Source organism: Propithecus coquereli, unplaced genomic scaffold (genome assembly GCF_000956105.1).
Source record: "Propithecus coquereli isolate 6110/MARCELLA unplaced genomic scaffold, Pcoq_1.0 Scaffold178, whole genome shotgun sequence".
Lineage (NCBI taxonomy): Eukaryota > Metazoa > Chordata > Mammalia > Primates > Indriidae > Propithecus > Propithecus coquereli.
Genome location: NW_012142523.1, coordinates 808,404 through 926,297, shown reverse-complemented (window position 1 = coordinate 926,297; position 117,894 = coordinate 808,404). Strand labels below are relative to the sequence as shown.

At 54.3% G+C, this 117,894-nt stretch overlaps 3 protein-coding genes across 3 annotated transcripts; 2 read left to right on the top strand and 1 right to left on the bottom strand.

Annotated features, from left to right (window-relative positions):
* The first annotated feature begins 22,136 nt into the window (after positions 1 to 22,136).
* On the top strand, positions 22,137 to 69,674 carry COL16A1 (collagen, type XVI, alpha 1). Its single transcript, XM_012642317.1, has 70 exons — positions 22,137 to 22,209; positions 24,127 to 24,201; positions 24,310 to 24,427; positions 25,283 to 25,406; positions 25,709 to 25,975; positions 26,579 to 26,659; positions 26,812 to 26,937; positions 27,757 to 27,810; positions 28,039 to 28,065; positions 28,592 to 28,627; positions 29,662 to 29,688; positions 30,619 to 30,681; positions 30,954 to 30,995; positions 31,120 to 31,164; positions 31,262 to 31,297; positions 31,643 to 31,705; positions 32,046 to 32,090; positions 32,175 to 32,270; positions 32,455 to 32,493; positions 33,058 to 33,102; positions 33,264 to 33,290; positions 33,798 to 33,908; positions 34,590 to 34,625; positions 34,703 to 34,813; positions 35,156 to 35,200; positions 36,908 to 36,943; positions 37,085 to 37,129; positions 37,445 to 37,576; positions 38,285 to 38,320; positions 38,513 to 38,620; positions 38,893 to 39,015; positions 39,120 to 39,173; positions 39,368 to 39,409; positions 39,706 to 39,741; positions 39,827 to 39,880; positions 40,068 to 40,136; positions 42,006 to 42,059; positions 42,151 to 42,177; positions 42,943 to 43,002; positions 43,194 to 43,241; positions 43,373 to 43,426; positions 46,653 to 46,706; positions 46,908 to 46,940; positions 49,081 to 49,197; positions 49,304 to 49,345; positions 49,434 to 49,520; positions 50,195 to 50,239; positions 51,172 to 51,216; positions 52,940 to 52,993; positions 53,524 to 53,577; positions 54,058 to 54,111; positions 55,645 to 55,689; positions 55,799 to 55,852; positions 56,087 to 56,122; positions 56,466 to 56,528; positions 58,898 to 58,969; positions 59,190 to 59,243; positions 59,896 to 59,940; positions 60,134 to 60,178; positions 60,452 to 60,505; positions 60,918 to 60,971; positions 63,013 to 63,063; positions 63,418 to 63,507; positions 64,959 to 64,994; positions 65,569 to 65,613; positions 66,859 to 67,047; positions 67,409 to 67,475; positions 68,184 to 68,360; positions 68,534 to 68,611; positions 69,330 to 69,674. Exons 1-70 carry the CDS (start codon positions 22,137 to 22,139, stop codon positions 69,530 to 69,532), a joined length of 4,833 nt encoding a protein of 1,610 aa, XP_012497771.1. The 3' UTR covers positions 69,533 to 69,674.
* A 6,408-nt stretch (positions 69,675 to 76,082) lies between these two features.
* PEF1 (penta-EF-hand domain containing 1) lies at positions 76,083 to 90,309 on the top strand. The gene is made up of 5 exons (XM_012642316.1): positions 76,083 to 76,137; positions 84,994 to 85,264; positions 86,808 to 86,963; positions 87,447 to 87,590; positions 89,338 to 90,309. The coding sequence occupies exons 1-5, from the start codon at positions 76,114 to 76,116 to the stop codon at positions 89,565 to 89,567; spliced, it is 825 nt and encodes a 274-aa protein (XP_012497770.1). The 5' UTR covers positions 76,083 to 76,113; the 3' UTR covers positions 89,568 to 90,309.
* Positions 90,310 to 93,214: 2,905 nt separating this feature from the next.
* HCRTR1 (hypocretin (orexin) receptor 1) lies at positions 93,215 to 100,644 on the bottom strand. The gene is made up of 7 exons (XM_012642315.1): positions 100,414 to 100,644; positions 100,046 to 100,224; positions 98,647 to 98,890; positions 98,171 to 98,286; positions 96,298 to 96,521; positions 95,181 to 95,302; positions 93,215 to 93,438 (listed from the first exon to the last, which is right to left on the bottom strand). The coding sequence occupies exons 1-7, from the start codon at positions 100,610 to 100,612 to the stop codon at positions 93,248 to 93,250; spliced, it is 1,275 nt and encodes a 424-aa protein (XP_012497769.1). The 5' UTR covers positions 100,613 to 100,644; the 3' UTR covers positions 93,215 to 93,247.
* Positions 100,645 to 117,894: the final 17,250 nt, after the last annotated feature.

Genomic DNA, 117,894 nt, shown 5'->3' with positions numbered 1-117,894 from the left:
AGTTCTTTGCACACCCGAGTGAGCGGATCCCTGCTCAGTTCTGGGCACAGGGTCAGCATGTGGAAATGTCTTGCAGTGTGCCCTGTGGCTCTTCTGTGGTCAGGCAGCAACTGGAGCAGGGCCACAGGTCCCTGCTCACCTGGTCATTTAGCAATATGGGTACCCCTGGGCTCCTTTCCAGGGACTCTGGGACACGAATCCAGGCCCTTGGAGGGCTGAGGGAAGGGCAGGTGCTGGAGCAGTCTGGGCGCGGGTGGTGGAAGAAGGGACTGAAGGCCTCCCTGAGAGGGCTGGACGAGGGGTGGCGGCCCCTTCAGAGCTGGGCAGGCCTTGGTAGCACAGGCTTCCTCTCGGTCTCATTCGAATCCTGCCTGCTGAGAGGCCTGTCAGAGGAGGCGTGTGGGCAGAGTCCACTCAGGATTGTGCTCCCAGGCTCTCGGAGCTCTGAGGACTCCTCTGCCTCCCTCCCCCAACCCCATCCCCACAGCCCTGGCGCTTCAGCAGACACCACCTCAACTGATTCTTCAAGGTAGGTATTGTGACTCGCCCATTTTACAGATGAGGAAATCAAGGCTCAGAGAGGGGCCACGACTTTCCCAAGCTCCCACAGCTTGTAAGTGACTATATTGGGGCTTGTGGCTGGGAGTGGCAGAGTCCAGTACCAGCCAGCTTAGGCACAAGGGAGCTTTGTTCGCCCATGAGAGCACGCTGTGGCGAGGACAGTGGTGGGTGTGTGTGGCCGGCCTTGGGTGATGGGACACCAGGGTCAGAGTGCCACTAGATGTTCCGGCTTGCTCTGCCATGTGTGTCGGCTTCGTTCTTTCAGGCAGGCTTCCCCATCCCCCTGGGCCCGCTGGGCTTTGTCTTAGCAGCTCCCATCACTCAACTTTGCCCCTAGAGGGGAAGAAACATCTTTCCTGAATTCTAATTAGAAAACCCCCAAGGACGGAACAGCTCTGATCAGCCCCAGGCAGAGGGGTTGGGCACTGTGATCGGCAGTCTCTGCAGGACTCACAGGGGAGAGGGAGAGGGAACAGGTCTCCAAAAAAGGGGGGCCTGTTCCTAGGAGGGGGTTCACACAAACAAAGCCTCCGTCCCTGACCTTGTGCCAGCATACTATACCCCACATCCTGGGCCACCTGCCTTTCCCTGTGCTCCTGCCTCTCTCCTTCCCGGCCCTGGGCTCCAGTGGCCTCCACCTCTGGGGCTCCCTGGGCCGAGGTGTGACTTGCGTGTGCCTCCCCTCTTGTCGTCTCTTGCTTTGCATCTGGTTTGCGGAGGAAGTTTAGTGTTTCCATCTTGTTGATTCTGTTCAAACAGCAACCACAGCTGCCAGCAGAGGCTCCTGACAGCTTTGAGACCCACCACTTAGCTTTCCTGGGGTGGGGGCTGTGCCCCTCGCCACTCCTCAGTCTTTGTTACCCCAGGCACTGACTTACCGTGTGACCTTGGACAGGTCACAGGACCCGGTCTGACTTGGGTTTCTATATCTGTAAAGTGGGTTGGCCTGATGGCCCTTCCATTTGGTCTAATATCTAACATGTCATTTCTTTCCTGGACTCAAGTTTCTCACCTTGTTGCTCTTCTTACTTTCTCTGGCTCCAGGCCACTGCCCTCCTTAGGCACCTTCTGTGGGTCCTAGAATTAGCCCAGAATGCAAGGCCCTTGGCGACGTGGCCCGCGCCTCCCGCTCCTGGCCCGTCCCTCTCACTCCCACGCCTGTGCACGCACCGTTCCTTCTGCCTGGAACTCCCTCCTGCTCACACAGGCAAACTCTCCTTCATCCTTGCAGAGCCAGCCCAAGTAGCCCCTCTGTGATGCTGTCCCTGAACTTTCTGGCCCTGCAGGCAGCACTCACTGGGCCCCCATACCCCTTGGCACACACTGTCACTACTGCACTGATCACACAGAATTGCCATCACCAGTGTCAGCCTCATTTGGGTTTGTGCACTCAGCTGAGGCCCACATGAAACAGGCATCAGTGGGTCCTTATTGGTCAAGGATGGAACGCACAAATCTCTGAGCATTGGTTTTCTCATCTGCAAAATGGGTTAATGATAATCCCTACCTGGTCTTCCTCACTGGGCATCTGGAGCATGACTCGAGAGGATTCATGAGGGGCATTTTTGTAAGAGTCATCTACTCCTCCCAAGGGTGTTCCTTCCTGGGCCTCAGGCCATCCGAGGACCCCAAGAGGGAAGCCCACCCTGGCTGCTGTCCAGGGTGCTGAAAGGGACTTGTCTTCTCCCAAAAGATGAGAAGACAAGACTGAAGCCCACCCAAGCTCAGCTGCAGTCTTGCCTTGCCTTCCAGACCATGGCGGGGTCATGAGTGAGCAGACCTTCCCCACCTTCATGGGACCAGACCCTGGGGGAAGACTCCTGGGGGGGCATACAATAAAAATACAATGCAAACTACATGTGTAATTTACAATTTTTCTAGTAGCCATTTTTTACAAGCTTAAAAAGGTGAAATTAATTTTAATAATATATTTAGCCCAATATTACTAAAAAATGATCATTTCAACATATAATCAATATGAAAAACTACCGAGATATTTTACATTCTTTTTTCGTACTAAGTCTTTGAAATCTAGCGTGTATTTTACACGGACAGCACGTCTCGGTTCAGTCTTGCCACGTTCCATGTGCTCAGTACGCGCCTTGCTGGACAGCACAGCACTAGGCGGAACAGCAGCAGCGAGCCAGGACAAGTCAATCAGTGCCCTCTGCGGAAAGGGGGTACATCACTGTGACCTGCCTTGCTGGGTCATGGAGAGTGTTCAGGGGAGGTGACGTAGGGAGAGTTCCCGCACAGCGCCAGCACGAAGGGGGTCCTAAGTCAGTGTTCCTGGAATCTAGATATTCTGAGGGTACAGGTGGGCAGGGAGGGGGTGCTGGGGAAGCCGGAGAAGGTCCTGAGACCTTTGGGCTGGGGTCAGGCCCACTGCAGCAGGGCTGGGGAGAAGCATGCCCCCTGCCCCCACAGCCTGTCTTCTTCCCTCCCAGCTGCAGTCCCAGCCCCTCGAGAAGGGAAGCATGTTGAGGCTGGCACTGGAACAGACACTTTAAAACTCAATTGGGTTTAATTCACTTCCATTAAGCACCAATTAAAAGGCAATTAGGTGGCCTGAGGGAGGACCTTGGTGCGGGATGCTGCTGACTTCTGCTTCTCTGGACTCGTTTCCCTCCCGGCTTCCTCGTTCCCACCCTGGCAGCTCCCGGCGTCCCCCAGTTGGGGCTTTGCTAGGTCCAGTCGCCAGTACCCCCATATTTCTCTCTCCACTCCTCCAAGGCCAGCAAGTGAGCCAGGACAAGTCCAGGAAGACCCCCACCCCACCACCCTCTCAAGCCCTGAAAACACATGCTGAGTGCCCAGGGCGGAGGAGACTCCATTGAGGGTTTTGGCCTCTAAGACTAATGGCAAGCCAAGGAAGGGTGTTGGGCAAGGGACTGGCATGATAAGATTTACTTATTACCAGGATTCCTCTGGATGGATGGGAGTGGATTGGCAGGGGGGACATTGAAGAGTGAGGGTGGATGCAGAGAGACCAGTGAAGAGGTTGTCCCTAGGAAGGAGACTTTAGGGAGAGGGTGCTGTGCAGCAGGGCCGGAGTCCATGTGCGTGCGGTGGGTAGGACTGTCAGCCCCTCATGTGGGCTGGGTACGGGAGAGGGGCCAAGGATGACGCTTGGGCTTCTGTCTCACATACCTGCCTGGGTGACCATGCCATTGGCTTAGGGGCACAGGAAGAGGACCAACTTCGGGGAAGACCATCATGCATTTGGCCTTGGGCATTATCGTAGTCTGTTTCGTGTTGCTGTAACAGAATACCTGAGGCTGGGTAATTTATAAAGAACAGAGATTTATTTCTTACAGTTCTAGATGCTGGGACGTCCAAGGTCAAGGGGCCTGCATCTGGCGACGGCCTTGTCACTGTGTCATCTTACGGCAGAAGGCAAAAGGGCAAGAGAGCACAAGAGACTGAATGTACGGCCTCGAGACCTTTTATAATCAGCATTAATCCATTTGTGAAGGTGGAGCCCTCACGATCTAAACAGCTCCCATCAGACCCCACCTCCCAACACTGTTCCATCGGGGATCAAGTTTCCAACATGTGCGTCTGGGGGACACATGCAAACCATAGCAGGCATCCTAACTTTGGCATGGTCAAGGGGAGACATCAAGGAGAAGGTGGGCTATTGGACACACAGGGCTGGAACCCGGGAGAAGGGGCTGGGCTAGAGTCATTGACATGGCAGGAAGCGGGTTGAAGTGGGCTATAGAGTGGGTAGGAGGTGAAGAAATGCAGGCCGTGTAGACAGTTCTTGACTTGAAGCTTTGAAAGGGGCCTACTGTAGCCTCTGTGGTGAATTAGCTGGAGAGGACAGTGGAAGGTCTCCAGGAAGGGAGAGGCTGTCCTTACCCCCTCCCCAAGATCCTACATAATGACAGACCAAAAACAACCAGCCCTACTGCCCTGGAGGCAGGGACCTGAGACGCAGTAATGGACATCATCACAGAGATTGACTCTGCTCGTTTGCTGGGCTGCAGGCCAGGCATAGTTCCTGGAGGTGGGATGGGAGGGTGTTGAGGGTGGGGACCTTCTGGGAGGAGAGAACTCAACTCCACAGGGAAGATGGAGGTGCAGGAACAGTACCCAGGCCCCTGCAGCCCTCGCCCTGCTCCTCCAGAGCAGGCAGAAGGAGGGGTGAACACCTCCCCCCGGCCTAAGCTTCCCACTGGGCCTGCTCCAGGCTGGTATGTCCCCATCTCCTGTGGTGGCACAGCACAGCCCCAGCCATCAATCCAAGTGTCCCTAGAGTCAACCAAGAAAGTCAATATTTAATTTGGGCACCATGTTAATGCCATCGATTGCCAGCTCCCCCCACCCTTCCTCAGGCTCACTTGTCACTTCCCACTCACTGGGGGTGGGGTGGGGTGCTGGAACCCGGTGGAGGCAGAGCTCAGCCTGACGTGGCTTGGGAAGACTGGCCTGCCTGTGGGGATGCCACCCTGGGCCACCAGCTTCCTGCCCTTTTCCCCTGAGAATCTGTGATCTGCTTGTCTGAGTTTCCTGAGCACCACCCGGGGGAGGGCGGTGAGGTAAGAGGGAAGGTCAGCTTCTCTCCCAGGCAGGGACTGGGTCTAGCTCCCTTCGGGGCCCCTACACAGAGCAGGTGCAGCTGGGGGCTGAATGGGTGAGGGGAGGCTGGAACCTGTGGAGTGTGCCGCTGTGAGAGAGAAGCGACAGCAGATCCTGAGACCCAGCACCCGGCTTCTGCCCAGGACCCGGGGTCCGTGTGATGCTGCGGAACCCACACGAGGCCCCTGAGCTGAGGGTCCATCTCTAGGCCCCAGAGGGGGGGTTGGGGGGAGCATTGAGCTTAGAGGCTCAGGCCCCAGCTGGGCAGCGAGAGAGGCTGGGGTAAGGGCAGGGCCCACTGCCAGGCTGGGTTGGGTTTCAGTTTCCACTGTTTGCTCCTGTCAGCTCTGTGGATCCGGGTGGGGCAGGTGGGCTGTGCCCTCAGCATTACTCCCCAGCCAGGCCCACCACCCTCAGAGAGGGAATGGGGTCTGCTTTGGGGGCCAGCCTTGGGCTCCAGTTGCAACTCTGTCCCCAACTTGCTGAGTGACCTTGGGCAAATTAAGTAACCTCTCTGAGCCTTAGATGCCTCCTCTGAGAGGTCTCTTAGGCCTTGGTCACTTTGTACAGTTTTTAGAGGGTCAAGGATGGACAGGGGCAAGGCTTGTTGGTCCAAGGGGGTGTCCCCAGAGTTCTCACATTGAGCAGCTGCCAAACCTGGTGTGGCCTCGAGAAGCTGCCAAAATGCTACTGTCTTTTTCCTGCCTTCGGGGCCGCTTGCTACCAGTCAGGCCCGGGCCACAATGGCCTCATTATCCCAAGCTCACAAGCCATGACCATGTCACTGAGGGGATGTCGGGCAAGCCCTGTCTTCTAGCACTGGGTGACCCAACGGGCAGACCGAGTCCAGCTTGGGACACCAGCAAGGCAGTAACAACACATGCGCACACATGCACACGCAGAAAGAAATTCTGCTTCAAGGAACTTAACCTCAATTTTGCAATTCAGAATCCAAAGGGAGGTTGTTTTCATTTCAGCATGCGTTTAAGTGTTATGCTTCATGGATTAGTATTATTTCTATTGTGAATTATGGGATGCCAGACTCTTTTCAATGGGCAGGGCATGTAAACGTCTTAATCTGGCCCAGATGACTGTCATCTTGAGCTGCCCAATGACTCCTCAGTGGCCTTACTGAGCCACTCTGAGCCACCGAGTCAAGCCTCGAGCCAGGAGAACTTGGTCATTTATTTATTCAGCAAATGTTGTCTGATGCCAGCCCTGTGCTGGGCCTCGGGCTGGGCACCGAGCACGTGAGAGTGAGGAAGACAGTCTGTGAGCAGGACGCCGGGGTGGAGGAGCCGAGGGAAGGGATGGATTGTCTCCAGGGGCCTCCTGTTGCTCTTTGACTAAAGCAAAGGCGCCTCACTGTGACCCGGCTTGCTCTGGTTCCCCGCGCACTGCTCCAGGGCTCCGGCACCCTCTCCCTCCCCGACCGAGCTCCAGCCGCGGCCTCCTGTCTGCTCCTCCAGCCCCAAGGCCTTTGCGTTTGCTGTCCCCTCCCCTTGAAAGGCTCTTCCCTGGCTCTCTGCTTTGCTGGCTCCTCGTCCTTTGGTTACTGCCCCAATGCCACCTCCTCAGAAAGGCCTTCCTTGACTACTCCTTGCCGCCTCTCAGTCATTTTTTATCACATCACCTTAATCCGTGCATGGTACTGTTTCTCCTGATCTGAACTTACATCATCTGTTTCCTGTTCACTGTCTGTCTCCCCCACTGGACTGTGAGCCCCTGAGGGCAGGACAGGGTCATACTCACGTATATACTGTTGTCTGGCACATGACAGGAACTTACTAGATATCGCTGAATGAATGAGGGGACATTGGGAGGGGGGTGTCCAGGAAAGAGTTAGAGCTGAAGGTCTGGGCCTCAGCGCCCTGCCGCAGGCAGACTGTGTCTGGGTCTGTGCCTCTGGTGGGGTGGGGTGGGGAGGGCGTTGCATGCGCAGGCCTGGGAAGGGGAGAGCCCCATAGGACACCAGCCTCAGGGCAGGCATATTGCAGAAGGCAAATCCTTGAATATTAACTCGCTGCTGGACTGGCATCTCTGACTGCTGCTGAATTTTTTGCTGTCAGGGCCAATGGTTGATTGGGGATGGGGGTTGGGAGGACAGGGCAGCCTGAAGGCTACATACACTTTTGTGTGAGAGTGGCACATGCAGTTGTTTAGGCAGGGGCTTGCTCCCAAGTGGCCATGCATGGGTCCTACCTGTGCCGCTCAATATCTGAGCATGTTCTGCCCTTAGCTAGCCTGCAGTGCACACAGGTGAACTGTGTTTTACGTGCCATCGCTTCCAAGCTTGGCTGAGGGAAGAAAGGGCCCTTAGAGACCATTGAGTTCCACTCCCTCCATTGTGCAGAGAGGAAAACTGAGGCCCAGAAAGGAGAGATTGCTTGAGGTCACACCATGAGTCCATGGAGGATCAGAGCTAAAGCCCAGTGAACAGTGAGCATTTATTGAGAACCCATGGTATACCTGGCTTTATGCTGGGCACTGGGGACTCGCTGTACTAGAGAAGCCCATGTCCAGGAAACCAGTCTTGGGGAAGAGGGAGACAGATGTGGGCGTGGGCTCCAGAGCAGGAGGGGTCTCCCCTGCCTTCAGGAGGGTGTCAGGGAAACACGTGCACTGTGCTCTGAAGACTAATTGAAAGCTCAGCAGGCAGAGAAAGGGGAAGGGGCACTCCAGGCAGAGGGTGCCACGTAAGCAAAGGCACGAGGCATGAAACAACCTGGCAAGTTCGGGGAATTGCAAACAGCGCGGTTCAGCTGCAGAGGAGTGGGCAGGAGGACAGGCTGCAGAGATGAGGAGGGAGGCGGGCTTTGATCACAGGGGGCCTTGTGGGCCACATGGGCCATGGTAGGGTGTGGAATTTAATCTGAGGGCCATGGGGAGACCACTAAAGCAGATTTGGTTTTAGAAGGATCTGTAGCTACAGAGGAAAAGTGAATTCAACAAATACATTTTGAGCACTTACTATGTGCCAGGCACCATGCTGGGTCGTGAGGATATAATTCTGAATGAGGCACACACAGTCTCAGCTCTGTACTGTACTAGGGCTACACAGAGACAGGTGTGGCAGGTAGGAATCTTGGCACCTAAACAAGAAATATCCTGTTTCTGTATTCTCTTTAAACCAACTCTAATCTGACTCACTCTAAACCCTTTCCTATGAGTTGGCAGAAAATTTCATCTCAACCATTACTGGGGCCCCCTGCCACCTCCTCTATAGGCTTTAGCAAGGACCTGCTGGTCCCACCTGCACCTCGGCACGGAGGAGGTGCCCCCGTCTTTGCTCTACATTAGTCACACAGAAATGCTCACTGTCCTAGTAGTCTATGTGGTCTCTTGGGGTTCAGTGACTCCGCTGTTCCCCTGCTACTTTGGGGCACTGAGGCTAGTACCCTAGTGCCTGAGCACCAGCCATCCCCACAGCTCCCGGCGCCTGTCAGAGGAGGGGATGCTGGACACAGGACCCCCACTTCCGCACTCTCTGCAGCTAATTTCTATCTCTCCTTTCTCTGCCCTCTTCTCCCCATCCCTTGGGAACACCGAGCACAGCTGCTTCCAGAAGGTTAACTTTTTCAAAAGTCAGGATGAGCCATCAGACTTCAAGCAGCTTTTGTGTTCAGCCTGCTTGGTCCCCGAGGCTAGGGAAATCAAAGGGCTTGGCTACCGCTTGCAAGTGGGAGGGGAGAATACAGGGGAGCAAAGCAATTAATATCTCAATCAACTGTCTGCCCCTAGAGTGAAGAGGCCACCAGAGACCCAGGCAGGCACTGCTCTGAGAGGGGCACGTATGTACTGCAGGTTGTGGGAGCTCAGACAAGGGGCACCTACCTCACACCTGGGGGTCAGGAGAGGGCCCCCAAGAGGGGAGTTTCGACCAGACTAAGCCCTGAAGACAGCAAAGATTAGGCCAGGGAGAGTGTTCCTGGAAAAGGAAAAGGGACAAGGAGCTTTTTTATTTTTTTTTTGAGACAGAGTGTCACTCTGTTGCCCTGGCTAGAGTGCTGTGGCGTCAGCTGACAGCAACCTCAAACTCCTGGGTTCAAGCGATCCTACTGCCTCAGCCTCCCAAGTAGCTGGGACTACAGGCATGTGCCACCATGCCTGGCTGGTTTTTCTCTATATATTTTTGGTTGTGTAGCTAATTTCTTTCTATTTTTTTAGTAGAGACGGGGTCTCGCTCTTGCTCAGGCTGGTTTCGAACTCCTGAGCTCAAACAATCTGCCCGCCTGGGCCTCCCAGAGTGCTAGGATTACAGGCGTGAGCCACCGCGCCTGGCCTGGGACAAGGAGTTTTTAATTGCCCTGTACGTATGCAATGTGGGAAGACACCCCCCCCACCCCCGTGAGAGCGACTAGGGCTGAGGGAGGTGAAGAGCCTGAGTCCCCAGTACAGGTTTGGAGTTTCTGTGGACCATGGGGAGCCACTGAAAGATTCTAATCAAGAAAGCGACACAACCAGATTCCTGTTTCGAAACACCACTTGGCTAGCAAGGGTGGATGGAGGAGAGGGTAAAATCTGAGGCCTTGGCAGGTGCTGCAGGGACCAGTAGCTGGGATGGACAGAAGACAGGTCCCAGAGAGGACCTGGGAGGAAGGAAGGAAGGAAGTGACAGGGCCTGGAGCTGCGGGGAAGAAGGGAGGACAGACGTTAGAATGACTCGCTTTTCTGTCTGGGCCAATCCCAGAGATGGAGCCGACTGGGCAGGATGGTGGCGGTCGGCGCCCCGGACATTCAGGGAGAGTAAGGAGTCTTCGTGCAGTGGACTCCCCTCCGCACCCCGCGATTCCCAAGCTTCCCACTAGGTGGAGGGCTGGAGCCGAGAGACTGGGCTGGCTTCCCCTCTCCGCCCCTCACCCCGAGGTCTGGATTTGGGCCTTCGAAAACCCCACGTCCCTGAACTCGCCACGAGAGCTCTTGTGTTTTGGCCCATCAGCTGCCCCCACTCCCCAGGACTGTGGCCTCAGCCTCCAGGGCTCAGCAGTGGGGTATCATCCTAGAGATCTCTGCCCAGGTGCCTCCCTCTGTGTGCCCCTCTGTGTGCCCCGGTGCCTCCCTGTATACGTGCCCATGTACACAGGGTTGTTTCCGGGCTCGGGGCTGCCTCAGCCAGTCCAGCCTCCAAGACTGCCCGGCTCCAGCAGATACGTCCTGCAGCCTAGAGGCTTCCTGTCCATGGCGCCACCATCGTCCACCCCCGACGCTCCCCTTCTCCCTGACCCCACGCGGGGTGTGTGTCCCAGTCCTCTCAGGCCTGTGCCAGCCCCCAGAGAGAGGCTGCCCCGCATCATGGCCTCTCTGGACCTACAGGTTGACCAGGGCTGCGTGGGGCCAGATGGCGGGCGGGGGCCTAGAGTGGAGCCGGGGAAACCACTGGCCACGGTGTAGCCCGAGCGGGACAGGGGCGTGGCCAAGTGGGGGCGTGGCCAGAATTTCTGGCGGGGTGGGGTCGGGATCCCCTAAATTGGGCAGCTTCCTCCCCCCTGCCACCCTAGCCAGCGTTGTCGCCCCAGCCCCGCCCTCACGGCCCTCCAGGCCAATGGGCAGACAGCGGGGCCTTCGGGAGGCTCCTGGGCCCACTCAACAGAGACCGTTTCTTGGGAGGCCGCGCCCAGTTCTCTGGAACTGCCAGGCTTTGCGGGGAGGGGACCAGGGGGACGCGTTCTCTGGGCCTGCGCCGCACCCCCTGCGCAGATGATGACACCCACCCGACACGTGCTTCCATCCTGCTCTAGGTAGACAGCTGGAGGGCCTGGGGCTTGGGCCCGGAGAGGGAGGAGCTGGTCAGGCGCTCGCGCCCCGCGAGGCCCCCCTTCCCTGCCCGTCTGCTCTCAGGCCTGGAGCCGGCTCTAAAAATAGACGGAGGCGCCTGAACGTGCCCACCCAGGAGGAGGTCAGGGAGGCCTGAGTCACTGTCAGGAGGGCGATGGCCACCCCCGCCCCCCGCAACTCCGCCCCATCCAGGAGCTGAGGGCGCCCTGATGGCCGGGCATTACTCCGACTCCCCTGGCCGGACTCTGCGCTCTTGGCCGTGCCATGCCCCTCTCCCCGGCAAGGGCGAGCGGTAGCAGCCACAGCCGGGAAGGATTAGGAGTTCCTGGGCCTGATTTATTTGGTTGTTTTTGTGTGTCTGGCGGCGGCGCCCCCGCCTGGCGGGACAGTCACGTCTGCACCTGCCCTTCCCTCGCGCCCGAGCTCAAGGGACTACTGTTCTAGACTTCAGGGTGGGGACTCCAGCTCCGAGCAGCGCAAAGTCCCAACTTGGATCTTAGAGGTTCTGTAGAGGTTCCCATTTTACAGAGGAGAAAACTGAGTTCCAAGGGAGGAAGGGGCCCATCGCACAGCAGAGTGTGCTCTGATAGCCTTGGGTTCAAATCCCAGCTCTGCCTCTTGGCAGGCCACTTGCTTAACTTCTTAGGGCCTGTTTCCTGCTATAAAGTGCCCAAGTGAAGGATGACACCCAGGTTTATGGCTCAGTCACCCATCAAATGGGAATAATGATCCATACACAGGATTGTCCTGATGATTAAAATAATTTTCTAAAAAGCAGTGGTGGCATATTGGGAGTTACGCACACCTGGCTTCAATCCCAGTTCAGTAAGTTACCATCTCTGACAGCTATTTTTCTCCCCTTCCAGATGTACAGAGGAGGATTAATGGGTGGGGTGTGGCGAGTTCCTCTCCCCCAGGGGCTCAGCTAGGGTGGTGTGGGGGCTGGTCACAGGGGCACCTGGATGAATGTGGAACACCTGGTAAACTGAGGCATGTACCAGGCCTGAGGAGGGGAGGCGGGGTGGCATCCTGGGCCTCACACAGACCTGGCTCACCTCACCCCATTCCCCATCCTGAGGAGTGGACATATTTGGGTCATTACAGGTTTAAGACCCTCAGACACAGGGAACTGAAGAGGCTTAGGAGTCCCCCAGTTCAGCCTTCCCTCGTTGCCAAAGAGCCTGAGCCTCCTAAAGCCAAACAACGCATCAAGGCAGACCCTGGCCTTGAACCCAGGCCCCAGTCCCAGGCTCTTTCCCCCCACCTTTCAACCACCTGCCCTCTTTTGTTTTGAATGGCAGAAGCTGACAAATACTCCAGTTGGGTTTTTCTTTCTTTGCATATTATTAATATTATTTAGGCTACTTCATGGAAAAAACTATCTTCTATCTGTCAGAAATGTTATTGATCTCTTACGGCTACATGAAATGAGCTATGCAAATAGCGAAGTGGAGAGGGCAGGGGGAATGTCAGAGATGAACATGGATGTGAGATGCAGGGTGAGCCCCTGGTGAATTATAAGGCCACTCTAATAATAATAAAGTTAGTGAGACACATCTGAGTGTTTACTACGGGCTTGGCTTAGTCTCATGCATTATCTCATCTAATCCTCACAGCAGTTCCATGTGGCTAGGTGTTATTATCACCCCATTTTATAGATAGGGGAACCATGCCTCAGAGAGGTGAAGGAATTTGTCTAAGAGAACAAAGCCAGCATGTAGCAGAGCCGGGATCAAACCCTCTCTGACCTCTGATTTTATTTTCTTCCTTGGTGTAAGAGTTGGGGTTTCACCCCGAACGTTCCCTTCTCCTGCCCAACCCTCTCAGCACCCCCTTTCTAGCCAGGTCGGTGAAAGCCTCCGCCGCCCAGCCTGGGCCCTGCTGGGAGGAGACAGGGCTGGGCAGCAGCCAAAGTTTCTCTCCACCCAGAGATTCCAGGACTCGAAGAATTTACGAGTCCAACTGTCTGAGGCTCTTGCATGCAAAGAAAGAATCTGGGAGTCCCTGAATACTCCGCTCATCACCAAGCCTCACCCAGGAGACTCCTCGGTTTGCACTTCGTGGAGAGGAGTCTGTCCGCAGAAGGAGCCGGCCCCCTCTTTCATTCATGCAGCAAATATTTATAAAGCACTTAGTATCCTAGTCTCTGTTACAGACTCCGGGGAAAAAATGGTAGTACAAGCAGTTCCTTCTGTGACTTACAGTTTAACAGGGCACAGAGACACCCAAACAAATCAATACTTGATTATACTCCTCCCTCCCCCAAGCTTTTGCTCAGATCTACCCGCTGGGGGGCACTGTTCCCAATTGCCTACCCCACCCCCAAGTGAAGATAGTCTCAAAACTAAATGTTGGGGGGAGGGAGGAGGGAGGGAGGAGGGAAGGCTAGCCAACAACAGCAGACTGTGTGTGCGGTGGTGGTGAGGGTTATGCACTCTCATTGCCGTGGTGGTGGGGGTTACACACTGTCACTGTATGTCCGGAATAGCCAGCATTCATTGAGTTCCAGGAACCATGCTCTGCACTTCAAATGCATCATCACAAGTAACCCTCACAGCATCCTTGTGAGGTAGGGACAATTCTGTTTTATCAACAAAGAAACTGAGGCTCACCCCAGGAGGTGAAGTAATTTGTCAAAAGTCACACAGCTAGTAAGTAGTAGAGGTGGGATTTGAACCCAGTTACCCTAGAGCTGAAGCCCTACCCTTAGCCACTATGCTGAGCTCTTATTTGATTTTTAGGTGAAGAAAGTAAGGCCCAGAGAAGCCTAGGGATTGGCTCAAGGTCACGCAGCACAGCAAGGCTGACTTGCATTGGTTGGTAGCCAAAGGGATCTTGGGTAAGGGTGTACAGATTATGCCACCAGGGTCTTAGGAGGCCAACTCTTGCTCCAAAAGTCTGGGATCACTGGGGTGGTACAGGGCCTGGAGAAAGGCTGGGGGCCAGGCAAGCCTGGGGGTCCTCAATGCTGCCTCTGTGCCACCCTCACTCCTGCTCCAGGAGGCCCTGTGCCCCAGCAGATGTAGGCTGCCTCCCACTGCCCTCCTGTGCTTGTCTGAGATGTCATCTCTGGGCCCTGCTCGGTACAGACCCAGTAGGCAGGAGAAGAGGAAGTTTTAGTCCTTTGTCCTCTGGGGGCTTCTTCTGTCTGGGGAGGGGGAGAGGTGCCTGGGTCGGGGGTCCTGGTGCTGGCAAGAATTTATGAGTGATTGCTAGGTGCTGGCACCACAGAGGGGCCTTCCCTTTGTCGCTCTTTCCTTTAATCCTTTCAGCAACCCTGAGTGGTAGGAATCACTGCTATCTCTGCTTTCAGAGGGAAGGTTAAGTGACGTCCTAAGTTAAAGAGTCGGCAAGGGCCGGAGTCAGGATTTGAACCCAGGTGCTCTACTGCAGGGGCTCTCACATGTGGCCCCCGGGTCGGCCGCCTGAGCAGAGCCCGGGAACTTGTCAGAAAAGCAAACTCTACTGAATCAGAAGCTCCAGGGGTGGCCTGACTATCAGGTTAGCAAGCCCTCCACATCTGCTTTCCTGCGTGACTGTATTTAGGGGGCTGTGGGTGACCTGATTAAGATCACGGGCCCTGGGGTCAGGCAGAGCTGAGTTCAAATTCCTGTCCCACCACTTCCCAACCCTGTGACATTGAGACATCTTGATTCCTCGCCATCCTCATGGAGTGGAGGTGATAACTGAGCCTTACCTCCTAGAATCGTTGCAGGGTTTGATGAGATGGTGGATCCCATTTGGCAGATGAGAGAAAGGAGTCTCAGGGAGGGGAGAGGCCTTGTCCCGGTGTCTGCCTGTGAGCTCTTTCCCAGAGGGGACCCTGCCCCGCAGGCCCGTCTCAAAATGACCAGTTCAAACCTGGTGCCAGCTTCGGCAGCTGTGTGACCTCGAGCTGATTACTCACCCTCTCTCAGCCCATTTCCTCGTCCTCAGAGTGGGGATGGTGACAGAGCCAGGCCTGCAGTGGTTGTGAGACCGTGTGTGGTGCCGGCCAGCACTTTAGAAGGGCTCAGTACACGTTAGCTGCTGTTATTAAAGCCAGAGCCGGACCCAACTCTGGTGTCTCCAGTATTCTAATGCCCCCCACCCCTGGTCAGAGTATAATCAGGAGTTTAAAGGAGGTCAGAGACATCGGAGGCCAGATAATTCATGATCGTGAGGGACTGTCCTGTGCACTGTAGGACGTTCAGCAACATCCTTGGCCTCTACCCTCTGGATGCTGGGGGTAACCCCTCCCCTATTATGAGAATTGAAAATGTCTCCAGACATTGCCAAATGTCCCCCAGGGGGTAAAACTGCACCCAATTGAGATCGCTGGGCAATCAGGCAATTTCATTTTTTAAATTTTTTTTTAGACAGAGTCTTGCTCTGCTGCCCAGGTCAGAGTGCAGTGGTGTCATTGTAGCTCACTGAAACCTCAGACTCCTGGGATCAAGCGATCCTTCTGCCTCAGCCTCCCAAGTAGCTGGGATTAGAGGTGTGTGCCACTGTGCCTGGCTAATTTTTCTATTTTTAGTAGAGATGTGGGGTCTTGCTCTTGCTCAGGCTGGTCTTGAACTCCTGAGCGACCCTCTGGCCTCGGCCTCCCAGAGTGCTAGGATTACAGGTATGAGCCACTGTGCCCGGCCCCCAAGTTTCTTTTAGATGTTTAACACACCAGGCTAGGAGGGTTAATCTGGGATCCCACAGTTTACCTCATGGTGCAGTGGGGGCTGAGGCCCAGGTCCCACAGTGCGTAGAGGTGAGACGAGAATCCAAGGCTTTGTGCCTGCCTCCACTCTGAGTCCCTCAGAACAGGTGAGCAGGGGGGCGCTGGAGTGTCTCCTTCCCCTAGCATCCACCTGCCCTGGCCATTGCCACATCCACAGCAGTGACCATCAGGGTCTGGGCTCACCTCTCCAGAAGCTCCAGGGTGGTCAAACCGAGCAGGTGCCTGGTACAACGTGAGCCCCTGCCTGGGGCTGGGTGGCTGGTGAAAGTTGCCAGGGCCTTGGGTGTCTGAGAGGAGCTCGCCGTGGCCCTGCAGGGGAGGTGGGGCGTTAGCAGAAAGGAGCACTGGCCCTCCCACTAGGACCATAAAGCTGCCAGCCAGAGGTGAAAGATGGGTCTCCCTGCCACAGGTACGCGGACAGCTGTGGAGACGTGGAGACGTGGTGGCAGGGCTGATTTAGGGCAAGGGAGGGAGTGGGGGAGAGCGAAAGACAGAGAGAGGCAGAGATACAGAGTCGGAGAGACGGAGACCAGACCCAGAAACAGAGACATGGACGGACAGAGATATAGACAGAGAGACACGCACAGAGGGATAGTGACGGTGAAGTCAGAGATAAAGAGAGACAGGAGACAGGGACATAAAGATGCAGAAAGTGTGAGAAAAAGACAAAGACGAGACTAAGACACAAAGAGACAGAGATGCAGAGTTACAGACCCAGATGCAAAAACAGTGGGAACCAGAGACACAGGTGAAACAGAGCTGGGGAGAGGTACGAACGGGGTCATGGAGGAGGAAAGAGAACCAGAGAGGCTTTACATGGACGCAGAGGAAAGAGGACGGAGACAGTGAGAGAGACAGCCGGGAGTCATATGGAGACAGAACAGAGATGCCCAGAGAGACCCTGGTCCTCTGGTCTTGGTTTCTCCTCTATGACCCAAAAGCAGCAAGCGTATGTGCGGGTGTGTCTGCACACGTCACCTTCATGTGTGTGCTGATGGCGCACCTCCTGCAGGTGTGTGTCTGTGTCTGAGAGCTTGGACATGCTCGCGTGCATGTGCCCACTCACTCGCTCGTGGGTGGCTGGGGTGCCAGGCTCAGCTATGGGGCAGCAGTGACGATGGAATGGACGGGTCACTCATGGAGGCTTCATGCTTATTAGTGGAGAAAGACAACAAACAAATACCCAAGCTATGCAGAGATTTAAGACAGGGTCGTGTGAGCAATTGGAGACTCCGTTAATCTGGTGGTCAGGGAAGGCCAGTCTGAGGAACTGGCTTAGGAGGTGACACCTGGGTATCAAAGAGCCAGCCTGGCAAAGACTAGGGACAAATCCTTCTCCACGGAGGGAAGAGTTGGTGCACAGCCCCAAGAGGAAAAGCAACTTGGAGCATTCAGGGCTGAGAAAGGACGTGAGGGAGCCACAGCTTTTGGGGAGAGGTGGCTGGACAGAAAGGCAGAGGCCAGACCACGAAGGACAGGGCAAGGCCAAAGGAAAGACTCTGGGGTTTACAGAGAACTGGAAGATGGAAGCAAGAGAGCGAAGCCAACTGACACAGGTTGGGAAAGTTCTCCCTGACGGCCAGGCGGGAACTAAGGGTGGTGGACTCCAAGGTGGCAGGTGCATCAGCTGGGAGGCCCTTGCCACAGTGCAGGCAGAAGATGACCGTGGCTCGGGCGAGGGTGGTCGCAGCAGAGGTGGAGAGAAGTGGATGGATGTGGGCTGTATTTTGGGGGTAACATTGACAGGATGAGATGGGGGTGGTAGAGGAAAGGAGGCAGCCAAGTTCAGGTTTTTGGCCTGAGAATCTGAATGAATTACGGTGGCATTTACCAGGATGAGGAACAGGCAGGAGCAGGTCTGTGAAGAGTAATCAGTCATGTGTGAGATGTTCCATGTGTGTGTGTGTGTGTGTGTGTGTGTGTGCACACACATGTACATATGTGCATGTGGGGGTTCCAGTCTACTGTGCAAGCCTAAGACACTCAGACCACCTCTGTTTGGATGCATGGGGGCTCCTGGGTCTGTCCTGGGACAAGGCCCTGTGTTGGCTCTTCACCCTCCCCCAGCCCCTGGGGCCGTCCCTGTCGGACGGGGATTCCCTGTGTTCGGCTGGGGTAGTGGGAGGCCCCTCAGGCGTGTCAACATCTGGGCATACTACCCCAGGCGGTCTTGGTAGCCCCACCCGGCAGCGGCAGGCAGGCTCCAGGGCAGCTGGTGGCGATTAGCAGCATTGATTACCTCGCAGCGCTGCCATCTGGGGTGAGGGCACCGAGCCCGGCCCCATGGGATACCCAGCTTGCTGGCATGCGGGGCTTTCTGGGGCTGAATGCCCCAGAACATGTAAATAGCTGCATGTTGTATATGTGTCTGTGTGTCAGTGTGTGCATGTCCGTGTGGCCACCTGTGTCTGTGTGCACACATGTATGTGCTGCAGAACTACAGGCTTCCCTGCTTGCATATGAGTAATTATGCCTGTGGGTACATGTCTGTGTTTCTATGTGTATGCTTGTCTGCTCATGCCTATTTGTACATACATGTGTCTGTGTGTGCACCTTCAAATACATGCAGTGCTGTATGTGTGCATTCTGAAAATTGTGCACCTGTCTGTGTTCAGGTATGTCCAGGGATATATTTCTGTGGGGTCATGTGGGATCATATATATGTCTTTGTGCACCTGTTTATGTGGAGGTATATCATGTGTGTACATGTGTCTGTGTGTAAATGTGTTTAGGGTCAGTGCGTTTCTGTGTGAACATGAGTATATATGCATGTGCTGTCTGCACACCCGAGCGGCGTGAGGGAACACACCTGACTGCATGTTTCTGGATGTGTGTGCTTACCCAGCAGAGGGAGGAAGGACCGTGAGCGCATTTCTAGACTGTGTCTATGACAGTGTATCCAGGACTAGGGTGTATCCCAGGCTTGGCTGTTCTTGTGAGCACCCTTAGGTGCTATGGGCAGGCATCTGGACTCCCCCTTCTCAGATTCCTCCATTCCTGCCTTGGGCTGCCTTGACCCAGCCATTGCCCCCTGCTTGGGGCACAAGTGGGGGAAGGGTGGGAGTTGCCAGGACGGCACATGGTTAGGAGTCCAGGCCAGCTGGGTGTGATGCCCGCTCTGCACCCACTAGCTGTGTGATCCTGGGCTCACTGTGTTGTTCCTGTGTTCCGTGTTTCCCCATGTGTAAGATGGGGGTGAGAATAGAATCCTGTCTCGTAGCGTTATCGTAAAGATTAAAGGAGTTAGTTAGCATATGTGAAGCTCTTAGAATAGAGCCTGACCTATCTGTGTTTCCTATTTTTCCCAAGCGCCCACCGCTGAGGCAGCACCCTTATGGGCAGGCTCAGTCCACAGCGCTCAGGGAGCCCCACCCCTCCACTTCCTGCCTGCTGACTCAGCACTTCCCAGGCCCAGCCACCACTGCCACCTCCACATCTGGGCCCGGCTCCTCGCAGGGACCACAGTGGGGCGCCTCCGTGGCTGGTTGGGGTTTCCACTGACTCAGCGGCTCTGGGTCTGGAGGCGGGAAATCCCAGGCCTGCCCTCCCTCCACGCCTGGTGCCCGGGTTAGATGGGGCCACTGGGCCACTACATGCTGCTTCCACAGGAAGCCCAATCGGGGCACTTCAGTTCTCCCCCTTCAACTCCCACAGCTCAAGGGCCTCTTCCTCCGTGGGTCCCCAGCCTTGGTGCCGAGAAATTTGTTTGCAGCCTCCAGGGGGAGACCCTTGGTTGGGGGTCACCATGATCAGCCGCCCTGCTTCTGGATAGAACTGGAAACATTACCTGCTGTGTCCTCCTCAGAAGTCCAGTCTTCATCCAACCTCAATTCTTCTTGCTTCCTGGGACCCTGAATATGAAGCAACCCTCCTACCCCCACCCCTGCCCGGGATCACGGTGATAATGATAATAGCGGCAAATGCTCACGGAGCTCCTCCTCGTGCCCCGCCACGTGCTAAGCACTTTGCAGACTTTAACTGGTTTCCTCTCACCACGCGGGTCTATGAGGCATATAGTATCATGATCCCATCCTACAGATGAGAAGATGGAGTTACGGTTAAATATTAATAGTAAATTCAAAGCCACGAAGCTAAAGCAGGGGCCAGGGATTTGCACCCGTCCAACCTCATGGAGTAGAGAGGAGGAGTACACAGGCTCCCTCAGCCCTACTTCTCTGGGAGTCAGGCCAGAGCAGAAGGGGTTAATTTAGCACCCCTCCCCCCAATCCTTCCCACCCTCAGTGCAGACAGACCAAGGGACAGACTGACTGGGAATGTCAGGCCTGGGAACTGGAAAAAGCTGACCACCGAGGCTTGGGCGTCAGCCACGTCATGGGTGCCACGGAACTTGGGAGGAGGGTCTCTACCCCCCTCCCCCGCAGGCTTCTGGGGGCCCAGCCAGGGAAGTGGAAGGGGGGGAACTTCAAACCCCAGGCCTGGCTCTTAAAGGGCCCGCAGATGCCCCCTTCCAGGGCAGCTCCAGGCACGCAGGGTCCTGTCTAGCTCCTGCTCGCTCACCTGGCAGGGAAGTGGGAGGGGCGGGCCTGGGAGCTGGGCCAGGCCAGGGGTGGGGCTGTGCGCCCTGCAGCCCGGCTGCCTCTGCCTCCGGAGCCCCCTCCCGGCCCTCCTCCTCTTCTGCCTGGCGGCTGGTCCAGCTGTGTTCCATTAGCGGCCCTGGCAGGCCCCCAGCCCCCTGGAACCGCCCCTCTTCCCCCACCCGGAGTGGCCGGCAGTCCCGGCAGGCGTGTGCCGGGCAGCACTCAGCCGGGAAAGATCCAGGGCCAGGAAGCTGGGGACCAGTGGCCGGCAGGGAGAGATGGAGGACCCCCAGAGGGCCTGAGGAACCCTGGCCCTGCTTCCCCTGGATGGCTGCCGGGGCTTCCTGGATTGCTCAGTGAGTTGAGGGGATCCCAGGCCACCGGTAAGTGAAGATGCGGTGGGCTGCCTCAGGGCTCTGGACTGATGGGCCCTTTCTGCCCCAGACTTGCTGCGTGACCTAGGGCAGGTGGCATCCCCTCTCTGGGCCTCAGTCACTTTATAGCAGGATGAGCTCTAAATTCCATCCTGGTTCTGACTCTTCCTGCCCCAAATCTATGCCTCTGTGTTGGAGTGGGACGTCTCCTTGGAAGCTTCTCTCTCACTATCCCTGTAGCTCTCCACTCTGGCTGGGGCCTGGGGAGTGGAGGCCAGAGATTGGGAGCCAGAAGGGGACCCGAGCACATCCATGTTCACGCCTCCACATGTACCCACATGCCTCCCGCAGTTGGCAGCCCTTCCATTGGCTGGCGGGAGGGGAAGGCCGGGATAGGGCTTGAGAGGTGGGATGTATGCGCCAGGAGGACGGGGGATGAGGAGGGTGGGATGTGGTTCTGTCCCAGGGAGAAAGGGGCTGGAGTCCAATATATCTCCAAATATATTGGGGCGAGGGGTCCTTTCTGTTCTCATTCCCTATCCACAACTGAGGGAGGGGCAGTAGGATTCCTTTACAGTTGGAAGGAATGAGGTCAGACTTGCTTAAAGATCTTCCCAACAGGAAGGCCTGCTGGAGGGGTGGTCATGGGCTGGCTGTGTGCATGTGTGCATGTACAAGCTGGTGTGTCTGGGTATGTCTGTGAGCATGGCTGTGTGCAGGTATGTTTGTGTGCACGCTGGTGCCACATACGTGTCTGTATGTATATGTACCTATGCATCTGAGTATGTTATACTGACACATGCATGGCTCTGTGTTAGTGCGTGTGAGCTGCCTGTCCCGGGGGAGCCCGATGATGTATGGCCCTGCTGGCCGCTTGCCGAGCCTGCATCGATTTATCTGCGGCCATCCATCAGGGTTTAATAAAACTAAAAGACGAGCATCCATCAAGCAGGGGGCTTGGCAATGAGGTCCTGAGCCCTGGCGACCTGCTCTCCCACCCACGGTACCCATGGGAGAAGCTTCCTTGGCCCACTCACAGCCCTAGGATACCTGCCAGGAGACTCGGCCCAGTCATCAGCCCCTGCCCTTGTGGGTGCCTGGCAGGGCTGCCTGGGCTGAGCTGGGTGCAGCTAGCCAGGCACTAGGCTGGCATACACCAGCACAGGGCACAAGCTGTTAAAATATTCCAAGTGTCTTAATGAATAGCCTCTTCCAGAAGCCCCCTCACTATCCCAATTTCCCTGGCCTTCTAGGACCTTCTAGACCTCTTCTCAATCCAGCAACTATGCACTGGCACAGCCAGATGCCGCCTGGACCCTGTTTCAGTGCTCTAGCCAGAATTCTGCTCTGCCTGGTCCATGTCTGTGCCATACCGGTGGTTAAATATTTTGAATATCACCCTTGCCCGAATCCTAGCTCAAGGCCTGTGGTTGGCCAGACTTCCTGCCACCCCAAGACCAGTACCTGGGCCCCATGGGCTGGCTGCTACTGGCCCAGGTATGGAGGTGTGCTTTGTGAATTCAGGGATCCCCCTTCCCGGTCTCTGTGGTTTTCAGGTGCTGTGGCTGTAGCTGACCTCTTTGGACCAGGATGTGGGTATCTTGGGCTCCTGGCCTGTGGCTGCTTGGTCTCTGGGCTACCTTCAGCCATGGGGCAAATGCAGGTGAGATGACACTGGAGGGTTAGAGTGCCACAGGCCTGCGGCTGGCTCCCTGGTGTGCTGGGGTCTTTGCACATATGACCATGTATGTGCAGTCATGTGGGCATTTCGGGGAGAGTCTAGGGGCTGGGCTCAGGGTGGCCTGAGGTGTTTGCACACTCGAGTCTGTGCAAGGTGAGCTGGAGAGTGTGTGTGTGTTTCTGCATATGTTTATGTCTCTGAGCAGCTCTGTACTTGCATTTCAGAGTCATTTGTATGGATTCCTGTGTCTCTGTGTGGGAGAGGACAGCCCCCTTCCCCAACATATAAACCTATTCTGTGCTCACATTGCTGGTAGGGCCAGCAGGGTGCGGGGAGCAAGCAGTGAGCTTTCCTTGCAGAAAGAAGCTGCATCCCCAAAGAGGTCCGACCTCCTCCGATCCTCTTCATGTTGGAGAGTCCATCCTCCAGCTCACGTGCTCTTCCTCCTCCGGGGCTGGCCCTGGATCTCCAATAAAGGGCCCGCCCCAAGGCCCAGACTCTGGATGAGACAGAGGGTGCAGCTTTCCAGGGCCCAAAGCCAGGGGAAGTTAACCGGGCAACTTGCCCAGCCCTGCTGGGTGCCCTCTGGGCTCAGTAGCTCAGCCACCTCGCCAAGCAGGAACAGAACTCCCAGACCCCAAATCCAGCTAAAAGAGGCAGAAAAACCAAGGTGCTAAAGCGAGAGGGCTTGGGCAGTGATGTGTGACCGCCTGCCGGTTGTATGTGCTGCATGTGTGTGTGCACGTACGTGTTTCTTCATGTGTGTGCATGAGCTTTGCTCTCCTCTCCCTCACCAGGTCCCCTGGGGGGATGGGGCAGAGAATTTCAACATGTGTAAGGAATCTGGGCCCATTGCCAAGGGGTGAGTCACCCATTGCTGCTGTGACGCTGAAGACAGTGATGGTCTTTCTGGCCAGACCTGGGGGAGGGAGACTCCAGTGGGGTCACTGGGCCCAGGGACCCAGGATTCCTTCTTCCGGCAAGGCTAGCCAGGGAGTCCAATGCCAGCTTCTAGGAGCTGTCTTCACTGTCTTGTCCTCCCTTTGTGTTGATGGGAAGGCCTTTTTGATCCTGGCTTCTGTATTTCTGGTTATAATACCTCCCCCAATACTTTTGTTCAGTCAGCCCCAGGGAGAGGGAGGCTCATGGCTGCCCACCTGTCCTTTCAGGGCTTTGGAGACCTGAATTAAGCTATCCCCTTCTCCAGGAGCCCTTACTCCTTTAATATATCCTGCCCGGAGCTTGTGGTCTCCTCAGACCCTCAGTCTCTTCTCACTGTTTGACAAGACAGTTATTCAGGTAAAAAGTCCGTTGGCCCAAACTTGTGTCTAGCCTGCTTGTCTGCTTTGGATGCAGGAAATTGGACCGCACTCTTTGCTGAGAACATGTGTACCAGCTGCACATGTCATCCCCAGTGGCACAGGCATCCCCAACTCACACATATGCAGACATGCATATGCAATTGTACATAACACAGTATTACATGAACCTGATATTTCCTTACCCCTGAAGTGCTCCTCATCCCCTCCCTGGGTGTACATCGTGGCGGGGGCGCATGTACATACACAGCTCCCCCCTCCATCTGTGCACCGAGGCTGCACAGAGTTTCTTTTGTTCTCTCCCTCGCTGGCCTGGCCCCTGACTTGGAGTGTTGGGAGATTTGGGTTCCTGGAGTCTGGTCCTGCTCTGCTGTTGACTCACTCAGTGGCCTTGGGCCAGGCTTCATCTCTGGGCCTCAGTCTTCCCAACTGCTTGCTGCGGGCCCTCCTGGCTCCCTACGTAGCTGGGGCCAGAAAGCAAGCGGTGAAAGCAGGCTCCAGGCAGAGTGGGGGCTATATGCTTGTTCCTTCCCAGGTTCCCAGGAGCCCGTCTAACGCCCCACTGCCAATTCCCTTCCAGGTGAGCAGTGCCCTCCTTCTCCGCAGGAAGGACTCAGGTTGGAACACAGTAGCGGTTTATCAGCCAATGTGACTGGTGAGTGCCCGTCTCATCCCACTGTCCCCCTCTACCCTCTTCTGGGGAGTGGTCTACACCCCTCCTCCCCTGCCCAGCTGAGCTCTTCACCTGGTGTCTGCCCCCAAGGCTTCAACCTCATCCGCAGACTCAGCCTCTTGAAGACATCTGCCATCAAGAAGATCCGCAACCCCAAGGGGCCGCTCATCCTGCGGCTGGGGGCCGCCCCGCTGACCCAGCCCACGCGGTAAACGCAGTAGCGTGACGGCGTGACGGCTGGGAATCAACACTGGCCTCAGCCACACTCCCTGGCAACTCTGGGTGTGGGGCCTCTCTGTGGGTCATTTCATCCTACCCCTGCCAGGAGTCAACCTGGTCTCCACCTCTAGGGCTTGCGGGGGGGGCTGAAAGGGGGTGCCCGGCAGACACACCCTCTGTCCCTCCCCTGTCTCTAGCTAGCGGTGGGTGGGAACATGTCTGCATCCTATGGGCACTGTGAGAACACAGGACGTGGGCGGGAAGCTGGCAAGAGTGGGGTGTGTGTGTGTGTGTGTGTGCACGGGTGTGCATGTGTGTGTGTGTGCACCCATACGTGTGAAGTCCGAACTCCCACAGGTCCCTGGGTGGTCTGGCCTGCTTACCTCTCTGACCTCAACTCCCAAAGTGTTCCTTTCTTGCTTGCTGCTCTAGTCATTCTGAACCCTTTCCATCTTTTTTTGTTCTTTGGCCTCTCTCCTTCCACCCCAGCTATTCACCCCAGGGCATCCTGGATTCCTTGGAAGCACTTACCAAAGTTGCATGCAACAATGAAATAGTCATTCTGGGGATTGTCGGTCTAAGTCCTCCCACCCCCATCAGACTCGAGGGCTGCGTGAGGGCAGGCACCTCTCTGTACCTAACCACTGTTAGCCCCGGCGGCCAGACCCACATGGGCACATAGAAGGCACTCGATAAAAGTGTGGAGCATGAACAAGTGTGCGTACGACGTTTGGAGCGTGTGCCTGTGTGCGTCTGGGGCAGGCTCAACCGTCCCGAGGGCCCAGGGTGGGCACTGTTGGGCCCTCCCCCAAGCCTCAGGGCGCCCTCCCTGCTCCCCCTGCAGACGAGTGTTCCCTCGGGGCCTCCCCGAGGAGTTTGCCCTGGTGCTCACACTGCTGCTGAAGAAACACACCCACCAGAATACGTGGTATCTCTTTCAAGTGACCGACGGCGATGGGTATCCACAGGTGAACCCCCACCCTGCTTATTCTTGGGGCATCGGGTAGTACCAGTCCTGCCCACTTCTGTCCCAGCTTGTGATTTCTAGGGTCTTCCCGCTCCATCCAGCGCCCAGTGCCAAGGCGACCCCCAGCCCACCTGGACCTGTCTCCTTCTTTCAGGATGTACTGCTCCCTGACCCCCGCCAGCTTTCTTCCCTTCCTGGGCCTCAGTTTCCCCTCTTGTGAAATGAGCCTGAAGGCCCCTGGCTTTGTCATGCTGCGGCTCTGAGTCTCTGAATCCGTCCTGCTCTTTTCCCAACGCCACACAGATTTCCCTGGAAGTCAACAGCCAAGAGCGGAGCCTGGAGCTCCGGGCCCGGGGCCAGGATGGCGACTTCGTGTCCTGCATCTTCCCGGTGCCCCAGCTCTTCGACCTGCGTTGGCACAAGCTGATGCTGAGCGTGGCCGGACGCGTGGCCTCTGTGCACGTGGACTGCATCTCAGCCTCCTCCCAGCCTCTGGGGCCCCGGCGACCCACAAAGCCCGTGGGCCACGTATTTCTGGGCTTGGATGCTGAGCAGGGCAAGCCCGTGTCGGTGAGTGCTGGGTCGGGCCCTGACCTCCCATTCTGCCTTCTGGGAGCCTGAGTGAGTGTCCCAGAGTCTGCAACGGAACAGGGCTTTCCCTTGCTCCGAATCCTCCCATGGCTCCCCGTTGCCCTCCAGATGCAGCCTGAACACATTAAGCTGGCATTCAAGGCCCTTCAGGACCTGGACCTTAGAAGTGCTTGCAGCAGCATCTTCCTTTACATCTCTCTGCAGTTTGACTCTGGTCACTTTTGTCCTAGTCATCCACCTCACCTAGTTCTTTCACGCCTCCATGCCTTTGCCTATGCTGTTACCTCTGCCTGGAATGCCTTTCCCTGCGTTCTCATCTGCCGAATGTCTACTGGCACTTCAAAGACCAGCATGAAGGGAACCTCCTCCTCCCTTGATCCTCTCGGCTGCCTCTCCCACTCTCCTGCACGTGCAGTTTTGTTCTGTTTTTGGTGACAGCTATATTTTTGATGTGTCCCAGGGCAGAACAGAAACACCCTGAGGTCAAATCCTGGGGCAGAGACATCTCTGTGCCTCACTGGGGGCCAGGACACAGAGTTGTTTGATACAATGAAGTGAAATTGACATTCCTGTCCCCTGCAGTTTGACCTTCAGCAGGCGCACATCTACTGTGACCCGGAGCTCGTGCTGGAAGAGGGCTGCTGTGAGATTTTACCGGGAGGGGTGAGTGGCTCAGCCTTGGCGTAGCTGGTGAAGGTTGGGGCGCTGTCCAGGGACACAGTGTGCTGGAGATGGGGGGCTGGAAGGGGGTGCCTGGAGGTCTTAGCATGAGTCTGCCTCTGTACTGACCCCAGCCCTTCCCCCACATTGAGCAGTGCCCCCCAGAGACCTCCAAGGCCCGCCGGGACACCCAGAACAATGAGCTCATCGAGATCAATCCACAAACTGAGGGCAAGGTCTACACCCGCTGCTTCTGCCTGGAAGAGCCTCAAAACAGCAAGGTGAGTGGGCAGGGCAGGCAGACATGGGCACAGGTGGGCACAAGCGGGATGGGACTACCCCTCCCCTGACCTGACTGAGTTCTGCCACCAGGGCCAGTGGCCACGTGCCCAGTGTAGGAAGGGCCCTGGAAGCCCCGCCTGTTTGCATACTGCCCCTACAGGATTCTGGGAGGCAGAGAGACAGCCCATTGGGCGACCCTATGCCTGCCTACCTGCTGGCATTGAGAGCTATGCCCATCCAGTTCTGGCACTGCCCAGACCCTCACTGATGCCACCCAGACCCTCTGGTAGGACCAGGGTAGGACCAGGCTGGACCCCAAAGGCAGTTTCTCCAGGACAGAGACATCTGGGGTTGAAGGCACCGCTTCAACCAGGTTGCACCACTTCCCCAGGGCTGGCTCACTCCCCTGGGCCCAGCACCAGCCAGTGCTCGATGGGTTCTATGCCCAGCACCATGGCCAGCTGCCCTGCCCATCCCCAGGCTCTTTGGAGGTGCCAGGGAAGCCCAGTTCCTCCCTCAGCCCCGCCCCTGGCTGGGCAGTCTCCCTGCCCACCAGGCGTCCTGCCCAGCCTCCGGCTGCAGGAACACAGGACCCCATTGATTCCCGGCCCTGTTTCCTCCGACATCACATGGATGGGGGAAGAGAAGGGGGCTGTGGGGTGGCCTCAGGGGCCTGAGCAGGCCCTTGATAACCCGGGAGGTGCCAGATGCCAGGGAGAAGAGTCCCTGGGGTCCCTGCCCCCACCTGGGTGTTCCTTTCCAGTGTGGACCCCAGAATTTCTCCCTCCTCAAGGGTTCCCCTTTGCCTGTCTGCCCAGGTGGATGCCCAGCTGATGGGAAGAACCAGCCAGAAGGCAGAAAGGGGAGCACAGGTAGATGGAGAGGGTGGGGAAGGGGCCCTCTGTAACCCCCTTGGATAAGGCACTCCACCCCCACTCTCTTCCCGCCTGTCCCCACTCGTGGACAGAGCTTAGGACATGCAGGTGAGGGCCTGGCACTCGCTAGAGTGCCCACCCTTGCTGGTTCTCGGGTGGGGGTGTTGGCAGCGGTGCCTGATCCCCTGAGCTCCCCGCCCATTCCCACGCCCCCTCTCTTCCCAGGCCCATCGGGAGGCGACAGGCAATGAGGTGAGCCTCCCATCTGCTCTGGCACGATGAGCTCGGCTGAGGAGGTGTCAGCATAACCCTTTGGGCCAGGCTTTGGGCTCGGGGCCTGGGCATGGCATGCAGGATAACTGCACAGCTCCTGGCACTTCTTGGGGGCCCAGTGCTGGGGTTGGTGGCCTAGCCCTGGAGGACACTCTTGCTGAGCTGGCAGCAAATGGCCACAGCCATCACGGGGAGAGCCCAGCCCCCAGCCACAGTACCCCTGGATTCGGGGCCTCACTCTGTCCCTTCATGCTGTGTGACCTGGGGCCCACTGCTGTTTCTCTCTGGGCTTCAGTTTCCTCATCTGAAAAATGGCTGTGGGTCTGAGTTGGTGGAAGTTGAGGGGCGAGGCTTGTTTTCTAGGTTGCTGTCTTCATGCTGCCCTCGATTCCACCCAAGACCTCTGTGATGTCCCGTGGGCTTGGGGATGGTGGGGAGTGAGGGCGGGAGGAGGGCTCATCCCCGGGGCTCAGAATTGACCTCCCGGCTGGCTCCTCCCTTTCAGTGCCCACCCTGTGTTCCTGCTGCCCAGGAGAGCAATGTGAGTGAATGGCGGGGGTGCGGGTGCAGCGGGCGAGGGCTGGGAATGGGCGTTGCCCAGAGCTGGCGTGGCGGCTTCCTGGTTGAGGACAAGGGGGTCTTTGTGCACTTTCGCACTCCCTCCCCGCCTGTCTCCCAGAGCTGGGCTTGACCCCCAGGCCTGGCCCCACCAAGCCAGGGCTGCGTGGGAGGGCGCCCCTTCTCTGATCTGGCCGTGTGCTGGGTCCAGGGTGGAGTGGGCATGGGGTGGAAGCGGCGGGATCAGGACCATGGTTGCTGATCGCAGCTTTGCAGTCCCGGCAGTCTCAGGCCTGCTCTCTTTGGAGGCTTCACACGTCATCTCGGAGGCCTGGAGAAGGGGAAGGGCTGGCTCCGGGTTATACAGCCCCGCACTGTAACTTTGGGTTACACCCCAAAAGCCACATGTTGGCTCGGGGCCCCCTACCCTCCCTGGCTGGCCCTGGCCCAGCCTCCCTCTGGGGGTCTAGAAGGATGAGGGAAAGAGGCTTGGTGTGAGCCCAGCTGGTATCCACCTGTGCCTCTTCCCTGGGCAGCACGAGTCCTCAGTTTCCCATGACCTGCCATTCTGAGTTGTGCCACATTGGTACCCCCAGGGTACAACCCCAGCTCCCCTCAGCGCCAAACCCCCTGACTTTGGGAGATACCAGAAAGTACCCCCTCTGCTTCCTTCCCTTCTTTTAATCCTGTCCCCCATGAAATCTGGTAAGGCTGATGGTCCACAGATGTGCAGGGTAACCATGGCAACTGAGCAGCCATGTTATCCTAGCAACTGAGGGGCGGGGCTAACCAAAGCCAGGCAAGTTAGAGAAGGCAGATTAGATCCTCTGCAAGTTTTACAGCCTTAGGAAATAGAGTCAGCATGTTGACTGACCTGAGAGGCAGAGCAGGGGCTGGGATTCAGGCTGTTGGTCCTGCTACCATGCTGTGTGACCCTGGCTAAATTGCTTACCCTCTCTGGGCCCCTAGTTTTCTCTCCCTCCCTGAGGTGTAATGCTCTCTCCTCTGTCCCCTCAGGTTACACTTGGTCCCTCTGGCCCCAAGGTGAGTCCTAATAGAGAACAGGACACTCCTGTCCTCTTTGGTGGCCCCAGCCCATTCCACAGCGCGTGACCCTGTGGCTGTGCGTTTATATCTGGGCTACTGGAGACTTATATGTGTGGGGTGATTAGGTGTATGTGTGTTGGAGAGAGTGGGGGTTGTGTGTGTACACACATGTTAAGAGCTGCCCTTTCCTGAGGCCCCACTGTGCACCAGGCCCTGGGCCACACCTGTGCACATCTGTTACCTTCCGAGGCCCCTCGATTCTCATCCTGCGGAGTGAGAGCTATCATTTTACTTCAGGGGAAACTGAGGCCAAGCTGTGCCCACGTGTGTGATTGGGTGTGTCGGAGTGATTGTGCGTGGGTGTGGCTACAGGCATCTCTGGGACACATGTTTTCATGCATGTGGCCCACTGGGGCTGGGTTGAACCCATATACCTGTGAGCCCAGTGGGGCCTCAGAGCTTGTTGTGTGTGATAGGGAGGGAGCGTGTGCTTGCGAACCCCATTTTATTGATGAGGAAGTGGAGGCTCACAGAGGTGACGTGACTTGCCCTGACGCACATGCTAGCAGGCACAAGATTTGACCTCAGGCAGCCTGACACTCAGCCATCGTGGGATTCCACCACCTTGCGTGTGTGTGTCCACGTGCCTCTAGCTGTGCGGCGTGTGGGCGGCGTGCCTGGGTGTGGGTGTAGGGAAGGTGTGCCCTCTGCCTGCGACCGTAGATGTGCCACACATGGACTCTCGGGGTGGGGCGCGTGGATTCCCTATGCCGTGTGCGTGTTGGGGGTTAAGGTGGGATGGGCACTGCCCGTGCGTGTGCATGTTTGCACACCCAGGTGTGCCAGATGGCTGGAGGAGACCAGGGGTGGGGACTGCTTCCTTGAGGCTCCGTGTGTCCCCAGCCTCCACTCTGGTTTCACCCACAGGGAGGGAAAGGTGAGCAGGGCCCGCCTGGTCCATCAGGCCCCAAGGGAGAGAAGGGAGCACGGGTAAGTGCCCCGGCTGTGCCCACGGCAGGACCCTTCCCAGCTGTGCCCTGGGGTGGGTGGGCCATGAGTCATCATCTCAGCCCAAAGCCCACAGCCTGGCCCACATCGGGGCTGAGGGCCAGGGGCTTTCTAGAGGTTAGTTTTTGGAGGCTTCTACTTTCTAGGGACATTTGGGACTGTGGGATGTGGGATTCCTGGGCCTGTCCTCCTCACAACAGGTCTAGGGTGGTCCCCGCCAAGAGGCCCCCTGATTCCTTGTTTCCTACCCCCAGGGCAATGACTGTGTTCGAATCTCCCCGGACGCCCCGCTTCAGGTAAGACCTGGAGGTGAGGCCTGCTTCAGGGCCACTATGGGGCAGCCCCTGGGGACAGGGCTCCACCCTTGGCAGCCCATCGGGTGACCCTGGGCCCCTCTCAACACCTCATCTCTCTGTTCAGTGTGCAGAAGGCCCAAAGGGAGAAAAGGGGGAGTCAGGAGCTTTGGTGAGTGTGGGGCCAGGGGTAGGGTGGGGCTGGGGGGTCCTGGCCCAGCCTCACCTCCCTTCTTCACTCCTTCTTTTGTGTCCCCTCCTCATCTCAGGGACCCTCAGGACTCCCAGGCTCCACAGGCCAGAAGGTAACAGGCCGCAACCTGGAGGAGTGGGTGCCAGGAAGGTCTGCGGGCCCTACAGACATGGGGAAGGAGGTGCCCAAAGCACTCCTACTGGTGCTGTCAGTGCACAGAGCTGGCAGGACCCGGCCCCTCCTGCCTTGTCCAAATACCTGCCAGTCCCAGAGAGTGGCCTGGCTGTTCTGGAAGTTCTTCCTGTTGTCTACCGTCTCGTGGTGACTGAAGCCATTCACCTCCGGCGAGGCAGAGACCAGGGGTCTAGAAGGCAGTTGTCCCTTCCCCAGTGGAGCTGTGCTGGTTGTTCCAGTCCCTTCTCTCAACCCTGGTCACTTTGCCTTTTCCTTCCACCAGGGCCAGAAAGGCGAGAAGGGCGACGGAGGCATGAAGGGCCTGCCGGGAAAGCCAGGCCGAGATGTACGGAGCTCAGGGCCCTTCCCCGCCACGGCCCCAGCGCCACGACCCCAGCCCAGGATCGCGCAGCGCTGGGATTGACCCATGGGCATCCGCCCCTCTCCTGGCTCGGACAGGAGATTGGGGGTGGGGTGTGTGGGGGGCAGGAGCTGGGTGCCTCCTGGCTCTCAGCCTCTGAGCCCTGACCTCTAAGGCCCTAGGGTTGACACGTGATGGCGTTGGGGCACTGGGGTGGGCTCTGGCTTGGGGAGAGGCAGAGAGGCGGGAAGGATGGGTGTTCGCCTGTCGCAGAGGGGGAGGTGCTGCGCCTCAGCGGTTCTCACCCCCTGCCCCTTCCCCACAGGGCCGGCCAGGAGAGATCTGTGTCATCGGGCCCAAAGGGCAGAAGGTGAGTGCGGGCGTCCGTGGGGTGGAGAGGAGGTGGCAGGGCTGAGGCGGCCGCTCTCTCACGCACACCTTATACCTGTACCAGGGAGATCCTGGCTTTGTTGGGCCCGAGGGGCTGGCAGGAGAGCCCGGGCCGCCCGGCCTCCCTGGGCCCCCTGGGATAGGACTGCCTGGGACCCCGGTGAGTACCCCCTTGCCTCTCCTGCTGTCCTTTCCTCAGGGAGCCCTCTCCCGCCCTGGCCAGGGGCGCAGAAGATAAGGTCTTTCTCAGGGTCCTGGCTGGAGGAAGGGGTGAGGGTAGAAGATCTCACTACCTAACGAGAGGCCCCTGGGAGACTTCCACCTGACCCTGTTTCTGCCCTCAGGGGGATCCAGGTGGTCCGCCAGGCCCTAAGGGCGACAAGGTAAGCAGAGGCAGGGGTGTGGCCCACGGGAAGCTTGATGCATGACAGGAGGAGAGAGGAGAGTGGGTGGGGGCAGCAAGCATGTCCCGGGGAGGAGGCTGGGCCCCTTGGTGGGGTAGTGTCCTCACCCTGCGCCTCCTGAGGTGGGAGCCTGGCCTGTGTTCCAGGCATGGCGTGGGCGGGTCTGGTCTAGTAATGACCAGAGTGGCCTTAATCAGGGGACCCAAGCTCATTTTAGGGCCTTGTGCCTCAATGAGCAGAAAGCCCTGGAAATGTCTGTCTGTCTGTCTGACCGCTGTGGTTCCTCCGGGGTCACTCAGATCACCTCCTAACCTGCACAGAGGCCCATATTCTTCCTTCTTTTGCAACCCAGAAGGGCTTGGGTTAGACGTGAAGAAGGACTGGCACCAGGAAGGAGGGTTTACTGACCAGATGGACCAAACAGAGATGGGAGAGTTGGCAGAGATTGTCCTGCCACCCAGAGAGGGGATCAGATGAGGAAGGAGAATGGGCTGAGGTCACATCAGCCAGGAGGGTCCCCCTTAACCTTTCTTCTGACCACAGGGCAGCTCTGGGATTCCAGGAAAAGAAGGCCCTGGTGGGAAACCCGTGAGTGACCCTGGTCTGGAGGGGAGGGTATCGTGGTCACATGCTCAAGTCTGCTCTTCCAAGGCCTCTGGGGTGGGGGCTGGGGGGCTGGGTCCTCGGGCCCTCTGCGGGTACACCAGCCCTCTGCCCTGGGCTGATGCCCACTGCCTCTTCTCCAACAGGGGAAGCCCGGGGTGAAGGGCGAGAAGGTGAGTCCCAGGCCCGGTTGCCCCAGGTCGGGGTGGGAATAGGAGCCCCTCTCTGCAGGTGACACTGAGCATCAGGGGCCCAGGGTTGCTGGACCTTCCTCAGGGACACCCACCCCTTCTTTATTCCTGCGGCATGCAGGTGCGATTGGTACTTAAAAAGCCTGGCTTGGGGGTTAGCTGGGTTCAAATCCTGCCTCTGCCACACACACACATGAATGCCGCAAGTCAATTAGCTTCTCTCTCAGCCCAAGTTTTCACCTGTCAATGGGACACAGTTATTTCTTATGGTTTGTTGGGAGGATGTAGCTTTGTGATGTCTGCGAATCCTGGGTTGAACGCATGAGTCAACTGAACAGGAAGTCTCTGCAGGGTTCCTGCTGTCCACTGTGATGTTGGGGGCACGGCGCTGACCTACCCGATGTCTAGAGTTGGTGTGGACAGCAGGCTCCTTGCCTTTCCCAGATCTCAGCCCCACCCTCTCCACTCATGGTCTCTCCCCTCTACTAGGGTGACCCCTGTGAAGTGTGCCCAACACTGCCTGAAGGCTTCCAGAACTTTGTGGGGCTCCCTGGAAAGCCAGGGCCCAAAGGGGAACCAGGTGTTCCTGCACCAGCCAGGGTGAGTGCCACTGAGGGACCCCCCCTCCACACACACACACAAAGAAACCTGGGGGCATGATCATAGAGAGGAGTTGGGTAGAGCGACTGGGTACTTCTCACAGCCACAGAGATTGTGGGCAGAGGGTCTAGGTGTGACTGTGGTGGTGGGGGTCAGAACCATAGAGCTTAGGGCTGGGCTAGAGTGCTACCCCAGGTCTCCATGGCAACTCCCAGGGCTCTCTAGGAGACTCTAGGATGCCTTTTGGGCAAGCTGGGGTGGAGCCCACCCTTATTGTGAGTGAGGCTGTGCCCTGGGATTGGGTATTGGCTGGGGGTGGAGGAAAGGAGTGGGCAGGGCTGGGTTAGGGTCCCAGCCTGCACGCCCCACCCCACGCCCTCACAGACCTCTCTTTCAGGAGCGCCTGGGAACTGTTGGACAAAAAGGTGACCGGGTATGTGCGGGAACTTCCCATCGGAGTAGTTCGGCCTGGCCTCATTTCTCCCGCTTGTTACATGGGTTGATAAGCTCTGCCTCTGGGGTGCTGGCCTTGAACCCCATGGGACCAGAGTACATGCATTAACACCCAGTGGGGTGTTTGACGGGTTTGTGTGTGTGACATTGATGTCCTTATATATGCCCAGGGAGTTTGGGGCGTCCCAATGTGCCCAGTGTCAGCTTACAAACCTTTTTTCCCTACAGGGAATCCAAGGCATCCAAGGCATCAAAGGAGAGAAGGTGAGGGAGCCCTGGTCCCCTGCTGCCCTCCTCTGCCTACCTGGGAGCCTTTCTGAGCCTTTCTCTTTCTTCCCCAGGGGGAGCCCTGCTTGTCTTGCAGCTCAGTTGTAGGGGCCCAGCATCTCGGGCCCTCTGCAGGGGCCAGCGGAGAGGTGGGCTCTCCAGGCTCTGGTTTGCCTGGCCTCCCGGTGAGTGACTGCTTTCCCCCAGCCGGTCCAGCCCATCCTTGCCATGCTGGTGACCTCCCTGGCTTTCCCGGTCCCAAGTCTCAGGGTAGGGATCAGGAGGGAAGCCACGAGGCAGGTGTCCTAGGCCTGCATCCTGGTCCCTCCCTCTGACCCTGTGCTGCCCAAGCTACTTGCCCTGGGACTTCCCCTTGCAATTGTCTAACTGAGGAAACTGTCCAGCCAGGGTTGTGGGATCGCTAATTCCGATCTTGCCTTCCTCTTTCCGGTTGGATGCTGGGACCCAGGGGATCTTGGAGGGGGACAGGAGGGAGATGCTGTGACTCTGTCTTGGTTGTTTTTCAGGGGAAACCTGGGGCTCCGGGGCTAACAGGGCTGAAAGGAGAGAAGGTGAGACCTGGGTTAGATGTCAGGGACACCAGGGCTTCTTGGCAGGGCGGCAGGGGAGGGGTGGCCCTGGGTAGGGAATGGGGGCAGTATAGACAAGAGATCAGACTGTCAATTCACAGTGAAATAAATTTATCAGTGTTTTGCACACTGGAGTCAAAGACCTTATTTCTGAGAGTCCCTACGTTCTCCAAGAGAATTCCTTAGTGTTTTATTTTTAATATAATGATAATCCAAAACTATTAAGCACATTCAAGACTACCTTATAATAAAATAATATTTAGCACTTCTTTACCGCTTGTTATGTGCCGGGCCCTGCTCCAAGTCTTGTACGTGTATTAACCTGTTTTGTCCTCCCCAAACCTTATGGGGCAGATTCTCCATTATTCCCATCTTATGGATGAGGAAACAGAGGCAAAGGAAGGTCAAGTAGATTGCCCAAGGTCACGCAGGTGTTAGATGCGGACCTGGGATTGAGCCCAGGCAGGCTGGCTCCAGAGCCTGTGGTCTTCGCTACTCAGCTGGGTCACTCGGTCTCGGTGCCTGTGTTAACATTTCTATTTATGATTGCATTGGAGACAAATGACAGCCCTGAACTTCTAATGCAGGGTGACTCAAATGAGGGGTTCTGTGGGTGTACGCGTGCGAAGTGTGAGAAACACTGCAGTGTGCGGACTCCACTCCAACAGGCAACCCCGCTCGTCATTTCTCACGTGGAGCCTTTGCACCGTGCCCACCCCCCACTGCCTGCTGCCTCTTCCCTGCTGCTCCGCCTTGCCCTGCATCACCCCTCCCTCCAGCCTCCAGCATGTCCTGACAGTCCTGCCAGGGACGCCTCCCTCAATCCCTCTGCCTCTCTCCATTTCCACCGCTGTGGGCTGGGGCCCCCTCGCCTCTGTCCAGCCTGCCTGTGCCCCCGGCAGCCTTTCAATGGGTCCCTTTTCATCTGGTAGCTACTGTGGCTTCGTAGCAGAACTCAGATGACACATCACATTCTTCCCCTGCTCAGCGTCCCTCTGGGACCGGACAGGAGCCACAGCCCCTCTGTGCCTCACAGTAGCCCAGGCGGCCCGGCCCTGCCTTTGTTTCCCAACTCGTCTGCGTCTTCTCTGCCTCCTCCTCTGGTTTACTGGCCCTTCTTTTGCTCTGGAACATCAAGACTCTTCCCACCTCTCAGATTTTATACTTGTGGTTCCCACTAGAAACATCTGGAACGTTTGTCCTCTCCCTCCCCCTGTTCGTTCATTGCCGACCTTCTCCTCATCTGACAGTAATCGGTGACACTGCTCTGGCCACCCTGTCTAGAGTGGCGCCCCCCTCCCTCTGCCTCCTCACCTTTTACATCCTCCACAGCACTCAACGCTGTTTAAAATCACTGTTCAGAAAGTTCTGGGTGTGTGTAAGCTCCACATGTCACTGCTGTGTACCCAGCACCTAGCCCCGTGTGGAAGGGCGTCGGGGAATAGCTGCTGGAAAGATGAATAAATGATCTCCGTGCTCCGGGTCGGGTCGGGGGGGCTGGGATGCTGTGACGTGAGGCTGGGGGCGGCGATATGGCTCCTAGCCCTGGCTGGCCACACGCTCCCTGGGGGATCCTCAGGAGAGCCCTTTCCCTCTCTGGGCCTCAGTTTCCCTAGCCAGGAAATGAGACGGTAGTCTAGACATCCCAAGGGGCCGCTTTTGACCATACATTCTCTGCTTTGCTCTCAGGGTAATTTGGGGGCGGCAGGGCCAGCCGGAGGTCCGGTAAGTATGTTTCCGATGGCAACAGCTTGGGGGAGGGCAGGTGGGAGGTACGGCCTCCACCGGGGAGTTGATAGTCCTGGGCTATGCCTCAGCAGGGCCCAGGGAGACACTGGGCATCACCTGTGCCTTCTTACCACGTAGGGACCACCAGGGCCAGCGGGACCAGCAGGCGTCAAAGGGGCAAAGGTGAGTCTGGGACATTCTCCACATGCAGCCAGGGTGAGCTTCCTAGGCACACACTCATCTTGCTCTGCCTCGAGCCTTCCGCGGCTCCTCACTGCCTGGTGGGCAAAGCCTGACTCTTCAGCACAGCATCGAGACCCCTGAAGACTTGGCCCTGCCCTTGTCACTCCCCTGCTCTCCCTCAGTCTCCCCCGAGGTACCCGTCACCTAGCAGAGGGGCTGTGTCAGGCCCAGCTGCATTCCCCGGGCCCAGATGCCAAGCCTGGCCCTAGTGCACGCAGCCTGGGGACGCCCTGACCCAGTGTCCTCGCTCGGCAGGGGGAGCCCTGTGAGCCATGTGCAGCCCTGTCCAGCCCTCAGGATGGGGATGTCCGTGTGGTGGCCTTGCCTGGCCCGGCAGGAGAGAAGGGGGAACCTGGACCTCCGGGCTTCGGCCTGCCAGGAAAACAGGTGAGGTGGGACGGAGGCAAGGCTCGAGAGGGGAGGAGCCCTGCCTGGGCCTCTTGACGTCCTGGGCAGTGAGGGTTGGTGGGAGTATGTGGAGGGGTCGGGGCCTCTGTCCTTTACCCTGGGTCCCAGCATGGGCCAGAAAGAACATCAACCTAGGATCAGCCAGATTAGGTTCCAATCCCAGCTCTGCGTCTTACCAGATCTTTGGCTTGAGCAAGTTGCTTTTCTTTCTGGGCCTCTCTTCCTCTGCACAGCGTGGTTGTGAAGCACAGAAATCATGTGCATGAAGCACCTAGCAGCACATAATAGGCACTCAGGAAACAGCAGTTGCCACTGTGGTTGTTGGTATTGCTACTGCTCCAGCAGTAACAGTAGGCACTGGCACAGTGGCCATGGCGTGCCATGCGCTGCCTCGCACCTATCAGCTGGTCTAGCCCCACGAGAAGATCGGAAGCCTATATATTGTTATCCCCCACACTTGACAGATGAGGAAACCAAAGCGCAAAGATAGGTGAGGTAACCTGCCCAGGTCACCCAGGCTGGGGTCTGGCACAAGTCTCTTCCTCTCTTAACCCTCACAAGATTGCTTCGCAGCACGAGAGCAGAGATTTTGTCTGTTTTGTTTACTGCTGTGTCCCCTGGCTGAACACAGCTGGCGCTGAGGGAAGCCCCGTGTGAGTGAGAGGGGCTGCCATGCTTTCTCCTCAGGGCAAGGCTGGAGAGCGCGGGCTGAAGGGGCAGAAGGTGAGAGAACCTCGGTGGGCACGTGGGTGGGCACCGTCTCCTCTCCGATGCCTTCCCACCTCCTTTCCCTGGGTGACCTGTGCCCACTCTCCACTCCCCTCCCAGCCCCTAGCCCTCAGCCCCGGTGGGTCCTGAAGGGCAACCTGCCCCCAGCTGGGCCCCCCTGCCCTCCTTGAACCCCACTCCTTACAGGGTGATGCTGGGAATCCTGGAGACCCTGGAACCCCGGGCACCGTGGGGCGGCCGGGACTGTCGGGAGAGCCTGGAGTTCGGGGCCCTGTGGGGCCAAAAGGAGAAAAGGTCAGTGAGGTGTGGGAGGGCAGTTCATTGCACGAGCAAAAAGAAATCAGGTGGCTCACCCATGAGGGATGGATTGCAGGGTCCACTGGAGCCGTCAGCAGTGCCGGGACCCCTGGGCGGAGGCTAGGAGCGGCAGGGCCTGTTCGACCTCCCAGGCTGAGGTGGGGGCAGCGAAGGGGCAGAGCTCTCAGGGGGCACAAGGACCCCATTGCGACACCTCCTGGCTGCCACCCCTGGCTCATGGGCTCCTCCCTGTGCCTGTCTCTGACCAGGGCGATGGCTGCACTGCCTGCCCCAGCCTGCAAGGGGCGCTGTCCAACATGGCGGGACTGCCTGGGAAGCCGGGCCCCAAAGGAGATCAGGGTCCTGAAGGCGTGGGCCGACCTGGTAAACCCGTGAGTTGCCTCGCCCCCTGTTCCCTCCCTGCCGGGCTTTGCCTTCTCTTCCTCCTGCCCCCCTTCCCCCTTGGGGACTCCATGGGCCACCTTGTACCTTTTAGGGCCAGCCTGGTCTACCGGGAGTTCAAGGGCCCCCAGGACTGAAGGGCGTACAGGTGTGTATGTGTCTGGGGGCTTGGCTGTGGCTGTGTGTGGGCAAGGGGGGGAGGGGAAGACACAAGGGGTGGGGGCTGCATTGGGGAATGGAGGCGGGGTAAGAGCAGGGAGAAGGTGGGGCAGAGGGGACTGGGAGAAGGGTGAAGGAGGAATGGGTAACCTAGAGCCAGGGGTTGTCCTTCTGCCTCTTCAGGGAGAGCCAGGGCCTCCAGGAAGGGGAGCACAGGGGCCCCAGGTGAGTCTCCAGCCTTACTTTGCCTGCCCCCCCCACACCCTCATTAGCCAGCTGCCACTCCCACCCACCCCCAAATGCTCAAGGGCACAGCTCTGGGACCAGGGCCCAGGCAGCAGCTCTGGCCTGCTATTGCTTCTGTCGGGGACTTGGCTTCGACCCCCACCTCTCTGACTCTCAGGGTCTCCTTGGGAGCTCCCCTGAGTTTGGGGGTGCAGATGCCTCACCCCAGACAGGTCTGCCAGTGGGGCAGGTTGGTGCGGGCTGCTGTGCCCCACTCTGCCCTTTCTGACTTGCAGGGGGAGCCTGGAGCCCAGGGTTTGCCTGGCATTCAGGTACGTCTGCCTTCGACCCGGAGGAGGCTGGCAGGGGAAGGGACCGCTGCAGGTAAGGGGTAACTAACTGTGCTTCTATCTGCAGGGACTTCCGGGACCTCGGGGACCACCTGGCGCCACTGGAGAGAAGGGTGCCCAGGTGAGCCTCTGCCTGCATGGACATCAGGCCTGCAGTGCTTCAGAGCGCTCTGGCAGTGGGCTCAGGGGACATGGGGGCTGAGTGAGGCCCATCAGAGCGCTGCTGGAGACCTGGCCTGATGCGTCTTGCCTGCTGGACCATAGCTTCCAATTCCGCCCCTGCAACCTTTGTACCCTCTCTCGCACAGGGATCTCCAGGGGTGAAAGGAGCCGCGGGACCTGTGGGGCTTCCTGGTGCCGGTGTCTCTGGGCCTCCGGTGAGTCTTCTCTGCCTTCCGTGCTGAGGGTGTTGCCGGGACCAAGGACATTGCTGCTGGGAAGTGGGCATGGGGATGACCATGCCTGTCCCAGCAGCCTTGGGGATGGGAGGAGAGAGGCCTCAGCCCGCCCCGCCTCAGAGAGGGAAGACTGCACTGTTGGGGGAGTGACTGAATAATCACAATAGTGGTCACCACTGGTTTTTGAGCAGTGATGATGCTGAGGCCCTATGCTAAGTTCTAAACACACAGAAGTTCACTGAATCCTCACAGCAGCCCAGCCAGGGGGCTGCTGTCATTGTCCCATTTCACAGATAAGGAAGCTGAAGGCCAGAGAGTGAGGAGGCAGAGCCAAGGACTTGACCCCGGTCTGTCTGACCCAACGCCCATCCCCAGCTGCAAACCCTGGCGTGGTTAAGGGCGCTGCCCGGCAGAACCGTCTGTGATGGGGGAATGTTCTGTCTGCACTGCCCAAGACAGGAGCCACATGTGGCAACTGAGCACCTGAAATGTGGCTGGTGTGACTGAGCAGCTCGATTTTAAGTTTCTTTGTATTGTAATTAATTTAAATTTAAATAGCCACGTGTGGCTATTGGCTACCACAGGGGAGAGCTAAGACCTGGACCAGCTACGTCCAGTGTCATTACCCTCAAAGACCTCCCCTCTGCTACTGTTCCCCCCGTGACTCCCATGTTTTAAAAGATGTGCCTATTGAGCAAATTACATAGATTAAGCAATCCCAAGTGCATTTTCTCATTTTTAGTCATCAAAGACCTATATAATAGGCAGCTTCTACTCCACATGAACCCACTAGAATTTTACAAGATGATATAATTTTGGTCTGAATCAAAGAAGTGCTGCCTTTCAGCCCGCCTCTGCCATGCCAGGTGGTGGGCAAATGTATAATTTTTCTTGGGCTTTTGATAATGTTGAAAATGGCCCAGCGCACTGTGTTCTTTTCTGTCTTTGCGGATCCCTAGAGAAATTCTAAGTCCAGTTTGGGAATCACTGATGGATCGAGAGGGCACCGGGGTCCAGAGGGGACGGGGACTTGCCCGGGTGTCCTGCGCAGCCAGTCTGTGTTGTCCAGCGCAGCCGCACAGTCGGGGGCCCTGCCCGTCCCAGGGAGCCCCAGGGTCAGGGGAGAGACGTGGTCCTGGTCCTCAGGGAGCTTCGAGTCCCACGTGTAAAGGTGGCGGGTCCCCTAGGACAGCAGCCATGAGGACACCCTCTGAGCAGCCAGTCTGGCCTCTCCTGGCCTGAGCAGATCCCATGCCTCTGCCCAAGCTGCCTTCCTTTCCAGAACTCTCCAGACCTCCCCTCGAGGTGAATCCTATCCAGGGGGTTTCCTCATCCCAGCCCCACACTCACTAGTTGTGTGACCTTAGGCAAGTGACAGCTTCCCAGAGTCTCCAATCCCCGGTAGATAAAATCGGGGCTGAAATAAATGCCTTTCTCCCAGTGACGTCAACAGAGGTAATTCTGTGACAGAGAGAATGTGTCTCAAGCACGGATGGGAGAGAGGAAAGAGCAGGGACTTCGGGCCGGACAGACCTGGGTGCAGTTGTGGGTTGGGTCTATTATGAAATTTCTTTAAGCCTCAATTTCCTCACCTGAAAAACAGAACGATGCCGTCCTGCCAGGCTGGGAGTGGGGTTCCAGTCAGCGTTCTCGGACAGGTGCTCGGCCTGGTGTCTGGGACCCAGAGCACCTCCTTCCTCCCCACCTCACCTCCTGTGGCTCTATCTCCTTCTCTAGAACATGGGTACTGGGACCTGGGTCCCAGGGGAGCCTGGCGCTGCTTCTGTTTGTCCTACTGCCCTTCTCTGCAGGCAGCCAGGTGGCTGACCCTGGGCTCTCTCCCTTCAGGGCCGTGATGGGCAGCAAGGACAGAGTGGACTTCCAGGAGCCAGAGGGATGCCAGTGAGTACCGTGTCTCGGGGCAGCAGGACACCATGGCTGGCCCTGCCTCCGCACCCCTGTCTACTCACCTTCCTGTGTTGCTTCTCTGCAGGGTGAAAAGGGATCGCAAGGAGAAAAGGTAAGTCCTGAGGACCTGTGACCAATACTCGGGGGGAGTTAGCAGCCCCTCCAGCCCCCCACTCAAGGGAACCTGTGCACACGGTAGCTGCCTTGGACTCGGGACAGGGAGAGAGGAGGCATCCTGGTCTCCTTCCTACCCTCCAGCTCCCTGATTCCAGGGGACCCAAATACTCCCAACTTTGCCTGGTTGCTGGCCCAGGACTCACGCACCATCACAGGAGACTGGAGACCTCCAAGGCCCCCTTAGTGGGTAGCTGCATTTTCAAATGGGGGCTGAGTGAGAGGCCGGGGCAGGAAGTGAGCTGGGAGGGACTAGTGGGGAGGGGCAGAGAGCTGGGGGCCCCAGGAAAAGGGCACAGAAGCCAGGCTGGGCCCAGAGGAGTGGGGCTGCAGCGGGTCGAGCTGTGACCATCCTGGAGGCGAGAATCCCTTAGCAGCAGCAGACAATGATGTCACCAAGTGATGACTTTAACAGCAGTAGCCACTGTTTGCTGAATATTGGCCGTGCAACAGGACCCCAGCGTATAGCAATCCATTCCATCCTCCAGACAGACTCTGTGTTTGGAATTATCCCTGTTTTATAGACGAGGAGGCTGAGGTGCAGACAGGTTAAACAGGTTGCCAGAGGGCACAATCTTAAGAGGCAGGTCCTGGATTTAAACCCTGGCCCCACTATCCCTAGAGCCCGTGCCGTCTCCAGGATGTCTGTTTCCAGAGGGCCCTGTGTCCTGCCTGCCTCTCACAAAGGCTCTTGTCTTTTCAGGGTGAGCCCGGGGAGTGCTCCTGCCCCTCTCGAGGAGACCCCATCTTCTCTGGCATGCCGGTAAGTGGTGCTGAGAGTCTTCTCCCCTGCCCCGGGGACGGACCCCGCTTCCAGCCTCACCTGGTGCCCAATGCGCAAGGGCCCTGCAGGGCTTTGCGCCCCAGCCAGCCACCTCCTCACGCAGCCCTGCGCTTGGTGTGGATGTTGCCTATAACCTCATCCCTTCTTTTGCGACCCCCACTCCCACCCAGGGTGCTCCGGGACTGTGGATGGGCAACTCCTGGCAGCCGGGCCCGCAGGTGTGTGTTGCTTGTCTCCTCCGTCTCTCCTCTTGTCTGCCAGCACCCCACAGCTTGCCCACCCTAACCTGCTGCCCCCAGCCATGGGGCAGAGCGCCCTTCTGGCTCTGATTCCTTCTTCTCTCCCTCAGGGTCCCCCAGGTGTTCCTGGACCACCAGGCCCCCCCGGAGTACCTGGGCTGCAGGTAAGGGGGAGGAGAGAATGAGGAGTTTGGAGGGCAGGGCTCATGCTCCATGCCGGACCCTGAGGACGCTGCTCCCTGGCCCCAACCACGTACATGTGTCATTTCTCACTTCTCTATGCATCTGCTTCCCAGCATGGCATGCTGGGCCGCGGGTCCCTTAGGCCAGGCTGCATGCACTCCCAGCCATTTTTCGAGGAATGCCCTGTTGTATCAGCTGCCAGGAACCCAGAATCTGGGTCAGATAAAAATCCCTTACACTGGTACAGAGCCCGCCGTTTGGGAGCAGCATTCAACGTTCATTCATGCAACACGTATTGTTGCATATCTGCTGTTTTCCAGGCACTGTTTTAGGTGCTGGGGATATAGCAGGGCACAAAAATAAAAATCATCTCCTCTTGGAGCTTGCATTCTCCAAGCGGAGAGACAGACAATATGCAAGATAAAATACAGTATGTTAGAGAGTGATACTCGCTCAGGAGAAAGATAGAGCAGGGAGTGGAGATAGAAAACTGGAGGAGAGAAGGAAAGATATTTGCAAAATGTGCTGTAAAGAAGGTGACATTTGAATCAAAACTTAAAGGAAACGACGAATGAGGGAGACACTTCCTGACAGAGAAAGCAGCAGGTGCAAAGGCCCAGAGGTAGGAACGTGCCTGGCATGTTTGGGGAACAGCAAGGAGGCCATAGGTAGTGAGAAAAGAACATTAGGATTTGAGATCTGTGTGGCATTTGTGATTAGAGAGTGCTTTCCAGAGCCAGTAGCCTGAACTTGAATCCCAGCTCCGCCGTGTGCTAGCTGTGTGGTGCTGGGCGAGTGCCATAACCTCTCTGTGTCTCTCTGCCTTCATCTGTTAAGCACACCCCCTCAATAGGGCTTTTGTGAGTAGTAAACAAATTAATGCATATGAAATGTATAGAACCGGGCCTGGCACATAATAAATGCTTGGAAGGCATTAGCTGTCATTATTAGCATGACGATAACTACTAATATTATTTTACATCCATTCTTTTATTCATTTGAGCCATACATCATGCCCAAAAGGAAGGAGTTGTTATTCCTAAGCCACAGCTGGGCAAGCTGAGGCTCCGAGATGTGGAGTATCTTGTCCAAGGTCACCCAGCTAGGAATTGGCAACGCTGGACAGGGGCTTCCCGGCGCAGAGCACTTTTTGCTCGCTGCCTTTCAGGAGAGCTTCCCAGTGGTTTGCACACCAGGCCACCTTTTCTGGAGATTCTAGAAGACACAGATAGCGCCTTCTGTGTGTCTGGCTTCCAGCTCCTGAAAGAGTGATTCTTACCCAAAGAAGCAGGGCAGAGTCACAGGGAAGCTTTTTATGAGCTACTCCTCCCTGCCCCATTGATTTGATACATTTTGTCTCTGTCTCGCCATCCCCGCCCCCCGCATGCCTTGCCTGCCACCCTGGGCTGGGAACCTGCTCTGTTGAGCCACCACTGCTGATGGGAGTCTCCGCTGGGATCCCCGTTCCCCGCGCCCGGGTCAGGAGTGCTGAGTCCCATGCTACACGTTTGCAGCCACGCATTTGCCGAGTGTCCCGGGCTTCCTGCCACGCTGCCGGGAAACAGGAATCTGTCTGCAGAGGGCTTGCATTTTTGCTTGGGGAAGCGTGAGAGTCATTTCAAAGTGACCTATTAACGAGCGAGAGTGATGTAGTACAAACCCTGCCAAGACATGCGAGGGGGAATGAGGCAGAAAGAGTGACATATGAGTCTGGTCCCAGGCACCAGAGTCCTCGTCTAGTGCCAGTGCCTGAGACCGAGCTGAAGCTGCCTCTAGCAGGCACCTCTCTGTCTCTTCAGGGACAGAAACAGGCTCGGAGACATACGGCACTTACCCACCCAAGGCTGCATTGTCCCAATGCTCGGTTATCTCATTTCATCCTCATCCTTCTCTCAGATGAGGAAACTGAGGCACGGAGGTTAAGAAACGTGCCTGAGTCTACATAGCTAGTGGGTTGTTGAGCCTAGGTTTAAACTCAGGCTGCACTCTTCCCTCCTGTGGTAGAACAACAGGTGGAACGTTTAGTTCTGGGAGGGCAGGAAGACAATCACAGAGCATCAGGCTTGAACTGCCACACTGGCCATGGAGACAGGGGCAGGGGGTGAATAATAATTTTGGGGCCTAATAATTAAGGCATTTTCCCTGTGCCAGGCACTGCCGTAAACCCAAATGGGGGTGCTAGAGAGGGCTGGGTGACTCAGGTGTGACCCAGGCCTGGTAGGGTCTGCCCTGGCTGCTCCGTGGCAGGTGATGTGTCCCATTGCTGGTGCTGGGACTTGACGGGAGGCCGGACTGCAGAGCGAACCAAGGAAATCCTACGCAGGGAGGAGCAGGCCGAGCAGCGGTGCATTCGCTGGACACGTGCTTACCTCCTCCATGTCGGGCACTGGGGGTTTAACACGGAGCACACTCCCTGCCGCCATGGAGTGTTTAATATGCAAATGTGCCTTGTGAGTCTGCAAGGGGGACAGAGTCTGGGTGGCAGACATTTAACGTGAACATTCTGACAGCCATTGTCTCCTTGAAGCCTCACCATAAACTATCCCTGTTTTACAAATAGGGAAACTGAGGCAATGAATTTTTTTTTTTTTTTCTAAGTAACCTGCCAAAGTTATACAGGTATTCAGGATTTGCACCTTGATAGGTCTGACTGGAAAGAATCCACCCTTGCCGTGTGCATGAATGTTTTGGGGATGTCTTTTGAGGAATGATGCTGAAATAGTGGCTAAGAGAGGGGTTGGATAGATTCCTCACTCTGAATGTCAGCTCTGTGCCTTGCTCAGCTTGTGACCTTTGGCAAGTTACCTACCCCCTCTGAGTTTTTGTGCCGTTTTTAAGATGGACATAATGCCTACATCACCAAGATAACTGTGATGATTAATTGAGAAAATATAGAAAAACTACTTAGCACAGAAAGAAACAATAATTACTTATGGAAGACCTTCTGCCCAATTTCTGAGCTTCCCCTGATGTGGGGGAAATAATCCCTGTCAGACTGGTTTGGGGGGTCCTTCCTCTGGGCCCACTCAGCTTCCCTACAAAGGGTCTGCAGGTTTCCAAGCTCAGAATAGTTGTCGGCCTCATGCCAGCCAGGGCTCTCAGCTCTGCAGGACGAGGGGAAGAGGCGGGAGGGCTGATGAGAAGGAAGCAGGCTGACCAGCGGGCTAGAGAAGGCATCCACTCACCCATGTCTCTTCTTGGCTGCAGGGAGTGCCTGGAAACAACGGTCTGCCAGGACAGCCTGGGCTGACTGCAGAACTGGTGGGTACTGGCCGGGGTTCGCTGTCCATCCCCTCCCTGCCTTCTCCCGGGGCTGAGCGGGCCATGCAGCTGGCCCTCTAGCTGCAGTGGGGGACGCTCCTCTCCTCTGCTGAGGCTGGGAGAAGCCCAGACAGCATGGCGTGATCCTAAGTCTCCATCTCTTCTGCTCACTGCCTGAGCCCACACATCTGTCTCCTGCAGGGCTCCTTACCGATTGAACAGCACCTCCTTAAGGTAAGAGGTACCAGGGAGGGGAGCAGGAGCAGGCGGGGGCGTCTCCTAAGGAGATTCCCTCAGTGAGTGCTCAGCTGCAGTGGCACCTCGCAGAGAGAGCAGCAGTTTGCAGGGAATGTGCGTTCCAAGCATCTGTCGAAGAGGGCCTAGCTGGTGCCTGGCTTGTGACAGACCCCCAGGCAACATTTGCTGAACGAGTGCTTAAAGGAGTCCCGTGAAGGCACCCACATGGCACATGCTGTCGGCAGAACCCAGCCCTGAAGCCTGCCCGCAGCAGCTGGCGATGAGGCCCGGTGGCACCCAGGTCACACCAGGGCAGGGCCCAGCAGCTTCCAGAGCAGAGTGGAGGGGGTGAAGGGCAGTGGGAGGGGCCGTGCAGGTCCCGTTCTCTGATGGGACTGGGCGGGGCCTGGAAGAAGGCTTCAGCCGTTCTCTGGTCAATCCAGAAAGAGTCCCGGGAGGAGATGGGGTTTGAGAAGGCGCTCTAGTGGTGAGAGGAAGGGCAGCGGGGGCCTGGTCAGAGAGTTGGCCTGTGCCAGGGCCTGCAAACAGCCTCATGACCCCACCAGAGGGCTGTGGCCTGGTCTGGCTTACCAAAGCTGGGCGGAGGTTCCCTGGGGGAACCAAGGGTCACACAGCCCTCCCTTGCTCAGTCACCTTAGAGATGAAAGCGCAGTAATTCCTCAGGCTGCCTTCAGGTTTCTGAAGGTGGCCCTCATGTTGCTGGACTTTTTCTCTTCCAGCTCAGTGTCCTCAGGGGTCCCTCCCATGCCTTGGCCTCCAGAGCCCCTCACCCCCAAGTCCTAGCCACCCTCTCCTGGCATGGGCTAGTCAGTGCCCTGGACATCGCACTGACCAACAGCCCTGTCTGCCTGGCCCTCGCTCTGAATAGCCGATGTCTCCAGAAGCAGCCAGAGGAGGGCAGGGCAACCTCCTGGCAGCAGTGACACGTTGGGTCACCGTGGGGTTGTGGCAACGAAACCCCCAGCTCTTCTCCCCTAAGCTTCTGTCGGCCTGGGTGCCCCACGTCCTGCAGGGATCGAGTGGCTCGCCATTTCCCCCTGTAACATTTCCTCTGTTGGCTTCCTAAGCAAGCGCTCCGCCGAGGGCCCCAAGTAGGAGCTGAGCGTGGCCTGGAGAAGGGGCCACATGGCGCCTCAGGGGGTGCTGACCAGGAGCCCCGGCCGCCACATGCACCCACAGCGCAGAGGAGGCGGCCTGCGGAGGGAGCGCTGGCTCTCCGCCAGGGCGTGCACTTAGCTTAGACAAGTCGCACCGCGCTGCGTGCCAGCTTCCTCCTCCCCACAAGGCTTGTGAGATGACTGGCCCCATTGCACCGTCAGGACTGGATGTGATAGCGTGCACAGGCTTATTATGATATGTGACATCTGGGTGCTGTGTAAATGACGGCCATTGTCACTGGTCTTGGCAGTGCACAGTGAAGGTGGGTGCGGAGGCTCCTGCCTGGGCGTCCGCAGACACCGCAGCGGGCCGCGGATAGGCTCCGGGCTCCCCAGGGCCTCCGAAATTGCAGGCTGGCTTTTACTAGTGGGTTTGCTTTTCTGGGAAGAGTACCCTTAGCTTCCGTCAAACTCTCAGAGGATCTGTGATCCAAAGAATGTTAAGCCCCCGAGTCAGAAGAAGACCTTCCTGTTGGGAGGCGCAGCGACGTGGGAAACCCGTGGGCAGTCAGGCCTGCTCTGGGGAAGGAGGGCAGGCCCGTCCCAGAGGGTGTCTACGAAGGGCCTGGCTTCTCCCGCAGCTGTCCCTTCGCTCTCTCCCCTGGGCAGAGAAGCTGGCGTTTGGAGCCAGCCTCTTCAGCCTAACTCCTCATGGCTTGTCCTCACAGTGGGTGCAGGTTGCAGGAACAGCCGGGACAGATGGTCCCTCCGTGGGCCCCTCCGCCTCCTCCCACACGCCTGTCTGGAAAGTGGCTTTGGCTTAGCCCTACCCAAGCTTCTTCCTGGAGGAAACTCAGAGCCAATTTTTGGGAGTGGGTCCCCCAAGGATGGAGCAAAGCTGGGCAGGGACGTGGCTGGGGAGGGAGAGAATGTGGGTGGAGGGCTGCCGGCTCTGAGTGGGGCTGCCCCATTCACCATTGCCGCCCCATGCCCCACTGCTCTCCCTGTTCCCTCCTCAGAGCATCTGCGGGGACTGTGCCCAGGGGCAGATGGCCCACCCAGCGTCCCTCCTGCAGAAAGGCGAAAAGGGGGACCAGGGCATCCCCGGTGTGCCAGGCCTCGACAGCTGCGCCAGGGTAGGGACTGGACTCGGGGCAGCCGGTGCGGGAGGTGTGGGGGGGAGGAGGTGCTCCCCGGCAGCCTCACCTGACGCCTGACCTCTCCTCGCCCTTCCCTTCGCAGTGCTTCTCAGAGCGGGAGCGCCCGAGAGCCGAGGAGGCCCGGGTGAGTGGGGCCTGCTCTCCCCAGCCCAGCCCACGCCCCACGGGGAGGGCCCTGGCCGCCCCCTCTCACCATCTCCGTCGCTCCCCAGGGAGACAACATCGATGGAGAACCCGACTGTCCTGGGAGCCCCGGCCTGCCTGGTCCTCCGGGACTGCCGGGCCAGAGAGGAGAAGAGGTTAGAGCTTCCCGTCTGCCTTTGAGACCTGTCAGGACCCTCAGAGGCCCCGTGTGACCAGCGCCCTTTACTGCTCTGGCCTCATCTGTACTCCCAGAGCACTGGCTCCCCTGGGGTACACGGGACACATTCCGCTGCCCCAGCCACATCCTCCTCCTGCAACACCCTTCTCCAGGGCTCATTCCTGCACTCCTGCAGCTCTGCTCAAATGTCACCTTCTCAGTGAGACCTCCCCTCACCACCCTCTTTATAACTGAGCCCCCACACCAGCCCCAGGGCCTCCACCCACCTTGCCTGCATCCCACGCATCACCATCCAACATACCGGGTACTTACTTCATTCAGGAATATGCCACATAATTGGTCGAGCACCAAGTACGTGCCAGCCCTGCTCTATTTGTTACTGTGTCCATCCCCCACTAGAACGTAAGTGCTGCGAGGCAGGCATTTTTATCTGTTTTGTTTATTCTGTGTTCCCAGCCCTTGGACCAGTGCCTGGTACATAATAATTGCTCAATAAGTGTGTGTTGCATGACCAAATGAACCAAATGAAAGGTGGTTTAAACCTCTGCTAAATGGTGACCCAGGCTGTGGCCAGCCTCAGGGAAGGCCACTGAGGTCCTGGGCTCTCTGGGGTCCAAGCTCTTCATCCTCGTCCCTTGGCTTCCTTTGCAGGGTCCGCCCGGCATGAGGGGCTCTCCGGGTCCTCCTGGCCCTATTGTAAGTATCTGTGCTTCCCTGGTCAGCTTGAAAAGCTCTTGAATGGGTCATGACACTCACACACCCTTTGGCTGCCTTGTCCCCAAGAAGTTGGGCAAGGCAGAAAGAGGGAAGTTCCAGTGTCCTCCCCAGCCCCTCAGCAGGGCATCTGTGGGGACCATGGTCTCCCACCACTGAATCCCGGAACTGCCCTGCTCTGCCCAATGGCCTGACCCTTGGGGTGCAGCTTTGCTTCCCTGTGCCCCTCCCTGCTGTGTTTTACTCGGGGGACCCTGGCCACCCTGGACAGGGGGCCGAGCTACTGGCTCACAGTCTTGGCGCAGGCAGGGCGGCGTGGGGCATCCTGGCCACATCTCTCCATGTCCCTGTGACACAGCACCTACAAGGGCCAGGGGCTACGGTGGAGCTGCCCTCCCTTGCTCTGCTGGGCTGTCTCTGGGCGAGTCCACAAACTCCAGACCAGGGAGTCCTCTGTGGTGTTGCTACGGCAGGAAATAGACGTGACTGGGAAAGCCTGGAAGAACTGAAAGGGCTTTCTTGGAGGAAAACTGGCTGGTGGGAGCCGCCTTAGAGACAGGGAGCTGCCACTCGGGGGGCGTGCGGAGGCCAGGTGGCAGGCATGACGGGCCAGCTGGAAGCAGCGGGCTTCCGCTTCAGCACAGGCACTCGGTTAGACCCCGGAAGACTCGGGGAGGACAAGGACGCTGGGGCCTGTTTCGCGTTTCTGCCGGCGGAGGAGCCCTTCTTCCTGGAACGAGGGCAGGAGCAGTTGTCTTCTGGGCCAAGACTGTCAATGAGTCTCTCTTCTAGCTACCTTGACAATACTCCCATGACCTCCTCGCCCCATGGCCCCCCAGCCCTAGACTGTGCGCCCCAGGCTGCCCCAGGGTTACCGTGCTTGTGAGATGTGACCTGCCTGTTTCTCCCACCAGGGCCCCCCAGGTTTTCCTGGTGCTGTTGGCTCCCCCGGATTACCTGTAAGAACCTAGCACTGCTCGACCTCCCCTCCCCTGCCAGCCAGGTCTCTGTGGCTTTTGCTTGTGTCCCTTCTGTCGTGCCCTCACCTCTGTGCTCCGTGTTTGTTGTCCCCCTTCAGGCTCGGTAGCTAACGACACAGGTTCCCTGAGGTCCGGGCAGCTTGGACATCCTCCCAGCCTCTGACTTTTTCCATTCGCCTCTCCCTCCTCTCCTGCTCTCTTTCTCTTCTTCCCTCCCTCACCGCCTCTGTCTTCCTGTTCCTTTCCTCCCACTGTCCACGCCACCCCCAGGTCCTCCCGAGCCATCGGGCTCTCGTACCTTCTCATGTCAGGCTGTGCCTCTAGGGCCCCTTTTTTCCTTCCTTCTCACTCTGCCTCCTGCTTCTCACCACCTTTGGTGTTGACTAAAGATTCGCTGAAAGTAGTTCTTGGGGCCCTGCCAGGCACCTGGCTCAGAGCCCGGCAGAGATGCCAACGCTTTAGGGCTTCACACTGCAGGTTTGCTGCCCTGCTGCTTGGCAGGGCTGTCCAGGGGCACCCAGGGATTTAAAGGCAGCCCTGCCCATACCTTGTCCACCGCCCTGGAGGAAACTGTCCCCTTCCTCCTGTCCCCTTCCTCTTCCCTGGCTCCTGTCCCAGCCTGCTCTGGGGCTGGTGTGTGATACCAGCCAGTTGGGTTTCTGGGTGTCAGGGGGCGCTGCCCCTCTGTGCCTGGCACCTTGGCCTGCTCCTTCTGCCAGGTGTCGTTAATTGCTCTGCCTTCGTCATCGTCACAGGTGTGTTTAAATCACCCCCATCCTCATTGTTGTTCCCTCGTGGGTCACAGAAACTAACCTCCTGTTTGTCAGATTTCGTGTTCCCGGGGCCTGGCTCCTCTCCTCCCGGGCCTGGCGATGGAGGCTCAGGGAGCAGGGCCCCTCCTTGTCGCAGCTCCATCTGTCCCCACATCCTCATCTCTGGCCGGGCCTTGGCTGTTTCTGCTTGCTTGGGTGAAGGGGCCATCTGTCCGTCTAGCCATCTGTCTTGTGTTGTGGAAAGGTTTGGGCGCCGTCTCTTGAGGGCATGAGGGGGAAGGGGGCAGAAGAGGCGTCCGTATGGTGTGGGGCATCTTCGAAGGCCAGGGCGAGGAGTGAGGGTGGGGGCTCTGGCTTTGATTGCAAGTGATACCCCTTTCGCCCTACGAAGTGACAGGGACTGCTCTGCAGGGAGCCTTCCCGTGTCTCTCTCTGCATCCTGAAAAGAAGGTGATTTTTGGCTTGGGGTGGGGGGACTCGGACAGGTAAGTGTTGGGTGTCGGGTGATACACTCTGGTGGGGGACATGACGCTGGGGCACCTCTCCTGATAGTTGTCCCTCAGAAGGGGCACACATCTCATCTGTCACCCTCCTGCAGGAGCACCCAGTTAGCAGGGTAGGGCACACCGACGACAAGCACCTGAAAGCTACCCTCTCAGAGTCACCCACCTGGGGGCCATGTATCTGTAGTGACCTGTCTTGGAGGGTAGCTCCTGCAAAGCACCCATAGGTGGGGGTTTTCACCTCTCACCGTCACCCTTATGCACACCCCCTATGGTCATTTTGCTAGGGACACCAGGGAAGTCACTCGTGACCTCCCCCTTTGCCCAGAATGGGGCACAGAGGGCCGGAGGGGGGAGGGGGGAGTCGGGGCTGGGTGGGGAGGAAATTGCCCTCCCGGGCGGTTTCTCATGATTTTTCTTCCCAAGGGCCTGCAAGGAGAGCGAGGCCCTACGGGCCTGACGGGAGACAAGGGGGAACCGGTAAGAGGAGGTGGCGGGGCGGGAGAGGCAGAGCCCTGGGAGCCAGAGGCTGGGCCCATAGGGGTGGCCGCCCAGTGAAGGTTGGGAGGTGGATCCTTCGGAACGCTCTGCCCCTCTGCCCTGACTCCCTCAGCGTGGGGTCTTCACATGCCCTCGGGATCAGTGGAGGCTGCAAACCCCATCCTCACCAGCATCCGTGGGGTCTCCTCTTCCCTCTGCCCGCAGCACCGGGCATGACACTCCCACCCCTCCTCCCTGGTCCCCGCCGCCGCCGCCTGCTCTGGGCCTCCTCTGGCTAAGCTCCCGGGGTCCTGGTCACGCAGGGGCTCGTCCTCCAGCCCCAGGTCTGTGGTGGTGCTCACGGCCGAGGGAGCTTGGGGCTGGGGGAAATGGCCCAGGGTGGCCGTGCTGGGGGGGCCAGTGCCTCCTAGATGGCAGGTCCAGATGTCCTGGCTGTGGCCACCCTTTCACCCGGGGAGGGGGAACAGAAATGCTGGGGGATGGTCTACCATATCTGCCTTTCTTTGCAGGGTCCTCCAGGGCAACCTGGTTACCCAGGTGCCATGGGCCCCCCAGGACTGCCTGTGAGTAAGGGGACCCTGGCTCTGGGGACACCAGACAGGACTGGGCTGGGTGTCCCTCAGCAGACTCCCCTTCCCAGGCATTTCGGCCTTGGCCTCTGCCGGGCCGTCCGTGCAGCCCCCACTGTAGGCCCCCTGGGTAGCATGGCTTGGCCCCACGACTCTGCCTTGCAGGGTGCCAGACTCTCAGAGCACCCTGCAAGTCCCAGACACGCATGAACTGAGATCTGTCTCCTTAGGTGGTTGGGAGAGCTGGGAGATAGCGCCACCCCCCACAGGAGCCCGCTGGGTGGACATGTCCCCATTTTCTGCAGAGGGCCACGGTGGCATGGGGGGTGGGAGGCTTCCCTTCCCCAGCCGTCCTCCTCTGTGCCATCTGCCTCAGAGCCAGCGTGGGTGCCAACTGCAGTCTCCACCCCTCGCATTAGCGCCGTGACTGGCTGGCCACGGGGCTAATTCTGCTCTCTCTCTGCGGCTTGTCAGGGCATCAAGGGGGAGCGCGGCTACACGGGGCCAGCGGGAGAGAAGGGGGAATCGGTGAGTCGCAGCTCTGCGGGGGCGGGAGGAAGGGCTTCAAACAGAGCCGCCTCTGCCTGCCACTGCCACCGCTGCCACCACCACCACCAACGTGGGCTGGAGATTTCCTAGCAGCCTTCGAAAGAGGAGACGTGACCCTGCTACCCCTGTCCCTGAGCCAGCTGCGTCTGTGGCAGGCAGCGTGGCTGGTGGGGCTGGTGGGGCTGGTCACTGCGGAGGGAGGCGGGAGGAGAATCCCACTGGTTCGGTTTGCGGGGGAAGGGGCCAGGAGTCAGCCAGCAGAACTCCTCCTCCTCCTCCTGCAAAGGAGAGCCTGGGACTCTAGCCCCAGCCCCACCGATGGCCTCCGTCCCCAGCAGAGTCACTCTCCGCGGAGCCAGGGTGTGCCAGGCCCCGGGCTGAGCGCAGGAGCTGGGCTGTGACCAGAGGATTCTGAACCCCACAAAATGAGGAAGTGACGTGACTCACCCAGGGTCCCACAGCTAGTTAGTGAGTTAGTGGTAGAACCTGGACTTGAACCCAGGTCCGTCCTGGTGACAAACCTCACAAACCCCAGATCTGGGATCAGCCAAACTGGGACTGGAGTCTTACAATTCACCAAGCGCAGTGAAGCCTCAGTGGGATTCAGCAGACACTGTCAGCGTTTATTCAATAAGTGCTCTTTCTCCTGGGCCTGCGGGTGCCAGGCTCCTGAGGACGCTGCGGCGAACAGAGCAGGCAGGTGTGCCCCTTGCCCTGCAGTGAGGGAGGCGGACAGCAGAAGAATGAACCAGTACCTGTGAATGAGGGGCCCCATGGGGGAGACAGGGCAGGGTCAGAGGCTGCAGCGGGGTGCAGGGTGCCCTTAGACAGAAGATCAGGGAAGGCCACTCTGAGGAGGTAGCCTTTGAGCTGAGATCTGACCGGCAGGAGGCAGGGGGTTGTGTGGTGGTCTGCACTGGGGAATCCCAGGGGGAGAGGCAGGGCGTGGGAGGGTGTGTGCACTGCAGCAACAGCCAGGAGCCAGGACACCTTGAAGGGGTCGGGACGGGAGGGCATCCCAGGTAAAGAGACAGTCATGCAAAGGCGGGGGCTGTGAATGCACAGTGCATGTTCAGGGGCTGGTGGTCTCACTGAGCAAGGCGGAAGAGAGGAAGGGAAGAGGGAATGAAGTGGGAAAGTGTGGCTGGTGCCAGATCACAGGTCGCCTCAAAGACCGGCATTGGTGGAAAGTGTGTACCTCATTCAGTTGGCAGAGGGAGCCATGGAAGGTGTTTGAGCAAGAGAGTGACACATCAGAGCTGTGATTGAAGAAGAGAAGATGGCAGCCCTTCGCTGGTGGGCTTGGAGTGAGCCAGGAGGTGGCAGGACGAGTTAGGAGGCTAATCCAGTAGCTCAGGCACTAGAGGGGAAGCCCGAACGAACAGGCAGAGGAGTCCTGCCAGCTTAGGCAGCCTCTGCTACATACCCTGCCTCTGCTCTGTGCCTCATCCCCTGCCCCGTCCCCCTTCTCCCCTGGGCAGCATGACTGATTCTGCTCCTTTGTGTCCCCAGGGCCCCCCAGGATCCGAAGGCCTCCCAGGTCCCGCGGGCCCAGCGGTGAGTGAGGGAGGGGGCAGGGAGATGTGAACATGGACCCCTGGTCCTGCCCTGGGCTCTGAGGACAGGAAGATTGGGTTCCAGCTGCATTGTTGTCTTTGGGTGACAGGGTCCCCGAGGAGAGCGAGGACCCCAAGGGAACTCGGGTGAGAAGGGTGACCAGGTAAGTGACGATTGGGACCTGGCTGGGGGGAGGCAGGGAAGGGGCAGCTCTAGCGTGCCCTTGAGTTGTGACCTCCCACCTGGTGCCCAGAGCCTCACCTGCCGGCCGTCTCAGGCAGACCGGAGGGCAAAGGCCGTGGGCTTAAGGCTGCCTCACCCGTCATTCTTTCCACCTGGGCAGCCAGGCAGGAGAGAGGGGGTGGCACAGCACACTGTCCCTTGCTTCTTCCCCTAGGGATTTCAAGGCCAGCCAGGCTTTCCGGGCCCGCCGGTGAGTGAAGGCACAACACCGGCTCTGTGTGATGTGGTCCCATCGGGAGTGGTGGCCTGACCAGGCCAGGCTGGGGGAGGATGGTCCTGGGGAGGAGGGGAAGAGGCAGGGGAGGAACAGCCTGGGTGGCCAGGCCTGGTTCCAGGAGCCAGACCTGGAGAGCAGGGCCTCCTGGGTGGGCCCCAGCCAAGCGGGTCAGGCAGACGTAATGCTCCTGGGTGGTGTTTCTAGGAAGCCAAAATGAATCACTTTAACAACAGTGCAACACGCACAGGAGGAAGAAGGAAGGGGAGCTCCTCCTCCAGCCCCGCTTTTATTCCCATTTCCTTCTTTGTTGGTATAGGGTCCCCCCGGATTCCCAGGCAAAGCTGGAGCACCTGGCCCACCTGGCCCCCAAGCAGAGAAGGTGAGCAAGACCCCAAGTTGGTCCAAGTCATGGATCTGAGCCATGCAGCTCCCATGCCCTGCACCCCTCCAGCATCAGACCTTCAGGAAATTCCAAGACTGACCCAGTTGTAACAGGGCTGGGGAACGAGGCCTCTAGGATGTGCTCAGTGACTTCTGGATGGCAGCAGGGGCTGCGGCAGACCAGTGGCGGCAGGGAGCGCAGGGAAGGGGGAAGCACTGCTGAGACTGGGAACCCCCAAAGGAGGACACCAACCTGGAGGGAGAGTGGCCTCCCTTCCGGGCAGCCATGTTCAGGCTGTTCCCAAGGGCCCAGACAGGGCAGGGGAGCCCCCACACTGGCTGCCTTGAGTTTGGCTTAATCAACTCTAGAGACGTGGCTCCGCCTGGGTTAAGGGGCTGAAGTCCCTGTCTCGGCCCAACTTCTGGGCTCTCTATATGTGCTGGGTGATGGTGTACAAGGCCCCGAGATTAACTTCTGATCTTAGGGTGCAGGGATCGGGGCCCAGAGGGAGGGGCTCTTTCCTCTGAGAGCGCACGCATTAACGTCTCACTATGCAGGAGAGGAAACTGAGGTCCAAAAGGCTGGGGGCAGGCTGGGCGCAGTGGCCTGGGAGGCTGAAGCGCTTGAGCTCAGGAGTTTGTGACCAGCCTGAGCAAGAGCAAGACCCTGTCTCTACAAAAAATAAAAAGATTAGCTGGGCACTGTGGCACTCATCTGTATTCCCAGCTACTCGGAAGGCTGAGGCATGAGGATCACTTGAGCCCAGGAGTTTGAGATTGTGATGAGCTATGATCATGCCACTGCACTCTAGCCTGGGGCAATAGAGTGAGAGTTTGTCTCCAAGGCTGGAGGTAGCCCAGGGGCACACAGTGTGTTAGCAGCACAGCTAACTTCCCTCCCAGCTCCAGGAGGGCCTGGGTCCCTCACAACCTCCCTGGAGCCAGTGCCCATCAGCGGTGGTTGGGGCGGTGGTGGTTGCCAGATCCCTTCTCTTCTTCCCTTCCCTGTGAAGGACCTAGGTGGCAGCCCCTGCTCTCCTTAGGCTGGTCATTGCAGGGAATCCCAAACCTCTGGCCAGTGGTTCTCCATCCAGACTCCCAGTGGGGGCTGACTTTGGCTGGGGCTGTGCTGACCCCTCCTGGTGGATGTTGGCATTACATTGCCCCCTGAGTTCTTTTTCCCCTTTGCCAAGTCTCTAGCAGGATCCCTTCCCCTAGACCACCCCACAGCCACCGATCCAGGCAGCCACCCTGTCCCCACTGGGAAGGCAGCAGCCCCCCAGCCCCAAGCAGATAAAGCATCTTGCCTCCCCTCCTTTTCCGGTAAACGTTCCAATTCATGCATCCGTTCTCATCACTCCCCTGCTTTGAAACTTCGATGGCTCCCTAGTACCCGTAGCAGTTGTTTTCAGACTTTATTTTATAGTCCTTGAGCCTTTTTATCACACAAAAGCTCATACAAGCCCTCAATCTATAAATAGATACAAGTGGAGTTGCTCTGGCTAAAACAAGGGTAGGGGTCCTGGAGACCATCCTCTGGGTCCCCACTTCGTGGCCCCAGCTTTGAGGCTCCCCAGGAGCCCCCAGGGCTCTGAGAAATACAGTTTGAAAACCACTGGTCTGTATGATAAAATTTAATATGGCATTCAGGGCCCTCACCACCCGGGCTCGGACTTCTCCCGCCTCTTCTCCCGCCTGCCCATCCCCGAGGCTCCCCCAGACACCCTGGCAAGGCCAGGCATGTGACTGCTTCCAAATCTCTGTCCGTCTCTTACGTTACCTCTGGCATGTGCTTTTCTCCTCTACCTGCCCAATCCCAAATGTCCTTCAGCGTCTAGCATCTGGTGACTCTCTGTGGCACTTTCCCTGACTCCCACCAGAATGAGCTGCTCGCTCTTCTGAACTCTGCCAGCCCTTCCACACACAGCACGTGGACTGTTGCTTTGCCTTGGATTGGGGCCGGTCTGTGACCCTCACTGGACTGTGTTCTCCTTGGGGACCAGGGCCACTCACTTTTTTCATCTGAGGGAATCAGAGCCCACATGGCTCTCAGCATGCTGCTGGGGCCCACTGAACGTGAGCTTTCAGTTCAGCACATGTCACTGAGCAGCCACCACACCAGCCCCTGGGCCAGCCCTGAAGATGCTTTGTCGCTTCCTGATGGAGCAGTGAGGAAAGGGGGATGCTTGGAGGATGAAGACAGAGCCTCTTGGGGAGGTGGTGCAGAATATATCCAGTTAGGCCAGGACCAAACTGGGTCAGAAGCCTGCTGTCCTAGTGTCCAGTAGTCACCAGAAGCCCTGGCGCAGGCCCAGCCTCCAAGGGCGGGCAAGGCCTTGCTGACTTTGTTGGGGGGCTGGTTTCCAGGGCAGCGAAGGGATCCGAGGCCCAGCAGGCATGCCTGGTTCCCCTGGGCCACCAGGACCTCCTGGGATTCAGGTGAGTGTGTGCCCTTAGCCTGGCAGGCATGTGGGGGCAGGTGTGTGTGAGTGCATTTGTGTACATGCATGCACATTGTGTGTGAGTTTGCACACGCGTGTGTGTGTGCGCTAGGGGTGGGACTTGGTGGGGGTGTGGAGAGAGTTGAGGGGCTTGGTCAGGTCTCCTGTCTCCCAGGACCTGGCACAAGTGTGCAGAAATGCCCTTTTCCTATTTGCAGGGCCCGGCCGGGCTGGACGGTCTGGATGGGAAGGACGGCAAGCCCGGCCTGCGGGTGAGACGGTGCTCTCCCGAGAACAGGCACCCCTCCTCTCCCTCCTTCCCCAGGAGCCCATCAAGGGAACCCTGAAGAAAGACACTGGAGTGTCCCCTCTTTGTCAGGGGTGGCCCTGCCTTCCCTCTGCCTGTCTCCCACTGCACCTCCCTCCCGGATGGCGCCAGAGCCCCTCGGTTTCCCAGTTCTCCTGGCGGCCTTAACCAGCCTAGATGAGCTGGGCCTCATCAAAGGCAGCAGTGACGGGAATAAATTTATATCCAGAAGCTCAGGCAACCGAGGGAGCCCGGCTGGGTTTCAGGAAGAATCAGGCTGCAGACGGGGAAGGACTTGAGCAAGCCCTGGGTCTTGGGTCTCGTTTTGCTGGGGAATCTGAAAGGGATGGGGCCACGGCAAAGGGCAGAACATCAAGGTCAACCCCCTTCTGTACCCAAAAGAAGGAAGAGTAAGGCCTGGAGAGGGGCTGGGCTTCGCTGAGGGCCCACAGGCAGTCAGAGGCCGGACCAGGCTTGAGTTCTTCCCTCTGCCCCGTGTGACAATCCCTCTGTCCTGGGACAGCTGGGGAGGAGTTGGGTGGGGGCAGAATGTGGCAAATGACTTGGGTACAAGCTGTATAAAGCTCTTTTCTCATGCCGCTGGTCTCTTTCCCTAGGGAGACCCTGGTCCCGCTGGCCCCCCTGGACTCATGGGACCCCCGGTAAGTGGAGCTACAGGAAGGAGTTGGGAGCTGAGCAGTTGCGGCCTCTGCCTGGCGGGGGTGTGGCATCCCCAATCCAGGTCCTCTGAGGGCCACGTTTTCACGTTGGATTGGTTTGAGCTGTTTAACCTGAGGGAGGAGTGGGAAGAGGCCCCTGGAGAGGGCCATGAGGGCTCCCTGCTTTTCCTTCCAGGGCTTTAAGGGGAAAACAGGACATCCTGGCCTCCCAGGACCTAAGGTAAGAGTCCTCTCTGCCACACAAGTTTTCTCTGCTATCCTCAAACCCTGACCCCAGACACCCATGGCAGCCTAGGGGTCGGGGTGGAGGTGCCACCTGCCCCTTGGCTGAGAAGCCATCCCCGCATCCGAGCCTCCTGAGGCCACCAGTGCCTGGCAGACTGGGTCAGGGCTTCGCAGCCCACCTGGCAGGGCCCCTCTGCTGTGGGGTTGGCTTGGGGTGGGGGTGCCATGTGAAGGTCTGGTGAGCTCCAGCTGCCCCTCTCTCTTCTAGGGTGACTGTGGCAAACCAGGTCCCCCTGGCAGCAGTGGCCGGCCCGGAGCGGAGGTAAGGTCCAGGGACCTCACACCGCCTTGGCTTGGCCTTTGGGCTCTGCTGAGTCTCCTGCTCACTGGCAATGTGGCTGCCTTCTCTCCTCAGCCCACTGGGGGAGGTTTCACCCACCCCTGCACAGCTTGAACTTTCTCCTTCCTCTTAAGGTTGTAACTGGTTCTGTTCCCTAGAGGCTGCCAGGTCACCAACCTAAAAAGGCAGGGCCCGGCCCACGCAGGCTGGGGGCTGCGCTTTCTCTGCCCAGCAGATCTCATGGGGCAGGGCTGGTCCCTCGAGTCTGGAGGCTGGGACTCGGCTCGGTTCCTCTGGCCGCTGGCCTTCCCACCCGCCCTGCTCAGCCCTCTCCCGCCTCACAGCCACGCGTGCACAAGTCAGTCCATTTCCGTGTCACCTCTTCCTTTTTCAGGGTGAGCCTGGTGCCATGGGACCCCAGGGAAGACCCGGCCCTCCTGGCCATGTTGTGAGTTAAACTGTTTTTGTCTCTGCGCCTTCGAGAGTCGGGATTCTGTCGGGGGTGGGGGGCAGGCTGGGATGACCTGAAAGAACTGGCGGGAGGAGCCGCCCCAACCATGAGCGCCAGGAGGGGTCCTGGGCTCAGCCGGTTCTGTGACTCCCAGGTGTTTCACCATTTTCTTATTTTCTGGGCACATTCGAGTTCATGTATCAGATGAAGGTCGCTCAGTTAGTCAACAAATAATTACTGAGCACCTGCCCCATACCAGGCACCGTTCCAAGCATTGGGCAACAGCAATGAGCAAGACAGACAAGGTCCCCTGATGTCATAGGGCTTTCGGGCAGACACAACAAGCAACTAATGTGATGTTATAGGGAGGGACAGGGAGGGGACTTCAGAGGAACCCTTACTGGAGAAATGACACTTGAGCTGAGGCCCGAATAAAAGGAGGAGCCAGCTAGTGAGCATGGGGTGGGGAGTCCCAGGCAGGGTGAAGCTGGGACAAGGGGCCAAAGGCAGGGAGGAGCTCAGTGTGTTTGAGGAACCCAGGAAGGTCAGTGTGGCTGGAGTGTGGTTTGGGGACGGTGCGAGAGGGAAAGGAGAGCTGGCCTGGTGCCGGCGGGGGAGGCCAGGAGTGAGGCAGGACACACCCGTGGGCGCCGTGGCTGCGTGGCTGTGGGGGAGCGGGGCAGCATGGACGAACTGGATGTGTTGGAGGTGGAGGACCTGCTGGCGACCTGTCGGGGGCCAGCGGAGTGGTAGAAAGAGGGGAATCGGGATGACGCTTGCGTTTGGCTTGGACAACTGAGTGAGTAGGTGGTGTGTTTATTGAGATGGGGTGACTGGGAGAGGATGTTTATTAAGCAGTAATGAATTTCCCATCTCCTCTACTCATCAGTAACACAGACGACTGCCAGGCGCGCCTTTGATCAGTGTGACAGACTGAGCTGATAGGCTCTGAGGAAAGCGAAATGCTAGCGTGTTGTTGCAGCCCCGTTGAGGCTGGCTGTATAACTTCCAGGAGGCTTTTGGAAATGTTAAAAATAGTTCATGACCAAAAAAAGGAATTCTCAGGTCCCCATACTATTTTTATGCATCTCAAGGGGTCTGGGGGCCCTGGATTGGGAACGCCAGGTCTAGCCTGGTCCCCCTCACACTATGGATGAAAGACAGTGTCACACACTCTGAATTGTAGCCCGGTCGCAGACTCAGCAGGGGCTGGGGACGAGGTGGGTGCAGGCCTCCTTGTCTCACTTTGTCCATCCAGCCCAGTCCCCCTGCTGTGTGACAGTCCCAGTGCTGGGCATTTCTGTCCCAGGAGACCTGAGATGAGTACAACAGAGGCCACGGCCTCTGGAGCTTTCTGTCTGCCAGTGTAGAGGGAAGTGCTCTGAGACAGACTCCCGTGCCCTGGGATTCAGAGAAGGTGTCACTCTGGCCAGGGAGGTGACCGTTTGAGCTGTGCCTCAGGGGCAAAGATGTGGACCCAGAGGTGGGGGAGGGCGTTTCAGATGCTGCCACAGCTCAGGCCGGAGGGAGCAGCTGCGTGTTGGAGTCTCACTGCTCTCTGGTGTCAGCGGCAGCAGAAAGCCAGTGGGCCCGAGTGCCACCCTGTAGCTTGTCCCTGTGGATGTTGGGGTGGGTGCTGAGCCCCTGCCCTCACCCCCGCTAGGCCTGGTCTTGCCTCTTCCCTAGAACAGTAGGAAGTGGCTGCCTTTGGGGAATAAGGGGTCTCACTCCAGGCCAGGCAGTTAACTCCCCAGGCCTTTGCTCTCTGCGCTTGGCCTCTGGCGGTGGCTCCCAGATCAGTCCCCCTCAGCACAGTGCCAGATGCACCACTCAGCGTGGGGAGGCAGGCGGGTCCCCAGCCTCAGCTCTGGGCGCAAATCTGGCAGAAGCTCGAGTGTAAGGCCAGAAGGCCAGGAAGGGTTTCAGAAGGAGAACAGAGCTGCTGAACTTCAGGGCTTGTTCTTGCTGTCAGGCCCTCCGCCTCCTGGGGGCTTGTTATTAGAGCCAGTTTCTATCCCACTGACTCTGCTCTCTTTAGGGGCCACCGGGGCCTCCAGGCCAGCCAGGACCGGCTGGGATCTCTGCTATGGTGAGTGACATGCTCCCTTCCTTGTTCCCTCCTAGGAGCTCTGCCCTGTTCTGCTGTGGCTCTTTCAGAGGAAGCTGGAGGGATGGAGGACAGTGTTCCCCCACCCCTCCTTCCCTGGCATCAGCCTCTCCTGTCTCCAGATATCTCCCCTTCCAGGAGGTGGTGAAGGGCTTCCGAGACGGCTGGAGGCCATCCCGGGGTCCTGCCACAAGTTCAGGCAGCGCCACCTCCCCCTCTGGGGCCTGGGAGGTGGGGGACACGGTCCCATCACGCAATGGGGTATCTGCCTCTGGCTGTGTGGGGTCCGCTTTACCCTCTTCCCACCCCCTCACCGTCGTCCTTCCTGTTCTCTAGGGCCTGAAAGGAGACCGAGGAGCTACCGGAGAAAGGGGCCTTGCAGGCCTCCCAGGCCAGCCTGGCCCTCCTGGCCACCCCGGCCCCCCGGTAAGACCCCGCATCTATGGCACCGCCGAAGGGGAAGGGGTCAGTTGGCTGCAGGGCAGCGGAGCGCAGCACTGCACATCTGGGGTCTCCAAGGAAGGAGAGGCTATTAGCATGGCAGGAGGCAGGGCACGTGTGCCTGAGGATCACTTCATACTTGGAAAGACAGGCCCTGTACGCCAGGGCTGTGCCAGCTGCGCGCAAGGTCACTGCCTCTGACCATACACCAGCAGCCACCTCCACCTCGTGCAGACCCCTCGTCTGGGTGTCAGACAGGGGAGACTTGTCCCTGTCGGCCCCTGCGCCTGCCCCAGGGAGCTTGTCCGCAACCACAAAAAATCTCTGTAAATGTCAGGAATCAGAAACGCGGTGCTGTTGCTGTAACTTTCTGAGCTCCTCGGAAACCACAACTTGGTCTCAGCTAATGTTTAACACTCAGAGTGATGATGTATTGATCACCGACCGTGTGCTGAATGGTGAACTAAGTGCCCGACGCGCACTTAGTCTCAATCTGCACTGCAGCCCCGTTTAGTAGACACGATTGTCCCCGTTGTACAGGTGAGGACACCGAGGGTTAGCAAGGTTACGTAGGTTGCTCAGAGTCCCACAGCTAGTGAGAGGAAGAGCTGGGACTTGGTCCCTAGCCTGCCCGATTCCAGAATTTATGTCCGTAGCCACTCTGCAAAACCACCTCTTTCTGAAGTTCCAGACATTAGGTGGAACTGGTTTGCCAGACTCAGGGATGAAAAGTCCTCTGGGAAACCTCAGGGACCCAGGTCTCCTAGACCCGTCATGGAGCTCTCCACCAAGGCAGACTTTCTCTTTGGGAGCAGGAGCGATGACCCAGACCTGTGGGCCTGCAGTGGGGCGGGGGCCGTGGGTGACTCCAGTCGGCCCACCTGTCAGGAGGGCCTGGTCTCAGCATGCGGGCTGACTCTGCCTCCTGCCAAAGACCCTGCCTCCCTCCCTGCCTGCAGTCTCAGGAGCCTCCAGGGCCGCTCGAAAAATCTACCCCTTGCCTTGCATTCGCAAATTCCTCTTCCCCAGCATCCCTCAGATGGGGGCTGGTCCCAGGAGGTGGCCTCTCCTGTCGTGGGGAGGGAGCAGCTCAGGCTGGCCCCGGTCAATCTCTGGGACCTCACTGGCGTGCATGTGTTCATTCAGCAAACAGGAACGTGTACTCAGAGCCAGGGAGTGTGCAAGGTGCCAGGATCCTAAGTGCAGAGCAAGGCAGGCTCAGTCTGTCCTTCCCTTGGAGAGCTCAGTAGGGGTGCAGCCAGGAGCTGTCAGGGTGGGGCTCTGGGACTAGGCTGCAGCGAGGGCTGTGCCCAGAGTGTCAGAGGGTGAGAGCTGGAGGATGGTGGCTTCTTTGTGGAACCCAGTAGCCAAAGTGGGGCATGTGGCACCAAACTGGGCTGGAGCTCATCACGTCTCCACTGTTCTCTACTCCCCAGGGGGAGCCTGGTGCAGATGGCGCGGCCGGCAAAGAGGTACCATCGTGCTGCTCTTCTCCTGTTCCTTGGGGAGACTTCTAGCCCCTCGCCTTGCCCTGACCTCTCTTCCTTCACTTGGCAACATTCCCTGCACGTCCAGACTATCTCTGGGCAGATATACAGGAAACTGTTAACACTCACTCTGGGAGAGAAATTGGGGACTAGGGGACAAGAGCGGGAGTGAGACTTGTTTTACCTTTTTTTTTTTTTTAACCCTGTACCTGGTCAGAAAGAGACAATAATATTAATAAACTCCAAACAAACATTTCTTGGGCGCCAGCTCTTGCCTGGCCCTCCGATATGCCACAGACTGGCCCTCCCATTCCGACTTCTTCTCACCCTTCATCTGTGATCGAGGACAGCCAATGTGATCAAACAAGGCCATGCCCCAGGGGACATCATTCTCCCTGCCAGCTGCCAGCCCCTCTGGGCAGGGAGGCTGTCATCTGTGCTCACACAGAGCCTAGCTGGACGCAGCCGGGGCTGAGGTGGTCTTTCACGGCACCTTCCCCCCGCAGGATGCTACAGAGATACTGCGCAGACTTGACTTCCCCCTTTCGCTTTCCTCTAGGGACCCCCTGGGAAACAGGGACTCTATGGACCTCCTGGTCTCAAGGTGAGTGGGCACCGGCTGGGCTCGAGAGGAGAAACTTGTGAGCTGTTTGAGCCCAGCTCCAAGTTACGACGTTAGCCACAGAGAGGAAACTTGGGAACACCAGTGGGCAGGAAAAAAGTGGGCAGAACTTGGTGCAACCTCGTGTCTGAAAACTTCTCTCATGGGGCTTAGCTGTGGTTGAGGGAATGGAAATCTCCATTCATTCCTTGTGGATCGATTGATTCATTCATTTTTTTTTTTTTTTTTTGAGACAGAGTCTCACTTTGTTGCCCGGGCTAGAGTGAGTGCCGTGGCATCAGCCTAGCTCACAGCAACCTCAGACTCCTGAGCTCAAACAATCCTACTGCCTCAGCCTCCCAAGTAGCTGGGACTACAGGCATGCGCCACCATGCCCGGCTAATTTTTTCTATATATTTTTAGCTGTCCAATTAATTTCTTTCTATTTTTGGTAGAGACAGGGTCTCGCTCTTGCTCAGGCTGGTCTCGAACTCCTGAGCTCAAACAATCCGCCCGCCTCGGCCTCCCAGAGAGCTAGGATTACAGGCATGAGCCACCACGCCCGGCCAAGATTCATTCATTTTTTCATTCCACAAACATTGCTTGCTCTTGCTCGTGTTCCAGGCCCTCTGTCCTGGCCGTGAGTAAAGAGAGGTCTCTGAACAATAGGTGCTTGCAGTAGTCTAGTCACATTCTCACTAGCATGTAGCAAGTTTTACAAAAGGAGGTTAGACACAGAACTGTGGGACCAGAGGAAGGGAGCACCCCCTGTCAGCCCAGGGTGTCAGGGAGGCTGCGTAAAGAACTGGAACACTTATTGGAGGAGGAGGAGGCGTGCACTGGGTAGGGATGAGGGGAGGGCATTGCAGGCAGGGAGGACCAAGACAGCATGGCCGAATCAGAGGATTACAACCAGTGCGGGCTGCCAGGAGGTGGGGATAGGGAGAGGAGGCTAAGGAAGGGATGATCAGGACCACATGGCGAAGGGCCCTGAATGCCTGGCCTAAGAATTAGGCCTTTGTCCTGAGGGCAGTCGGGAGCCATCAGAACCTCTAAGCAGGAGTAACGCCATGAGAACTGTCTTCTAGAAGGACCACCTTGGGGGCAGTGAGGCAGAATGACCCGTCAGGATGCTACGACCACAGTCCCGAGGCTGATGCCGGGGCCTGGAGGAGGGTGAGAGGAAGGGGCGTATTGCTGAGACATCCTGACGCAGATTTGATAGCACTTGGTGTCCTGTCCTTGCAGGGGGATCCGGGATCTCCAGGACAGAAGGGTCAGGCAGGAGAGAAGGGGAGATCCGGCATGCCTGGTGGGCCTGGCAAGAGTGGCTCCATGGGGCCTGTTGGGCCACCGGGTCCTGCAGGAGAGAGAGGCCACCCTGGATCTCCAGGCCCCGCAGGGAGCCCTGGATTGCCCGGTGTTCCTGGCTCCATGGTAAGCGGGGAGGCTGGTGGCCATGGGCACTGTCCCATAGAGCAGGCATGTGGGGTGGAGCATGGGTCATTTTAGAAGCTTCTGCTGACATTCTGCGGGAGAGAGCATGACTCCCATATAGGTGGTTCTTAACTGTGTGGGGGAGGGAGGGGGTTAAGGGGTCCTCTCTCCAGAAAAATGCACTTAGGCACAAAATGTCTTGTACCATTTTGGGGTGCTTAGGACTTTGGATTAGGACTCTGTGGGAGGCTCCTGGGACCTTTGCCCTCCTCCCCATCTTTTATTTCCATAACGTCTCTCCCAGGGGGAAAGCACCAGGCTCGGAAGTGTAATTGAGGCAGATTTTCTTCTCTTTCCTCAGGGAGACATGGTGAATTATGATGAAATCAAGAGGTTCATCAGACAAGAGATCATTAAAATGTTTGATGGTAATTGGGTGCCACCCGCCCTTCCTCGCCACTTCTCCGCCCTGCCTTGGCCTCCTTTTCCTTAAAGCTCAGTGTCCTCCCCCTCTCACCCCCGCACACTTCTGGGCCTGGGGTTGACAGGCACATGTCCAATTATCCGTCAGACCTTCCTTGTCACTTGCTCTGTTCAGAGATGAAATGATTCCCTCCTGCCCTCGCCGAGCCCCCACTTGAGCAAAGGAGACAGACAAGAAAATTGATATCAAACGAGTCTGCATGAAGTGAGCTCTAAATAGAGGGGCGAGCGGCCACTGGAAGAGGGTGGTGTGGGTTTATTTGAAGCTTTTTTTCTTTTCATTTGTTCATCCAACATTGATGTGCCGGGGACTGGGGAAAACACGGACCCAGTTTCTGGAAGGGGCTGGACTTCTTGCTTGGGAAGCAGACCTTGAACGCCAGGCAAAGAGTCTGGACTTTATTCTGAAGCCGGCGGTGAACCCAGGAAGGGTGATGGAGCAGAGATGCCATGGTCAGAGCTGCGCTTCAGAAGGGTCTCCGTGGAGGCCAGGGCACGGGACCCCATTTGGGAGACCACCCCCATATTCCTTGCCCAAATGTCCCTCTGAAGAAAGGCTGCTTTGGACTCCAAGCTGGCGACCTGGCTGCAGCATCTGCAGTCCTTCTGAGTCCCTGGGCCACCCTGTGACCTGTCCTTTCCCTGTCTTGTAGAGAGGATGGCCTACTACACCTCCAGGATGCAGTTCCCCATGGAAATGGCGGCAGCTCCAGGACGACCAGGGCCTCCAGGGAAGGACGGTGCCCCGGGCCGGCCGGGTGCTCCGGGGTCCCCTGGGCTGCCTGGTCAGATTGGCAGAGAAGGACGGCAGGGCTTGCCAGGAATGAGAGGTAGCTCTGCCTTCTGGTTCCCGAGGGACACGCATAGCTCTCGGGGGAAGGCCTGAGCATTCCCTGTTGTGAATATGGAGTTCGTGCGTGTGCGTGTGTTTCAAGTGATCCAACTGGCTGTGTCGCTTTTCTGCTCAGGGAAAGGACTTCTTATTTTATTTGTTTTGTCCCAGGATTGCCTGGTACCAAAGGTGAGAAGGGAGACATTGGTGTTGGCATTGCAGGAGAAAATGGTCTTCCCGGCCCTCCAGGTAAGAAAAAGCAGCATTTGAGACCACGAATCCAGAGCAGCAAGCACCCCCTTTCTTTCTGTTCCTCCTGTGACACGGTTGTGTCGAACTCCAAGTAACTACAGGCCAACCAACCACCATTTACTATAATGCCACTGTGGGGGTCAGGGAGTCTCAGTGCCTGTTCCTACGTCCTAGGCTGGGCTGGCGTGACGCAGTGGGAGGGAGCTGCACGTGGTCAGGGCCAGGGAACTTGAGTTTAAGTCCTGCTCGGCATCCTACTGGCTGTGTAACCTTGAAGAGGTTATTTATGCCCTTGGAGTCACTCTCTGAGATGCATGCTTGGCTGTACGGCCTGAAAGAGAATGGCCAAAGCCTGATGTTCCAGCTCGGGGCCCCAGCTGCTCTACTTACCAGATGTGCAACCTCTCTGAGCCTGTGTCCTCATCCACAAAATTAGATAATAGCTCCTTTCTCAGGGAACTGTTGTGCAGATTCAATGAATAGTGCATGAAAGGCACTCAGCACTGTGCCTGGCACACAGAGTCTTTCAATAAAATCAGCCAGTGGTATCGTCATTGTTAAATCAGTGTGAAGATCAGATCGGGTCCTCATGAAAACATGAGGTGATGTGGGATCTATTCATCATAGGTCAGGTAGTGTTTACCATGCCTGTTATTGCTTTTTTTCTTATGATCTGGGTCTCCTGATTTCCCTTCTGTGGCTCTTCCCTCCCTAGGTCCTCAAGGCCCTCCAGGGTATGGCAAGATGGGAGCAACAGGACCCATGGGCCAGCAGGGCATCCCTGGCATCCCTGGCCCCCCGGGCCCCATGGGCCAGCCGGGCAAGGCTGGCCACTGTGCCCCTTCCGACTGCTTCGGAGCCATGCCCATGGAGCAGCAGTACCCACCCATGAAAAACATGAAGGGGCCTTTCGGCTGAAATCCCCACCTGCCCCCGGATGAAGGACTCCATTGGGAATAAATGGCCGAAGCTTACAGGACTCTGTGACGGGTTGTGAATGTTTTTGTTGTTTTTAATTGCTGTTAATATTTTTTAAATAATAAAATAAACAAACAAAACTGGCTGCCATTCCCCTTCCAGCGGGGCTCCTCTGGTGCTGCAGCTCCAGCTCCCTGTCATCTTCCTTTTCTCATTTGGTCCCCGGGTCAAAAACGGGCATTTCATCCTAGCGGCCTGCGGCCAGCCAGTGCAGCTGTGGGGTGCTGCTGTGCCGGGAGCTCTCCTCTCCAGTGCTCCTGATTCGTCCTTTGGTCCTCTGCACCTCGTGCCTTGTCCTCCTCGCACACTTCTCTGGAGCTGGAGAAGGGGCATTGCTCAGCCTCTCCTCTCGAGTGAACCAAAAACAGGTTTGAAGTCCCTACTCCCCAGTTATAAAGGCCCCTCCCTATTTGCTTCCCTAAAGAAACCAGTGTTCGCTACCCCACCCGCTCTTTGCCCGCCTGCTTCACTTCGTGACTGTGACCCAAAGCCAATCCCGGTTGCACCTTGGGAAATGCCACTCGGTGCTGAGGTGTGTTCATCTACCTGGAAGCCCCTCCAAGCATGCAGGCTTATGTTGATGCTCCAGAAATTCTGTGATTAGAAAACCTGTGCAAACAGGAGAAAAGATAGGCTCCGGCTCCTGGCCTGGGCGACCAGGGAATGCTTCTCTGGGAAATGAGATGGAACTTCCAGCCTGTACCAATGCGTCGCCCTGTCACCAGCTCTCCATAAGCTCTTTGGGTAATGACTTTGTGGATTGCAGATGGCATCCTTTGTGATTCTTTGTTATTCTAATGTGTGTGGTACTTTTCCTGTACATCCTAGCCTAGGCCTTCAGAAACAGCCAGGTCGTATCAGTGCAAAGGGGTCGCAGGCAAGCAATGATCAGACCCAAGTTCATGGTCCTTAAAGTCCACTGGGAATTTGGTGATCTATCTGCTGTCTCCTTTTCTCTGTGTAAAAAGGCTAGACATAAAAATAAAAAAAAAGACAGCCAACTGAACATTATAAAACCGTTCTGTCTCAAGCTTCTTCTTTCTCTACTTTTCAGATCGCCTGTCCTTATGGGCTGGCTGCCCTGTGAGAGAGCAACAGGGCACTTCCAGGGGGATTTCCAAAGAAAGCCTTTTTACTGGCTCCAGCTTTCTGGAAGGTTTATTCAAGTTGGACAAACTTCAAAGGATCACAGAGCAGGCTCAGAAATGTACCCAAAGTCTAGATGCTTATCCAAACTGCCTGAAGCCTTCAAACCGGCTGTCAAATCTCTCCTGAGCTGGCATTCCAGCACATTTCTGAAAATTCCCTTCTCTGGTTGAGCCCCAAATACCAGATCAGCCTATTGATGGTTTTTCAGAACCTTTGCCCTATTTTGTTCCTGCCAGGAGCAGAGGTGTGCTGGCGGCCAGAGGAATGAAATCAGGCAGGCTCCTGAGCACGCCCGAGTGTCTCACATGATGTTTTCAGATAAAGGAGGGGTTTATTCCTTTTTCATCCCGCACCAGCTATTCTCAGTTAACCCTGGTTCTAACACAAAACGTTAAAAAGCAAATGCATCATCTCTGCATTGAAGTAGCAGCCAGGTTTTGGACAGGGGACGAGGACAGATGTTAAAGCGCTCCCGTCGGAGGGCCAGCTCCCACTTTCGGGCCAGCGTGTGAGCGCTAACCGATGATGGGCTTCATGACTGGGGGCTTGTTGGCGCGAGTAGAGAGAAAGAGAAGCAAGGACCAGCTGTGGAATTGAGCAGGGTTGGCTTTGAAGGCCAGAGGGGAAAATTGCTATGAGGAAACATAAAACTCATCCCCTGTAAGGGTCCCCAGGGAATCAATCCTTACAGAGTAAATGACGCTTTCTTCAATTTTCTTCCTGAGTCAAATTCATGCCACTCTTAGGGGATTCTACGAAAGGCTAGGTTTAAGCTTTCATCATTTGAATGTCTGTCTCCCTGGAGTTTGAAATTGCTGTATTTTCTTGGACCATGAAGAACCAGATGGAAAGCTGAATTTTATAGTCGCTTCTGTTACTGTGGTCAGCAAAAAATCCATGGCTTTCCCTCATCAGTTCAGGAGCTGGGTAGGCTGAAGAGAAAGAAGGGAGGGGCACATGCCTTCCATTCCTCCCAGGCAGCTTTTTCACATTCCCGCCCTGTTACTCTTCTGTCTTCAGTTCTTAGTCTATTCCAGGCTTTTAAGGCAACGCACAGATCAGATTGCCAAAGTCTAACTTGATGAGTCCATTTCCTCTTCCTACTTTGTGCCAGGAACTGTACTAGACTATGCAGATCCCAAGGCAAACTAGACAGATATGGTCCCTGCCCCCACAGTGTTTGTGGGGAGAGCAGACAGTTAAACAATTACAATGAAGGCGGAGGACAGGGCAGGACCAGGTGCCGGGGATTGCATAGCCGGAGGACCAAACCGTGTCTGGGCAAAGAGAGATGGAGCAGGCAGAGGGAACAGCACGTGCCAAGGTCCAGGGATGACTGGGTGCAGCAGGCTGAGTGACGGGAGACAGGTCAGTGTGGCTGGACTGCAGAGCACGCGCAGGGGAGACATGGCGGGAAGTCACTGATAGGTTTCACGCAAAGGTATGTCGCGTCCGGTTTGCCTAATGGGGAGTTCGCCGATGGCAGTGTGAAGAATGGACTGGAAGGTCCTTAATTTGAGAAACGCTCTGCTTTGTAAGATGGAGAAAAGGCTGCTGCATATTTATTCTGCAGGGAAAAATCCCAAATTTGATGCTTCTGGAATTTAAATCTTCCTTTTTGTCATAGTATTTTCCTTTGTCACCAGAATTCGACAGAATCTAATAAGACTTCACATAGGGTCTGTTAACCCCTTACAAGACTAGATCTTTTTTGTGGCTGTCCTGAGTAGTCTATGGGAATAGACTTTGTCAATGTGCTCCCCCTACACTACCATAATGGAAGGGAGTGTGGCCAAATTGCCCTGTCTGCAGTTCTCATTTTTCAGTTGATTCTGCAGAAAGTTGCAAATCACCCTCTGATCCACAATACCCAACTGGAATTTAAATTTCAGAACTGGATCTGGTTGGAATCAAAGAGAATTAATTCCAGAATAATTAGGTGGGTGTTGGTATTCCTTCTCAGTAAGCCATACCGGGGCTTGGTGCGGAGCCAGGAGGCCTCGGGGATGATGTGTCTCTAGGGGAGGCAATATTTTCCAGTGGATGGGCTTTTCATTCCCAAGCTCTGCCTCACCTCTAATGGGTCAACCACAGGGCTTCCATGAACTCAGGAAAGTGCTCTGTGCTCTAAAAAGGGCTGGAATCCAAGATTTCCCCTTTGGCTAAAACTGAAACAATAACAGGAACTTCCCCACCCACCTCTGTCTGCCTCAGGTAGTGGAGGTTTTAGAAATGAGTTGATTGTTTTTCAGTCTTTGGAAGATCCTGATCTCTCTCTTATCCAGCCCCCTCCAAAACAAACACACCTGGGTGTGCTGCAGGTCCTCAGAGGCACAGCCCTGGATGTCAGCTTTGGCTGGTCTCTGACTGGCTGAGGGAAGATTTGGAAGCCTCTGCCCCCAAACAGCACAGACTTCCAACAGCAAACTCCCTTAAGAGCCCTTTGCTGGGCAGAAGGGGATGGAGGCAAAGAATTCTCATAGGAATTGAATCCTCAGCACCTGGAACAAAGCCTGGCAAGTGGGGGGAATTCAAGAGGCTCACATGTTTGTGGAATAAATGAGCACATGTCACACGACCCAATCTGCAGGCCGGGTGTCACTATCCTCTCTCCCAGCCTTGAACTTCAGTCTGGACTTCAGGACGTCTTCCTTTCTGAGATTTTTCAGTTCAATCCACCAACATTTTTTTGGACTGGGAGGTTATAAAGGTAAAGAAGACATGGCCTACTAACTATTAAACACTGAGTAATTAAAATGAGTGTAGACCTGAGTTCAAATTCAGACTTCTCCATTTATCTTTTTGCTATTAGGGAAGTCACTGAGCCTCTCTGAGCCTCAGCTCCTTATCTTATAAATGGGTAATAGCATCCTCTCTCAAAAGACTGTGATGAAAATTAAACAACACATAGTACTTAGCACAAATTTCAGCACCTCGTAAGCATTCAGTACATAATATTAATAATAATAATCACTATCATTTATTGAATTCATGCCAGGCACTACTCTAGGTGTTGGGGATAGAAAAATAAATAAGAAAAGGACAATTCTATAATATATGTAAACCTTACAACATACATGTAAACCTTAAAGAGGACAATTAAGCAGTGACACCTCTTATGAAAAAATACAGTATGATATGCTAGATGACTGGATGTTGGGGGAGGCAGTGTACTTTAGATGTGGTGTCAAGGAATGCTCCCCCACTCCAAGAGGTGATATTTGAACTGAGACTTAGATAACAGGGAGGAGCCAACCAGTGAAAAGTCAAAGTGTTCTAGACAGAGAGGGAAGAGCTAATCCAAAGATATGGAGGTGTGAATGAGCTCAGCATGTTCCAGGGGTGGCACGACCAGGCCAGCATGGCTGGAGTGATTCAAGGAGGACGGCAATGGTAGGAAATGAGGCTGGAGACACAGGCAGGGTCTAGGTCATGTAGGACCATGAAAGTCATAAGGATGAGCTTAGCCTTTATTGTAAGAGTGATGGGAAGCCCCCGGAGTTTAAGCCAGGGAATGACATTTTTAGGCAATCACTCTGGCTGCCCTATAGTGAGGGAAAGAGTGAAAGCGACATTGGTCAGGAGGCTATTGTAGTGATCCAGGCACAGATGATGGTGTCTTGGACTAGAGTGATAGTGTGAACAGGGAGAAAAGAGCAGATGTGGGTATATTTTTGAACTAGAGCAAATGGAGGCGGGGAAGTGCATAGAGAAAATAGGATATACAAGAATGATCCTAGGATTTTGGCCTGACTGACTGGATTTTCTGAGATGAAGGAGAGGAATGGGTTTTGTTTTGGGGGAAAACATCAAGAGAACTCTTTATACAAGGCAGGCTGGAATATGGCAGTGATAGCACCAAGTGCAGAGAGAGACTGGCAAGAGGGTGGCTAACTCTGAAGCTTGGGGGCACTGTGGGAGGATGCCTCCATTTTAGATGGAGGATGAGATTGGAACTGATCCTTGTAGGACTGGAGATGGGAGGGCTGCTCCCTCTCTTCCAGAAGAAAGGAGTGGTTTGAGCATAACTCTAGGTATGAGGAGGTGCAATAGCTCATTTTCAAATTACATATTTGTTTCTGACAGCTAACAAAACTGAGATTCAGGTCTCTAAATAACCTGCCCAAGGCCATACAATTAGAAAGTGACCCTCAATCCAAAGCAGAGGTGCTGAATGGTGGAACTGAGCAGTACAGAGTGGAAGACAGGCCAGGGCTGTAAGACATGAGACTGGAAAGGTGAGGGTGGGCCAGACTGTGAAGGGACTGGAGGGCCAGGATGAAGAGAGTGGGCCTTACTTTGTAGTTGTGGATGAAGAGCACCATTGTAGGCTGTGCAATGGGCAAGTAGCATGACCAGCACTGTGATTGTGGAAAGTGCTTGGCTAGATGGTTAGATGGGCTGGAGTGGATAAGACCTAATAACACTAATTTATTCATTCATTTATTTAAAAAATACAGTGTCAGGCACTGTACTAGGTACTGGGATTATAATGACAAGCAAAGCAGATACAGTCCTTGCCCACATGGAAGAACTTAACAAATTAATCAAATAAGCACACAAACAAGTGCAGAAACTGAACCACCGAGTGGCACATACGTGGTGCTGAGGTCGCCTAGAAATCAGGATTTGACCTACTATGGGAATCAATCTAGACTTCCCTGCTGAGAACTAGGCATCCTTGACCCTGGTTCTAGGCTACACTCTGCCACTAACCCACTGTGAACTAGGGCAAGTCACTGCCTCTCAATTTCCCCGTATATGAAGAATTACTAGACAATCTAATTTTCCTCCTGCTCTAACGGTTCGGAATTTTCTTCTTCAAACACCACAGATCTGTATGTCACCCCAAGGCTACTAAGTTGCACCCAGCGTCTTGACGTCAAAAAGGAGTAATTCTGCCATCACCTCCATCCTTTCCAGGAGGCCTTGGTAGGTTCCCCGTTGTCGTGGCAACCATCTGGGCCCTCACCGGGCGGAAACTCGGAATGACGACAACAATTACGCCACTATCATGCGTCCCATTTGCCAGGTTATAATATGGCCGCCGCAGCAACATCCGACCTAGGCTTCTCACTAAATATCCCGGCCTGACCAGCTCTGGGGCCTACTCCAGGTCAGGAAAGGGAGAAACAGGAGCGCCGGTACAGCCACCAAGATTTCCGGAAGGCTCCACCAGGTCTTTAGCACTTCTGGTCTGTCTGGTAGGCACTCGCCCGCTGCCCTGTACCGTCACTTCCGTCGTCTTACTGCGCCCAAGATTGAGAGCATGGCTGTCCAATCAGGTGCGGTCCCGCCCCCAGGCCCTGGCGGGGGCGGGGTCTGAGAGCGCGAGGCCTCGCCCCTCGCAGGCTTGTGACGTCAGAGCCGCCATGACCAGCTATCCGTATGGGCAGGTGAGTGCGTGAGGGGCCCGCGAGTCCAGCTAGGGCCCGTGCCAAGCCCAGGCCTGGCGCCCCCCGACTCTTCTTTCCCCCGCCTTTCTCCGTGCCCTTCCCACGCTTGGTTCGCTTCAGCGAGACCTCGCACGGGAGAGAACGCAAAAGGGACCATCGGTCGCGCCCGGCTTACGTCATGCAGGACCGCGCGTCCGGGAGGTCGTGTCGCGCCCCCTCTGACGTCGTGCAGGCGAGGCTTCGGGGACCTTGGAACCCACAGGTCCATGCTGGTCCCGGCCTGGGTTCCACACCCTCCCAAGGCTCCCGTGGGTTCCCTGGCGGCTGTCATCCGCTGACAGGATGTGTAGAGCTCTGGTTCCATCAGTATCATTTTGGGAAATACAGGCTTCCGGACCCACCCCCCACATACTGCGTCAGAGTAGTCCGGAGAATCAATCAGTGGTTGTAGCAGGCGCCACAGGTGAGCTGGTTTGACCACTTAGTCCAGCAGCTCCATTTCACATATAGGAAAAAATGAAACCCCAAGAAGACATAGAATTTATCTGAAGTCACCAGACAGGCAGCAGCAAAGCTGGGGTCAGAACCCGGGTTTTCTGCAGATGCCTTTTCCCCACTGGCCAGCCTGTCTTGATTTAGCCAGGAACACCGCAGCAAGGTGATGCTGTGGCCAGAATACTTTATCAGGTGACAGAATAGTAGGATGGTCAAGTGCAGTGTAGAGTCAGAGGTAGGTTCACATCTTGGCTCCATCACCTAAATAGTTTTGATCCCTTGAGCAAGATGTTTGCCTTTCTGAGTCAAAGTTTCCTCCTCTAAAATGGGGCCTAATGGAGTTTACTTCATAGAGCTATTATGAAGACTAATGAAATGATGCTTGTTAAGCATTTGGTGCATAATGTGTAACACATGTTGCCTTTTAGTGTTTTTTTGTTGTTGTTTGTTTGTTTGTTTGTTTTACTAGACTCCTAGGTCAGTGCTGGGTGGACCGTTAAAATAGCCCCCTCATATTGCAGAGGAGGAAACCGAAGCCTAGAGAGGGGTCATGAGTTGCCCAAGATCACACAGTGATTTAGGAGTTAAAACCCATGCAGGAAAAACTGGAAAACAAGATCATATGGGATATTACAAAGTGCTTAACTGAGTATAGTCACATGCCAAAGAAGTGGTAAGAGTCCTTACAGGGAGGGAGTGTAGCCCTGTACAGTTGACACAGTATTTCGACCTTTTTATCCCTATCATGAAGGCCCTATAGGCATACAGGGATTATTACACCCAATTTACAGCTGAGGAACAAACCCAAAGAGGTTAAGTGGCTTGCCAAAGGTCACACATAGCAAGTGAGGGTGAGGCCACGAGTAGAACTCCTTTCGTTGCATACTTAGCAGAGGTAGGAAGAAGAGAGGCCAGGGTGGGCTGGGGTTAGAAGGACGCATCATGTAGCAGTGTTTCCCAAATTCCATTCCATTTGCTGAGTCTTATAAGATATTAATAGGTATTATTAATAGAGGATGATTCTGGGGTTAAATAAGTTTGGGAAATACTCTTAAATACAGCTGAATAAGTTTGTTCACAGGGCATTTCAAAATTCTTAATTTGCTATTGGACATTGTAAATCTTCCAGGAAGGAATAGAACATGCAATATTTCTTAAATTTACTTAACCATGGAACTTTCTTTCCCCTCTTTTTTTTTTTTTAGCGTCTGTTCATTTTTTGTGACACTGGTATTTCTGAGGAACACAGTTTGGGAAAACATTACCATAGTTTATTGTTTCTAGGTTGATGTTGATGTTCTGTCTTAGAATCACCTGAGAGCATGTTAAAAGAGCACACTTTTGGGTCCCACTCAGACCTGTTCTGTGCCCAGGAATCTGCATTTTAATAAGCTTTGGGGATAATTTGTATGCATCCTGGAAGCAGTGACAGGTTAGACAGAACTGGGCTAGAATCCTATTACTTAACACATTAAAACTGCCATGTGAGTTGTATTTAACTTGGGCTAATTTTGATCCAGGGGCCTCGTGAAGCAAAACCCTGCAATTGGTTTGTGAAAATCTTACTTGTTGATGTTCTTATTGTTACAGTTAATATTGACAATTTCATTCTAAAAACGTGGATTGCGTTGCATATAACTCACGCACAGAAAACAATAAAAAATAACAAACTAGAAAGGATCATTTTGTTTTAATAAAACACCATGGCCCTAAGGAAAAAAATTTTTTTCTAGTGTGGCAATCAATGTGTTAACAGTTGTATGTCCTTGGACAAACCATCTAAGGGCTCTGAGCCTCAGTTTCCTCACCTGTAAAAAGGAAAAAGTAATACCTGTAAAGGCTGAAAGGAGGATGAAATGCAGGAAGTCCTACAGGGAGCTTGGCACGTTGTTAGTACATAGCACATGCCAGTGCTTGGTGGCAGCTCTGGCTGCTGTGATTACTATGCGGTGCTGCCTGGGCTATGCTAGGAGTGAAATACCAAAAAGTAGTACAGAAAGAAAAGTGTCTGGAATAGAAGAAGAACTGGTACTTTTTTCCCCACCATACCCGTGTCCACCTCCTGGTCCCAGGTGTTCGAAAAAGGAAATGTATGGTTTTAAAGCATCTCAGTCAGTGCTGCCTCCCCTCCCCTTACTACATAGCCCTGGAGGATTTCAGCCTATTGTTAAGAGTCAAAATTCCTGTAATTTTCCACTGCCACCAGCCCAGGGTACTCAAGCGTGGACCCGGTGTAGGAATAGTAAAACTCAAGCACCCTTTGGTTCTATGAGGGAACCATCTTGGTCGATTTCAGTGTTTAAGATCTTGGTCTGTGAGGCCAGAGAGATTTGGCTTCAAATCCCTGCTCTGCCACGTCCTTGAAGGATTTTGTTACAAATATGAGTCTCAGTTTCCCCTTCTTTAGAGTGGGGTCATAACAGTACCTACCTCAGAGTTACTGCAAAGATTAAATGAGATAGTCCACATAAAGTGCTTGGCATGTAGTAAATAATCCAAGTGGAAGAGTAATGTAGGTATGTAGATTGAAGAATCGGTGTGCTAAGTATTAAACGAGAGTAAGTGTAAGGTACTGGCACAGCACAGGAGGGATACCTAACTCGGTCTAAGGGTGCATAAAGACTTCTTAGAGGAGGTGATGTTTAAGCCAAAAATGGAATCACCGGTAAGAGTTAGCTGGGTAAAGAAAGGAATGGTGTTCCAGTAGAGAAAACAGCTGCACAAAGACCAGGAAGCAAGTAAGACAGCTCAGTATTGTGGAGAACTTTAAGATCAGTTTAGTCGTAGTGATGAGGGGAAAGAGAGTAAGAAATGAGACCAGGCAGTTAAGCAAGGGCCAGATCCCAGAGGGCCTTGTAGGCCTTTTTGGGGAGTGTGACTTCATCCTAAGAGCAGCGAGGGAACCAGTGAAGAGTTTTGTCCCATTTGTGCTTTGGAGCGATTACCGTGGGCACTGTGAGAATGGATTGAGGCAGGGATATTAGTTCCGAAGCTATTGAATTAATCTAGGCTAAGGAGGACAGTGACCTGGTCAAGGTGGATTTGAGAAGCATTTGGGAGATAGAGTTGAGAAAATTTGGTGCCGAACTGAGGTGACGGAGGGGAGGAAAGAGGAGGTGCCCAGGAGGGCACTAAGGCTTTAGGTTTGGGTGACTGGCCGGAAGGGGTTCCATTCACTGAGAAGGGAATGCAGCGGGAGGAATGGGTTTGGAGAGCATGTCCAGAGGCTGTTGGCTGTGTGGGTCTGTAGCTCAGGAGAGGGGAAACGGAAGAGAAAGGTTTTGGAGTGTCAGCACAGAGGTAGTGACTGAAGTCTTGGGACAGGTCTTGGGACAGTTCTTGGCTCATTGTTTATTGGTTGCATGTTTCTGTCCTTTAAATGTTTTAGGAGGCTCTGCTGGTGAATGCTTGAACCATTCCTTCTGTCGTCTTGTGGTTGTTTAACCCCTTAGCCTGGGCTGCCACCTCCTCAGCAGGCATTTGTGGGGTAGCTCTGGGGCTTGTCTTTGCAATGCAACCTCCTCCCTTCCTCATCCGGGCTCAGCTTGGAACAGTCTTTGATACCTCTGAGCTTCACAAGGGTTTTGGGGGTAAAAGAAGGAGCCCTCAGAACCAAAAGAAAATACAGAACTTTCTGAGTGGGTTATTTGAGAGGAAGTAAGCTCCCCACCCCTTGTGGAAAGGCAAATAGAGATTCCATTATTGACTCAGAGGTTGGATTGAAGGGTCTTTGGGTTTACTTCCAATAGGTGGGTCTCGAACTGAGTCTAGGTGCTGGGGTGGAAAAAAGAGTAAGATTCTTCTGAGACTCTTATTTCTGGCCTTGAAGGCTCTGAAAGATCACCTCCTTCCCCCTCTGCCCGCATCTACTGTAGAAATTCATCATATGTGACAGAAACATTTAGCACAATCCCTGGCACAGACACACGCTAGGCACTCGCTTACTGAGTGAACAAACAGAAGGAAGCAGTGTAGAGTCGTACTAGAGATAATTTTCTGTGATGCTTTGGAAGCCGTGGTTACTGAACACTTCCTGTCTTTTTTTCTCCTCTCTTCACAATCTTGTTTTTATCGGTATTAAATACTCCTGGGAAAACTCTCAAAAGGGTTGGCAGCATAGAATTAGTATAAAATAACAGGGAATCAGGGACTCTGGTTTTCATTTCTGGTCAGACCTTTGCTCACAGCTCAGTGACCCTGGGAACCATGTCATCGTCTTCCCCAAACTTCCTCTGCAGCCTGGATTCCGCCTCAGTTGGTAGCGCCTTCGTCTTGTGCAAACTAGAAACCTGAGTCATTCTAAACACTCCCTCTCCTCACTCCCCCTCCATCTCTTTCCTAATCTAATTAGTCACCAAGTCATGTCTAGTCTATCTCTGAAATAGCTTCAGAATCCATTCCGTTTTCTCCATCCCCAAGTCTGCTGTCTGGTTCATGCCCTGCCTGCCCAGCACCTGGGCTGCTGCCTCCCCTGCTAGCTCATCCTCCACGCTGCTGCTGCCCCCGCCGCTGCCGCCGCCGCCGGTTACTTCTCTAAACAAGGCTCTGATCACGTTTCTCCCCTGTTGGAAACCCTTCTAGGGCACTTTGTTTTCTCCAGCATAAAGCCCAAACTCTTTAGAGTGGCGTTCACTTGTTCAAATATTTATAGAGGCTTGCAGGTGCCTGGCACTGTGCTGGGCCCTAGGGCACCATGATGAATGAGGCCCAGCAGATGCGCCTGGGGAGCGTACTGTTGGCAGGGGGAGATACTAGACAGACAGAAGCTACTCTTACACATGAGTAACTCACAGTAACTGAAAGGTGGCAGGAGAGGTGTTTGGTCAAGGATTGAGTAAAAGGCCTGCCTTTGCGTAGCCCATCCCCTGACCATACCACGCTTGCTCATATAAGCCTTTGTCTTTCTTCTCCCTCTGTCTGGAGTGTCCTTCCCTGCCTTCCTTTTGGAGAATACCTGTGCATCCTTCAAAGACCAACTCCAGTATCACTGCTCCTTCCTCCAGGAAGCCTTCCTTGACCCACTTCATGCACTGTTCATTTGATTATTCATTTATTCATTCAGTGAACAGAATAAATTCCTCTGTCCATGTTTCTTTATAGCATGTAAGTAGTTTTTCTGATGGCACTGATCATATTGTATCATAATTATCTATGGGCTCCTCAAGGGCAGGGCCTCATCTAGTTCTGTGTCCCCGGGCCCAGTGCAGAGCCCAGCACAATATTGTCATTGTGCAAGTGCTTGCTGAATGTCACTGAACAGCACTGTACCTCAGTTTCTTCATCTGAAAAATAGACCTACTAAACACTTTCCTTTTTTTCTGTTAGCGAAGATTCTGCCAGTAGTGTTTGTGTGTGTGAAAGTGCGTTGGGCTTTAATACAGAAGGGCTTTAATGCAGGGCAGAAAGGAAAGGGTTTAGTTGCTGCCAGACTACCTCAGTCCCTGGAGTGTGATAGCAGGAAGAGCAGAACACCTGCCTGGCAGTACCTGCTTTGTTGGCCTGGGGACATTTCCCAGCTGGAAGCACTTTGCTCAGGTACCCCTGGCTAGGTACAGTTTATGGCTTTGCTCACAGGGCTTACAGTGGAACAGCTACTTCCTGGCCTGGTGTCCAGCCTGTTCTTTGGGTGTACCCAGAATCTGCACAGTCCCCGCCTCTTTTCCACCCCACACTGGACTCCTGTGCCCTGCTGCTTAAGGAAAGAGCACTGCAGCAGGAGGCAGTGGGAGTCAGTGGGTGCGGGGGAGGTGGGGGAGTGGTCCAGGCCCACCTCTGTCTCCAACTCGCAGTATGACTTGGGCAAGTCCCTTCCCCTCTCCTGGCCCTAGTTTCCCCATTTGTAAAATGAGGGGGTTAGGTTAAGTGACTGGCCTTCTGGGTACCTCTCCTGTCACACCACTACAGCCCCATTGGGAATCTTGTTCATTCTTTAAGTCGCAGCTCAAACGCCGCTTTCTCGTGGAAACCCTCCCTGATTTTACCCTTTCCTTTACATCCCTGTGGCACACGGCTTATGTGTCCATTTTAAATACCTGTTTCCTGGCCGGGCGTGGTGGCTCACGCCTGTAATCCTAGCTCTCTGGGAGGCCGAGGCGGGCGGATTGTTTGAGCTCAGGAGTTCGAAACCAGCCTGAGCAAGAGGAAGACCCCGTCTCTACTAAAAATAGAAAGAAATTAATTGGACAACTAAAAATATATAGAAAAACTTAGCTGGGCATGGTGGCGCATGCCTGTAGTCCCAGTTACTTGGGAGGCTGAGGCAGGAGGATCGCTTGAGCCCGGGAGTTTGAGGTTGCTGTGAGCTAGGCTGATGCCACAGCACTCACTCTAGCCAGGGCAACAGAGTGAGACTCTGTCTCAAAAAAAAAAAAACAAAAACAAAAAAAAATAAATAAATACCTGTTACCTTATGGTGTTTTGTTAGATGTTACGGAGAGTGTCTCCACGCTTCTCCTGTTAGCCGTGAGCACCTTCAGATTGTTCCACTCTCCTTTATACCCGCCCCAGAGTTTAGCTGGCCCAGGACTTTGCTGACAGTAATAACATAATAATAACAATAGCAGCTGTGTTTTATGTATGATTTCTTGATCATTTGCTTTATGCCAGGCACTGTTGTAAAAACAAGTCATCTTATATTAGTGGTTTTCAGACTGTCTTTTGAGTCATTGTGAGGGTTCTTCAGAGGCCCCCCCAGAATCTATCAAGGGAGGGGGCCCCTCATGGTTGGATCTATGGAACCTCCACCTTGCTTCAGCCAGAGCAACTTTCTTTTACGAATTTTATTTATTTTTTTTAATCAAAAGATTTTATAGCTAAAATTGAAACTAACAGAATTTTGCAAGATTATTTCTCGTAATCTGCAGAACAGTCCAGTGAGGATGAGATGATTACATTTTGGTCGTGAGGGAGCAGACTCAGAGAGATTGAGCCACTGGCCCCATCATGAACTCAGCTGGTGAGAACAGAGCTTTGAATCGAAATCTGTCTGTGACTTTAGCTCCTATAATAGCTACGGCAGCTTCTAGTGAGGAAGCGCTTCCACGATGCTGAGGGAGGGAAGTAGCACGGCCTGCTCCTGCCCTCCCCCAAAAAGCCTCTCTTCCTTGAACATATAGGCCCCTTTTAGATGACTATCAATTTGGTCTTAACATTGAGGGTGATGGTCCCAGAAGCTGTCAAACGCAACAAAAAGAGAAAGCCCAGACTCTCAGTGGCTAGGCCACTGCTGTGCCTCCAGGTTGAGCTAGGACGTGTCTAGATGGTACCTTCCTCATAGCTGGGCCCAGCTGCTCTCTGTGCCCTTGAGCTCTGCTTCTTGCAGATGTGTTAGGGCTGTGCTCTGCCAGGCCCTGCACTGGCCATTTGGGGAGATGGAGCGGAACGCTCTTAGCCTCAGGGGTCCCTGGCTGGTGGCGTGGGGGGGTAGAGAAGAGAGGGATGCTCCCCTATGTGCTCTAGTGTGCAAACGCCCTGGACTTAGAGGAGACATGGGTTCTGGTCCCAGCCCCTCCACACAGTCTGTGTGACTTTTGTGGACTTCAGCTTCATCCTCTGTAGGAGGCTGCTATTAATGGTTAATATATATTGAGTGCTTACTCTGTGCCAGGCTCTGTGTCAAAAGGCTTCACATTTTGTTCACATACCAACCTGAGAGGTAGGCACTATTATTATTCTCATTTTACAGCAGAAGATACTGAGTCTTAGAGAGGGAAAGTCGTTAGTCCAGTTAAATTGGAGGAACCTGAACTTGAACTGGTTTTTTTAACCACTGTACCATATTGCCTTAGGGATAGGGTCTCCCCTGCCTGCCTCACAGAATCATGAGTGAGGACAGGGAAATGTTTTTGCTTCGTGAGCTGCAGTAGGGTATGGAAGACATGCTGTGGATCCATCATTTGTGACTGGCGAGGGTTGGGGATGTTGGGTGGAGACCACATTTGTGCTCCAAATTCTGCAGATAGAGATGGGGGTACCTCAGGATGGGCATTTGGAATTCTATTTGATTCACCTGCCTACTCATTCATCCACTAAATATTTACCGAGCATCCATCCTGCACTGGGAACTGGGGATAAACTGGCAAACCAGACATGATCCCAGCCCTTGTGGAGCCCCTTGGTGTGCAGAAAAGGGGACTCAGGAGGGCAGGATTCCAGCCCTGATTCTGCAGCTCTTGATTTTGGGTAACTCATAGCTCCTCTAGAAGCTTCAGTTTGCCCATCTGAGCAATAGGATCGTAATTCCAACCCTACCATAGGATGAGTTGAAAGAATGGCAGTGGAAGTGCTTTATAGCTGTAAAGTGCCATACTGTGGCTACTTTCTGGCCTCATCATTCTGACTGATGTCTTGCTCTTCCTGCAGGGCTGCCCAGGAGCTGCAGGACAAGCTCCAGGAGCTCCTCCGGGTAGCTACTACCCTGGACCTCCCCATGGTGGAGGGCAGTATGGCAGTGGGCTACCCCCTGGTTATGGCGGTCCTGCCCCTGGAGGCCCTTATGGACCACCAGCCGGTGGAGGGCCCTATGGACACCCCAGTCCTGGAGGACCATATGGCGGTGCGGCCCCAGGTGGTCCCTATGGTCAACCACCTCCAAATTCCTACGGTGCCCAGCAGCCCGGGCCTTATGGACAGGGTAAGTAGGGATTCTCGGATTCCATGTGCCTCTGACTTGGTTCTGAGTTCTCCACAGCCCATCCTTGTCCTTCCTATGGGTGTGCAGGCACCCTGGTCTCTAGCTCCTTAATGTCTTGCTTCCAGCTTCAGCTTGCATCTGCAGAGTGAGAAGTCTGTCAGGTAGCTTTGCTGTGGTAACAACAACTCCAAAATCTCCTTGGCTTACAGCAGCAAGCGCTTACTTCCATTGCTTGCTCAAGCTTATTTACTCTTGCTTACATGTCAGTAGCTATGGGCTGGCTGCTGAGTTTCTGTTCCACTTGTCTTCTCATTCTGGGATCCAGGAAGAAGGAGCAGCCCGTATTTGGGGTATGTTATCTTTGTGGCAGAGAAAAAAGCAGGAGAGCTAGCAGGAATGCACAATGCCTCTTAAAGTTTCTGCTCTGAAGTTCTGTATGTCTTGTGCACTCACATTCTTTTGGCCAGGGCACATCCCCTGGACAAGCCTGACATCAGTAGGGTGGGAATGGATGCTCCTCTCGTGGAGCTCTGCAAGCCACCGGGCAGTGGGAGAGGATGCACAGTGCTCTCACAGGGAAGGGAGATTAGCAGATAATTCCAGGTAATAATGTAGTCTACCATGGGGAGAAACCCAGTGTAAATATCCCTTATTCTGTAAAATGTCTCAGACTACACACGTTCCCACGCTCTCTGCTCAGAACTTTATTTTGCTATTATCTTGTTTAATCATCACAAAAATCCTGGGAAATGGGTTCAGTTTAGAAATTGGGACATCAATACTCAGGAAATTATACATTTTGCCTAAAGTCACATAAGCTAGTAAGTATCAGAGAGCAAGGATTTGAATCCAGGTCTGCTTTGATTCCAAAGCCTGAGTTCTGTACAAGCCACACAGACCACACTGTTACAGAAACTCTCCTGCTGGGGAGGACACTGCTGTTTTAGGAAGGTAGGTGGAACCTGCCTGGATTTCCCATGCAAAGAGATCAGACTAGTCCCTCAGTCGGGCAAGTCTTTTTCCCTCTGGCCTCACTGGGCTTCAGGACTGGGCAGTGTGGTTTCTGTCCTCCACAACTGCTTGTGGCTGTCTCTGATACTTTCTTGTGTGAAGGAGCCCCTTTTGTGGCCAGTTAACTCAGCATCCTAAGATAGACTTTTCTGCTTCTCTGTTTTCATCAACCACCCACTCCCAGCTCACCTTTTCCAGAGAATTCTTGATATACTGGAGGGGTACAGGCCCCTTCCTATTCTTTAGAAACATAAAATCAAACAGAGAGGTGACTAAAGCACTATATGAAAAGCCCAAAGAGCTCATGGAGTAGAAATCAACTGCAGGTACTCGTGAGTCTATACCAGTGGCCCTCTTGCATTAGCCTGAGGATGTCAGCTTGATGGAAGGCTGGTGGTGGGTGAATTTGTGAGGCTTTGTGTGTGGGGAAAACCTGTAGCCAGGGAGGCACCGAGGCTGGCCCTTCCCAGCATTTTTGCCAATTGGCCTTGAGACCTGGGCCTGACTTCCTTGGTTCACACCCTTCCTCCAGGTGGCGTCCCCCCCAACGTGGATCCCGAGGCCTACTCCTGGTTCCAGTCGGTGGACTCCGACCACAGTGGCTACATCTCCATCAAGGAGCTGAAGCAGGCTCTGGTCAACTCCAACTGGTCCTCGTTCAATGACGAGACATGCCTCATGATGATAAGTGAGTTCCTTCCCTGTGGGCCTGAGCTGGGGCAGAGCCACCTGACGGTTGACAGGAGGTGGGTGAGCAGCCATTCTCAGGAGAAATCCTTTGGCTAGGGAGGATTTCAGGGAGGAAGCTGGGTTCAAGGTGAGATCCCTTAGACTGAGAGCTCTTTCCCTTAGATCTTTCTTAAGTTCTAGACCCTGCTGAGTTACAGGCTAACTCAGTTTCCAATGGGACTCCCTCCCCTGGTGGGAAACAGCAGGGAGGGGTCAGCTGCGAAGGCTGCAGAGAAAATGCGGTTCTGACTGAGGATGGCCAGGGCAGGAGGCTGGTGCAACACTGATGCAGGTGTCTTTGGGTGCGGGCATCTGGGCTTCAGGCCTGTGGTTCTATAGAATCTCCTACTGCAGCCTGGGGAGAAGCCTACCTCAGTGGTGCCCAGGACCCTTAGCCCTCAGTTTGAAGCCTTCCTCCTCTCCTTTCCCTCCTCCCCCTCAGACATGTTTGATAAGACCAAGTCAGGCCGCATTGACATCTACGGTTTCTCGGCCCTGTGGAAATTCATCCAGCAGTGGAAGAACCTCTTCCAGCAGTATGACCGGGACCACTCGGGCTCCATTAGCTACACGGAGCTGCAGCAAGGTGAGGGCCATGGCAGGGGCTCAGTGGGCAGGGTAGACCAAACTCTTCTCTTTACTTCCTGAGACAGAAAAAGGGGTTTTCCTCTCACCACCAGAGGTCCACCTGTGCTACCAAATGTTGTCCTTCGTGCAGGCCTACTCCCCCCACCCCTTCTGTGACCTGGCTGGGGCACTAAGTCATGATCCAGGGCAAGGAAACACCGGGTCCAGAATCAGGGCTGGACTCCCTGGTGACAGGACTCCTGGCAGTGCTGGGTGAGACAGCCTCAGCCCGCAGGGACCCTTATGGGTGGAAACTCAGCGCCTTAGGGCACTTTGAGACCCGTGTGTGTGTCTTGGATGGCTCTTTCCTCTCTAGTTTCTAGCATGCAGAATAGAAAGAGCTCCACATGGGCTCAGAAAGATGGGTTCTCTTGCCACCTCTGCTGGAAGGCAGTTTCATTCCCAGCTCTGGGACCTCAAGGACTCTAGAAGTTGCAGCTATGGAAGATGACCTGAGGCCACAGCCCCAGGTCTGGTTCCAGTCTGTCTCTGTGGGGCTGGAGCCTGCAGCCAGAGCTCAGGTCAGCCAGTGAAAAAGGATGGGTGGCTAGTGAGGTTGTACGAAGGGAGGTTGTACGAGGTTGCCACCCAGGAGGGGGAGAGGGCTCCCCAGAGAGTCCAGTCCCTTGCCTTGTCTGTGGATTTCAATCAGACAGGAAAGGTCGGTGGGTGCGGTGAGTGCACCACACCTGCCCCCTGGCAGAAGGGAGAGTTGATCTGTATTGATCACCTTCTCTTTTGCCAGTTTCTGTCATGCTTATTGGTCAGGGTGATACTAACAGCAGCAAAACTGATTTTTATTGAATGCTTGCTGTGTCGTAGGCACTGTAATACGTGTTCTTAATAGGTTTATATAGTTCATTCTTCCCATGTACTAGCTACTATTTATCAATCAGCACCCATTGATCCGCACCCCTCATTATCTCCCTTTAACAGATGAGAAAACTGAGGTTTAGTGTAGTAAACTTGCCCAGGGGCCCACATAGCCAGTGGAGAGCTGAGATTTTAGCGTGGGCTGGTAAGTTATGCAGAGAAGGAAGGAAGCATCCCAGTGGGGGATGGGAGCAGCACGTAGGCTGTGACGTTGGAACTGCCCAGCAACTTTGTCTGGGGAAGTGATGGTGACTTCGTTAAAATAACCCTTACTGAGTGCTTTATGTGCCAGGCACTGTGCTAAGTGCTTTACATGATCACCTCCTTTAATCCTTACTAGAACCTACAAGTTAAGTATCATCCCCATTTTAGAGGTGCTAAGACAGAGGGCTAGTGAGGCTCAGCAACTTGCCCAGGGTCTGTCTGACTCCAGAGCAGGTCCTCATAACTTCCCTGCTGTGCTGCCTCTGATACCTGCTCTAGGCAAGGTGGTCCTAGGGGGTTTAGGCTCCCTTTTGGAGTGCAGATGAGTCAGAGATGATCACGGATAGACCGTTGTCATCTCTGGGATCCCATGAGCCCCAGTTGAACAGACAATAATGGAGATTTGGAGAAAGAAGGATGGAGGCCTTCCAGCTATGAGGAGCATCCAGACGGAGCCCCTGTTGCGCTTCTGACATCTTGGACAGACCCTTGGGACTTCTCTGACCTCTTTATGCTCCTGGGCACATCCCCTCAAAGTCCCCTCAATTGCTGTGCTCTGGCGTTGCTGGCCAATGGAGGTGCTCATGGCAGGTTTCTGTGTGTCTCCTCTGTATGCCCCTCCTCTCCAGCTCTGTCCCAAATGGGCTACAACCTGAGCCCCCAGTTCACCCAGCTCCTGGTTTCCCGCTACTGCCCGCGCTCTGCCAATCCTGCCATGCAGCTCGACCGCTTCATCCAGGTGTGCACCCAGCTGCAGGTGCTGACGGAGGCCTTCCGGGAGAAGGACACAGCTGTGCAAGGCAACATTCGGCTCAGCTTTGAGGACTTCGTCACTATGACAGCTTCCCGGATGCTATGACCCAGCCCATCTGCAGAGAGCGGAGTGCACAAGGGACCTTTCCTGGCTCCTTATGGTGGGAGTAGCATATGGACTTCTCTTCTTTTCCTCCCCCTTCTAAGAAAAGATTCTCCCTTGCTTGATGCAGCAGTGTTCCCAAAGAGGGTTGGTAATCCTGTATCAAAGCCACCAGATAGTGAGGGGCCTGACCTAGGAGAGGACTGGAAGTTGAATGGCGCAGCCTTGCAGCAGGAGCAGGAGATCTCGGTCCTTGTAATGGAGTTAGTGTCTGGTCAGCTGGGCTCCCGCCTCTAGCTTTCCCCTCTCTGCCCTGACACCAGTGGTAAGTGTTCATCGTCTTGTTACCATTGGCACCTGTGTTCCCTCACCCAGGCTGTCCTGTCAGATGAGCCCATTTTCTCTAAAGTAGAATCTGACCAGCGTGAGAGATTTGCCCGTGGGACCAGCAGCCTGGATTCTGCCACACCCACAAGTCCTTGTGTGTTAACTTCTAGCTGCCTGGGGTCTCTCCCTGCGCAGGGAGCTCAGACAGTCTGCTCCCTGGACATCTGTGGCCGGGCTACTGTCTTTGCAGCTTGGACCGCTCACTTGCCTGCCATGCTCTGCTCGGCTTCAGTCCCCAGGGGACAGTTGTCACCTCCCCCTGCCAATGCTTTTTTTTTTTTTTTAAATTCTGGTTTTTTCATTTGGGGCCAAAAGTCCATTGAAATTGTAAGCTTCAATAAAAGGATGAAACTCTGGAGGTCCATGTTTTCCACCATGACTTCCCAGCTCCAGCTTTATCCATTCATTCACTCGTTTATTCTTTCACTCAGTGAATGTTAAATACATACTATACACCAGCCTATGCAGAAAGCAGCAGCTCGGGGAGGGGATGTGGCCTATATGTGGCTTCTCTCATTTGCCAGGGTGAAGCTGAAGTGTAGGGCAGCTGGTGTGAGTCCCGCTGGTTCAGTTCAGTGTGGCCTGGAGTCAGCTCAGTAAGCGACTGTTCAATAGCAGTCTTAGGGCTGGCATTCTGGGCTGGAAGCAGCCACCCCAAACTTTTCACAGCATGGCCTTTTTATTGTCTCAGGACCTAGTTTTATCTTCCAGACAAACTCCATTTATTAAGTCATAAGTTTTCCCCCATTTTTATTAAGCACAGACATCTGTACTTGCCAGTCGGATCTTTAGATCAGCATGATATCCAGTCTACACTGAGTGTCTATAATGAGCTGACAAAATTTCAATCAAAAGCCAAAGACACCAGACATTCTAGTTTTCCAGGGGCTTTATCATGGGTAATGTGTGATTATCCTTTGGCTTTTTGAGATGAAGATAAGAGCTCTGTAGCCCTAAGTAGGGCTCTCCTCCCTGCAGTGGGTGGTTGAGGAAGTAGCTATGACTGTTTTGCAGGTCAGTGAGGCCCAGCAGGCATGTCGGGCTCGGCCAGTTCAGCCCCATTCTCCTCTGGGCTGCTGTAGTGCTAGAATCCCAGAATCTGATGGAGTCCGGTTCCCAGGGGCCAGCCCCCATCTAGAGCTAGAATCCCCTCCATGGCCCCCCTGTGAGTCTGGCCTCTGCTTGCCAGCCTCCAGTGACAAAGAATGTAGCCTGTTTCCTCCGTGACTGATAGAAACTTTTGATGTGAATTCTAAATCCTGCCATCTTGGAGACACTGCCCATTGGCTCTGGTTTTCTCTCTTGGGCCACCCAGGACTTACATCACCCTTACTGCTTGCCAACCCTCATTCCCCCAAGTCCTCCCCTCCCTAGGCAGATAGCCCCCAGCTCTTCAGCAACCCCTCACTGGGTGAGCATCACTCCCCTTGGCATCCCAGTCACCTCCCCTGAATTTTCTCCATTTCATCAGAGTCCCCTGCAGTGGAGGTTGAAGGCCTACCGTGGTGCTGGGTTCAGCCAGCAGGAAGTAGAGTACAACTACAGCCATTAGAAGAAGATCCTGTTGTTTCTTTGTTCCTCCTGAGCCAAGTGTCTGCTGAAACCCAATGGTGCCAGTCGGAGCCGCTCACCTTTGTGCTCAGCTGGGGCTGAGGAGCCCAAGACCTGGGTTGATCTTGTGGGCACGGTTGGTTCTGAGCTTGGGGGCCAGCCCTCAACACCTCATTCTGCACACTGCATCTCCAAGGCCTGTCTACGACTGTGCCAACAGCTTTGGACCTAAGGCCAGGGCGAGTGTGGAATGGGCAGGACAGCTCAGCCCTCCTGGCAGCAGCCACACCATCCACAGAGAGCTGGGCTGGTGAGTCATCCGGAGAGCGGGTGACATACTGAGACCACACCTTCCACCTGCTCTGGGTAAAGCAGGGCGCCTCAGAGGAGCGGTGCTGAAGCACTCCTGGGCTGGGCGCCTGGCAGCACCATGGCTCTGCCCCGCTTCTTGACGGGTGAGGTCAGAGGGGGCCTGCAGCTCCATTAATCAAGTTAAGTAGGCCTGGTGGTGGGCACAGCTGAGTTGGCCCTGCCAGCTGTCTCCGTTCCTCTCAGCAGAGTAGCACTTCAGCCTGTGCTCCACGTCCTGCTCTGGCAATGAGGATCAGGGCCTTTGGCAGCCCCATAATCATCTTGGTGGCAGACGGAGCACGTCTGGCCAAGTCTGTGGCTTTCTCTTTTTATCCTCTGAATTCATAGAAATAGATGCAAGGCCTGATTTCCAAGAAGGTGAAGATAACAGTAAATCAGTCTGTCAACCTGCTGTCTGCCCACCCTATCCGCCACCTCCCACCTTCCACAGGCCACTGGGCCTGTGAGCAGACAGATGTGTCAAGGATCGAGTTCCTGGGCGTCACGTGATTGGCACTGCCTGAGGAGGCAGCACCGTGTGTGCTCTGAGGCCTGGCTGTGAGTCCATCTGGGATCAGGTGGGGTGGAGGTGCCGGTGGGAGGTCAGCAAATAATAGCATTCCAGTGCCTTCTTGCCTTCTCCCCTCCCCCCAGCTTCCCCACCTTCCTCTGCTCCTAACCTAAGCAGCACAGATTTCGTGCAATGACAAGGAAGGGAACGTTCAGTGCCAGGCTTTTAATTACAATTGCTTCGGGCTGCTGGCCTCCGTGCCAAATGGCCATGGAGAGAGTTTTATCACACCACAAAGCCAACGAGGTCCAGGCTGTGGTGTGTGCACTCGGCACCTGGCGAGGGCGGGACTGTGCCCGTGGCTCTCTGGAGAAGGGCTGGGCCGGATTAGTTCACACAAGCATCTGAGCAGCTGGCCAAGTGCAGCCCTGGGCTTTAGGGAGCCACTGGACCAGATGGAAATACCTGTTGAGATTTTTAGAGCAGACCCCAAGGAAGGCCTGTAATTGGGTAGGAGAGGGGTCTCTGGGAGGAAGGCCCAGCTCCGGAAGGATGATGGGGATGGATTGTACCATGGGGTATGGCCAAGTGAGAGAAGTATAATAATCACATTCACAACACTTCACAGTTTACAGAGAACTTTCCACTTTCTTGAGCATGCTTAATCCTCACATCAACCCTGCTTAGGGGACACGAGCTCAGAGAGGGGAAGTGATTTGCCCAGAGTCACACAGGCAGAAAACCAGCACTGGAGCCCCAGCCTCTCACCGCATCCAGCAGTCTTTCCTTGAGGGGTATGAGTGGATCCCCCAGGAGCCAGAGAGCAGCCCAGGAAGGGAACAGGTTGCACCCCCAGAGCTGGAGCCTCCAAGGCAGCCCTCACTCAGGGCAGCACCGTGGTAACGCTGGTGAGTACCACGTGCTCAGAGACTTTGGAGACGGAGCACCGGCTCTGCAAGGACAAGGACTTGTGGCAGGCAGAGGAGCCGGGACTGGGGGCCTTCAGAGAGCCGCAGGGACCCAGGCCAGGCAGGCAGCAGGAAAAGCCAGCCTTAAACTGCTCCCGAAATTTGCCTTGGTTGGGAGACAAAAGACACAGCCATAAGGAGACAAATGCAGCAGGAAAGGGCCTTGAGCCCAGGGCCACCCACGCAGCTCCAGCCAAGCTGCCTGAGAGAGGGCAGAGAGGGAGGGGTAGAGCTGAGATGGAGAGCCCCGAGGCAACCTCTGCCAGGGAGAGTGAGGACAGAGTTTCCCGAGGAGAAATGCAATTGTCATCTGATTCCTTGACTGCGCTCTGGCTCAGAGCCTGGCTCAAAACGTGGTGTCTGGCTCAGGGGCCTCGGGTCACCTCTGCCCTCCTTGATGTGTACATGGAGAGGGATCAGGGCCCGCTAGCTGTTGCTAGGCTTTTCCCATCTCTGCCCTATGATGATGAAAATGACAGCAGCTGCCACCCTTGCATATGGCAGTCACACTGTGCCAGGCACTGTGCCGGGTATCTCAGCCTCTGTCCCCTAGAGCATCCCAGCACCCCGACAGGTCCCAGTCTTTTATCTTCACTTCACAGATGAGACCGCATAGAGTTACAGTAGCTTGCCCAAGGCCACCCAGCCAGGAGCCAAACCTGGTTCTAACTAATTCCAAAGCCCTTTTAAAGGAGAGGACTGAGTGGGGAAGGAGGGGCCACTACACCACCGGTTCAGCCCACATATCCCAGGGAAACAGATTTTGTCTGGAACTGAAACCGCCGTGATTGTGTGTCATCAGCCTGCCAGCCTCTCCTTGGCCAGCACGGGCAAGCGCACAGTGGGTCCTCAGCAAGTGTAGGCCAGACAAGGGCTTGTGCATCAGTGCGTCTGCTGCCCTCCCCTCCCCTGCTCTCTCTTTTGAGCTGGAAACCAGCAGGCAGCCTTTGCTGAGTAATTCTTGAGTCTCAGTGAGGGTTATACTGTTGACCCCAATCCCTTCTTTAACCTTTTAACAATTTCTCAAAGATTATTTGTGTCCAGGCTTGAACAGTCAGCTGGACCAGTCCTTTAGAAGCCTAGTCCCAAAGTCAGAGGCCTGGTGAGTCACACTTCTGCTGAGCTGAGCCAACCTGGGGGGGCAGGGTGTGTGTGTGTGTCGGTGGGGTGCTGGGCCGTTACCCCCGTGAGACTGGAAGGGATGAGAACTCTGGCACAGCAGAGAGAGGAGGCCCGGAGTGGGAGTGGGGGGCTAGGGGACCAGGACTTACAGAGGGGAGAGTGGGAGGGCTGGTGCTGGAGGCAGGTGGTTCCAAGGACAGCCCCCAAGATTCTGGCCACTGCCAGCGTGTGTCTAGCTGGGCAGGGGAAGCCCATTCCCAGGCCTGGGCTGTCTCTGCCGGTGACCCTCCCTTACCAGGGTTGCGCAATCATCCCCTCAGGCAGGGGCCCCCGGGCCCTCTTCACACAGGTCGGGCTCCCTCTGGGGAAGATGGGCTCCTCCGCCCGCCCATGCCAGCCAGAGAGGGGCCGATCGGAGGTCCTGCTGTGCCTGCACCCGAGTGCGAGGGGAGGCAGCTGGCCTAGCCCGTGCCCTTCCACTCATTCACTGGTCTGCAGAATCTGCCAAACTAGATCCTGGGTGCTGGCCGCTGCTGGGAGCGTGGCCTATCTCCCACTCGGACCAGGGCTGCTCTGAGTGAGGGCTCCCGGAGCAGAGTCACAATGCCGGGAGACAGCAGGTACACCTCACCTCCCATCTTTTATTTGGGCCCTGGGTTGGGGATGGGGAGACCTGTCCCGGGGACTGTTGGCCACCCTCAGTCACTGCCTCGCCAGCCCACTCACCACTGAGGAAGTTGTAGATGATGGGGTTGGCGGCACTGTTGGCGTACACCAGCCAGTGGGAGAAGGTGAAGCAGGCATAGACGGCTTCTCGGTCGCTGGCTTGGCGGAACATCCCGAACACCCTAGGACCGGGGTGGACAACAGTCAGAAATGGGGTAGCTGTGTGTGTGTGTATTGGGAGGGTGCTGCTCGTAGAACTAAAGCCGTAAAGTACAGGAGTTCCCACTGCACCCTTCCATGCGCCAGGTGGCCCTTGCCTGGGCCTCTGGATCTGAGATCTCCACCAGTTTTGGGGGCCTGGAGCACAGAGCGTGTGACCACAGTGGGCCTGGGGACAGGCACCAGGGTATATCTGCTCAGTCACTGGCTATCTGATCCCCTGGGGCTCCCCAGCCACTTCTCATCCATCCTCACAGCATTTTTCAGTTAGGGAAACTTGAGGCTCAGAGAAGTAAAGTGACATGCCCCAAATCACATAGCCAGGAACTAGCCGAGCACAAAGGCCAGGTGAGATTATCTCCTGTCCAATAGGCCATGTTCTTTCCCTGGCACCCTGTGACACTCATTTGCTGTGTCCCGGTGTCTCTCCGCCTGGAGTCCCTGCAGATACCTGCGTGGCTCTCTCTCCCACTTCCTTCAAGTCTGCTCAAATGTTATTTCCTCAGAGTGGGCTTTTGTTAAAAAAATCATTACATCTAAAACAAAACTCCAAACCGCACCAGCCTCTGTCATGTCACTCTCCACCGTCTTTCCCTGTTTTATTTTTCTTCATAGCAATTATTACTGCCTGACATCCTCCTGTACACGGATTTTTCTATTGACTTCCCTTCTCTCCCACTAGACTGTAGCCTCCATGCAGGCAGGGTCTTGTCCGTCTTGTGCACTTGTTCATTGTATTTCCAGGCCCCTAAAATCTGAGGATTGAGTGAATGCATGTGTGAATTTCCATTCATTTTGTGAATGAAGAGATTGAGGCTCAGAGAAGAGAAATGACCTGCCCCCCAGGATCACACAGTGGAGACGTGGCAGAGCCAGGTCTTTCCCCAAAGCAAGGAGAGCCCCTTCCTCTGACCCCAAAACTTCTCCCTACCCCTGACCACCCGCCCGGCGCTCTCACCTCTTGAGGACGTTGAGGACACTGATGGGCAGGTAGCAGAGGGCGAAGACCAGCAGCACCACCATCAGCATCTTGGCCGTCTTCCTCCGCGCTCGCATCTGCTTCACCTCGGCCAGGAAGGCGCGGGCCCGGGGCTGGGGCTCTGTGCTCGGGCCCTGCCCCTGGTCCTCCAGCTCTGAGGGCCGCTTCCAGTTCCGCACCAGGGCCGAGGTGGTGCCGGGGATCTGTCCAGCACACACGACAGCAGCGGTGGGTATGGCCCTTGGGAGGGTTGCTGTCTTTGGCTGGCCCACTCTGGGCTGGACACTGGGGCAGGGTGGAGCTGGGCAAAGGGAACAGAACCTTGCAATAGCAAGGGACCTAATATTTACGATAAAGACTGACACTCCAGACTCGAGAGTGAACAGCGCACTTTCATTTTCCATGAGCTCATGGTGCAACCTCCTACAACATGCCTTTGGAAAGGAATTTTGGCCCTTAGTTATAGATGAGGCAACTGAGACTCAGAGAGGTGGGGGACTCTTGATAGGGCCTCAGGCCACAACCCAGGGTCTGAACATCCTCACAGCTGCCCATCCATCCCCCTCAAACCTCTAGCTCCACCTTTGGGCGTAGGGTTGGGGATGGGGGTGAGTTGGGCCTCCCCTGGCTCATGCCACACTGGGGGAGGCCTGGGCAAGGAGGGGTGGGCAGGTGGGCAACATGGAATGGCCTGACCCTCAGAGCACGGGTCCCCACCTGGGTCAATGCCCATAAGCCTGGGGTGGTTCTGGGCTCCTGGAGCAGTGCAGACATCCTCAAAGCCTCTCCCACCACTGGACCCCCACATCACCCTACAGCAGAGGGGCGTGGGGCTAGAGTTCAGGAAACTTCGGGTCCAGGGCCAGCTCAGACATTCACCAGCCAACTTCCTTTCCTTTCTAAGCCTCGGTTTCCCGTCTGGATAGTGCCTGTGCCCCGCTTGTCGGGGGTCTGTGAGGAGCAGATGGCAAGTATTGGTGGACTGCAAGGCTGGCCAGCCAGGAAGGGCCCTGCTGGACTGGGCGCTCCTCCAAGGCAGGGCCTGGGTCTGAGCCAGTCCTCTCCCCACCCACCGCCCTGCATGGCCCGGGCGTGAGGCAGAACCGTCTGCGGGGTGTAGGTGATGTGGAATGCGTGTGAACGTTCCTTCCCCGGCCTGCCCGTGTTCTGGCCTGCATCCTCCCCCTGCCCAGGCACCGACCCAGGACTCGCTTCGGCTAGTGCCAAGGGCCCGTGAGCACCCCGCCCCCACGAAACCCTGCAAAATGCACTGTGGGTCAGTCGGTAAGGAGGAAAGGAGGCAGGCCCGGAACCAGAAGGGCTCTGCCACTCACTGGCTCTGGCAAGTTTGTTGCCCTTATCAGGCATTAGTGAAGTTGATAAAATTGCTTCTTTTGTTAGATAGTTGTTAAGACATCAATGCAAACTGCCTAATTTGGCAAGTAACACGGAGTTGCTATTATTATTGTGTAAACTGAGCATTGGAATCCCACAGATCTGGGTTTTAGTCCCTGATCTGCTACCCACTAACTGAGTGATCTGGGAAAGTTTCTGGGTCTCAGTTTTGTCATATGTAAGTGGGGGACGATACTAATATGTGGTGGCTAAGAGGATACAAGACCAGCTGGGTGTGAGTGGCGCAGTAAATGGCCGCTGCTAATCGTAGCAGGACGTGAGTTACTCTGTCATTCCAGGGAGCCACTAGCACTTTCGGCCTTGAGTTCAACGTGTCTCTGGGGTCTGTCTCTCTCTGGTTGCAGCCAGGATGGCAGGTTCTGAAGGCAGAACACTCCCTTAGACCAGCAGCCCTGCCCCCTCCTAGCCCAGACAGTGACACCGGAGTGGGCCTCACCTGGCGGCCCCAGAGCTTACGGAAGATCTGGAAATAGGCCACTGCCATGAGGCCAAGCGGGGCAAGGTATGTCACAATGAAGAAGCAGCTATGGTAGATCTTGGGGTAGAGGTCATCTGCAAGGCCAAGAGAAGCAAGCATCAGGCCCCTCTGCAAGCCCCAGCCTGCCCTGGTTAGCATTGTCACCCTGTCCCAAGTAGGGCCAAAGCAAGGCCTAGGGGCAGCTGGACCCCATACAGGCATCAAGGTAGATAGAGACCTTGGAGTTGCCTAACCTGGGGGTATCCATCCTGGAAGGACCCCTAGCAGATATCTACACTGGAGGAGACATCCATGCTGGGAGTATCCCTGGTAGATGTCCAGTGTCCTCTAGGGAGATACCCACCCTGGAAGTGCCCCTGATAGGCACCTGCCCTAGGGGTATGCGTCCCAGAGTCGCCCACCCTAGGGATGCCTGCCCAAGGCTCCACCGTTACCTGCCCAGCGCTCGTCGCAGACAGAGAAGAGCCGTGTGCGGTTGGCTAGCTCAGGCAGGACACTGCTGCATTCCATGACAGCAGCCTGGGGCACCATGACAGCCAGCGACACAGCCCAGATGCCCAGGATGGAGCCACGGGCACGCCGGGCTGTGCTCTTGAACAACAGTGGGTGGCAGATGGCATACCAGCGGTCCAGGGCGATGAAGCTGAGAGTCAGCACTGCCACGGACACGGACACGGCCTGCCCCGTGGGGACACAACATCAGTCCCTTTGGGGGCCACTCAGAGACGTGGGGGTGGGTGAGTGACAGGGCTCACAGCCCAGAGATACTGGGGAGCCAGGTGCGGTGCAAATCCTGACTCCACCACTTACTGGCAAATCACTCACCCTCTCTGAGCCTCATCTGCAGAACAGGAATGTACCATCTCCCTGGCAGGATTCTTAGGAGAGCAAGTGAAATCACATATGGAGAACACCCAGCTCCAGGCCTGGTACATAGTAGGTGCCCCGTACTATGAATAATAACGCACACTTATGGAGCTTACTGTGTGCCAGGCACTGTTCTCATTATCCTTACAACAACCCTACAAGGTGGGGGCTATTACCCCGTGTAGGTGAGGCGCGGACCTCACCTGTCTGTAACCCCCATGCTCAGGGTCAGCAGAGTTAATCAGGTGAGTAGAAAATCTCAAAATAGTAGGAAGTCCAAGAGGCATTTCTGTCTGCCCTGGGATGCCATCCCTTCCCCGGGCTGTTAGGAAAAGCTGTTGGGAAAAGGAGTCCTCACTTTGGGAGGCAGAGATGACTCTGAGCCAGAAGTGTGCGTGGGCACTGTCTCCAGTGGTGCCCCTGCTCTCTGGGGTGCAGGGAGGGGGTGGAAGGGTACAATGGAGAGTAAACACTGGCCTCTGGCCAGCCCTCCTTCCAGCCCACTAGCCCATCTGGACATCCTGGTTCCTACCCCTGGGGGAGGGAGGACCCTGGCCAGCGGTGGAGGGAGGGGAGCAGGCTGTTTCTACCAGGCCCCCCCAAATCTGCCCCTCTTGGGATAAGGGAGCAGGCCCCGCATGTGTACATGTCACTGTGGGCTTGTGCCCCTCTCCTCTATTGTGTGCCCATGTACATGGAGGTGACTATATGCGTCCACGTGTCCATGTATATGTCTGTGGGTGTGACCAGGAGGGGATCTCTGTATGAGTATGTGGGGCTGTGTCTGTGTCCTGAGTGTCTGACCTGGTGGCCCACCCTTGCTAGCACTAGAGAATGACACTGAAGGGGTCTTGAGCCAGTGACCTGTCTGGAAGGCAAGTCTGAGGGTCACTGAGACCTCTGTAAGGCCATAAGGTTTGTACAGGTGTGACAGGGGGTGGGGAAGGGTGGTGGGGCAGAGCTCACCTGTAGGTAGGGGATGACCTTGCAGAGGGCATGGCCAAAGAGCCAGGACTCAGTGATGTCCACTAGCAGGCTGGCTGGCAGGCAGATGGCTGTCACCAGCACGTCAGCCAGGGACAGGTTGACGATGAAGTAGTTGGTGACTGTCCTCATGTGGTGGTTCCGCCACACAGCCAGGCAGACTGCAGGGTGGGGGCTGGGTGAGGTGAAGCGGGTGGCCGGGCCACGCCCACCCTAGCTCCGCCCCATCAGCGAGCCCCCTCCCCTCCCACTACCCCTGGAATTGGAGGTAAGGGCTGGCGGGGGTGGGCGCAGGCAAGGCCCAGGACCCCTTCCAGTCTGCAGCACCACAGAGCAAGACCTAGACCCACCGAGCGTGTTGCCCACCAGGGCCACGAGGAACACAGCCACGTAGGCTGCGATGAGGACCCACTCGTACGGCTTCGGGTACAGATAATCACGCCACAGATAGCGAAGAAACTCATCTTCATAGTCCGGAGGCACCGGGGACGGTTCCCTGCTGGCAGTGGGGACCCCCATCTGGGCCTCTGCGGTGGCCGAGGGCTCCATGAGCTCAGGAGCCGGGGCAGCTGAGGGGCATCCCGGGCCAGCCCTCAGTCTGCTACCCTCGGGGGCCCGGAGCCTTGCACCCAGGTCTGTGGGGTCTTAGACCCAAAGTTCCTGAAGGAAGGAAGGGAGGGAGGGAAGGGTGGGGGAAGGAAGGAAAGAAGGAAGGACGCGTTAGGGAGTGTGCCAGGCATTTGCATATAAGCTCCCTCTTAATTCTCACTGTCGTGACATCATTGGAGCAAGACCTGGGTTGCATCCCGGCTCCACACAGGTTGCCCTTGGGTACGTCCCTCGTTTCTTTCCTCCTTAGTTGTCCCATCTGTCCCCGGAGCAGTAACCGTACCTACCTCGCAGGGCCGTGGCGAGGAGTCCCAAGCTCGAATGCGCGTCACCAGGACCCTGGCGCGGGAAGGAGGCTTCGCGGACTGCTGGTTACCATGATTAGGGAGCCCTGCTTTGCAGATGAGACGGAAGCTCAGAGAGGTTGCACCCTTAGCTCAGGGTCACAAAGCTGCTAAGCCAGGTCTACTTGAACCCACCAAACACCACAGATGTGGGAGGGGAAGCCATTCCGATTGCAAATATTCTCTCGTGAGCTAGTTCACAGGCCTTAATTTTTGGTTGGAAAAAAGGGGTCCAGGGAGGTGTTAGAGACCCAGGCCCCTCCCACCAGACCCGCCAGACCCTCCCCGGTGGGCGCGCGCGCACACACACATACACACACATGCACAGCCGGGATCGGGGGACGGCGGTGTGGGAAGGAACTGACGACCTCCTTGAGAACTAGGAAACAGCCCAGGCCCAGCAGCCCCGGCCCTCAGGCCCCCTGCCAGGCCCCCCTGGAGTCGCCCGGGCCGCGATGCTCCCGGCGGCCGCCAGGAGTCGCTGGGCCGGCGCGCAGGCCGGGCTCCATTCATAAATCCGGCCTCGCTCCCCGCCCCTCCCTCCTCCCGCCCGCAGACCCCTCCCTGCCTCGCTCTGCTGCGACGACCCCAGACGTGTGCGGGAGGGTTGCCGGTCCCTGGAGACCCCTGGGGCAGGGACAGGGGACTTCTTTGTACCCCACCGAGCGCCGGCGGACCTGCTCCCTCAGTGGGACCTCCCTGCACCTCGGGGACTGCGGGGGGCTCCGGGGGCGTGGGGAAGAGGATGTCAGGGGTTCCGCAGGAATCTGCCCGGAGGAGGGCAGAGCCGGCTGGGAACCCAGTCTCACAGCACCCAGGTTACCCCGGAGACTCTTGGCTGCCCGCATCCCTCGCCGCACATCTTTTGGAACCCTCATCCTGGGCCTGGGGGTCCCCCATGCCCCGCACCTGTTGGCTCCGGGACCCAGGCGTTCTCGTCTGCTGGTCCCCTGACCTTGCACCCCGCACTCCGCCTTCCTGCAGGGGGACCGGGGCTGGGGGAGGGGGCCCGGGCAGCCCCCTCCCGAGGCTGCGCTGCCTCGGCTCGCGAGGCCGGGCGCCGGCCCGGCTCCAGGGCGGGCTGTGCTGTGCGCGGGCTCCGCCGGGCTGCGCGCCGCGGGGAGGGGGCAGGCGGGAGGGGCCGCGCGGGGAGGAAGCCCCCGGAGGTCTCCGCGCGGTGCGTCCCAGCCCCGAGACCCAGAGGGCGGAGGGAGACGCTGGTTCCTTCTCGCCGCCCACTTCACGCGTCCATCCATTCGTGCGCCCTTGCTCTCATTCATACCGTCCGCCTCCATTCAACATTCGTGCCCCTGGCCACTCCGCGCTCGGGGCGCACCTAGTGTGTGCCCGCGGGCCCGGGGCAGCTTCGGGGGCCCACAGTGCAGAGACGGAACCCAGCCCCACCCCCCTCGCTGCCTCACCTAGCTGACGAGGACGATGGCACAGGTGGGTCACAGCGGTGTGAGGGAGGACGCTTGCACCGCCTGCAGCCAAGCTCCGGATGCTGCTGGAACAGCCAGCTCCCAGCGATGCCAGAAAGCCCTGCTCGCCCATCTCCCGGCCCTCGATTCTATCTGCCTTGAATCCTTTTTGTTCATACTACTTTCCCCCTCCAAAGACAAGGACGCGAGGTGGAAGGGGGGTGTGTCATTAATTCAACAAATACTACTTATTAAGCCGGGCGTCAGGCAATGAGCTATAATAATACAGCTGCCACTGGTACAGTGCACGCGATGCATGGTCTCATTTCATCTCCACAATGGTAAGGTAGTTATTGTCTCCGCTTTACAGATGAAGACACTGGACTCACATGGGGTGGTGACTTGCCCAAGGTCACACGGCAGAGGCAGAGCTGGGATTCAAGCCCAGGCTCCTCTCAGATCTACCGGCCTCCCTTGCCCTCCCTGCCCCCCTGGCTCTCTCTGGCGGCTGCAGGGAGGCAGGTGCAGAGCCAGACAGTTAACCTCTGGTGTGAGGGGAGCGCCAGGGGGGCCTAGGGAGCTGTCGGGCACAGAAGGGCAGATCAACTCAGCCAGAGCATCAGGACAGGCTTCCTGGAACAGGAGCATCTCCATGGAGACCTGATGAGCAGGAAGGTGGCCCTGCCGTGGGATCGTGGTTTTCAAGGTAGAGGAAACAGCAGGTGTGAAGGTTTGGAGGGAGGGCCCTCTGGGAATCACAGTAGGTGAAGGGTGGCCTCCTGGGCATCAGGCAGTCACCTCGGCTGTCCCCTGCCTCAAGACAGGACCTCTTAACACGTCAAACCCCACCCTCCTCTCCCACCCTCTAAGACTCACACTGCTTCCCTCCTGGGAGGTGATTCCTGAGATGTAACCATCATCTTCCCTGTCACAGACAAAGCCCTTTTCAAAGGTTCTGGAGAAGTGCCGTTAGGCACAGAATGTGTGGGAGGGGAGCTGGGGTGGCACAAGGGATGAGGCCAGTGACCTTCACCTCTGCAGAACAGGAGGGAGGACTGAAGCTCAGCCTAAGACAGAGCTTTGTCCTTGGGGGCAGATATGCATCCTTCCGGTGGGTGATGGGTCATAGCATCCCTGTGGTTCCAGAATTGTCCTGCCTGCCCTAGGCGCTGGCCAAGGTAGGGAGATGGATGGGGGACTCAGAAGAGGGGCTGGCATGTGTGTGTGCATGTATACAGATCTGCACGCATGTGCATATGTGTGTGTTTGTGTTTGAGTCTTGTAATCCAGTGAGGGCTGTGAGTGTGTGTCTAGGGAATCTATTACTAATGTGTGAATGTGTGTGTGTGTGCTTGCGTCTGTGCATATGGGTAGGGGACAGGCTCTGGGTTGACGACTAGGAGTCACCTGGGTGGGATGTGTCTGTTTGGGTCTTGATTTGTCCCTGTGTTTTGATGTTTGTGTCTATGAGGAATGTGCGTGTGTGTTGGGGGCGGGGGTGGAGCTGCATGTGCAACTGTGGTGACTGGCGTTGGTCTCCCAGCGTGTTTCCCTGTGAGTGTGGGCACGCCTTTGTGTCCACGGCCCTGCAAATGTGCATACATGGAACTTGGTACATCCGTTCCCATGGCAATGACTCATCAGATCCCCCCCAGATTAACACCCCTCCGAATCTGGAACTGTGACCGTTTCCTATGGAGGGGCTGGGGAGGGGGCTGCTGCATGTGGGGGGATGGGAGACAGATCGTGTGGGGACACGCAAATGACAGCTGCAGCAAACAAGGTGCAGCCAGTGATGCGGAAGGTACAGATCCGTGTGTGTCTGCGTGGGCAGTGGGCACCCGCTGAGCCCAGCGCAGCCCAGAGCTCAGAACTCCATCATCAGGGCCTCCCAGAGCCCTGGGTAGGAGTGAGCAAGGGGCTCCCCGGCCTCCTGCGATCATTATACATGGCGGGGCACGTGTCTGTGCCGGGAGGGACCTGCAGCTGAGAATCCTCCCACCGGTAACATCCGATTTTGCAGAGCCAGGCTCATCTTCCCTTACGAGAGGTCTCAATTGCCAACCCCCATCCCTGGGTACCCCAAAGATGGCTGCTCCCCATGACAAGGGATCACGAGTGAGTGGCCCACTTAGCCACAGGCTGCGGATGGAAGAAGCTAGCTATTTGGCCTGCATGGCTATGAGGGAGAGTGGGTGTATGTTCACAGAAAATGCTGGGGCCCTAGGGGGACCAGTGCTGCTCTGGAAGACCCACAAGGAGCTGTGGGGTTTTGATCCTTGGGTACAACAGCACTGGCCTCTGGGAACTCCTGGCAAAATGCCCATGCCCAGGGGAGGGACCCAGGGACCTCAGGCCCTCCCTCTCCAGGCTGGACCCTCAGCCCTGGCACCTCCTCTGCCCAGGGAGGCCTGGCCCGGAGCCCTTTCCTTGCCTGCCTGTCTGTCAGCCAGGGCCTACAAGACCTCTTTCCCGGAACCAGCCAGCTCAGCCTTGTTGATCTAATCCTGAGCCTCTGAGCCACAGGTCCTTGTCACATCCATCTTCAAGTGTCAGCTGGGCCCTGGCCCCAGGTGCTACCTCCTTCTCCCTCCCCCTTCCGATGTGACTTACAGTAACCTCTGTCTGGCTAGGACTAGAGTAATTGAAAAGCAATTGGATTTTCAACTTGCTAATGCTGCTTCAGACCTGGGACTGTGGATGGAAAACTCTGGGCAGGGCAGAGGTGTTTTACAGAGGAACGGAGACCACACGCCAAGCACAGTGCGGGTCGGGGAGGAGAACCAGCAGGCTGTGGGGCCAGACAGGGGGCTTCTGTGGGCTGAGTCTAGGGAAGCCCCGGGACAGCTGTGGCTTTGTGGTCCTTGGGCCCAACAGCACTGGCCTCTGGGAGCTCATGCCCAGGAGACGGACCCAGAGACCTCATGTCCCCCTGTCAGGCTGGGCCCTCAGCCTGCGTGCCTCTTCTCCTCAGGCAGGCCCCTCCTTCAGCATCTGGGAGGCTTGAGGGGACCAGCACCCACACAGAGAGCAGGAGCCCAGGGCACCGAGTCAGGCATCCCCAGTGACTCTAAAACTAGACAGCATCTCCAAGCCAGCAGCGGGAGCAAGGGAGACGGGGCTGGAGCCAGCAGCCTTCCGTCTGTCCGCTTACTCACATGCACACTCAACAAACACTGACAGCCAGGTCAGCTGCAGAGATGGGGCCTCCTGCTTAGGCTGGGGAGGCCCTCAGGTAGCAGATGGATGGGGTGGTGCCACATGCAGGAGAATGGAGCCTGCAGAGGCGGGAGGAGGAATGGGGTGCATGAGAACCTACAGAACAAACCAACCAACCCCACACTGCATTGAGTCTGGTGTTGAGGGGAGGTTAGGAGCACAGGACTTGGGGCCAGAAAGGCTGGGTTAGACTGCCAGCTGTGCCACGTGTACTCGGTGATTTTGGGCTCGTCACTTCCGCCACCTCTATGGTAGGCTGAATAATGGCCTCGAAGATGTCCACGTCCTGATACCCAGAACCTGTGGATATGTTAAGTGGCAAAAGGGACTTTGCAGAGGTGGTTAAGAATTTTGAGATGGGGAGATTAGCCTGGATTACACAGGTGGGCCGGGTGTGATTACACGTCCCTCACATGAGGGAGGCAGGAAATCAGAGCCGTAATAGGACACGTGATGATGGAAGCAAGAGAGTGTAGTGACATGAGGAAAGGATCACAAGCCAGTGGGTGGCCATGCAGTGGCCACTAGAAGCTGAAAAAGGCAAGGAAATGGCTTTTCCCCTGAGTCTCCAAAGGAAGCAGCTCCAGCCAACACTTTGATTGTAGACATCTGACCTCCAGAACTGTAAGAGAATGAATTTGTGTTGTTTAAGCCACTAAATTTGGTGGTTATTTTGTTATAGCAGCAATAGGAAACAAATACACATTCTCATTAGGTTAAATGAGTTAATATGTGCAAAGCACTTAGAAAAGTGCCCGACACATAGTTAGCATATATAACATATGTTAGCTATTATTATTTCTGGAAAAACTCTTGGCCTGGGTCAGAGATGGCTGGTCACAGCCATAATCCAACTAGTGGAAAGGCATATCACTTCCACTAACATCAAGTTGACCTGAATTTGGTCACCTGGTTACATGTAGCTGCAAGGGAGGCTGGAAAATGTAACTCAGCTGGTGCCCAGCTGAGATGTAAGGGTTCTATGACTAAAGGAAGAAGGGGAGGTGGTTATTGAAGAACTAGCAGTGTCTGGCACAAATCCTACTATGAAAGACGAGAGGTTTATAGCAAAGGGACTTTCCCTCCAGGTTTTGGTTAGATGCGCATATTTCCAGCTCTGCTTTCTTGAGCCACTAATTTTATGTGCCACCTCTCGACTCCCCACTGTGTAAGATGAGACGTTCTTTATCACTCTTGCTCTCTCCTTCTAACTCCTCTTGCTAAACCACTCCATTTGCACCTAGTTCTGTATTCATAACTAAAATGTTCTACTTTTGTGTGTTATCCGTCTCTGGATTTCAAATATTGAAAATCAATAAAAACGTTTTAAAAAATATTATGATTCTATAAACATTATTCTCTGCAGAGCCAAGTAGTGTCCTGGGACACAGAGACAGGAAACTATAATCTTATGATTTAAATGCTGCTTGAAGGAAAGTGCTCCAGGCTTCGAGTTCAAGTGCGTTCTCCTATACTCCCTCAGCCACTCAAAGTCATGTGACATTTTAATTCACTTGATATTTGGACCATGACCTTCTTATACAACTTTTTGTTCTCCTGGAGTTTCTGGTTGCTTTTCTCTTTCCTTCTGGAGAGAAGAAACATATGCCTTCTAAATCAGGTCATTAAAATATTCCAGCTTCTTAATTACATTATCTGTTGAATGAAGCCCATTTTCTCCAAACCCTCTGACTTCCTGTTCTAATTTTGACTGATGGCTTTATGGTCCTCTAGTATTTCTACTCATTGTACTCCTGGGTTAATTCCACTGTTTTGTGAATCTGTTATCTTTCTCTTTCTTGCATTATGTCTCTATTTTGCTGGAGTGTATCTTCAAATAACATTTTTTAAAGGAGTGCATGGAAGGAAAGCTTTCTGAATCTTCGCATGTCTGAAAATGACTTTAGTTTGTTCTTTCACTTATGAGTCCGAAGGATCAACCAGCAGGCTTCAGATTAGAGTAGGTGGAAGGGGGCGGATAGGCAAGGAGACAACCCAGGCTTCCCCTGGGCCCAGTTAAAGAGGGATTTTCTCTATAGACTGATACTCACTGTAGGGCTTCTGGTCCTGATGAGAAAGATCACTCAATTTCTTTCTTTCTTTTTTTTTTTTTTTTTTTGCAACAGAGTCTCACTCTGTTGCCCTGGCTAGAGTGCTGTGGCGTCAACCTAGCTCACAGCAACCTCAAACTCCTGGGCTCAAGCAATCCTTCTGCCTTAGCCTCCCAAGTATGCTGGGACTACAGGCATGTGCCACCATGCCCGGCTAATTTTTTCTATATATATTTTTAGTTGTCCAGCTAATTTCTTTCTATTTTTAGTAGAGACGGGATCTTGCTCTTCCTCAGGCTGGTCTCGAACTCCTGACCTCGAGCCATCCTCCCACCTCGGGCTCCCAGAGTGCTAGGATTACAGGCTTGAGCCACTGTGCCCGGCCACTCAATTTCTTTAGAAAATAACTCTCTACCATTTTTAAATCTTTCCCCCTCCATGTTCCAGATGTGTGCATTTGTGTGTCTTTGTAGGGGGAAGGCTTATGATTGATACTGGCTTGTTATTCACTAAATAGGCTTTTACTTGAGTATTTTCCAAACTTTTGTTGTTCTCATACCGCATCTCAGTTTTTGCCATATCTTTTTGCTACTTTATTATTATTTGCTTATGGTATTATTTTTCTTTAAATTGACTGTGCTAGTCCTACAAGTATAATCTGTAAATTTGCACAGCCTCTGTCATCAGAAGGGAGTAGGTTTGGGGGAACTACACATAGATAATGCAATAAAGTTCCCTGGGCTCAGGGAACAGACAGGCCATCTCTTAAACAAATTGACTCGAATAACAGAAAAAGAGGAAAAACTTCCCACTGCATTTTCTGTGGCTACTGTAACCTCGATACCCAAACTAGATGAGGCCAATTTGAGACAGGAAGATTTTAGGTCAATTTTTATTATGGACATAGATGCAAATCTCCTAAATACATTATTATCAAACTAAATACAATATAGTAAATATACAATATAATAAATACAGCAATGTATTAAAAATATATAATGACCAAGTAGGGTTTATTCCAGGAATGCAAGAGTATTTCAACATTAGAAAATTATCATTTTAAGTGACAACATGCACAGATTAAAAGACAAAAAGCAGATGGAGAAAAAGCATTTGATAAAATTGAGCAGTTCATAAAAATTCTTAAATAGGAACAGGAGGAACTTTTTTAACTTGATAAAAGGGTATCTTTCTAAAACCTACAGTAATGGTCAAATCTTTCTTTTAGAGACAGGGTCTTACTGTGTTGCCCAGGCTGGAGTGCAGTGGTACGATCACAGTTCACTGTAACCTTGAATGATCCTCCCCTGCCTCAGCCTCCTGAGTAACTGGGACCATCGGTGCACACCACAAGCCCTGCTAATTTTTAAATTTTTCATAGAGGTGGGTTCTTACTATGTTGCCCAGGCTGGATGGTCAAATCTTAGAAGCATCCCTTTAAAGTCAGGAATCCAAAAAGGGTGTTCACTATCACTGTTTCTGCTCAAAGCTGTACTGGATCTCCTAGCCTGTGCAATAAGAAAAAGAAAGCAAACAAATGGCATAAACCACTGGAAAGGAAGAAACAAATTGGTCATTATATATTTATAGATCATGTGATTGTCTACATAGAAAATCCAAGAGATTCTACAAACTATTAAAACTATTGAGAGGTTTTATGTTGACAGACAATTTTCCATGGGTCTGCTGCATTTCTGGATGTCTTGCACACAGAGGCACTAACTGCCGTTTTGTTCTGGACTACCTTTTCGGATTATCTTTTCGGATTATCTTTTCAAGGACGTTTGTGTATCCACCATCTTTGGAACACAGAGTTAGTGTCTCCCTCTGGAGCTGAAGGCAGGTTTGCTTACTGTCCAGTATAATAAAGATAATGCCGCCCTCTGTAGTGTCAACCTGAATAACAGAGACAGAGACTCCCTAAAAGAAAATGATATTTACTCGGGAACAGGCATTGCAATAGGAACACGAGTGTCACAGTGAATTATGTGTACATTTAGGGAGATAAAGGAACACAAAGGTAATTAAAGGAAAAATGAGGAGGATTATATAACTGTTTTCGAGATAATTTTCCTTGGCTACAAGGATCAATAACAAGGGTGGTGCCAGTACGAAGTTAGACAGGCAGTTGCTAGGCAGATGTCCTTGCAAAGTATTTTTTTGTGTAAGGTTGTGATGAGTTTTGCAGAGTCTTTTGTGATAGTTCTTGTTATCAGGCAATTTTGCATGAGAGCCCTCCCTTCCTGGCCTTCCCCTGTTCTATTTGTCAGGGTTTTTAACATAAGTGACCGTTTTGATTCTGACAACTTTCACAGTAGCAAAGGTCAGACATTTGGGTTCCCTAAACTCAACGTTCCTCAGCTAATACGCAAAGGCATTGCATGAGCATCATCCATCTGTCCCCCTGCCGCCCACAATGTCACTTTGGGATTTGGGTGGCGGGTGGCAAGTGGAACTGCTGACTCAGTCATGAAACTCATGCTCCTTGCTGGGCCATGAGTAAAAAAGTCCTTTGTCTCTGACCCAGGACTCTCAAGTCTTCTGCCAATGTCCACGGTGCTGTGGTGGCCAAGGGTCTGAGTTTGGTAAAGTCTCAGACCCTTCTCAGTCTTGATAGTTCAGCCATCTCATTTGCAAATACAATCACGAGCTGCATAATAACATTTTGGTCAGTGACAGATCACATGTACAACAGTGGTCCCATAAGATTATAATGGAGCTGAAAAATTCCTATTGCCTAGTGATGTTGTAGTCGTCATAATATCATATGGCAACACAGTACTCACATGTTTGTGGTGATGCTGTTGTAAACAAACCTACTGCCCTGCTGGTCATATAAAAGTCTGGCACATACAATTACGTACAGTACATAATACTTGATAATGATAATGATTGACTATGTTACTGGTTTATATATTTGCTATACTTCTTGTTGTTGTTGTATAGTAGACTCTTTCTATTTATAAAAAAAGTTAACTGTAAGATAGCCTTAGGCGGGTCCATTTAGGAGGTCATCCAGAACAAGGCACTGTTATCATAGGAGATGACAGGTCCATGCATGTTATTGCCCCCGAAGACCTTCCAGTGGGACAAGATGTGGAGGTAGAAGACAGTGATACTGATAATCCTGACACCTTGCAGGCCTAGGCTAATGTGTTTGTGTCTTACCTTTTAACAAAAAAGTTTAAAAAGTAAAAATAATTTTTCAAATAGAAATAGCTTGTAGAATACGAATATAAAGAAAGAATATTTTGTATAGCTGTACAATGTGTTTGTGCTTTAAGCTAAATATTATTACAAAAGAGTCAAAGGTTTTAAAAAATTAAAAATTTATATAGTCAAAAAGTTACAGTAAGCTAAGGTTATTATTGAAGAAAAAATTTTTAAATAAATTTACTGTAGGCTACTATACAGTGTCTATAAAGTCTACATTAGTGTAAAATAATGTCATAGGTCTTCACATTCTCTCACTACTCACTCACCCAGAGCAACTTCTAGTCCTGCAAGCATCATTCATGGTAAGTGCCCTATACGGGTGTACAATTTTTTATCTTTTATGCTGTATTGTTACTGTACCTTTTCTATGTTTAGATACACAAATACTTACAATTGTGTTACAGTTGCCTACAGTATTCAGTACAGTAACATGCTGTACAGGTGTGTAGCCCAGGAGCCATAGGCTGTACCATAGAGTCTAGGTGTGTAGCAGGCTGTCCTATCTAGGTTTGCACAAGTACGTGCTACGTTGTTCACACAAAGACACAATCTCCTAATGATGCATTTCTCAGAACGTGTCCCCATCATTACGTGGTGTACCACTATACTAAAAACAAGCAGAAAATGCTATTTATAAAATATACCATTTATAAAAGCATGAAAAACTATAAGGTGCCTAGGAATAAATCTAAGAGTTACGCAAGATTTTTATGGAAAAAATTATAAAACTTTATTGATGGCTATTCAAGAAACCCAGATAAATGGAGAGGTATAACTTGACGGTAGAAAAAAAGACTCAATTGTAAAGACGCCAGTTCTCCTCAAATTAATCTACTCCTTTATTTAAATTTCAATAAAGTGTTAAGCAAAGAGTTTTTAAATTAAATTAATGTGTTGGGAAACATGACAAGCTTATCCTAAAGTCATATGAAAGAACAAATAGCCAAGAGTAGCCAAGGCAATTTTGAAGAAAATGAACAAATTGAGGAGAATCACCTTCTACATATCGAGACTTATACAACCAAAGTAATTAAGATAGGGAGGTCCTGGCAGAAGAATATACAAATAAATATTATAGATGGGGCAGAATTGAGAGGTCAGAAACAGAGCTACGTAGTATATGGAAGTTCAACATATGTCCGAGGTGGCATTTAAACCAGTTCCTTCCAATAAATGGTAGTGAGGAAATTGGTTTTCCATACGGAAAAAAGGGAATTACACATCTATTATCACCCTGTTAACAAAACTCCCAAGGAAATGAACCACCATGACTGAGAACCAGTTAGAAACAATAAAGAAAAAATTTAGACCCCCAAGGACTTGAGATATTGGATTTATCAGATACAGAATATAAAATACCTTAATTGTGTAAAAAATGTTTTAATGAATTTAATGTGGAATTACAAAAATGAGCAAGCAACAAAATACTGATCAAGCAGATGTGAAAAAACAACTAGAGATACTAGAAACGATATGCTGAAATTTTTCAAAAAAAGAAAGTAAACTCAGTGACTGGGTCAAATGACAGGTTGGAAACAATGTAGTAATAGAAAGAAAACAAAACAATAATTACCATAAAGTGAGGGCAATGGTTTCCTCTATGACAGAAGGTAAAGGATTGTGATGAGGGGATATCCAGAGAGCTTCCGGGAGTGTTGACCCTCTTCTACTTTAGGACCTGGGGAGTTACAGAGATTTTTGATTTATAATTATTATTTAAGCTGTACAATTATATTTGATATGCTTTTCTATATGCTTGTCATATTTCACAATAAAAAGGTTTGGAAAACACAGTATATTAGATATAGCTGAAGAGAGAATTAGTGAGCTGGAAGAAAGCTGAAGAAATTACCCAGAATGCAATGGACAGAGACAAGGAGATGGAAAACAGGAAAGAAAGTGATGTTGGGGATAAAATGATAGGATGTAACATGTTACTAAAGCAAAGCTCCAGAAAGAGAATAGATAGGGTAGAGGACTGGTGAAAGACAAGAAACACAGGTATTTTTACCTGGACACATTGAGTTGAAACTGCAAAACACCAAAGCTAAAGAAAAACTATTGACAGCCAGAGAGAAAAGACAGATTGCCTAAAATGATCTGCAATTAGGCAGACAACAGACTTTGCAACACAGAAATTGAAGCTAGAAGTCAGGGGAATACTTTCTTCAAAATTCTTAGAAAAAGAAACTGTTGACTTAGGAATATGTACCCAGTAAAGACTATTATTCAAGAATTGGGACTCAGCCAGGTGTGGTGGCTCACGCCTGTAATCCTAGTACTCTGGGAGGCTGAGGTGGGCGGATCCTTTGAGTTCAGGAGTTCAAGACCAGCCTGAGCTAGAGTGAGACCCCATCTCTACTAAAACATTAGAAAGAAATTACTCGGACAGCTAAAAATATACAGAAAAAATTAGCCTGGCATGGTGTTGCATGCCTGTAGTCCCAGCTACCAAGGAGGCTGAGGCAGGAGGATCGCTTGAGCCCAGGAGTTTGAGGTTGCTATGAGCTAGGCTAACGCCACGGCACTCTAGCCTGGGCAACAGAGCCAGACTCTGTCTCAAAAAAATAAAAAACTCAATAGGGAAAGAACAGATTTCTCAACATATGTTGCTTGGACAACTGGATTACCCATATAGAAAAGAATTAAGCTGGACCCCTACCTAACGTGATATATAGACCTCATCTCTAAAAATTAAAAATAAGGTAGTAAATAAATAAAAAAAGAAAATAATCTATGTCTTTCTCTAACTTAGGAAATATAAAAGAACAATAGAATAAACCCAGTGAAAGTAGACAAAGGAAATAATGAGATAAGAGCAAAAATTAATAAAATAGAAAACAAAGAGGATTAATGAGCCCAAAGCTGGTTCTTTGAGAAGATTAATAAAATAGTTAAACCTCTGAGGCTGATTTTAAAAAAAGGAAAGGGAGAAATTCATAAATATTAAGAAGGAATATGATACAATAACCCCAGGAGAGATTTAAAAGATTAAAAACGGAACAATGAGAACAACTATTTCTTTAATGTTATTACGTATTTCTCATTTCCATTTCCTAAGTCAGTTTTCATGGTCTATTTTATAGACACATCCATTATATCTACATTTTCAAATTTATCTGCATAAAATTGTTTCTTATGATTTAAAAAAAATCTATCTACAGTAAAATCCCCTTTTCATTACTAATATTACTGGGATTTCTCTTTTTTTCTGAGTAAGTTTTGTTAGAAATATATTTATTTTATTAGTCATTTGTTTTATTGATCATCTCTCTAGTTGCTTTGTTTTGTTTCGTTGATTTTTCTCTTTTCTTTATGATTTCCTGCTATTTAGGGGGTGTTAGTACGTTGTCTTTTTTCTGATTTCTGAAATTGGATGCTGAATCATTACGGTGCAATCTTTGTTCTTATGCAATATATGTATCTAAGGGTGTGCGCCCAGACCCTCAAGGATTGTTTTAGCTGAGCTCACATTTCACAGTCTAGCTTTCAATGTCAGCCAATTCCTAATATTTTCTATTTTTATTTTTCCTCTTAAATATTTGGGGGTATGATTTTTGTTTTCAAACATAAAGTTATCTTTTTGTTATGGCTTTTTCATTTTATCGTATTGTGGTCAAGAAAGTGGCCTGTACAATATCAATTCTTCACTCTGTGGGCAGACTTGCTTCATGACCTAGTATGCGATCCATTTGTGTAAATGTTCCCTTGTTGCATGAAAAGAATGTCAATTTTCTGATTGTTTGATCAAGCTTCTTAACTGTGTTATTCAATTATTCGACATGTTTACTAATCTTATGGCTATTTGATTTAGTAACTGGGGAGAGAGGAAAGATAAAACTCTTAAAAAGATTATGGATCTATTCCCTTTGGAATTGTCTCAAGTTTTGCCTTCAGTCTGTGGGCCACATTTGGCCCAGTCCTTATTTTTGTAAATAAAGTTTTATTGGAACACATCCATGTTCTTTTATTTATGTATTACCTATAACTGCTTTCTCACTATAATGGTAAGGTTGAAGTTGAGACAGAGACTGTTTGACCTGCAAAGTCTAAAATATGTACTATCTATCCTTTTATAGGAAAAGTTTGCTGACTGTTTTATATAATCTGAGGGCTATGCTGTGAGGGTCAAAGAAGTTCAATATTGCATGTCCCTCATGACATGTTCCCTGTTCGTCATTATGTGATGATGCTCTTATTCACAGTGATGACTTTTGACCTAAAGCCCATTTGTCTGATATTTACAAAGGGACACAAGCTATCTTTTGCTTAATATTTGCCTGGTGTTTCCACCAGGAATGTATTTAGCTGCAAGTAACAAAAGCCAACTACAGTGACTGAAACAAACTGGGGTGTGTTTTCTTTGAATAACGAAAATGCCAGAGTTAGGGCCACTATTCACATTATTTTAACTGTTCTGTGCTGCCACCAGGTACCCAGGCTTGCTCTGTAGTTCCTCTTCATCAGCACTGGCTTGTGGCCTCTGCGCTCATGCTCGTCACATCAAGGCTGCAAGAAGGCTGCTGCATGTCACATTCAGGCATTTGATCACCTGTCAAGCAGGAGAAAGGAAAAAGGAGGAGACATGCCCCAGAAGATCTCCCTTCACATCTCAGTTTCCGTGAGCACCTGTTCCCCAATCACTGACCTAGAGAAATGAGATTCCATGACTGGCATAGGCCAAGTCATGTTCACCCTGTGGGGCTGGTACTTTCCCATTATGAGAAAGAAACTGGGACTGGGGTAGAGACACCCAGATTTCTGCCTGCTGCTTGAGAAAAATCAGGATCCTGTAACAGGGTGCAATGGACAGTGTCAGTCATATCTGGAGGATCTTTTTCAGTATGTTCATGTTATATTTTAGATATGTCTCTCATGAACAGCATAGAGCAGGGTTGCATGTTTTCATTCACCCGATAATCTGTTAATGGTGAAATCAGTCTATTTACATTTTTTGTGATCATCAGCATTTTAAAATTTATTTCTGGCCAGGCGTGTTGGCTCACACCTATAATCCTAGCACTTTGGGAGGCTCACTTGAGGTCAGAAGTGAGTTTGAGACCAGCCTGGGCTACATAGCAAGACCATGTCTCTACAAAAAAACTTGTCTTAAGAGCTGGGCATGGTGGTGCTTGCCTGTAGTCCCAGCTACTCAGGAGGCTGAGGCAGGAGGATCACTTGAGCTCAGGAGTGTGAGGTTGCAGTGAGCTAGGATGATGCCACTGCACCGCACTCTAGCCTGGGCAACGGAGTAAGACCCTGTAGCTCTAAAAAAGTTATTTCTACCATCTGATCTTGTGTTTTTCATTTGCCAGGTGTATTACCAATCGTTATCTACTGCTGGGTAACAAATTACCCCCAAACTGAACTGCTCAAAACAACAAACATTTATTACCTCGCACAGCTTCTTAGGGTGGGAATCTGGGAACCATGTCTCTAGAGGATTCTGGCTCAGACTCACTGAAGTTGCAGTCAAGCTGCCAGCCAGGGCGTTTACTCACATGGCTGGGGGCAGGAGGCTTCGGTTTCTGGTCACATGGGCCCCTCCTTGGGGTTGCTGACCACATGGCTTTCCCAGCATGAGTGATCCAGGACAGAGAGTGAGCTCAGAGAGAGCACAACCAAAAAGGAAGCCACAGGCCTTTTCTAATAGGGTCACCAGATTTAGCAAGTAACAATACGGGATGCCCAGTTAAATTTAAATTTTAGAGATTATTTCAATATTTGTATGCGACACACTTATATTAAAAAATTATTGACTTATACTAAAAAATATAAATTTGGCTGGGCTTCCTATATATTATCTGGTAACCCTATTTATAACCTAATCTTGGGCACAAGACTGGCTACCTAATCTGTGGGGCCCATTGTTAAAATAGTATTAAGAATTTCAAGTCAGCAAGAGCAGAACGTGAAACCAAGCATGGAACCCTTCCGAGGATGGCGCCCGTATAGCCGGCCCTGCTCCGAAGTGACATACCACCAGTTCTGCCATATTCTATTGGACAGAAACAAGTCACTAAGTCCAGGCGGCACATTATGGGAGAGGACCACACAAGGGCACGGGTCCCAAGAGGCGGGGATCATTGGTGCCATTGGAAACTAGCAACTGCACCAAGTTTTCCTTTGCTTCTTTTGTTGGTCATTTCCTGTCTGGTGGTGGATTGATTGGATTTTCCTCATTCCCTTTGTTTTCTCTCTATTGGCTTAGAATACATTCTGTTTTTGTTCTTTTGTTAGTCATCCTTAAATTTTTAACATGTACACTTCAGTTAACAAAGTCTGACGTTAATCAATATCCATCTCTAGAACAATCTTAGGATGCTTTTGAACTCTCATCATAGTTTCCTGCTTGACATTTTATTGTTTTACAGTTTTTTAAGTCATGCTTTGTTTTTCTTTTTATTAATCATCAGCCTTTACAAATTTTTTGTTTTAAAGTCTGTGCTTGCTTGAATGTTCTGCATTTAATAATTTCTTTTTGCTCTTTCCTTCTTACGAGCCACGTCTTCCTTCAGAGTTTTATTCCCTAGGTTTTCCGTGTTGTCTTAGTCTGATGTCTTGCCAGAACCGTGGGTCCCCACGATGTTTTCTAGTGATATTTTAGAAGCTTGATTTCATCTCTAGTCATATCCTTTTTGTTGCCAATAGTGTGTATTTTGTGCTAATGATTTGTTCATTTGATGAAGGCTTTTAAAAGAATTAACTCAACTTTGTGTTTTTCATATCATTACATTCTGTTCTATTTTCATTATTTCCTTTCTTTTACTCTCTTTGGGTCTTCTGATTGTCTCGTCCTGGTGTCTTCAGTGGGTGCTTAATTCATTTGTTACCAATTCTTCCTGTTTTTAATAAATGCACTCAAGGCTATAATTTTTCCTCCAAGTTCCACTTTAGCTTATTGTTATTCAGTTTTAAATATCTTGTAATTTCCATTATGATTTTCTTCTTACCTCAATAATGACTTAGAA

Excerpts from the sequence above, each read along its gene's own strand:
- COL16A1 (XM_012642317.1), top strand. The coding sequence starts at position 22,137 with ATGTGGGTATCTTGGGCTCCTGGCCTGTGGCTGCTTGGTCTCTGGGCT. Across the intron at positions 51,217-52,939 it reads TTGGCTCCCCCGGATTACCT|GGCCTGCAAGGAGAGCGAGG; the intron begins GTAAGAACCTAG and ends TTTCTTCCCAAG. Across the intron at positions 67,048-67,408 it reads CCGGTGTTCCTGGCTCCATG|GGAGACATGGTGAATTATGA; the intron begins GTAAGCGGGGAG and ends CTCTTTCCTCAG.
- PEF1 (XM_012642316.1), top strand. The coding sequence starts at position 76,114 with ATGACCAGCTATCCGTATGGGCAG. Across the intron at positions 85,265-86,807 it reads GCCCGGGCCTTATGGACAGG|GTGGCGTCCCCCCCAACGTG; the intron begins GTAAGTAGGGAT and ends CCCTTCCTCCAG. Across the intron at positions 86,964-87,446 it reads GACATGCCTCATGATGATAA|ACATGTTTGATAAGACCAAG; the intron begins GTGAGTTCCTTC and ends CCTCCCCCTCAG.
- HCRTR1 (XM_012642315.1), bottom strand. The coding sequence starts at position 100,612 with ATGGAGCCCTCGGCCACCGCAGAGGCCCAGATGGGGGTCCCCACTGCC. Across the intron at positions 98,287-98,646 it reads CTGCGACGAGCGCTGGGCAG|ATGACCTCTACCCCAAGATC; the intron begins GTAACGGTGGAG and ends TTGGCCTTGCAG. Across the intron at positions 95,303-96,297 it reads GTCCTCAACGTCCTCAAGAG|GGTGTTCGGGATGTTCCGCC; the intron begins GTGAGAGCGCCG and ends CCCCGGTCCTAG.